The sequence below is a fragment of the Gobius niger genome (assembly GCF_951799975.1).
Source record: "Gobius niger genome assembly, chromosome: 22".
Classification (NCBI taxonomy): domain Eukaryota; kingdom Metazoa; phylum Chordata; class Actinopteri; order Gobiiformes; family Gobiidae; genus Gobius; species Gobius niger.
The window spans coordinates 367,821-511,999 of NC_136873.1; the positions used below are offsets into that span (position 1 = coordinate 367,821).

The 144,179-nt window shown below is 43.2% G+C and overlaps 2 protein-coding genes and 1 long non-coding RNA gene across 4 annotated transcripts; 2 read left to right on the forward strand and 1 right to left on the reverse strand.

Annotated features, from left to right (window-relative positions):
• Positions 1 to 692: 692 nt before the first annotated feature.
• On the forward strand, positions 693 to 28,981 carry gsna (gelsolin a; the record flags this gene model as incomplete). 2 transcript variants are annotated; one of them, XM_079580750.1, is made up of 16 exons in its annotated part: positions 693 to 885; positions 4,562 to 4,716; positions 10,571 to 10,732; positions 10,815 to 10,964; positions 12,019 to 12,108; positions 12,930 to 13,062; positions 13,196 to 13,500; positions 13,588 to 13,721; positions 15,514 to 15,604; positions 16,012 to 16,038; positions 20,531 to 20,701; positions 20,871 to 21,045; positions 23,764 to 23,885; positions 23,973 to 24,050; positions 26,365 to 26,425; positions 28,237 to 28,981. In XM_079580750.1, 16 exons carry the CDS (start codon positions 693 to 695, stop codon positions 28,404 to 28,406), a joined length of 2,217 nt encoding a protein of 738 aa, XP_079436876.1. In that variant the 3' UTR covers positions 28,407 to 28,981. The 2 variants fall into 2 exon arrangements, with proteins under 2 accessions (XP_079436876.1, XP_079436877.1); XM_079580751.1 differs by lacking the exon at positions 16,012 to 16,038.
• Positions 28,982 to 33,223: 4,242 nt separating this feature from the next.
• On the reverse strand, positions 33,224 to 49,554 carry stom (stomatin). Its single transcript, XM_079580835.1, has 7 exons — positions 49,515 to 49,554; positions 46,893 to 47,002; positions 44,876 to 44,948; positions 42,026 to 42,108; positions 40,071 to 40,274; positions 34,905 to 35,039; positions 33,224 to 33,530 (listed from the first exon to the last, which is right to left on the reverse strand). The coding sequence occupies exons 1-7, from the start codon at positions 49,537 to 49,539 to the stop codon at positions 33,342 to 33,344; spliced, it is 819 nt and encodes a 272-aa protein (XP_079436961.1). The 5' UTR covers positions 49,540 to 49,554; the 3' UTR covers positions 33,224 to 33,341.
• A 75,947-nt stretch (positions 49,555 to 125,501) lies between these two features.
• Positions 125,502 to 125,972, forward strand: LOC306981730. The gene is made up of 3 exons (XR_013794136.1): positions 125,502 to 125,579; positions 125,666 to 125,791; positions 125,890 to 125,972. It is a non-coding gene; the product is annotated as an uncharacterized lncRNA (long non-coding RNA).
• Positions 125,973 to 144,179: the final 18,207 nt, after the last annotated feature.

The window sequence follows — 144,179 nt, forward strand, 5'->3', positions numbered from 1 at the left end:
TTGAATGTTTTTGGGCAATTATTTAAATGGTCTTAACCCTTTGCTCGGGACTGTAGCTCTGCAGCCCTTCTGTGGTCCTCGCCCCAGGCTTTCATCATTTCAACTCGCGCTTGATAATCACATTTTCTTTGAGTGGTGAACATTTTCAACAGAATCTGCAAACCTTCTGGTGTTTTAAGTCGAGTATAAGAACAAAAGTGTCTTTGATGCATCTCTGTCATCTCTCTCAGCACTCTGTCGTTTCTGTTTCATGAAAGTGCCTCATCAGGGGAAAGGACCCCTGGCTTACAGTGACAGTATGTAGTATACACAAGTGCTTTCAGATACAGGAGTGTGTTTGGCCAAAACATGTGATGTGATTAACTGGCCACTCATTCACGATTGATGCACTAGTTATTTTTAGATCAATCGTGAGTTAAAGCTTTAACTTTGACGGCCCTAATATGTTTGTGTGCAGGGACCGAGCCCTGTGTCAGAGACTTGTTTCCCATTCTGAAGATAATACGCACTGTTACCAGAGAGAGCGTTGATCTTGGTCTAGGCCAGGCGTTCCTTGGGAGGTTAACATATTTTATGAAATGGTTCATTGTGTGAAACCATTGACTTAATTAGCTCTAATGCCTTTTCCCATATTTCACCATCTTCTCATCTTTCCAGCACATTCAAGAGTTTTCTGTTGTCTCCTCCTCAGGATGCCAGAGCACCCAGAGTTCGAGCGAGCGGGGCAGCAGACAGGTCTGCAGATCTGGAGGGTGGAGAACTTTGACCTGGTGCCTGTGCCGGAGAAGCTTTACGGAGGCTTCTACATCGGAGACGCCTACCTCATCCTGAACACCATCAAGCAGAGGTCTGGAGCCCTGCAGTATGACCTGCACTTCTGGCTCGGTGCGTATGACCCTCACACAGAGTGCTCTTAGGGGAGAATCTTACATCAAGTAGACCACTTATTCATTTCATTTGTATCTTAAAACCAAAACATTGATTGTTCCATCAAATTGCAGCCTCTAAGTACTACACACTAGCAACTAACTTAACCTTAACCTGTTATCTCTATGCAGTTAGTGAACTAGAGCTCCCGAGCTGTTTTGCACAGTCCGTCCATCCTTACCCTGGGGAAGTGACATCACCAACAGCTGTTCTTCTTCTTTAAAGTTATCGGTGGAGTGCAGGCCAAACAAAAGTGCATGTCGCCCCCTAGTGTACAGTGTCAACAACAACATAGTGTCAAAATAAAGACATTTAAGGAGAAATGAAATCCAAATGAGCCATAGCATTTTCCTTTCGTGTTATTTTATTTCAACAGCTGTTTCATAAAGCTACAATAGCAAATGATCCATGTGGCTTAAGTTAATACTAAATGAAAACAAAAGCACAAACTGCCTTCATTTTATCGTTTACTGTTTAACAATGACATGTGACTGAGCTGTGGAGACGACAACATGGATTTTCACTATTTTTTTTATTATTAAATGTGCACCTGTGGTGTAACAGTGGTTGCGCATGAATCACTCGAGGGTGGGGCAGAGGGGGGGTGGGGGGATTTGACGCAGTGGCTTATGGGATGGCACATAGCTCCTAAGATCCTGAGATCAATAAAGTATCATCTTATCTAATCACCGGTAATTTAACACCAGAAGTCCCTATGCTAAAGTGGCTATGATAGTTAGCATCAGAGGTCCCTATGCTAAAGTGGCTATGATAGTTAGCATCAGAGGTCTCTATGCTAAAGTGGCTATGATAGTTAGCACCAGAGGTCCCTATGCTAAAGTGGCTATGATAGTTAGCACCAGAGGTCCCTATGCTAAAGTGGCTATGATAGTTAGCACCAGAGGTCCCTATGCTAAAGTGGCTATGATAGTTAGCACCAGAGGTACCTATGCTAAAGTGGCTATGATAGTTAGCACCAGAGGTCCCTATGCTAAAGTGGCTATGATAGTTAGCATCAGAGGTCCCTATGCTAAAGTGGCTATGATAGTTAGCATCAGAGGTCCCTATGCTAAAGTGGCTATGATAGTTAGCATCAGAGGTCCCTATGCTAAAGTGGCTATGATAGTTAGCACCAGAGGTACCTATGCTAAAGTGGCTATGATAGTTAGCATCAGAGGTCCCTATGCTAAAGTGGCTATGATAGTTAGCATCAGAGGTCCCTATGCTAAAGTGGCTATGATAGTTAGCACCAGAGGTCCCTATGCTAAAGTGGCTATGATAGTTAGCACCAGAGGTCCCTATGCTAAAGTGGCTATGATAGTTAGCACCAGAGGTCCCTATGCTAAAGTGGCTATGATAGTTAGCACCAGAGGTACCTATGCTAAAGTGGCTATGATAGTTAGCATCAGAGGTCCCTATGCTAAAGTGGCTATGATAGTTAGCATCAGAGGTCTCTATGCTAAAGTGGCTATGATAGTTAGCATCAGAGGTCCCTATGCTAAAGTGGCTATGATAGTTAGCATCAGAGGTCCCTATGCTAAAGTGGCTATGATAGTTAGCATTGCGGCTCCCTTTCCTAACTCCTTCCTAACTGACAGACCACTTCAGAAGCATCTTGTCACGGCGGACGCTGATGCACATCCGGTTTGGTGTAAGAGCTCTTACCAATCTGCTCGTTCAGACACAGCACTGCTCTCTGAGCAGCAGCTCCGCCCTCTCCTGGAAAACGACTGACTTGTGACACTCGTAGTGTCAAACAGGAAGAGCCCGGCGTCTGTAATGTAGTGCCTTATGGCCTGATTTTAATTTGTAAAACAGCCTTTTCATTGTTTCTGTCGTAAGAAAGAAAGAAAAAAAAGAAAAAGAGGAAGTGCCCGACGCGTCCGCGCTGCCTCTGCAGTGAAAACGAACGCACACCCTGAGCGCCTGAACAGATGTCATGTTTGTGCCGAAAGCTACGAAAAAGGAGCTCTTTCTAACCTACTCTGGACACGCCTGTTCTTTTTTCTTACCTAACCATAATGTCACGGCGAAAATCAGCGTTTGGGTATGGGAATACAGGACCTTATTCAAAGCCAGAGCTGTGGTGAGTCACACGCGTGTTAGCGTGTGTGTGTTAGCCATTTATGAAGCTGTGTTGCAAATGTCAACTCCTTTTAACTGCATTGTGAAGTAACTTCACTTTTTGCTGTGATATTATATTTCTCTTACTGCAAAACTTGCATCGGCTGCATCGACTCGGAGAGGGGGCGGAGTTAACTGAATCCAAGCATCTTGTCTTCCGGGTTTGAAAAATACCTTCAGAAAATACTTTTATTTATCACAAAAATAAGTACTTCATTGTGGTAGAGGTACAATATATCATATAAATGCCTATACTTAACTTTGGAAAGGCTAATGTAGCAGGATACAGATCCTTTAAGCTTCTTTCATTAGAGATATTGCCACAGGCATTTGATGTCTGTTGTCATATTTGTCAAACATCCTTAAAGGGGCTAGATGCAAGTTAGCCATTTTATACTCACTACTGCCACGTCATACGTGTAACTGCAGCTTCTATATTAAAGGAACAGGCCACCGTTTTTCCATACTGAGATATGTTCTTACCTGAGCTGTGGCGAGTTCTTTAGGACCTGTCTGATCTTCAGTCACGTAAACACAGCGCAGACGGCGTTAGCATTTAGCCTCTCCCTCTCTCCTCTATAGCTCCAAAACAGGTCAAGATAGAAGCTACCAAGCTCTTCCACGTTTTCCCTATTTAAATATGGTTACGTGAAGTGTTCCACTACAAAGTATAATTACACAAAATTAAACAATGTGGATTTTCTAAGCGGATAAAATGGGGAACTATATTGTAAGAGGAGAGAGGGAGAGGCTAAATGCTAACGCCGTCTGCGCTGTGTTTACGTGACTGAAGATCAGACAGGTCCTAAAGAACTCGTCACAGCTCAGGTAAGAACATATCTCAGTGTGGAAAAACGGTGGCCTATTCCTTTAAGCTCGTGCATGACGGCACTTCGGACCCGAAGTAACACCTTCTTGAGTGGTAATGCAGGATTTTAGAGGCAGTTGTGGTGAACATGTCTAGGCTTATTCTACACATGAGGACATTGTTTGAACATGTAGGGGGAGGAAAAGACTTCATTTTAACATCTTTAAACTCTGCATAGTCCCTTTAAACCTGACGTTGCCTACCTCGGATTCATAAGCTAAAGCTATAAACACGTCATTGAGTCTCTTTGCCTCTTCTTTTTTAAGTGTTTTGCTAAAACAGGGAATCAACAACATTACATGAACCACTGGGCTGTTCGTCTTTCCTAATCAGATTACAACGATCAAAAACATGATTTCTTGAAAACTAGCTTTTAATCCACTTTTGGGCATGGCTTCAGATGACAATAATGAATAAACTGATTGTAACATGATTTTATTAAACAGGCTAATGTGGAAGCTGGCAGACGTTCTCCCTCATCGATATCATGTGCTTTTAGGTCATCACATTGATTATCAAAACAGCCCTGCCTCGTAAACAGGACCTGACATAACAGTGCGGGTGTGCCATGTTCTGCGTCCCATGAACCAGGCTGATGTGTGATGTGGAGGTCTGAAGTGAAGATGCAGTCTCTCTCCCCAGGGGACGAGTGCACTCAGGATGAGAGCGGCTCGGCGGCCATCTTCACGGTGCAGATGGACGATTACCTCGGGGGGAAGCCCATCCAGTACCGCGAGACCCAGGGCCACGAATCAAGGACCTTCCTGGGATACTTCAAGTCCGGCATCAAGTACATGGTGAGAGAGCGGGAGGGTTCAACGGCATGTTTGAAACTAAAACCCTGCGTGCTTTGCAGAGATAATATCACTTTACAGCACGATGATGACATGGTAATAAGAAATAACTAAGGATAACAAGAGAAAACACACTCTGCAGCTCCTCTTCCAGCGGGGGCCAATGTACTTGGTTGAAAAGTTTAGATACTACTATTTAAATATTACCAGAGGTGGGTAGAGTAGCTAAAATATTCACTCAAGTAAAAAAAGTACCTGGGGAAAATGCTATTTGTGTACTGTTGTTTGGGCGTAAAAGTCTGATTTACGTTGACATAACAAGCATGTTAAATCCAAGTATATCCAAAGGAAATGCCAGAAAAATATATATATATTTTATTTTTCTGAAGAATAAAGTACATGAAGCACAAACTACGTTTATTTGTGTATCATATGAAGCTTTTACCGCTTAAGATTTACTCAATGTGGATTGTGGAACGTATACTCTTTTTACTCAAGTAAGAGTACAGGTACTTCATTATAATATTACTCAAGTAGAAGTAAAAAACATGATATGGTAAAACTACTCTGTGAAGTACCATTACTTTTTTTGATTGATTGATTGAATATTTTATTTTGAGCTACACAAAACAGACACAAAAGCGAGAAAAACAATAAGAATAATTACAACAACAAAAAAAACAGCATTCTAGCTCGAAAAGGAGTGGGAAGAAGACAAACTTATTAACTTCCACCCCCTATTCACTTCAATAATAATGTGGTTGCAATAATAACAGATGGTTACACCTTAAAAAGTTACTGTACTTGAGTAAATGTAACTGAGTACTACCCGCCTCTGAATATTTCTCCCATTAGTGTAAAGGCTACACTGTAATAAATAATATAGCAGTTCAACTTAAAATTCTATGTTAACTTTCTGCCATAAAGATTTGAGCTCATTGAAGGTACTGATATTGTTTCAATCAAGTAAAACCAGTAAGTTATAAATGGTCCATAAAGCATTGCTATAAATTGTTTCAACTTAACAGTTTCAGTTTTAACAAACCAACATGTTTTGTTGTGCCAACCATAAACTTGTATTGCTTCTTCATATTAACGCAAGTGTGTGTGTTTTTTAAACTCACGAGGCTAAGTTAAAAACATCTTTGACTTATAATTGAATGTCAAAAGAAAACAATGTTTTTAGCTCTATTAACATATCAGGTTAGGTTATGAACAGATTTCAACTCATTCACTGCAGTTGAATGAAAGCAAATATATTTGCTACTATAACACAAAATACTACGTTTTTAAACAATGGTACCACTTACAGTCTAATGTTAAAAGAACTCAAATGTTTATGGCAGAAACTTCACAAACACTAGTAAGTTAACAGAACATCTACTTGTAATTCCTGTTAACAGATAGATACAAGTGACAAGAGACAATTATAGTCAAGGCATTTTAATTTTCCAGTAAAAAAAAATATACAAGTGCTTATAAAGTTACAAATGTTAAAATCTGATGAAACTTACAAATTTTGTTCATACATTTAAGCAAATACATGTATATTTTTTGTATGCACTTGTGTAGGCCTGTCACAAAAGTTCATATATCTACTTCATATAAATCTACAATAATTAAGCATTTTACCAAAGTAAATGTTAATTGCAACTCGTGTTGTTGAAGATCTCTTAACATGTACTTTTAGAACAACTGCTTACTGAGATTTTGTTTTAGTGGTTATTTTGTGATTGTGACAGGCCTACACTTGTGTTGTACACAAACTTGGAGGCATGGCAGTGCCTCTGATGCCGCTCTGACAAAAACTGTAATGTTGGTGTTAACAAAAATAACTAATTTTAAAATGACTTCTAAAAGTGGCCAATTAAACAGGCCTGTTACATATCAAAAATGGTTCATAAGAGTGACCGAGGATGAAAAAAAAAAATACAACAGCATTTGCCTATGGTAATGGTTTGTATCTTGTACCTGCACAGTCCATGTACTCCAGCGGAGCCTGTTCTAGTTTGATTTTCATGATGACCTTTAGCAGAAACGTGACGTTGATTTTCTCACGGTGAAGCACGAGGCTTTCTGTGACCACAACTGCTACAAAGTCCTGATGTGCAATAGCATTCTGCTCCTCTTCATAGATATTAAGCAGTCCAAGTTCCATTCGCTTCATCCAGATGTTTTGAATGGTCCTTAAGAAAGAAAAGTCATATTATAAGTGTCAAAACATCAAAGCGTCTTTACCTTTCATGATGATGTGAATTATTTATGTCTGGGATTAATATAGTGTAATTTAAAGTGTTTGCCATTAACCTTTGCAATACATTGTTCTACATTACTTTTTTACTTTTTTGTGATCATTCAACATCTTTCAGAGCTAGTACGGCTGATTTACTCAATATTTAAATAAGCTGCAAAATTAGAGGAAACACCCTGTAAGTCCTACCTATAGACAATAAATCAATAACCAGAAGGATACGTGTGAAAATATAGTGTGTGTTGGGACAAACGCATGGACACATGAATGACAGCACAACACTGTACGATACCATACATTTGATAACACCACAGCAGAATGTAATTAGGGGGAAATGTGTCCATGAAATTGTTAGTGTGTACTTTTAACGAACATGTTTCACAATGAAAGCCAGGAACGAACAAATATGCATATTATTGTTGTTAATATTTTAATTTTAGATCAAATTTATTGTACTCACCGCACACATTCAAAAACACTGGATGGATCTTCTCGGAGGCAGTGGTGATCCCACCACCAGAGCAGCAGTCCTGTTCCTCTTATGTTCTGCAAAAAGTGACAAATGTTGTTTATGAGCACTAGACACTGAGGAATAAAATGGCATCTACTGCATTTAGAAGTTCCAGAGTCTTAAGGATTGAGATTACTCTACAGAGATTAATAAAGGATAACTTAATTTCCCACTATACTTACATTTTTTACATGACACAAGGAGAAACACCTTCCAGGAATTGCTAGAACATTATTGAAGCTCTAGCAGTCGGGGAAAAACTTCCTCAAGGCCATCCAGAAATGAAGCCAGCAGTTCAGTTACAGCCACTCATTGAAATTCAGCTTTTATCTGAGAACAAAATACAAATAATGTATATTAGCAAGCGCGCAAAAAAAACAAAACAATAAACAGTAAACAGTTACACCACCTCATCACCGACAAGCTCTCTCTTCCACTGGGCCCAGCATTGGTTTTGTCATGAATGGGGCTGTTTTTACGAATTTCTCTCCATATTCTTCCAGTTTTCCTCCATTTCTTCTTCACAGTCACCTCCTTAAGGCTCCTTTTGAAATATGTTAAGATTAGACCTACTTAATCTCAAACATACTGCATAAATAAGCACACAATCGAAACACGTTTGCTACATATCCAGGTTGACCCAAGTTGTGGAATTTTATAATCCAAGTTTATATGCTAACACATTAAAGTAATTACTTTTTGTCATGTGCCAATAAATAAAACCAAGGGTTACTCCCTCAATTTAATTCCCATACTTTATTAGGCATTTTGAAGCACACCAGAGGTATTTAAAAGCAGTAAGTATGTATACAATGTATTAGTATAAAAATACATATTAAAACACATTTCATCTTTCTGCCTTTACTGCACTAGTGCCCCCTCTCTCATCCTCCCCTGACAATGCAAGTGAATGTGAATCTATAATTATTATAGTACTGCATTTCCAGACCTTCGTGAACGCGTGTTGTCTCCACGTCATGTTCACGGAGACACGCACGTGTCATAAACACACACCGAGCATTTACTCAGAATGACAACAGAATAATCATTTCATTTTAACAGTGACGCACAGACGTTTGACGAGCATTTAATGTAAAACTGGGCCAAAACGCAGACCACACTGACAGTGAAAGAATCACTTGGTCACGTTCAAACCTCCGTACGGGGCACGGGGCTTTACCAGCCCAGTGATCGAGACGGGTCTGCGGCCGGAGACACTTGCAGTGACCGCAGAGCGTGGCCTGTTCTTGGGCTTGAACTGCGCTAGCTTAGCACCCGTGTTAGCTTAGCTTAGCACCCCTGCTAGCTTAGCTTAGCACCGCCGCTCCACAAATCAGAGAAAAGTGGCGCGCAGCGTTGTACAACACAAATAATAACGTAATGCGGAAATTATCGGCAGCAAAGTCATTGCTTGAGCGGTTAAAGTACTTGCTAAACAGTAAAATGACAGCCTTAGTAGTTTACCTTTGCACAGACACGAACTCAGATGAAACCTGTGGCATCACTAGCTCAGTAGCTCCCTCTTCCTCGTCTCTCTCCTCGTCTCTCTCCTTTCTGGGAGACTGGCCTGGACTTCGCCTGCTGCCTGCTGTGTTACACGGGAAAATATGACCACGATGAAGCTTTTAGAGCAAATTAAAAACCCCACTCTAAGACAACTTTCTTCAAATAGCCCACCCCTTTTGAAGCTAGCTTTAGCACCGCATGGCTTACTTTACAAAAAAAAATATATCCATATATCCATATATGGGCAGGACATGGCTTAGGGCGATATTGAACATATATTATATTTGACTAAAACACAAGTGAAAGATTGTTTCCTTACTTTAGCGCGATCCTCAGCGAAGAAACGTTCACTCCATTTGAAAACAAAACTGTTGAAATGTACCATAGGACGGACTGATGTGGATTGTATTCTTCCGCCAGTTTTGTCCAGATTGATTTTTACCAACATTTCTTAAGCTGTTTCAGTAAGAGTTATTATTAAAAATAAGTATTCACTCTCAAAAAAGCTGAATATTATTTTATATTATTTTCTAGCACTATATGTGTGGCGCAGTAATATGGTTGTGGGGTTACAAGATCCGGTCTCTTTCTAAAACTTACCAAACTAAGTCAAGTTCACATTTAAATGTTACCCCAACACACCTCAAAGAGTTATTCACCTTTGAACTTACTGACATAAGTTAAACATTTAAAACGATCATTGTCATGTGAAAACAAATTACACTCTTACGTTACAATAACAAAATGGGCATACGACTTTTAACAGTGTAGTGTTTTGGAAACGCTGAGCTTTCTGTCAGTCGCTCCGTCTTCCCAGAGACTGTGGGAGTCATAATGAAAGAGAAGTACGTTGGTCCAGATGGTCAAACCGAAGGGGAATGAAGCCTGTTATGGGAATCACTACTTCACACGACTTTTGTAGGCTTTTTGGTGGACAATTAGCACATACAAATAAAGTTATGTCAAAATCAGGCCCATGATAGAAATGGAAAAACTAGGATTCGTAGCTAACCGTTAGCATTTCCCGATCTAGCTTTGTGGGTGTTCCCAGAGATGCTGTGTGTACCTATGAGCTAACAGGAAAAGCAAAACAAACAGCCAAACTTCTACAATCAACCAATCACTGCTTTACCTCATTTTCTGGACTATTCTTCAGTAACTTGTTAAAAAATCAATTTTTTGATGCACATCCTGCAACTTCTCGTGGCACCTTCTGATAACACAATCCGGGTTATTGGACAGTGGAAAAGTGTAGAAACAGTGACAGTGACTACGCTTGGAATGTACGTCTGTTTACGTACAAAATGTAAAATGTGAGCATAAATGAGCCTTAAAGCTGTAATAGGAATCTCTACCATGAAAGTCAGAGGTAGTAAAGTCTCTCAGCTGCTGCTCTCGTGGACCCTCTCGCACATGTCCATCTTCAGAGCGGTTCATGCTGCTGACCTTTTCCAGACGAAGAAAGTCATTCCTTTTGGGCATCTGTCCGGTTCTGTCCAGCGAGCTAACCGTAGCTGTGTTGTGCTTGTTTTATTCCAGATGAAACTGTTACTAATAAAGAGTTTTCTCTGTGTGTCTCTCTGTCACAGAAAGGCGGCGTTGCGTCCGGGTTCAAACACGTGATCACGAATGAGGTCATCGTTCAGCGAGTGCTCCAGGTCAAAGGTCGACGAGTTGTCAGGGCAACAGAGGTGGCGGTCAGCTGGGACAGTTTCAACCAGGGAGACTGCTTCATCCTGGACCTGGGCAATGTCAGCACCTTCCCTCACGTCACACAGGAGAACACTGAGACCTCGCCCTGAACCTGACTGAACCTGAGCTTTGTCCCTGCAGGAGATCTACCAGTGGTGCGGCTCTCAGAGCAACCGCTTCGAGAAGCTGAAGGCCACGCAGGTGGCCAAGGGTATCCGTGACAACGAGCGCAGTGGGCGGGCCCGAGTGTACGTGTGCGACGAGGGTGCGGAGCGGGAGAAGATGCTGGAGGTGCGTCTGCTTTGGTTCATGACACACAGTGGTTCCAGACCGCTCACGGCTTATTCATCACCTGCATTTCTCTGCTCATTCTGTCAAAATAATTCATCCTAATTTTAGTCGAGGTAATATATTTCTGACTAAGCTTCCACTAATTAAAAAGTTCAAAGTAGTTCATGAGGCTAAATCTACAGTAATATGTCGAAGGTGGGTTGAAGCTTATCTGGCCATCCACTTTTTTTTTTATCTGTCAAAAGCCAATACATTTTTTTTTTTACCATTTATCGATCCAATCACAGACCACGTTGTCACGTCAGGAACCGATTAAACCACTAGTCAAATATTTAATTGCTGGGTTGCAGGTGACATCACAGCATTCTAAAGGCCTATACTATTACATAGAGGAAAAAATATTTTGTTTTTGAGGAAATTTTTGGTCTTGTACAGAGAGATCTTGGACCCAGTGACTGATATTAAAGATCATTTTTTAAATTCATATATTTTCTTTTTAGCTATGACTTGTGAAAGTGTAATGTTATTAATAGGAAAAACTGGCTCTTGCCCCCCGCTGGGTCCGATGACATCATCACATTCTAGAACCTGCAACCCAGCAATATTCCTGAAATGTACTTAACAAGAATGTACCCTCTGTAACAGGATTTTCTTCCAAAAGTACATAGATTGAAGCAGCTGTTATGCATTCATGATGAATGCCCATGTGTGTGGAAATATCAGCCCTCATGTTTCTTTTTGAAATGGCACTTATCACCAGCAAAGGAAGAACTTTGAATGAAACATGTGTGACAGAGATAGCACAATGGATGCACGCTTAGATAAAAGTGTGGGGAATTGTTTAACCCTCTCTAAAAAGCACCTAGTTCAATGTTTAATGACATTTTTGACAATGTTTGCATCAAATGATCTGTAGCCCTCATTGCTGTATAAACACTTCAATATGAGGTCCTCGATGACAAAAGCTTTGACACCCTTTAGCTACACTAACCACAGATCTCTCTAGTCTTCAGTGTAATGCTCTGATGTAATGCTCTCTCTGTGGTGTGTGCAGGTGTTGGGGCCTAAACCAGACCTGCCTGAAGGAACCTCTGACGACATCAAGGCTGACGCCTCCAACCGGAAGAGAGCCAAACTCTACAAGGTCATAACACAAACCATTTAACAGTTTCTATATAGAAAAACATACATGGCAATATCAACTAGAGACAAGAATAGAGAAAACACTTTTCAGTATGTTGATAACTATGTGAAAGACTGTGACCAAGGACAGTTAAATCCCTCTGACAGACGGGCCCAATACATTTTTCTTACATCTTTTCCACACAGTTACATTTGTTGAGAGCAGCCCTGGCAGTGTTATGTGTCGGGCGGCAGGTGTTGGGTCGTGTGCCGTGGCAGAAGGTGCAGAGGCCGGGAGATGCACATTTCATGGTCTATCACACGCTTCAACCTGGCGTTCACTTGTTGTGGCAAACAGGGAGTATTTGTTGACTTTAGTGAGTCAGCAGGAAGCTTCTCTTTCTTCACTCTGCCGGTCTTTCAGAGCAGTGTGTCAAATCTGGACGAAAATGTATATTTTAGAGCATGAAAGTTCTCAGAGCCCAACATGGTTCCTATGGCATATTTCAGAGATGGACTTTGATGCTTGGCCATGAAATTACTTGTACAAGCAAAGCTGTCTTTAAAGTCTATTCTCAGAGTGGTTAGAAACAGTCTGCAGCCTTTGATTATGTGTGGGGCAGATTCTTGTGAAAAGGAGAAATAATGCCAGTGCCCAGATGTGAACACAGGTCATAATGTCCAAACTCCAGGGAAACCTTGAACTGAACATCTTGTTGGTGTTTTTTTTACTATTTCCCCACCAACTTTCAATACACGCCATTGAAGAAATGAGCATTTTGATTCATATGAATTGACAATAAAATGTTGTTTGAGTCTTATTGTGAGTGTGTGCCGTGGCAGGTGTCTGATGCCAGTGGGGACATGGCGATCGCGCTGGTGGCTGCTGAGAACCCGTTTGCTCAGAGCGCTCTGGAGTCCGGAGACTGCTTCATCCTGGACCACGGCTCAGACGGGAAGATCTTCGTCTGGAAAGGTCTGTGCTCAAAACGCCAGGGATTCATGCTCTCATCTTTCTTTACATTTGTTTAATCACAATCCTTCCAAAGAACATTTTGACTGGACAATACCAGCTCTCTCAAATGGACCGTTTCTCTTTTTATGTCCAGGCAAAGAAGCCAACATGGACGAGCGTAAGGTGGCCATGAAGTCGGCGGACGAGTTCATAAAGAAGATGGGCTATCCCAAACACACGCAGGTGCAGGTCCTGCCCGAGACGGGGGAGACGCCTCTGTTCAAGCAGTTCTTCAAAAACTGGAGAGACAGAGACCAGACAGAGGGTCTGGGCGTGGCGTACATCGCCAACAGCATCGCCAAAATACAGAAGGTCCCGTTCGACGCGGCCGGCCTGCACGAGTCTGCGGCCATGGCGGCGCAGCACGGCATGGTGGACGACGGCAGCGGAGAGAAGCAGGTCAGATTGTGTGCGCTGTTTGTAAAGGGCTTCATATGTGTTCCATTCACTGTTCCCTAACCCATCGAACAAATGTGCACATTTCAGATCTGGCGTGTCGAGGGGTCGGACAAAGCTCCTGTGGACCCATCCAACTATGGACAGTTCTATGGAGGAGACAGCTACATCATTCTGTACAACTATCGCCATGGAGGACGCCAGGGACACATCATCTACATGTGGTGAGCATCATATATCATATAGAAATAGGACTGTGTCTAGTTTCCCCATTGTGCTCTGAATCTCAAATGCTGAGACAAAACTACAATGAACCGCTACTGATTATTAGATGTTGATTCAGCTGCAGTAAATGAGTTTGTCACTCGCTGTTGTTGAGATTAGTTAGAAATGTGTGTAACAAACCGATGCCCATCCGAACTTTTCATGCTGTTTTGAGAAATTTAATGTACAGATTAATATGTCGGCTCAACAGCTGTGCCAATGTGATTATTATGAGCTTGACAAACATCAAAGTCAGTGCCACGCGCTACCAGTCTGAACTGTGGCGACACTGGTACAGTTGTCTGCTCTAAATGTTGTTGTGTGTTTGTTTTGGTTTTCGTTTTAACTGGACCTCGAGTCTGCAATAAAGGTTGATGATGATGATGAATACGTGAGAGAAAGCTTTTAAAAGTGACCTTTGAGAAGGGGGGTTTTGGGACTGTTGAGGGGAGTGTTCTCATTCAGACACTGCTCTATTACAGAAATGCTGTTAGCTATCGAAGCCTGTTCCTTCAAACAAGCCAATGGCTCCAGGACCTGCTTGAACTGAGCTTTCTATCCCCGTTTGGGTTCAACGTTATGGGAATGTTTGACATTGGAAATTTTCCATGGGCATTAAGAGGAATTTATGGGGATTAACGGGATGGAACTAAAGGTTTCTTCTTTACAGACACACAGTACATAAACAGCTGCATATGATAGTTATGCACTGAAATCTCTTTCACAGGGGAAAGTCTCAAAGAAATCATCAGTCATATGGTCATGTGGGTTTGAGGACAGGGTTTTAGGTGTTTGAATGATACAACATGTTTGTATCCATCTTGCATCACCAAATGTGAGCAGTATTACAGTATTATGTTATTTTAAGAGTATGTGTCATGTGTCAGTCTGTAGTTTCGGTCTATTCTGTTTAATGCAGCCCTCTCTTCCTGTCCAGGAGTCAGCATGTGATCTGAATTTAACCAGTCACAATGTGTGAAATCAAAATCACAATGTAAAACTTTGCAGTTTGTCCAGCGCGTATTTGAAGAGTCTAGAGCAGAATATACGTTTTGGAAAGTTGAGCTAATTTTTGACATGACAATAGTCCTGATCCGGGGTGTGAAAAAAAAGCTGAATAAATGGGTGACAAATAGTTCGCACATTGTTTATTCAACGGAAAAAAAGTTCATTAAAGGATTTTGACAGTTTTTATTTTTGAAAATTCCCTACATTTCTGAGCTAAAGTTCCCATCTGGAATGTTCTGTCCCTTTGCAACCCTAACACAAATGGATAGTGAAGCCAGGCCCTATATTAAAGCATGGCGAGGTATGACGTGTGTGTGCCATGGCATTTATGTCATTCCTGTGGTTTCTTCATCATTAACATGTTACATGTTACATGTTACATGTTACATGTTACATGCGGTCACTGGGTGTGTGTCAAAAATCACAAAAATCAGAAACTTGCCTGAAAGTGATTTAGCATTTAGCTCAGAGGCCACTTTTATACGCTCACTTTTACATAAAGTGAACATGCCGTCACCTAAATGTGTTCGATGGTTGACAACATCTGAAAACATCTGGATTATTCATAGATTGGGATGTTTGATTGCTAAAGGCTAACGGCTATAGGAAGAATACATAATGCAGGCTAACAGACTTGCTAACTCTCCGCAAATGATCGCTCTTAAACATCAATTTAAGCAAGTGTTTAAACTAGTAGATTTTTGTTGTTATTGTTTTATTGACTTGGCTTTGTTGTCTCCACAGGCAGGGCTCTGACTCTAGTCAGGATGAGATCGGAGCGTCCGCCATCCTGGGTGCTCAGCTGGATGAGGAGCTGGGAGGAGGCCCCGTGCAGGTAACCGGCTCCTGTCCCTCCCTGTCTTTAAAACCACCATCCGCCCGCAGAGATCCAATCAAAATCACTACTTGAATGTTCGGAATCAGTAAGCTGCAGATAGAGTCTTTATTTTCCATACATCGCACATATAATCGCAATACTTGTCGGTATAAAATTACAATTAGATGGACTTATAGGCATATTACTTTGCCAAATCGTTCACTTAATTTGCTGTAGATGTAGATATTGGCTAGGACGATATCATTCAGGTATCGGTAAAGCAAGTATCATTAAAGTACTGGTCCCCAGCCCTACACAGCACAGAGGTGACCAGTGTCTCATGTCCACTCATCTGTCCATGTGCCTCTCTCCTCTGCCGCCGCTGCTTCTTCTTCTTTGGTTTAAACCCTGGTCTGTCTCTTCAGGTTGTCGGTGCCCCCATAACCACACAGGTATCCCCCAAATCTCTGCTCCGTTTGTAGCAACCACACTAACTCTGTCTGCCTGACTCCATCACGTTTCCATCTGTCGAGGACGTGCCACTTTTTGTTGGTCTTTGCCGGTTTGGCGCCTTAGGGAAGATGAAACTTTTGCCGTTGTGTGTTTCTTACTAAACACCCACAAAGCCCATTTCAAAGCCTTTTTATTGCCTTTTTTCCCAATCCTTTTAGACACACTTTGGATACAGAAAAGGCTCGTTTTATTTTATTTATTGTGATTATCATTGGTATATAATATTATGATCATCTAATCATTGTGCGCAGTAGAACAGGTAAATCCGACTTTTATTGAGTTACTAGCAGAAGTAACTTTTTCTCCAAGTACTTTTTTACTTTTACTTAGTAATTATTTGGGTCACTACTCTTTACTTGTATGAGTAAAATGAAATGTTGGCACCTCTAACAAGAGAGAGCATGAGGGAAGTGTTGTGTATCATATTTGAAATTTGAATAGTTGACAAAGGATGAACTAAAGATTTTTTTTCAAACAAAGTACAATTTTGATAATATCTTTGTAAAATATTTGTGTTAGTTATTCTTCGTTCACCCAAACACACAAACAAAAAGTGGCAGCACATCCACAAATCCTACAAAACAATCCATTAAAACAGTGAGATGAGACAAAAACAGACCTTTTTGGCAACGAACACCTTTGGAATTGGTTTGCAAAAAAGTAAAAGTGAGATAGTCATGTGGAAAGAACCCCATATACACATTCAACTTCTGACCTGGGCCATCCCAGTCCCATGACCTGAATCCTGCTGAAAACATGAGGCATGAGTCCATCAGAATATCTACAGTATGAAGGATGTAGAAACATCCATGCACGTGTTTTCATTGATTTATTTTATTAATCTGGACGTAGCAACAACTGGTTTGGCGTCGGGACCCACCATCACCATAAACTGACCAGCTGCCACCCAAACAGGACTATACGGGTGACACTGGGAACAATCCAACAACAGTTGTTCTAACTCTCAGGTAGTGCTTCCATACTTTTTTTTAGTAGATAAATATTATAAAAAAGGTTCCTGCGACACTTTTGAGTCCCGACCCACCAGTTGAGAAACACTGGTTTAAAGTGTTCTAGCCCATAAACCCCTGTCCATAGGGGGCTCTTAGGTTACAATAGATAAAACACATTATTCAACTAGACGAGGCACATTTACACATGGGAACAACTGACCTGGTTTTAGCCACTGTCTGCGCTCTGCTAAAGATGTTTATTAGTCTGCAGTCTCAGTCTTTATTTTCCAGCCTCATCAGCAGCTGCAGGAGACGACTCAGAGCAGGAGGCAGCACAGACAACTGAGCATTAGTAACACAAGAAATGTTCTGTTTTTCTTTTGTTGTAAATCCTTTGTCTTGGCAACGAATTCCTTTTTTTTGTGCGTGTAGTTTTTAGTAAATATTTGTAGTATAACATGGAAAGGCTAGAAAGAGCCCCATCCCCACAACATTCGTCTCATTACCAGAGGTGCCAACATTTATTTGATGTGTCTGACTCGGTGTGGAAGCTGGAGAACCACTGACGTGAAGCATTTGCATGAAGGCATGAGTGTGTTGTTCTCTGTCACAGCATGCTCCTCCGGGTCCTAACCATTCATGACCTTTATATTTGAACAATAATGCCACGTCGTACAGACTAAAAGGTCACAACTAACAACCCGGCTTTAACTGGAGGGAGTTAACACTAGCTAACATAGTGACCAGATGCAGAATGGTGAGCTGACATTCCCTGTGGTTCAGTATTTGCTATAGATCTGCTGCCATCTAGTGTCCATGTCATTTACTGCAGCTGGAACGGAGAACACGGCTTCTCAAACTTTAAATCAAAAAGGGCCAAACTATGTATTCTTTTATGTTGCTCAAACTAAAACTGCAAACATTTAAATAGCTCTGCATTCTCCAATAAGATTAGCTTCATGTCTTCAAGACCAGGAAAAAGAAGTACATGGGGCAGGTCTATCAACAAAGAATGGTGTTGAAAGAATATTTATTATAATACTATCTTTACTCAATGATTGGAGATTGGAGTGCAGAGGTCCAGACCAAACAACCCTGAGGTCGGCCTCCAGAATGACTCTCCTCTTCACCTCCTTTCACCCTGAAGTGGCAAAAGTTGAATTCACATCAACCCAGCGCCGTGTCACTGTTTGGAGGCCGGGCGATTATTCAGGATTCCTCAGGTTTCCTCTCCTCTGCTCAGAGCAACATCTACTGAAGCGCCATGAACCCCAGACTGAGGCCGAATGTGGGATCATCCTGTGTCTGTTAGTAGATGCAGCTTAGAGATTCCTAGAACCTACTTATTCCTTTTTATGTCAATAATAAGTGAGTTGATTTTTCTGGCTCTTTGATAAAACGGTGCACATGGGAGCCACATAACTCAAAAAGCCCTTCCTTTTGATACTGGTTTCCAGGTAGCACATGTTGGTAACGCGAGGCCAGTCACAGCGCTCCAAATGCAGCCACAGTGAGACTTTGACAAACACAATCACTGACCTCCACAAACCGCCGTCTACTCCGATGGTGCTGCTCTGATCAAACATCTGACGGTGTCGGCCCAAACCTTCTCCACCACTCCTGAGTGTTTCCAAAATGCTGAATAGTGAATCTTAAATTAGTCTATGTCGACTTAAAGAGACTCTACGGAGTTTAAATATGTTAATATTCAGTATTTTCCTCCCCCTACATGTTCCAGCCATGTCCTGATGTGTAGAATGAGCTCAGACCTGTTCACAACTGCCTCTAAAATCCTGCACTGTCACTCAGAAAGGTCCAAAGTGCCGTCATGCACGAGCTTAATATAGAAGCTGCAGTTACAAGTATGACCTGAGGGGGCAGTAGTGAGTATAAAATGGCGAACTTGCATCTAGCCCCTTTCACTGTGTCAATAAATAAAGTTTGACAGTAAAATTGTTTTTAGCTTCAAGCAACGTCTTGCAGGAAAAAGGAAACTGAAAAAGTGTCTGTGCTGCTAAACTAAAGTGTCATTAATTCATTAGATTCATATTTTCAATCGTATTAAACCTTATCTTAGTAATTAATTGTAATTAATCTAAAAAAGTTCCTGCCCAAGTGTTACATTTTGAAGTGTTGATACACAGCGTAGTGGTATTACAAAAAAGCTCCTCTTCAGGCATATAATACGTGACAAAATGAGTTGTAGTGATGTATTTCTAGTGTAATCAAAGCAGTTTATTTAACTTGAACTTTTATTAGTTTTTATTCGTTTTCATCCATGTTGTTTCCTCTGGAGACATGCCTGGTCCAGATCCAATGAAAATAAAAAATATGAAAACAGGTTATATATCCGATATGAACCGATACGTGTTTTGGCCTCAACACAACTCTCACCAAGTTCATATAAGTGAATATGCTGTATGTCATTTTGAAGTGCAGAACTTCACCGTACACAATGCTGCAGTTAGCAACAGGGTTGCCAGGTCTGGGCCGCCAAATCCGCCCAAAAAATTGCGGAAAACCATACATTGTTTACTAGTGAACAGAGCCCATGTGTCCTGCAATGATGAGAAACCGCCCCATCTCCCTCCCATACGGAAAATGCATCTCACGGAGCCTTTTGTCATTCAAAAGAGTGATTTTGATAAAAAATAAGACAGAAATAGCCAATTTTACTTTGCTAATGCTGACATGAACTAATCAAAGCTGGAACAGAAATTATAATTTGATTACCTAATGAAACAAAATAGCCACTGCTGGAGAGGCCAAGTGTTTTATTTGGTTATACAATGTTGTTGAAGAATAACAGCTCTCACACATTTGTAATGCACAAGGATCAGATCATTTTATGTGAGTTGTTAATATTAATGCAGCCTAAAGCCTAAAGCCTAAAGCCTAAAGCCTAAAGCCTGCCATATACTCAGATATTCAGTGTTGAAAAGCCCAGTGATCCTTGTCTAAGGTTTTCCCTTAGTTAATACATATTCATAATGGAAAACATCCCGTTTGCAAGAAAATATATGACTTTATTGATCTCACAATAGACAAAAGAGAAACTTTTTCACTTAGAACAGACCACGTTTAAGAAAGTCTCTTGGTATTGGTTAATATTGGATATCGGCAGATGCTCAAACCCCCAGTATCAGTTTCTGTTTCTGTTTCTGTTTCTGTTTCTGTTTCTGTTTCTGTATCTGTATCTGTATCTGTATCTGTATCTGTATCTGTATCTGTATCCGTTTCTGTATCTGTATCTGTATCTGTATCTGTATCCGTATCCGTATCGGAAGCAGAAAAGTTGATTGGAGCATCTCTAACCTGGGCATGCGTGTGCTGAGTGATCCTGCATATTCAGTCCAGGACTCGTTGTGATCGCTTCAGCTCTCAAATAGCCTCCACCACAAATCGTCGTGCACTTTTCCGATATAAATCGTACACTTTAACGCGACTCCCCTCATTCACTCTCTCTGTCCTGTCCCAGGTCCGCGTGGTGCAGGGCAAAGAGCCGGCCCACCTCATGAGCCTGTTCGGGGGGCAGCCCATGGTGGTGTACAAGGGCGGGACGTCCAGAGAGGGGGGCCAGAGCGCTCCGGCAGAGACCAGGCTGTTCCAGGTCCGATCCAACTCAGCGGGACACACTCGGGCCGTGGAGGTGAGGAGGGAGTTCACGTCACGACCACCTGCTTTAATATGGTCACCTTTGTTTACTCTTTGTTTATTCGTCTGCCAGTAGTGGGGTCAGGAATGGGAATTGTTTGTTTTTTATAATGTTTAAAATATAAAGATATTATCACGCTCATGCTCACGTCGGGTCTTTGCAGGTTGACACAGCTTCCTCCAACCTGAACTCCAATGACGCCTTTGTTTTGGCGAGTCCCGGCGGCTGCTTCCTGTGGCTGGGGCAGGGCGCGTGTGACACCGAGAAGCAGGGGGCGCTACAGCTGTGTGACATCCTCGGAGTGAGCGGGACAGAGCTGGCCGAGGGGGGGGAGAGCGGTGAGTGTCAAAGAAAACCTCACCAACACCTGAACTGATCTGTCCTTTTGATTTTTCAAAGATGCATTCAAGGGTTCTCAAATTCACGAACATCCTCTTCTCAATTTATTTGATGTTACTTTAAAGCAGTACTAAGTAACTTGTTCACTTACTTTTGGGTTTTCATCTCCCCAAGTGTGGTTTTCTGGCCAGAGACATGGCCAGAAAACCACACTTGCTGCCCCAATACACACAAATGGAATCACGAAGAAGAAGCTAACAGGCTAACAGGCGAAGCTAACTGTGGGCTAGCGCTACATAAACAGTATTTACAGCCAAGTTTAAGTGAAAAAAATGATCTCCATTGTGTAATCGGATGAACAATGTCCCTCTGTCCCTTTGACTTCTCTGTCAGTGTCGTATTTACTCTCACGGACAATTAATGAGTAGAAAAACACATCATGCTACGACCCCTGCAGTGGCGCTTACGGCCTCTAGGGGCATGAGTTACTTAGTACTGCTTTAGGTTCAGGTTTTGAAAATTATACATAAAAACAATTTTAAGAGAGCAGCGCTTGTTCTGAGGTATTAGCTTATTGGCATAGTTGTTACCCTGAAATATTTAAGATTAGACGGCACATGGTGACGTTGATGGCCTCCTGGTTCGCCTATGCCCAGGGTTGGGTTTGCTCGAGATGCTACTGTCTCCTCTACCACTAAAAACATGCACAATACACTGCAAAAAGTAAAAGCATTGTCTTAAATGACTTGAATTGAGGAAATGTTTCTTGTTTTGAGCGGTTTTCACTCATTTAGACACTTTTCCTGATCGGACCGAGTTTCCTTTGCTTGTTTGAGGACATTTCAGACCAGTTCTAGGGTAAATCTCGCTTGAAATAAGAAAGTAAAACTGCCAATGAGATAAGACCAATTTTCTTTCCCCATTGGCAAAGAAAATGACCTGAAATAAGGACGAAATGTATCGAAACGAGTCAGAAACATCTCAGAACAAGTGAAATAATCCAGGACAAATGCCCAACAACTTCTTAACCAGTCAAAACAACTAAAATTTGGATTATTGTGCTCAAATTGAGATGTTTATACGGATCTAGTTAAATACTTTTTGCAGTGTAGATTCCCTTCTGACTCTATGACTTCTCTTTCCTAGTTAAATAAAGGCCATAAATAAGTCAAGGTAAACAAAAGTGCTTTGTTATTGACAACATGACACAGTGTTGTGTATGACCAGTGTGGGCACCGCTGTATCGCAAGGTTCAAAGTGTGTCAACAGTAACGGCCGATTGTCCGAAAATCACAGTGGATAAAATGAGACAAAAATCTTCAACAAAGAGTCATAATGTGGAGTAAATGAGTAGTAAATGAGTCCACCTTGACTGTGCAGATCAGTCTGATGCAACTGTGTGAGTGAGACTTTCCCGAACTCCAAAAGCTGATGTTTCTTTGTTTTCTCCTCACGCTGCCTTCACAGGCCCTCGGACAAAGTTGTGAAATGTTCTGAAACTCCTCTACAAACCTGTTCTTTAAAGGCAGCGCTTGTGTTCATCCATTTTGCAGCGCGCTGGGCTGCGTTGCATCAGGCTTTTACTGTTTCTCTGTCATCTCAGCTGCCCAGGACCGCGGGCCAAAACACAACACGCTCAATATTTCATCTGCCAAAAGAAAAAAAACAACAGACCGACCACGTTAAAGGCGAATGAGACAAAAAGCAAAACCTCAGCCGTGTGATTTTTCAAGCAGAGTTCTTTATAATTCAGTACTTTCTGGGCTTGTTTTGAAGCCAGAAAGTGCCCTGTTCTCCGCTTTGTTAGAAGAGAGTTTCACCATCTAAATGTAGTATTGATGTCTCTGCTCCGTAAACTTCTGTAAGAGTCAACACAGGCAATTTAGGTTCATCTGTGAAGTCCAAAACTCTTCTGTGGGTGATGGACTCCTCCACACGCCGCCAGAATACAGGAACAAATGTTGGTTTACTTTAAACAGTTCCAAACATTGATACAACCATTAAAAGTCAGTTAGTCCAATCTATTTGTGTCAAGCCTGTTTTTAACACTCCATGAGCTGTGTGGAAATCTGTGTTTTTTATTTATCTTTTTTAGTATTCATTTTAGTGAATCCCTTTTTATTGAATTGACTGGTTTTCTGAGAACTGGTGTGAGAAGTGGAGCAAAATCCCCCGAAAAACGTCTGATACATTCATGCGGCCAATGTATGGATTTTTACATCAGACTGACTCAATAACAAGTCCAAAACACTCGCCGGTTTTCTAACGAAAGAACAAATTAGGGCGTAAAGACGATGGAGAGCTCGCCTGGTTCCTTTGGGACAGACCCCACTCATCTGCAGCTCTGTCCGCCATGTTTACTGCACACTTGAACATCTGGATGCCCTCCGTGCCGGAATGTGGCTTTGGGTGCAAAATAAATGCAATTAATTCTCTCACCCTGGAAATAAATGAATTGATCCAAAGCCGAACTCCCGGGACAATCTGTGCAGACGGGCTGAGGACAGGAGCTCTAAACACTGCCACTCCCGGCAGGAGTCGCTGTGCAGTTTGACTGAACGCACTCAGGTTTAAAGAATAATATAAAGAAAATATAACCTCTAAGTTCTTAACAGACTTTAATGAAAGTAAATGTTCTGGATTGGATTGAGCATGTTTAAAACACGCTCTCTCAATTTCATTTTTACGCTCTTTCTAAAAAAGTGTTCTCTGCACAGATGAATTCTGGGAGATCCTGGGAGGAAAGTCCGAGTACCGCACCTCCACCAGACTCAAGGACAAGATGGACGCCCACCCACCCCGACTGTTCGCCTGCTCCAACAAGACCGGCAACTTCATTGTACGTCTTTTTTTGCTTTGGAAATATGAAAAATATATTGAAAAGTGTTGATTAACAGAACTATTCTTTCCCCTTTCATTTCCTCAGATCGAGGAGGTCCCGGGGGAGCTGACCCAGGACGACTTGGCCACAGATGACGTGATGATCCTGGACACGTGGGAGCAGGTGCAGCACTGGCGCAAAGACAAAACATACATGCATAGAATTCAAATCAAACATTGTACAGGGTTTAAACAGAGAGCAGCAGGTGAAACTGAAAGCCTTTAAACGCACACAAAGTGGATTTTTAATGCCACAAACATAACAATGAGCCTCACTCAGGGCTGGACTGGCAAAAAAAATCGGCCCGGGACTTTTGGGTCAAGACCGGCCCTCCAAAAAAAAAAAACAGTCATATTCAATGCAATAGTCGAGGTGATGAGCAAAACAATAAACCCTTGGCTTGAACTAAAACAGTATAAGCTACAAATCGAGGACAATAGCTGCATTTTGTTTCTGCCGAATTCAAGCTAACACCTCATAGCGCTCAACACTTTAGTCTTTTCATTTATATCTTGAAGGAACTTTTGTAAAATTACTTAACAATCTTAAAATGTGCGTTCCGTTAATGAAGTTCCACTCGCGACTGCAACACAAATAAACTTCTCAAAACCAACCAAATTATCGCACTGTGGATTCAAGATGAAACGGTAAAACTCACCACGGAGTTATGGAGGTTTGGAGTGAAAATAGACGTCCCAAAAAGGCCAAACATTGTAAATCCTTTCAATGGAAACTAGAAGATTTACAAACTGCGCGCACTGACGACGAGGGGCAAGACGGAGTCACCTGACAACTCCCAGCATGCACTTCTTTGCAAACATTTGTCTAAAATGTATAAAAATAGAGGTCTGAGGTTCTGTGGGTCCTGGAGGGAGTTACAATAAACTATTTCCTCTTATATTCGCAATGTAAGGGGCATGAGTGTTATGTCCGAGAGGCCCATTGCTCATTATACCAGATTATCTGGGAACCATGACTCAAGAAAGCGCTACTAGAGGGGTATAAAAGGCGTCACATCCCTCTAGTGGAGGAGTTGTGTAACTGCATAAGTGTAATGATAGAGATTTGGCCGGCTTCTCCCGTTAATTATGGGCCGGTGTAAGGTATTATGGGCCTTATTTCGGCGTGATTGGCCCATCCGGCCCGAAAGTACGTCGGCCCACCGGGAAAACTCCCGAATCTCCCGATGGCCAGTCCAGCCCTGGCCTCACTCATCAACATCTTAACACATAGAGGCCGCGCTGTTTTGAGGATTAACTGTTGAGTGCCAACAATCCAGACCATTGTTCATGATGTTTGTAGCACCACAGCATGTTCTATGTTAGAGCTGTGGACTCAGGCTGTGGCTCGTTTGAAAGACGAGACTCTAAGCTCTTCATACGTGAAAACAGTTTAATTCCTAAGCTAAACAGAGGCTAAATTTGTTTCAAAATCACAGATTTTGTTCTAGATTCGGAGATAACAGGGGTTTTATGCAACTCTCTCCTTTCTGATTAACTCCTCTCTCCAACTCTCCTCCTCTCTCCTCTCTGGACGGACACTAACGTTATGGGAAGAGGCAAATGCCTAAATATATTTGTTTCAAGTCAATTTTCAACAACAACATTATTGACATGTTTTGAAACACCGGCGTGTGCATTTAAACAGCCTGGTTCTGGATTGAAGACTTTAACAGGATGTTTCTCAGTCGTCCATTTTAACCATTTCAGAGAAATGTTAAAATCTCAATCGATCTTTCCATGGGAAGCCGCTCTGCTTTGAGCAAGAGCGAAGTGTCGGGTTTACAGCTGTTCGCTGCGCAACACCACCCCCCTCAGACTAAAAAGAAGAAGAAACACAATAATAAATGAAATGTCCAGATGTGACTTTTCACAAGTGAAATCACTTCTGTTCATCACAGAGCTGCCTAAATCACACATAAGGTGTATCAGAGTGTCTGTCGTTTTTGGCACTCAATGTGTTAAAATCCATACTTACGATGACATGATCATAATTGTAATAATTCACAACACATTTCAAATGTATTGAAAGGAAGGTGGTCGGAAGGGCTGCACTGTGTTAAGTGCTAAAAATCAGGTGCTCTTTCAGGATGACAAACAAAATGAGCAAATGAGGAACAGCCTTAAGTGGTAAAAACATCCTCGCGCTCTGATGAGGATAAAAGTCCTTTATTTGGAGGGTCAGGGACACGCCCACGCGCCTCGACCACAAGCTGGTCTTCAGAGCAATGAGATAAAAATAGCAACACAGGTGTTTTAAATATAAAAACCTTATTGGAGCAACACGTGGTCCATCATGTGTGCTGACCACAAGAGAAAAAGAGAACAAAAGCATCATCTAAACTAAACATTACATTTTTTTTGCTTTCATTTTGGCACATATTCATTGAATGCCGTTTGGTGTGGACGAGGAGCTGATGGATGGTTTTGTCTTTCAGGTGTTTGTGTGGATCGGAAACGAGGCTCAGGAGGAGGAGAAGACGGAGGCCATGGCTTCAGGTAAAGAGTCGAAGTGTGTTCATCACGGCGCCATGGCGATGCTAACCACGCTGTTCGCCATGGCGATGCTAACCACGCTGTTCGCCATGGCGATGCTAACCACGCTGTTCGCCATGGCGATGCTAACCACGCTGTTCGCCATGGCGATGCTAACCACGACATCTATAGATTAGATCAACTCTGAGACTAATGTATTTCTGTGATCAAGACCGACCAGATTCAACGGACAGTGGAATATTTATGGATGGATAATAGTCAGATACGTTTCATATTTGACATCTTACATGAATGAGCAAGGAAGCTATTGATTTAACAGCTCAAGCTAAAGCTAAGCGGCTAACGTTAGCAACTTTTCACTGTGACGATTTATATTCAAGAAGTTTATTCATGAAAAATACACAACACGCGATTTCATGAACCCGTGTTTAGTTCAAAGACCTGTCGCTGTCTGTTCTCCTCTGGCCAGGGGCGTCGGACTGGGGGGGTAAAGGGTGCTGAGTACCCAGGGCCCAGTGCAGGGTGGGGGGCCCTCAAAAGTGCTGCAAAAAGCGTTCTATATTGTACTTTCTAAGTTTCCTCATAATGGATGCTATAAGGGGCTGAAATACAACGGTTGCTACACAGAACTTTAAACAAACAATAATGATGGATGAATTTTCTGGCCCTGACACCCCTTTAACCTCTTAACCCCCACCTGAACGGATCCCATTTTCTCCAGTTTGGCTTTACCCTAATCAAAAAGATGCTTGGGGAAAAAGCACCAAAACAGCCACAAAAAATGAGAAGAAAACAAGGATGTAAAACGCAAGAAAAATGTGACAAAAATTCAAACAGAGTGACAAAAAATCAACAAAAATGTGACAAAAATTCAACAAAATGTGACAAAAAACTCAACCAAAATGTGACAAAAAATCAACAAAAATGTGACAAAAATTCAACAAAATGTGACAAAAAACTCAACCAAAATGTGACAAAAAATCAACAAAAATGTGACAAAAAATCAACAAAAAGTGACAAAAAATCAACAAAAATGTAACAAAAATTCAACGAAAAAATGACAAAAATTCAACAAAAAGTGACAAAAAAATCAACAAAAATGTGACAAAAATTCAACAAAAATGTGACAAAAAATCAACAAAAATTCAACAAAAATGTGACAAAAATTCAACTAAAATGTGACAAAAATTCAACAAAAATTCAACAAAAAGTCAACGAAAAAATGACAAAATTTCAACAAGAAATCAACAAAAAGTGACAAAAAACTCAACCAAAATGTGACAAAAATTCAACAAAAATGTGACAAAAAAGTGACAAAAACTCAACCAAAAAGTGACCCCCAAAAAAAAGAAAAAAAAGAAAAAATGGTCGACCAATTTTTTCACCTAGTTAGGCTATATACAATTATGTTATAATAGAAATTAAATGAACTGCACTGTAAAATTGTCACTGTTATGTGGTTAAAGAACATAAAATATGAGCGGGGTCCACCAAGACCGTTTGTACCCAGGGCCCAGAATTAGGTGCTTACGCCCCTGCCTCCGGCTCTCGCAATGCATCGTGGTCTATAATGATCATCGCTGCTCACTTTTCAGAATGCGTTGTGGTACATTTTGAGTGCGCTACTTTTTTCTCTCTGGACATTCGGACGCCCCTACAAAATGGAGTGACCACGACGTATCGGACCCTCCATTTTGATAGATCGCTCTGCAAAAAGTGACCAAGAAAGCCTCGACATTTACATCTACAACAATGTTTTTTTTTCAAGTAAGCACAGATTTATTTTGACGACGACTCCCTTTCTGTCCCCGCAGCCGTCCGCTACATCGAGACCGACCCGGCCAGCAGGGACCGCCGGACGCCCATCGTCAAGATCAAGCAGGGATTCGAACCTCCGACCTTCAGCGGCTGGTTCCTGGGCTGGGACCAGGAGTACTGGAGCAGCGACCCCCTGGAGCGCGCCATGGCTGAACTGGCCCTTTAAAAAAACAACCCTTTACTGCCCTGCTCTCTGCTGCCCCCTCCTGGCCTCGTTTTTACAGACTGTGCTGCTGTCACTGTGTTTTTATAAGGTTTATTTGTATTGTACGAGACGAAACACACTCGATGCCTTTTTAGAGTTGTTTTTACGCCGTTTGTGACCAATATGCACTATTAGCCCAAAGCAAAGACAGAGGAACTATAGAGACTCCCCTCACAATGTTTATCAGCACTGACAGACAGAGCTGAGGCAGGGAACGGCACACGAGAGGTTGACTCATATTAAAGTCGATATCTCCAGGGTCGAAAGCGATAGAGACTTTTGCAATGGAAAGAGCAAAGTCACGGCTTTAAAACGAGTCCTCCCACAACTGCTCATTTTGAAGCACAGAACCTGGAGAGTTCAATCGTGATTTAGTTTGAACCTCCGCAATTGTATTTTTGATTCGCCAAAAATCAGCATCAGCTTTAGAAAAACCCATGTCATACCTCTAAGCCACGTACAGCTGCATCGCCTCAGGGCAGCTATGACTATAGTTGTAGCTTTTCACCACCAAGAGTCAATAAGGAGTAAATGATTTATGCATAAAATGGGTCTTGTAAGTTGACACATAAGACACTTTTTTTTTTTTTACTTACATAACGTTAACCAGAAGAGTAGCCCAAACTCAAGTATAGTGTTTAGTTTTAATTCTAGTTTTAGTAAAGCAGTAGGGTGTTGTGGAAAATGTGAAGTAGATTTGTTTTGGCCTCCATGCCTCCAAAAGGTTTTGGTCACTTCATAGAGGAGTTGTCAAAGTACTTACTCAAAAATGAGAACTGGTTTGAAAAATGTGGTCACTCAAGTATAAAGTTCTTGCAAAAGCCCTTGTGGAAAAACAAGACGCTTTATTTCAAATGAATTTAGTCTAAACTGATTTCAAAGTAACCAAGCCCCCTCTTTTTCCTTCACTATCCAACGACAAGTCATTTATAATCAGTTTATGTACAAGTCCTATAATCCTCCTGTCTCGGCTTTGACTCATGGACAAACTTGAGTCTGAAACAAAACCTTAGTGAACCAAATAGCAATACAGCAGATGCCTTAGTACCATTTCCACATGTGTGCACAGTGTTTCTGAAGGTACTTTATGTTTGTCTGTGAGTATTAGCACCATGTGTATTTATTTGACTAGAAAACACCAATAGTTCGGCTGAAATATGTTTCATGCTTCACCTCCTCAGGACCCTCTGTATCGCTGTCGCAGCTTCAATAAATGAAAAAGTAAAAAGCTGTTGTGGTGTTTTTGCAATATACTGTAGTATATACCTAATTCATCCTGCCACCATTTTGAGGTGATAGAAAAAGCCAGGTATTTGCTTTTCATATACATCAGGTTACGGTAAACTTTATTAATCCCCGTAGGGAAATTCATTCTCTGCATCTGACCCATCCTCAATGCCGCTGGGGCGACCCATCTCCATGATGTGGAGCTAGACTGGTGGTCAGAAACACCCGGCTGGAGGATTCACCTATTGTACATGTTTTTAGTGGTAGGGGAAACCGGGGTACCCGGAGGAAACCTGCGCAGACACGGGGAGAACATGCAAACTCCACGTCCCTGGTGGGAATCGAACCCGGACCTTCTTGTGTGCAGCACGAGTGCTAACCAGAACAACATGATGAAGTTGAGCACTAAGCGGGGGCTACTGGGAACTACTTCAGATTAAGGCGAGACCCTGCAGGTGAATAGGGGAAAAATGTATATTTACAGATATCAATTTGAAACTGTTTTGCTGTCGATCACTGGCATAAATGTGAGAAAAAAATACATGGCAAGTTTTCTGTCATTTTATCTTTTCATATAAGAACAAGGTGTTTTATGCCTAAAAATGCCCCAAATTTCCCATCTTTTCGGCGACGAAATCTGAATAATGGACAGAGCTACATTCAAATTTATGGCTTCATTTTATTGATAAATGAGTTACCAAGACTTTTTTTTGGGGGGGATTTCTTGTTTAGTTTTAAAACAAGCTGTTTTTTTAGTGGAAAGATTTGTAAAAATGTAATTGTCACCTTATTTTTTGACATTCAAAACTCAATAAATGGGGTTTACGGGATTAAATAATAAAAAATCCCTCTGAAAAAACCTTCCAAATATTGTTCAGTCTGAGGCTGGAAAATGTGAAGTCTTTAGGTCCGACTGACGTGGACATAGTGTCGCCACAATGACAGAAAAATGTGTTTTGAGAAAAAGGCCCTTGAAATTGCATTCTCCCATATAAGTCTATGGGGGAACATTGAATCAGTGCAATATTTAAACATGTTATTGTGAAGATTAGGCATATTTTCTGTTTCCGGGTGAAAGCTTATATGTTCAGAGACCAATTTGGCCCAAAACCTGAAAACTGAAAAAATTGAGTTTTGCCTGTAGTGTCTCCCCTTAAGAAAAGGAAATGTGCAAGGTGGATAAGAGTCTGCATTCTCTCATTAACCTGCCGTCTGCCATCTTAGGGTTACAGCCTATGTGTGATACCTCATTTGAAAGCCAAGACCTTCTAGTTTCTAACAATATGTGTATGGTCTGTGTGAGAGACACGCTGACCCCAAACCTCTGAGGTCTTTAGCATCGTCAGTGTCAGACGCCAACCTCCTTGTTACTCCCCTGTCACACTACCATGGTACAAGTACTCAAGTGTCCGGATTGTAGCTTCATTAATGCTTAAACCAAGGATGTGTGGAGGAGCAGAATGAAAGAGAGAAGAGTTCTACAATATAATAGGCAAGTCTGAACACGTTTATTTAAGAAAGACCTCGTGCAGAAGATTAGAGTAACAGATGTTTAAAGGTGTAACAAATTAACATGTAACATTTTTATCCACAAAGAACAACCCAAATATCGACCATCTTTGAAATATGTCTTCAAAATATTTTGACCTAAAAGTGTCCACTGTTTAACTGAGAAAAGCTTGTTACTAAAAACAAAGATTCATTGTAAAAAAGAAGCAAAGATCCATTAATAAACACGTATAACAGCGCAGTACACAGCGTTACACGTCATACTTTCAGATACACGTTTCATAGAGTCTCCGTAACACGCACTAGTTCTGATATACAGTAAAGCAGTAGCAGTATGAGCTCAAAACACAACCATCCAAACCACCCTGGATGTGTGGAAGTTCTGTTTTAGTTCCATTTTAGCCTTGTTTTGGTGCTGCTTTAGCATTTCTAACACAGTTTAGCTAAAAAAAACAAACAAACAAACATTCACTCAAGCGCTGTCGCCTGAAAACGACCACACAGCAGCAGCACGTCCGCTGAGTGGCCGTTTCACCAAAGTCAACAAACTCCTGAGGTGAATGGGGCTAAAGGACCAACACTTATATACACACACACAGAATACATGGATATTTGGTTGAGTTAGTGACAAATACTGAGTGCATAGAAGTGCTATAGACGTGGTGTTAGTTGTAGGTTAAGGCTTCAGGCTCAAACATTAGTCCTTTTTTTTTGGTTGAGAAAGCATCAGTAAAAACGAAACTGAACCCCTGCGATGGAAAAGTACAGGTAAATGGTATCTGCACGGCTGTAGTAAAAAAAAAAGTATATGAAAGTAGAATGACCTCCTTAAGCCTCTAGGTGAATACAAAGTCTGAAGAGTGAAATGTAGTTTATAATCGCAGTTTCTCTCTATATACTTGAAATCTATGTATGTGTGTCAAAGGTCGAACGTAACAATACCACAGTTTGAGAACCAAAGCTCCACCCTCTTTTCAAATCCTTGTTTGATCTAAACAAAAGAGCATTTTGACGGACGCTTGTTATATCACAAATCTAAATTCTGCTTGAATTCTTAACATATTTTCTACATTCAATTGAGCAAACATTCAGTGCACTACATTTGACATTAGCAATTAGTTAGAGCTTCCCTCACAAAAAACAAACAAACAATAAAAATGAGATGCATTTGGAGACGGCAATTACTGGCAGTGACCGGTCTGAACGTTTTGCACCCAAATCCAAATCGGGAAGTCGAAAAGATTCTGCTCATTTCAATCTTATTTCTATCTATCTTGTGATGAAACCACAAACAAATAAATACACAGCACAGTTTAGGTTTGAGGAGCAGATTGACCCGAGGCATCGGCGGAGGACAATGCGGGGCCTGAACGCACTAAAAACAGAGTTAGCCGTAGTAGCAATTGTTGTTTTTTTGTGTTAAATAGAGAAATCCAAAACATTATCAAAAATGTTTGTCTAATTTCAAAAGCCCACTCTGTCTTGCAACCTTTACAAATGCAGCATAACAAAATATAAACTCATTAATATAATAAAAAAATATAGTTCCTTCACTGCATCCAGTCAAATTAACACGTCAGTAAAATGCAAAAAAAAAAACTCTCTCTCTGTACACTCTGATATGCCGCCATCTTGGGACCGCCGGTCTAACAAGCCCTTTGGCCTGGGGCTGGTTCTCATTAAGGCCACGTCGTCACAGGCACTTTCCTGAAGTATGAATACACTTGAACTAAAAGTGATTTCTCTAATGAATAAAAGTGATTTCTCTAATGACTTTAGCACCTTGTTTGGTCAGACAGACGGCAGGGTGCGCTGATGACAGATGTATGTAAACAGTTATGTTGAGAGAAGAGAGCCTCGGCGGTGCAAGGAACATTCAGGGCAAATATGAAGGGAATATAACGACAATTTACAAATGTGTTTGAATTCTAGTAAGAAATGGCTCTATAAACCATTTCAAAGGAAGTAAGTTATGTTCTTATGATGTCATACTGCATAACATCCCACTCATTAGCCGAAGCATTCGTTTTACTGTTTATTTTCTCCTCCTGTAAAATGACTTGCACCCTTCAGACTCCCCTCCCTTTCTGATTGGTGGAGTTTGGCCTCTCACTAGTCTCGGTACTGTGTGTGGTGCGTTCAGACGTCCCGGGCCGCCGCCTAGCGCTTCATGAAGGCCTGGATCATGTCCAGCGGCAGGGGGAAGATGATGGTGGAGTTCTTCTCGGCCGCGATGGTGTTGAGGGTCTGGAGGTAGCGCAGCTGGAGTGCGGAGGGAGACTCGGCGATCACCAGAGACGCCTCCTTCAGGGCCCGCGACGCGTTCATCTCACCCTCCGCCGCAATCACCTGCGGGCCAGAGAAGAGAGGTCAAGCAGGGAAATGAAGGGTTACTTATTCAGCTATCGGATACAAGTACATTTCTAACGGCTATCTTCTTGTTGGTGTGTAATAAATATGCTCATGGTCCGCCACAAAACGTCGAAAAATAGGGAAGAATTGTGATTTCCATAACAAGTCCTTCCCCTTCGGCTAAGCCTCTTGTGTGACGTGTTGCTGCCTGTGGGGCTGCTCGATTATTGAAAAAATAATAATCACGATTATTTTTGTCATAATTGAAATCACGATTATTCAAACGATTATTTGTTGCCTTCAAAAAAAATCCATCAAAAAAGTGACAAAAATCCATCAAATAAGTGACAAAAATCCTTCAAAAAAAGACAAAGATCCTTCAAAAAAAGACAAAAATCCAGCAGAAAAAAAGACAAAAATCCATCAAAAAAGTGACACAAATCCATCAAAAAAGTGACAAAAAATCCATCAAAAAAGTGACAAAAATCCAGCAAAAAAATGACAAAAATCCATCAAAAAAGTGACAAAAATCCATCAAAAAAGTGACAAAAATCCATCAAAAAAGTAACAAAAATCCATCAAAAAAAGTGACAAAAATCCATCAAAAAAAGACAAAGATCCAGCAGAAAAAAAGACAAAAATCCATCAAAAAAGTGACAAAAATCCATCAAAAAAAAGTGACAAAAATCCTTCAAAAAAAGACAAAAATCCAGCAAAAAAGTGACAAAAATCCACCAAAAAAGTGACAAAAATCCAGCAAAAAAGTGACAAAAATCCACCAAAAAAGTGACAAAAATCCAAAAATAAAAAAAAATAAAAAATTGTGTTGTTGAAAAAAACAATTATAATCGATTTTTTGCGATTATGCTCATTTTGTAATCGTTTACTATTTTAATCGAAATCGTAATCGAATTTCGATTAATTGCACAGCCCTAGCTGCCTGTACATGGATTTCAGATTTTTAAGTGCCTGTGGAAACCCTGCTATTGCACAGTCCAAAGATGCACCAGAAAACAAATGGTCACAGTATCAAAGTTCATTTAGTATTTGCCCAGGGTCTTCTCATTCTTGAGGTTTATTACAGGAAATCATCATCTGTAGCAATAGTTTTGGACTTTTCATGATCACAATGACTGTATTGTGCTTCACAAACAAGATACACTGTAGTCATTATTCATTCCTCCCATGCTCTGGGATGGTTAACTAGTGCTGTAGCCACAGCTTCCCTGCGGTGGACTGACAGACGCGAAGGAATACACACGTGTCTTGCCTAAGGACATGGCAACAACCAAACAAACAGGACCAAAACCAGGCTGAATTAGGATGAAATAATGTAGTGATAATAAAGTGTGTTTGCGTGCTGGCGTGTACCTTAGCGCGGGCCTCCCTGCTGGCCTCGGCCTCGGCAGCCATGGCCCTCTGCAGCTGGAGAGGCAGCTTCACATCTTTGATCTCCACCCGCTCCACCTTAATGCCCCAGTCGTCCGTGGCATCATCCAGAGTGGACTACAACGGCACAGAATACACACACTTCAAACTATGGTGAGATGTTCGGGCAAGTTCACATTGCCCATTTAAACACACTGTCGGAACGTGAACACAAGAATATAAGACTTAACTTTGTGGAGAGTTACAGCAGCTAAATATTTGCCTTGACCTTTCCAACTCAAACATTGTTTCGGCTGGACCGGAGGCTTGATGAGACTGAAGTTACACTTTTGTAAAAATCAAAAAGTAAATGCCGCACTTCCACAAGTCAACAGTAGACAGAAGTTGATGAAAGTTTATACGTATCTGTCTGACAGTCCCAAACCAAACTCTCTGCCCCGACAAACTACTGCTGAAGTACCAACCATAAAAATCAGTCTCCACCAGCACAAATGTGACCAAAATTCTACAGCCAACTGTGTTAGAAAATAGTATATCAGGGATGTCCATTCAGAGATTAGATGCCTGAGTTACTGCCGGTAACATCGAACACTGAGAACAATAATCTGAATATCGTTTATTATAAAAATGTTGACGTCACATTACCAGGCTAGAAATAGAATTAGTTTGTCATAAAACTTGTAATGTTGTTTAGGCTAAAGTTACTCTATAGACGCCTTTTACCAACAAGATGGCAGAATTGGACGTGATGTAAAAGTTAGAAGAAGACCATGCTTCATCTGGTTTCTGATATCAGACACAACAGAGCTGACATGACGCCCAATAATCTACCTGGTATATAATCAATGTAATTAAGTGTCCTGGCTCAGTGTGCATGACTCTGCAAATACTGCCCTGTTCAGTCGAGGGATCGGTGGGAGGAGAGGAAACGACTGGAGCTTCACAGATTGTGTATTACTTTTGTTGTACTTCTTTTTCTATCAGTTAACTTGCTCAGAACACAGTATTCAGAACTACAGTACTCACCCAAAACATACAATACACACTCACCAATACCCTCCATTCTTAAGTGCTTTCATAAACAGACCACTTCTGGTGCAATGATGTACATTATTGTGCATGTAATAGCTTTCATTGACTTTCTAACATCATTTTTACAGCCACATCCAACAATAACATCACTAAACTGATCATTCAACCATGTATTAATGACCCCATTACCGGCTTCATCAAGGACTTTGGGTAAACATCTTTCAAAGTGTTTTACACACATTACATATACAGTTTCCCATAGACTTTCTTTTGGATTTTGGCCAAATACTTTTTTCCCCATTGTATTTAGACATGGTTCAAGAGGTGAATCCTCCAGCCGGGTGATTCTGACCCTCAGCCTGGCTCCACATCATGGAGACGGGTCCCCGGGCGTGGCACTGCTGTCGACCACTGCTCCTTACGGGTTGCCCCAGCGGCATCGAAGGATGGGTTAAATGCAGAGGACGCATTTCCCTACGGGGACAATAAAGTAAACAAACAAGGCTGGGCGATAAATCAAATGAATTTGATAAAGTCATGCTTTTAAATCCAGACGACATGGAAAATGGCTAAATTGTAAAATTGCATCCGGCACTGCACGATGGAGTTTTCTTCCGCTAAAACAGAGTTTCCCCTGGTCTGATCCTCTGATTCTTCTCTGACTGAGTGGTGACACAGGGGCTTAACTCTGCCCCTTTCCCCTTGAGTCTCCATAGAGTCAAACCCTTTTGGAAACTCCATGGCTTATTATGAAGTTTTACATTTCAGAGCAGACAAGGCGTATCTAAAACAGAAATAAACATTAAATAAAATAAAATAAAAAGAATTGTAGGCTATATTATGAATCTGACTATAAATGGGCTGGAGTTTCTTCATATGAAAGATCAGCACACCCTTTTCAGTTTATTTAAAATAAAATCAATTAAAATCATAATTGTCCATATATTGAGTAAAAAAAAAATCAATTTTATTCTTTGCCTAAAGCGTTCAGCCCTAGTTTAGGCAGTTTGAGAATAACCTAGCCCAAGTTAGGTCTAGTTTAGACCTGTTTCAGATATGGTTTGGTCCGGATTTGATCTTGGCCTGGAGGTACTTGGAAGGAGGTGGCGGAGAGGGAGATTTATTTTTGATAATTGATGATTCACAAACATTCAATCAGACAGAGAAATGAGGAGACATTATGATAATCGAAACCTAACATGACGGGGAACTCTTGAGCGAAACACTGTACAGTTTCAACCAAAACTGCAGTCAAATGCGTGGACCACATCTTTTTGATGAACTCATGTATAGCAGCAGAAATGTAAATTACACTGCGTTCCAAATTATTATGCAAATGACATTTTTCTAAGATTTTCTAAATTGTCAACTCAAATGAGAGTCAGCATAATTTTTAAGTCTTTAACTGTTAGAGGATCATTTAAATGTGGTGGAAAAAATTTCCTAGTGATAACAGTATTTTTTTCAAAAATAAATATAGTAAAAACCTCAAAATCCACTGTTCCAAATTATTATGCAACTCATCGTTTCAATACATTTTAAAGCTTGTAATTAACTGAAAATGGTCATTTGTTGTATTTGTAGCATTAGGAGGTCATATTTACTGAAATCAAGAGCTATTTCAATCAAAACAATATTAACAGGTCAAGTTATATTTTAACATAGGAGCCCTTGTGTGAAGCAGCTTCAAAATTCTTAAATCCATTAAACCTGTGAGTTTTTGGACAGTTTCTGCTTGGATTTGTTTGCAGGATGTTAGAATAACCTCCCAGAGCTGCTGTTTGGATGAAAACTGCCTCCCACCCTCATAGAAGTGTTTATTGTTGAGGCTCTAAAGGTTCTCAATAGGGTTGAAGTCAGGGGAGGAGGGGGTCCACATCATGAGTTTGTCTCCTTTTCTGCCCATAGCAGCCAGTGATACAGAGGTTTTCTTTACAGCAGGACATGGTGCGTTGTCATGATGAAGAGGATTTTGTTCGGGAAAACACGGCTCTTCTTTTTGTAGCATAGAAGACCGTGGTCCGTCAGAAACTCCACATATTTTTCAAAGGTCATTTTCACACCTTCAGGGAGCCTAAAAGGGCCTAAAGGGGCCGACCAGCTCTCTCCCCATGATTCTGGCCGAAAACATGACTCCGCCCCCTCTTTACTGACGTCACCGCCTTGTTGGGACATTGTGGCCATTCATCAACCATTCACTACTCCATTGATTTGACCATCCAGGGTCACACGGCCTCATCAGTGAACAAGACTGTTTGAAAATGAGTCCTCATGTATTTCTGAGCCACTGCAGCCGTTTCTGCTTCATCAGCATTGAATTAACAGTTTAGGGGAGGCCGGATAGAAGGTTTATGCACAACTGCAGCCTCTGGAGAGTCCTACACCTTGATGTTCGGGAGACTCCAGAGGCACCAGCAGCTTCAAATACCTGTATGCTGCTTTGTAGCATCTGTTCTCTTAATCTGATGTGTTTGTCTCACAGAAACCGTCCATATTGTGCCATTATCGGCACAAACTGGAGAGTGCTCTGAATCATCCACAAATCTCTTATCAGTATGATGATTATGCTTAATCTTTCATGAAATATCGAAGGTTTTCATACCTAGACCAAGGCATTCAACTATTTCACGCTTTTCATCAGCAGAGAGACCCTTTTTCTTTCCCATATTGCTTGAAAATGATGATCTGCTTAATAAAGTGGAACACCCTTTTTCAGTAGTTTTTCCCTTAACTGGGCTTAACCTGAAAACTAATCATCCCAGGTCTCTGAGATTAATGTCAGTGATTCATAGAGCCCCAAGACACGATACCATCCATGAGTTTCATTATTATTGTTTTTTTTTTTACCTTTTTGACACAAAAATCCAATTTGCATAATAATTTGGAACGCAGTGTAATTGCCAGTTGGAATTCAATGTAATACTTTATAGTGACATTTGGCACAATTCATTTAAGGCTTCTTAATACCGCGTTTTGCAACACCAGTCTTCATTTCCGTCCAAGGGAAAGTGAAAAATAGCATGTGAGCAGATGCCGCCGCCGCCTTTTCAAACTGGAGATATGGCAGAGCCATCTGGAGCGGAGGTTATTGAACTCCTCCATGATCACTTGTAAACCACGGCATGTCTGCAATAAATATTTAATCACTCCCAGTGGCTCGGGTGGCAGGCCTGGGTTTGTGAGGTGAGTAAGCCCGGGGGCAGCTGACGTGATTAGCAGCGGGTTTGCCAACAGACCTGGTGTTAAATGGAGTTTGTCTGCCCCGTTTCAGGTGACACTTGCATTATGCACTTCAGCAAAACTACGGCTATGGAGAGTTGGCCTCTAAGATTTTTGTCACACTCAGTGTTCCCTCTAATTTTTCATGTGTCTGAGCAAACACACAAACACACAAACCAGTGCCTTGGACTTACCGTGAGCCACACTGCGCACTGTGGCTACACCCTGGTCAGGCGCATCACGTTGCCTTGTGTAGTGTATGAAATGCGCGGTATAAACAAACATACCTTGCCTTAGTCCTTCAATGGTTTTCTTTTATTTTAAGCTGTTTTTATGTCAGTGCGCCCGTACTCCGTGCACAACGTGGAGAAGTGGACTCGCTTTCAGACAATCTTTTGAATGAAGACGGGGCGTGTGGCTGGGCTGAGGGCATCAGCTTTAGGACTTGAGCGTTTTGTAGTGAAATGCAGATTGCAGGTTACCAGCCTGCGCCTGTCACTGCCTCTCAGGGCCGCTGCACAGTGAAGGAGAAATGTGCACAGAAGAGCTGACACTGTGAACTCTCAGGGTGAGGGAGGAACAGGGGACGTGTGCATCTGTGACGGGAAACACTGAGCTGACCGTGAGATACACCACTCCTCCCACGCTTTGAGGACTGTCTGTTCTTTTTTGATTTGATTTTGTGCACAGCATACATTTTCTGTGCGCAGATGTGTGAGCCATGCACAGCGATCACAATCCATCATTAAAATCAGCAATACAAAAATCTAAAAATAAAGGTCTTAAAACAACTTGCAGTGCCTCAGATCTCTCTGTTTTTTTTTGTGTGTGTAAGTTTTAAAATGAAAATGAAAAAATCAATTGTAGCAGAATGGCTGGTCATTGTCTTTGGCCTACCTGCATGCTGTGTGCAATCTCCTCCCGGTCAGACAGGATCTGCGCCAGGTTCTTGGTTCCCAGGACGTTCCTCAGGGTGGTCTGAGCCAGCAGACGGGTGGCAGCGTCTGCGTTGGTGATGTTAGCCACAGCTAGCGTAGCGTTCTGAACGCGATAGTACACCACGCCATCCACACTGACCGTCACAGAGTCTTTGGTCAGAACCTAACACAAGACATGCATGAAATGATATATTTTTATGGAAAGAAGATTTTTTTTAGATCGGATCGTCGAAGGTGGAGTGAGGTTACACTGTATAATCCTTTTTGTTATTTTGAGAGGCACAAGTGCTAAACTCTGCTCCAGTTAGGGCTGGGTATAAAGTATGAGATTTTCAAAGATGTTCTTGGCAATAAAGCTACTTTCCCCTGAAAGTTGTACATGATAATGCATTTCTTAAGATATCGCCATAGTTTGAGACATCTGGCCACAGTGGGATGGGGTGGGAGGTATAACAATATTGGGCTGTCTTATGATCCCCAGGGCTGACATCTGTCATTTTTGTAAGATCGTCTTATCACGACTAGGGTCGGTCCATATCAGACCGTGCACGGTAATACCGGTATAGATTTTGGACACCGGTGTAACTTTCATAGATGCTGCTCAGAGTCACTCAAAGCAGCAGCAGAAACATGACTGTGGAGCTTCAGGGGCAGCGCCTAAAGAATTATTGATATGGAGGAAGTTTGTTGCTTTTGTCGCTCTTATTTGCGAGGAAAGGGCTCAGGATTTGGGTCTTGGATGAACTCCAGAGAGTTGTAGCATCACCTAGCTCGCTAGCTAACTTTCTGGCGCTAACAACAACAAAGACAACCACATTGCAAACGCGGGTAAAGGCTAATAATATCCTTCTCACAAGCGCTCACGCAAGTCTCAGGACAAGCTCAGATACGCACTTTCCCCGCCCTCTCTGTGTGTTTGTGTGTGTTTGTGTGCATGTGTTTGTGTGTGTGTTTGTGTGCATGTGTTTGTGTGTGTGTTTGTGTGCACGGGTCTGGGAACAGGGTGGAGACGTGAACAGGAGAGATGGAGATATAGTGAATCCTTTGAAAGTTACAATGAAAGTAACTCATGTTTCTGGCACACGTGTCCTGAACACATTATTGCCTGACAGTAACACGCGTGTAAACTGCACAGAGGAGGTGAACTTACAGGAGCATTTACTGTTATGGAGATGAAGGTGCAAATAATTGTAGCAATATTATTTGATCTTATCTTCTGTGTTTTTCCAGATGGAGGTAGAGATTTAGATGAATTTAGATGAATAAAGAGAATAAAATAGCTGTAAATGAATTTTCCCCATCGGCTAAAGGCTAAAGGATTTTTGCCAGGTGTAAATTATATCACCAAATATAGTGTTATCTATATATTTCATTTTCATACCGTGATATCAATTTTTGGCCATATCGCCCTGCCCTAATCACGACGAAACACAAGCCACTGCTCTGAAATGGTGATTAGTGTTTCAAAAATAGGAGTTTTTCAGATAATGTTGGCCCATGCTTCTCATTTGTGTGCCTCAGGGGTGCATTTTGGGTCCTTTGCTATTTTCTCTGTATCTTCTGTCATTAGTATTTAATAATACACTTGTACATTCATCTTTCATATTCTTTTCATGAGTGCGTAACTTCAGTTATATTTGTCATTATAAAAAATATTGAGATAAAATTGAAATCGTGATATTCTATTTTTGCCATATCGCCCCTACAGTGGACTTCCACATGACTGTATTCAATGTATTCTAAAGAGAAAGTCTTATTATTATTTTCATCTCAGACAGAGCAGCCAGTGTCCGTAGTGTTCAAGATCCTCTCCACGTTAGTCAAAAGAAGCATTCCATTCTAAACCAGACCCTCAGCATTCTGTACTGAGTGCCATGGAACGTCCTGTACAGTACAAAGAAAGTGGTGTGTTACCTCCTGTGGCGGGATGTCGAAGGTGATGGTGCGCATGTCCACATTGATGAAGCTGTCTGTGCAGGGCAGGATGAAGAACAAGCCTGGGAACACCACACAGGGGCAAACAGTGAGAAGGGACACCAAAGCTCCTGGCAAACACAATAATGATCCCCGCTTCTGCAAATAAACGCCCCAAAACCATGGTATAAATGATGCTGGCACGTGCCCAAGTCCAGCTCTGTGTTTAAAGATGGCAGCTGCGCCCGCATCCAGGAAAATCTGCCAGCCTGTTTCAACCACAACCATTCAATTAGACATGTGCTAGGTATGCAAACACTTAGCAAACGGTAATGCCACAACACTTAGAAAGTGGAGCTCACTGTTCTCTGTCTGGATACGGTGCGCTTAGGCGACAGAGCGTAGCCATCTGTGCAGGTGGAAGCAACGGCGGTGATTTCAGAGATGTTTAGGAAGCTTAGAGGGAACATCTTATGCTTTATTGTGGCTTTTTAAGATACTTGTCGACACCTTCGCTTTTGTATTTCACTTAAAATAAAGCTTGAGTGGAGAACGTGCTCCGTTTCAGCGCCTCACAAGAAGAATATTCAACTATTATGGATACATTCAGACCGGGGGCTAAAGTTGAGTGCTTTAGTTCCACATACTGAGTGCGCCGTGTCGTGTGTGATGTCGTATCCCCTTCTGCGCACATGTGGGTCACTTTTAGGCACAGAGCTGTTCACACAGGACAAATGCAAAATGAGCCATAATCTCAGATGGAGGCCAGGGTATAATATAACTATGGGAGAAGGGGAAACAAGTATTGAAAATGATTTGCTAGTTATCGGATCTACAAACCTGCCATATTCATCAAGCACATGTATTTGAGTGTTTTAACCACTTGTGGAGAAATTAATTGGACTTTAGTCATTTCTTTGAACCGAAGACAAATAACTTTGTGCAATTTCTTTCCGCTGACCTACTGCTACAGTGTCTGCTTTGCTTGGTACATATAAGATATACAGTTGGCAAGTGGTATTTAGCATAATTAAAAGACCACATGAAGGCAGCAGAACTTCCAAGTTATCAAAGGAAGTCTTTGCTGGAGCTTGTTTTACTGTAAAGACTGAAACAGGATGTTTAATTTCACAAGATTTAAATTGCCAACCAGAAGAGACAAACTAAGTTGACATAGTCGCTGGTGCTTGAGCTGCAGAGGAATGCAAGTTTAAAGGCACGGAGCTATTCTTACTCCTGAACGTCATAAACAGTCTGCAGGCGCTCAGCGGAGTCACATTTTAGGCTTTGTTTGGACCAAGCCTCCTTGACGAATTAAATATAACAAAAAGTCAAAACTATTGAACGTATTCCAGAAGATTGACAAGAGTATGTCTCCCGGAGTATAGAATAATGTACAGTAGAAGCAGACTGATTTTATTTTTAAAAATATATATATATATATATATTGACTGATGCCGATATTCTTGGCAGATTTTTCCAAATGCCTGGTCTGTAATCCTGTAAAAACATATATATTTACCCCAGCAGTGGCACATTTTTCTGTTTTTTTTTTTACTTTAGGTGATTAAAATTCAATCATAGTTTCTGTCCCAGCATTGATCAGTTGCCGTTACCTTTTAACACGCTGTCATTAGCATTAGCATACTGTTGCTCGCTGCGGCATATTGTGCACCGATCAAAAATACAATTGCAGAGGTTGTAACTAATTGAATTCTCCAGTGTCTGTGCTTCAAAATGACATGCAGCATGTCCATATTAACTGAGGTTTGGTGAAACTTATGTAACAAACTTGAAGCTAACCAATTACCAATTTTCATCACGATGTTTCTCTGTTCCCCTGAGCCCTACGGAGTCGTTTTAACACCAGTGACTTAGCTCTTTCTAATGCAAAAAATGGAGTCTATCACTTTTGGTCCCGCAGATATCGGCTTTTATCGGCGTTAGACTGGCCAATAGCCGATAATGTAAAATCCCCAAATATCCGCCCGATATATCGGCTGGCCGATATACATCGGTCGACCTCTAATGTACGGTATGTTTTTTGTTGAAATAATAAAATACACTAATAAAGAACAAATATACAGTCTGTCCGTGACTGAGAAATGCCAAATAAGGTCAAGTTACTGTCGGTCACATGTTCTCATTCCAACTGAGCCCAGAAAAGTAAACAAAAAGAAGAGGGCTGGAGTGGGCTGACATAAGGCTTTAAAGGACAGTCCGTAACAATGAGCACAACGTTTAGAATACAATATTTTTCATTGAGAATCCAAACATTCACTTAAACAGTGGTTATCAAGAGTTATTTCCTATGTATTCCAAAAATGTGCTGATAACCACATGTTTGTTACAACTGAACAACCTTCAGTTGTAACAACTGAAGGTTGTTTGTGTGATAACCACAGAAACATGTGGGAAATGGGAACTGCATTTGGACAAAAACATGACATAGACTTAAATAACTTTTAACAACATCATTTTAGCGACATGAATAAAAAATTCATGTTATTTACTTTAAGAGGGCCTTACATGGTCATTTTAACGCACACAAATACATAGAAACCAAACATCTTCCAGAACATGTGGTGATCATCCTCTGCCCGGATGATTCAGGCGTAGACCCAGAGCAATAAATGACAATTAGCTGTTCCATGCCTTGCCCTGCCTCTGCTGAAGGATGTTCGTCTGAACACTTAATGGCATCTGTTGCTATGGTGAGACAGCCTCGCACGTCACTTCTGAGAGCTGGAGACCAGACCATGACTATACTTAAAAAGGCTCATTTGCTTTTGTTTGTAAAAGTAGCTCATGGAGAAAAGAATGGGCTTAGTGGGGTGGGGGTATCCTGACCTGGTCCTTTGGCTCCGCCCCTCAGGATGCGCCCCAAGCGGAAGATGATGGCCCGCTCGTACTCCTTTACGATCTGCGTGCACACACAAACACACACGGGACAGGAGGACAGTACAGTGGTCATGAAAACACGTCGTCTCTATTGTTTGACATGATTACATGACAGGAGCTGTGTACACTAGACAAGCTCGCTCGGTTACAAAAAACACTGGAGCAGCTGCACAAATGGAGACTCAAAGAAACATCTGAAATGGCTGACTAAACATGGGAGTAATTAAACAGCAAATCCAGTCCCACGAGCAACAGCGCAATGGAACAAACAAAACACAGCCCACTCCTCCTTTATTGTTAGTGACATACCATTTATTAGATATTTGTAACACGAACCCTTCTGTGAGGTTAGTGTAGTGCCTGTCAGGGTTGAATTTAGCCTGGCCTTCATGCATTCAGAGTAAGACTCGCACGGCTTTGACAGAACGTCATTTCTAGGCGACTAACTGGCGCAGACTGAACCCATCAGAGAAAAATTAGTGGGGGATGTTGTTCATTTCTTTCAGTTCAAGTGAAACCCGCCGCAGACAGTCACCCTGCGAGAAGCTTTCACCCGGCAAAGCTAACAGGGGAGTGTAGAGGAAGTTAAAATTCTACAGATGCAATACTTTTTAATACTCTGTCCTTGAAGGGAAGGAGCTGCTGCTGAGGAGTCCTCTGATAAGTCCACGGTGATAGAGGCCTCTCGGCTCTGACCAGTGTGAACCGGACTTCTCAGAGTTGTAGAGGAAAGAAGCTGAATCTAATCACGTTTGAGAGAAAAACAACTTAGTGAATGAACAGTCTGTGTCAAGCTGAAGGCCAAGTCTTGCTACATGATTATAATAAAGAAAGTGACACGTCTATGAACAAATGACGTAGTTTGTGCTTAAATATACACAATAATGGTCATTTATTTCAATGTTCTTTATGCTTGCCCCATTGCCCTTATATATATAGTAGTTTTTACGTTTTTTATATCTTATTTAACCTAAATTCTGTGTTATATGTTTTATGTTGCTTGATTGTGCCGAGAAAAAATCCTAGTTTGTGAACATGTTCTAAACCATGGCAATAAATACAATTCTGATTCTGAAGAAGAATGAATTTTGTTTACCCATCTTCTCCTACAGTGATCATATTATTATGAGTAAAGGTGCGTTCACGCCAAACGCGGCCAAGTGTCAGGTTTACATTGAAAATATATGGAGGACGCGCCTCAGGGAGCGTCAAAATATCCCGCAGCGAGTCACGCGCCTCCTGTGCGGCGCGTTTTGGAGCTTTCCGCACATGATAAGCTTTTGACGCGCCTCCAGGGCGTCCAGAGCAGCCCGCGCTAGAGTTGTGAAATGTTGAACTTATTGTAGAAATTGGCGAGCATCGACCAATCAGGAGCTTTCCCCAACAGTGACGTGCGTTGTAGCTGAGCCACCGGGGCAGATGCTATGTCGGCCCTCAGATGTAAACAAGTCACGGAGGTTTAGCTTCATTGTGAACCGGAGCTACAGCAGCTCTGGGACTTTTACAACACTTCAGTGTTTCTTTACCTAAACACCCAGGATTAAAAACGGCGACAAGAAAACTTCATATCTGTGGCTGTATCTGCGCTGGGAATGTGTTAGAGCCTCGAGGATGCCTGTTATAGCGCTATGAACACACGCTGATGTGCGGCCAGAGCATCGGTGTGACAAGCGCCTGACTTCAGGTAAGCACAAGTGTCTAACTACGAGCATTTTGACCTTCATATATTAAGTGTATGCACAAATTTGAAATAAATTAGGTCCAAATGTAATAAAAAATAAATATAAACCAAGGATTAATGCCTAACTATTTTTCTTTTTCTTCTTTTAAAGTACCGATAAGAGTACCGTTAAAGAACTGGATTGATAAGGAGTATCGATAAAAGTAGCCGTATCAAGAAATCCTTAACGAGTCCCATCCCTAATTATGAGCGGGACACACTCGCTGGTGTGAAAAAGAGTCTGACCTTGATGCACATCCAGATGGAGATGGGCAGGGTGATCAGTGTGAGCAGCATGGAGAGCAGCACCAGCAGCCAGCCGCACAGCCCGATGTCCGAGTCCGGGTTCTCCAGAGCTGAAGCACACGAGCACAGTCAGCATATTGATACTCTCTCAAACTGATCTGACACTAGGCCGTGTGCAAATAAAAACAACAGTGAAGATACGAGCCACACTAGAGAATATGCATCTGAAACACAGTGCACGTTAGCGCAGCCAGTCACACTCAGCACAAGGGCAGTATGAGAAATGAATAGACCGTTACTTGGAGCGGGACGTCCCCAGTCCCCAATTAACTAAGGGCAGCCAAATATGAGATTTAAATAGCTTCATCCAAATCCATTCTTTCATCACCCACTGCATACATTGCATTTTCTGAGTCACGCTGGTCATTGGCGAACAGGTCTGAGCTCATTCTACACCTTAGGACATTGCTGGAACAAAATATATAAAAATATATAAAATTGCATTAAAAAAATGACAAAATCACTAGATAAAGGTGGCCATGTCACCCGTGGGTCTAAACGCAGGAGCAGTTGGGACTAAAATGTGCAGAAGGTTAAGCTGAAGACTTCAGAGGCGTGTGCACATTGATGTCTTGACTATGAAGGATCACATGAAATCCCATCGCAGCTTCAATAACCTGTGATGTTTCAGACCTTTTCACATGCAATCGTTTCACTTTATTACACTAGCAATAAGATAAAAGTGTGGATTTTCCCCGACTGTCTCCTCTGAAACTAAAACTTTTAGAGCTTCAACATATGAGAAACCGCCACCACACCGCACATTTCCTGTCACTCTCCTGCTCTTCCTTTTTTCTGTTTGTCTCAGCGCTGGCTGGATCTAATTGTACAGTAACACTTTACAAACAAGTTTTTTTCCCCCTAGAAACAATAATGAACCATAATCAAAAAGTACAAACTCAAAACAAACGTGTGTATTTTAGGAAACTGTTGCTTAATTGTATGTTTAGAATTCTATTAGATGGTACTTCACTTTCTTACTTCTTCCTTTATACAGCTTGACACTTAATTAGTAGTATTTCTTTTAATTGGTTAAGCCAATGATGGTGAGTCATAAACTAACCGATCAATCATGAACGGAAGAGAAATGTGTTCTCTTTCGTTCATTCTCTTCATCAAAGAGAAATCCATTTCTATTATAGCCCTAAATAATGGAGCAGACATATTCAGTGCAGTAGAAGTTAAAACTATGGATTCAAGAGACCGATACGGGATATTGGAGCTGATACTGGAAAAAAGATGATATTGAGTATCGGCTATAAATATGAGATAGTGAAATGATACTAGCTTTGGCTCTCACCGCTTTAAAAACACAACTTTCACCAAATAAATCACTGAGCGCCGCGACTAGCAACAGCATGATAAAGCTAGCAGCAGAATGCTAACACTAACGAGGACAAATGAAGGCTGGGTCAGAAACCAACATCGAAATACCTTTAGAAGCCTAATAAAACAAAATAACCACTGCTAGAGAGCCAAGTGTTAGTATTTGAGTCTATAATGCTGTAGAACAGCAAAAGAATAAGTCAAGTTGTAATGATCAGATAACTTTATGTTGTTGTATATATTAATGCAACCTAAAAACCTGTCATGTCACGAAGGATATCAGTATAAACAGTACATTGATCCTTGTTAAGTGTTTTTCCATTGGTTTATATAGCAGATAAATGATCTGTAACATCATGACAAGAACAGATGAGGCTTTATAGAGAGAAGAGGGGTATTTACTATTTCACTCAGAGAGTATCAGTATCGGAAGCAAAAAAAAGCTGGATCGGTCGGTGCATCTCTAATTAAAACCTGTGTCTGGGATGAAGGGAAGGCTGCAGAAATACAATAAAGCTTTCAAACAGAGCATTGTGCGTCTTTCAGTCAGATTATAAGCCCTATGAAATATGGCTTGAAGGCCGATGGTCATTTTAGTAATAAGTCTATTGGCCTAAGTCACTCTTAATGGCATATTCAAGAGCAAAAAAACAAGTCAAGTCTCCGACTTGAATCAAATCCCAACATCTCTACAGTATAACCTGCTAACAATGTTTCTAAACCTGTGGAATCACATGTATGCAGTACATGTAGATAAAGAGTAATTGAGAATGGAAATGCTCCTTTCTTTTCTTCCCATGACAAACATTCCAGTCACATGAAGAGAAGATGAATGCAGCAGGAAATAGAAGAGTTCAGGAGAGGACACAGCACAGCCCCAAAGCTAATCTGCACACACTAACTGCAGCCCGTTCTGAAAGCCCCAATGGTTCCACTAATGTACACTTTGTTTCCCTGCTATGGCAATTAGTCCATTAGGGAACCACATATTTTCACTTACCATGTTAGCATAAGCACAAGCAGCCTGGGAAATCGACAAACCAAAAGGGAGCAAGTTGTGTGAAAAAGGAATTAAAAAAAAAGAACAATTTGTAAAAAATAAGCAGCATTTTAAGCCTATTTAAGACTAGTTCACCTGCAGCAGGTACAAACTAAATACCCACCACATGCAAAGCTGAAAGAAAAACATTTAAAAATACTATGTCATGTCAAGCCATGCCATGTCAAGATTCATACCTTCAGTGTCATAGTAGGCACTCATGTGACCTACAGACAGAGTCAAATGTCAAAATACCACAGGACAAAGATGTTAGTACAGTGGGAAATATATGTTATTTATACTGTTGTATATTGCAAAATGTCATAGATCAAATAGAGTCGGACATGGAGAGAACCGCAAACTCCACAAAAGAAAGGCCCCATCTCGTTTGGGGATTATTGAACTTGTTGTGAGTGAGAGCTTTTACCACAGTCCGAGTTTGACATGGCCCTGTGTGGGTTTCGTCCTCAGTTAGTGTTGTTGTGTTATGACTTGGACAAGGTGTAGCAGTGGTTGTTTGGGTCATTCTGCCAAAACGGTGCCTTTTGCGTCCCAAGGAAATAAACAGCCACAAAATGGCAATCAACAGCTGTTGAAAGACAACTATTACAAACCATCATTCTGATATTTTGGGTAATAATTAAAAGTTTTGAAACTATTTCAACAACATTATAAAAAACTAAAATCCTAAAAAATAAAACATCATAAAAAATGTTTTTTTGGACTGTCCCCGTCTGTGATTTTTCATCTTTAACCATCTGACCCGTCACCTAGGACCTGTTTGCCCGAGGAGACCCTACCAGGGGCACGAAGCCCCCGACAACAGAGCTCCAGGATCATTCAGGTGCTCAAACCCCTCCACCACGTTAAGGTGGGGCTTTAATAAAGGTAAAAAATGTTTAAACTGTAACTATAAAAGAATCACTTAATCACATTGTCAACTAAAACATCTCATTATTTCATTGTTTTCCCCTTCCTCTCTCTCTATGACCTGTTTGTGGACATTTGGAGAGGGGGGGGGAAATATGTCACATCATTCCTGTTGCCAATTTTAAATGTGTAAATCCAAGTAGTTTCTGTTCTAACTTATTTCATCAATATCTACAATAAATGTAGTTTCAGTGGGTACAGCATGTGCTTCTGTGCTAGTTAGCATTAGCCTGCAATTGGCAAACAGGTCAAATGTTGTCATTCCTGTTACCATTCTGAGGAAGAGAAATAGAAAAAATCCATTTGAAAAATTAAAAAGAGAGACTGAGCTGGCCCCCATGTTCTGCTAATAAGTAAGTAAGTAAGAAAGCAATTGCTTTATTTGATATTGTACAACCCTACAATGCAATTGTGTTCTGGTGTTCGTCCAGAGCCGCACGACAGTGGCGGGTAGATCGAGGACAGGAAGAGACTTGGAGACAGGAAGACTACATGGCCTGACCTTTGCTCTGCCCGATCCCGTCAGACCTCGGACGCCAAGCAGGGAAGTGGCAGGACTTGGATGGAGACCGTTTGGGAACATCAGGAAGCCTGGTGAATGTAGTGAGTGTGTGAGTGGTTGGTGGTGGGGCTGATGTGCACAGACCGGTGGCCTCACTGATCATCACAGAGTATGGAGTGAATGAATAATGCACAAAATTGTAAAGCGACTTTGAACATCTGGAAAAGCGCTGTATAAAACTAATGCATTATTATAATTATTATTATTATTAGTACGACATCTGCTACATCTTAATTCTCATCTTGTGCAAAAGGAAACCAGTATTACAGGTAATATACGCAAAAATAAACAATCATTTACCATTTTACTGAACATTTTTGACAAACTATTTTCAGGACTTCTTTTTTGCCCCTAGTTTCAGTCAGTCTTTACTAATTACAACCACTGAAATTACTATTTGTATTTTGATTGCGATAATTTGTGCTGTTCTACCTGGATGTTGTGTTTTCTGGATTTACTCCTGATTTATGATTAGATTATTTAGTCATGACAGTTAAAATGAAAACAATCTTGAAACTGAGTTAGTTTAAAAATAATCCCTCAGGCCGTTGTCGAAAAATAATGAATCTTGCGCATGCGCAGTACCACATAGGTCCGATTCTCCGACGCCGTGTCTCCAATTGTCTCCAATTCTCTTCCTGTACCCAATCTACCCGTCTCACGCACCACCACTGTGGGCCGACCTGACCAGCAAGTTTTTGGAGGTAGAGAAAACCGTCACAAACTGAGGACACCTGGCTGGCTTCCCTCAGTGCTCCTCTGATCCTCTGTGCTCCTCAGATCCTCAGTGCTCCTCAGATCCTCAGTGCTCCTCTGATCCTCTGTGCTCCTCTGATCCTCAGTGCTCCTCCTCTGATCCTCAGTGCTCCTCCTCTGATCCTCAGTGCTCCTCCTCTGATCCTCAGTGCTCCTCCTCTGATCCTCAGTGCTCCTCCTCTGATCCTCAGTGCTCCTCCTCTGATCCTCAGTGCTCCTCCTCTGATCCTCAGTGCTCCTCCTCTGATCCTCAGTGCTCCTCTGATCCTCAGTGCTCCTCCTCTGATCCTCAGTGCTCCTCCTCTGATCCTCAGTGCTCCTCCTCTGATCCTCAGTGCTCCTCTGATCCTCAGTGCTCCTCTGATCCTCAGTGCTCCTCCTCTGATCCTCAGTGCTCCTCTGATCCTCAGTGCTCCTCTGATCCTCAGTGCTCCTCCTCTGATCCTCAGTGCTCCTCTGATCCTCAGTGCTCCTCTGATCCTCAGTGCTCCTCTGATCCTCAGTGCTCCTCTGATCCTCTGATCCTCTGATCCTCTGATCCTCTGAAAGGTGCCCCGCCTCCTGCTGCTTGGCTGCAAGTCTTGCCCGGATATCTTGTCCCTTCCTTGTTTTCTTTTGCGCCTCTTGTTTGGGGGGCTCTTGGTGCCTCATCAAACTGAAGTAGTAGTACGTCATGTATTTCTAACGGGGCTGAGAGTAACTCGATAAAAAGTGATTAGTGATCTGATCCCATTGACAATCTGCTCAGATTTCCTGTTACTGCAACTCCGTGCTTAAATACAGGCACTTTCCCCACGCACGCAGCCTGCTGGTCGGTCCTCACGCTGTCATGCTGAGTTCATGAAAGCGTGAACTTCAGCACGTCATTATTTGTTTTTTTATTTTTATGGTTTATTTGGTAGGGACAGTGCAAGTTGATGAACTTAGGCTAATTTCCATCCGTCGTCCCCCATTTGTGATACAACTGAAATAGATAGACGGGATCTCTGGAATCGCCCATATATGGTCATTTTTGAAAACAGTTAAGGGGGAAAACAATTTTGAAAAAATGTAAACTTTCTCTAATTATTCAAAAACTACTTTAACAAACGCTGAATTATGAATATAGTTTCTACTAAATAAAGATACAAAGAAATGGGGAGGAGCAAAGTGGTTCAACAGCCCATAAATACATGAATAACGGAGAATGCTAACTTGATGCTACATGTTAGCATCGGGCTAATGCTAACGGTTAGCTAGCGCTTGCTACAACTGCCGTTTTTTCACTTCTACTGAACAATCTGCTGTGAGAAAATATCCACATGGGCCCGATTTACACTTGACTTTATTTATGTGATAAATAAGTTGATATTCCACCAGAAAATGGCTAAAAAGAGGGAAAATTGTGTTTCTCTAAAGATTCTATTTCCCGAAGCCACGCCCTCTTCTATGACGAGATGAGCCCCTAACTGCAAACACAACGTTCCCCAGTTCAAAACATTGAAATCAGAGCAAAACAATAATGAAATGTTATCCACTGTAATCATTGAAATGAGAAACTCCCCTCATAATTACCCGCCCAGGCTTGTTCAGTTGGCAGCATACGCATTGAAAAAGACCTGACCTGAACCAGTTAACGAGCTGGTTACACCGTCAATGGTCACAACGCAGTGACTTACCGTGGCCGTTAGCCCGGTGAGCTGACGTTAACATGTTACCACGGTGCACAATGAATACTTTCAACTATTGCGTCGTTTTGTGAACTTTAATCCGAATACATTTTAAAAGTGTGGCTAAAAACAAGACTCTGGGATCGATGCATTCGTAATAAGCTAGTTGTTATTTCCGTTACGTCCGGTAAAGCTCGCGCACACGTACCTGACGTCCGCTCTCGCCGTTTGGCCTCTTTCATGGATAAGTCCTCCCGTTCATTCTCCATCATGAAGTCTGTGTTCAGCAGTTCTGTTGTGGAAGAACAAGCACCGTGTTTACTCAGCGAGTCCCCAGTGAAGTACGAGAGCTGCTTTCTCACGTAACCTAAACGCACGGGGGGAGGAGCGAGGAGGGCGGAGCGAGGAGGGAGGAGGGCCAATGGGAGTTTGCCTCCCTGATCGCTGTCTGCCAGGCGCTGCATCCATGACTGTGACGCAGTAACTTCCTTTTACGTTGGCTATATATTTCCCTTCACTTTGCAAGTTAAAACATCTACATTAACACAGCCCAAGGGTGCAGGAGGTCTGGAGCTGCTGAACTTCATAGATTGAAACAATACTTTTAAAAATCAAATGGATCCAAGCATGTCTTAGAAATTCCAACTCTTTATGGTGTCTTATCCCCATTAACATCTTTAAGCAAGTCAGAGGTTTACACTTTTTGTTAAAATGTAATTATAATCTAACTAATCTGCCGCTAAAATGGTCTACTTTTTACCAACAGGCTTTGCTGGCATGGAAGCTGTGTCATACTCATCATTTCTCCCCCCATAAAAGCATAATGTGGAACAATGAATATATATTAAAACGGAATAAATCGCTGTATATTACGAAATGGGTCGATAAAAATAATATTTTCATTGAAGATATGTTTGAGAATGGGGGAGATATTATGAAGTATGGAAATTTTTATAAATCATTATAATTTTCCTGTAACACCCCAAGCACATAATCACATGATCAAAAGTATTCCCACAGGAATCAGTTAATGAAAGGGCAAAACAAAACAGCCAAAGACACAGCTTTAGGTCAAGGTTTTTCTAAATGGAACGTACTGCATTTACAACAAAGTTAGAGAGGTGCACTGGAAGGTGCTACATAATGTGTACCCGACTAATCTGAGAGTCACAAAGTACTCGGATAAATCATCAGGTTGTACTGCAATTTTTTTACAAGATAAATGTCAGGTTCAGAAGGCAATAGGAGCAGTGCAAAAGTTTTCAGATGCTTTTAGGTTGAGACTCACTATGTCCAAATGTGAAATACTATGTCTTTATGAGAGCAACGATACTGTTATACACAATGTGATGGTGAAATAAAATGTTAAATATTTGGGTATTGAGATATGTAAAGACAAAAAAGAACGGCAACACTTGAATTTCTCCCCCAAGTTGAAAAAAACAAAGACTATCTTTAACTTATGGACTCAAAGGGACATTTCAATTTGGGGAAGGACTTTACTAACCAAAGCGGAAGGGATCTCTAGATTTGTTTACCCTGCTCTATCCTTAAATGTGGATGACAAGGTGTGTAGTGAAGTCAACAAAATGATGACAGACTTCGTTTGGAAAAACAAACCTCCTAAGTTTAAAAGGTCTGTACTTACCAGTCCAACAGAAGTGGGGGGCCTCGAACTCTTAAATCACACTTTTAAGATGAAGTGGATCAAGTAATGTCTGACTAATCCTGACTCAATATGGTTTTTAATTCCTTCTTATATTTTCCAAAAGGTTGGTGGTCTTCCCTTTCTATTGAAATGTAGCTACAGTATCGCCAAATTGCCGATCAAACTATGTGCGTATTATCAACAAGCGTTGTTGGCCTGGAAAATCTGTTACCAACACAATTTTTCCCTGCATAAAGCAATTATTTGGTACAATCAAAATATAACTAAAGGTAATAAATCACTATTTATGACTAAGTGGATAGAGAGAAACATCATACTGCTTCAAGACTTATTCGATGGAAACGGGCAGCTCTTTACATATGAAGCGTTTATGCGTAACCATAACTTTCCAGTCACTTCAAAGGACTTTAACTCTGTCATGAAAAGTATCCCCAACGGTTTGTCAGAACTAATGAAAGCACATCGTAGAACAGCAGCGCCTGTAGTTACAAATCAAATATATATTGATGGGGTCGACATAAAGAGCCACAAATGCTCAAACAAGCATATTCGGAAATGCCTTCAATCACTAAACAAAACGACACCAACCTGTAAAGCCAAGTGGATTGCTCAATGTCTAGACATAAACTGGAGGATAACTTGGTTAATTACGTTCAGGTATTGCATAAACAACAAGGTTCGAGAGTTACACTGGAAAATACTGCATAGAATTTATCCTACTAACCTGTATATGTCTAAATTTAAAGATGTGGACAAGAACTGTTCTTTCTGCAACAAAGACGAGGAAACTTTGACTCATTTGTTTTTTTAATGTACTCTAGTGCTACAGAGGCTGTTGCGAAGGTAAATGATCATATGTTGCTCAGTGAAGCTGCTGCAAATTAGGCTTTACTTGATATTATTAGGCCCGAGCGGCCTGCCGTCGCAAGGGCCTATTGTAATCGCAATCACAGCGCAGTGCGCGCAGCGCACTGAACCTAAGTGCGCGGAGCGCACAAAAACAGCGCGAAGCGCTGTCCCCATGTCAACCGTAAACTCACCATGTAAAACAGTGACAGCCCACACCGAGGTGTGGGCCCTTTATACTTATTATTGCATTAAAATGAATGGGGGTATATAGTGTGAATGGGGGTATATAGTGGATGACGAGCGCAAAGCGCTCGTCATCCACCCAGGACCCCCACGGATGCGTGCGGATCGTTGAAAGCTTTCCAAAAATGTATAATATGATATCGTCGCGAAAGCGACGATATTGTTTTTCTCGGAAATATTATTAGGCCCGAGCGGCCTGCCGTCGCAAGGGCCTATTGTAATCGTAATCACAGCGCAGTGCGCGCAGCGCACTGAACCTAAGTGCGCGGAGCGCACAAAAACAGCGCGAAGCGCTGTCCCCATGTCAACCGTAAACTCACCGTGTAAAACAGTGAATGCCCACACCGGAGGTGTGGGCCTTTATACTTATTATTGCATTAAAATGAATGGGGGTATATAGTGTGAATGGGGGTATATAGTGGATGACGAGCGCGAAGCGCTCGTCATCCACCCAGGAACCCCACGGGTGCGTGCGGATCGTTGAAAGCTTTCCAAAAATGTATAATATGATATCGTCGCGAAAGCGACGATATTGTTTTTCTCGGAAATATTATTATTAGGCCCGAGCGGCCTGCCGTCGCAAGGGCCTATTGTAATCGTAATCACAGCGCAGTGCGCGCAGCGCACTGAACCTAAGTGCGCGGAGCGCACAAAAACAGCGCGAAGCGCTGTCCCCATGTCAACCGTAAACTCACCGTGTAAAACAGTGACAGCCCACACCGGAGGTGTGGGCCCTTATACTTATTATTGCATTAAAATGAATGGGGGTATATAGTGTGAATGGGGGTATATAGTGGATGACGAGCGCGAAGCGCTCGTCATCCACCCAGGAGCCCCACGGATGCGTGCGGATCGTTTAAAGCTTTCCAAAAATGTATAATATGACATTGTCGCGAAAGCGACGATATTGTTTTTGTAAAAAATATTATTATTAGGCCCGAGCGGCCTGCCGTCGCAAGGGCCTATTGTAATCGCAATCGCGATCGCAGCGCAGTGCGCGCAGCGCACTGAACCTAAGTGCGCGGAGCGCACAAAAACAGCGCGAAGCGCTGTCCCCATGTCAACCGTAAACTCACCGTGTAAAACAGTGAAGCCCACACCGGAGGTGTGGGCCCTTTATACTTATTATTGCTTTAAAATGAATGGGGGTATATAGTGTGAATGGGGGTATATAGTGGATGACGAGCGCGAAGCGCTCGTCATCCACCCAGGACCCCCACGGATGCGTGCGGATCGTTGAAAGCTTTCCAAAAATGTATAATATGATATCGTCGCGAAAGCGACGATATTGTTTTTCTCGGAAATATTATTATTAGGCCCGAGCGGCCTGCCGTCGCAAGGGCCTATTGTAATCGTAATCACAGCGCAGTGCGCGCAGCGCACTGAACCTAAGTGCGCGGAGCGCACAAAAACAGCGCGAAGCGCTGTCCCCATGTCAACCGTAAACTCACCGTGTAAAACAGTGACAGCCCACACCAGAGGTGTGGGCCCTTTATACTTATTATTGCATTAAAATGAATGGGGGTATATAGTGTGAATGGGGGTATATAGTGGATGACGAGCGCGAAGCGCTCGTCATCCACCCAGGACCCCCACGGGTGCGTGCGGTTCGTTGAAAGCTTTCCAAAAATGTATATTATGATATCGTCGCGAAAGCGACGATATTGTTTTTGTAAAAAATATTATTATTATTCTTTCTTTCTTCTTCTTCTGCTCTTTGAGCAGGAATTTGACCCCCTGAACATTGTCGAAAACTCACCAAACTTTGCCCAAAATTCAGGTCCGGTGAAAAATTAATTTAAATGTGTGTTTCATATTGGGGGAAAAAAAAATGGCGCGACAGCGCCACCTACATAAATCAAAATACATTGCGCCAATGGGGGAGGGGCCGAAGTAAACTTTGTCGTAGAGCGACGAGATTCGGTACAGACATTCGTCATGTGACGACAAACAAAAAATATTATTGTGGCCACGCCCCCTGACAAACCGGAAGTCCGCCATTTTGACAGGAAGGCCGGAGAATGCTGAGTCAGCGTTTTCGCTGACGTCGCATTTTAACGAACTCCTCCTAGGGCGTTTCACCAAATGAGCTCAAAATCGCTCCAGCTCATCTCGAGATGTGGGGCATCAAAAGTTATCCAAATTTTTTGGCTAAGTTTTACGGTTTGTTTGCGGCGAAGCCGCAATCTTTCCGAAGTATTTTGCGATTCATCAAAAACTAAAAATCGCTCCCATTCGCATAAACAAACTCCGATTAAAAATCGGAAATATACATTTTAATGACCTTTCACCCCTGGACACAACAAATGTGAAAAAGTGACATTGGGCGCGATAGCGCCCCCTCCAGGTGCAGAAGAAAAAATGCATTATGGGAAAAAAATTAGTTTGTCTGAAATGGATGAAATTCGGTACACAAATAGTTGATGGCATCCCGATCCAAAAAGCCAATGAGACCCATATCGTATTTTGTACGGTGTTGCCATGGTGAATCAAAATACATTGCGTCTCTGGAGGCGGGGCCAACGTCAACTTTGTCGTAGAGCGACGAGATTCGGTACAGATATTCGTCATGTGACGACAAACAAAAAATATTATTGTGGCCACGCCCCCTGACAAACCGGAAGTCCGCCATTTTGACAGGAAGTCCGGAGAATGCTGAGTCATTGTTTTCGCTGACATCGCATTTTAACGAACTCCTCCTTGGGCGTTTCACCAAATGAGCTCAAAATCGCTCCAGCTCATGTCGAGATGTGGGGCATCAAAAGTTATCAATTTTTTTTTGCTACGTTTTACGGTTTGTTTGCGGCGAAGCCGCAATTTTTCCGAAGAAATTTGCGATTCATCGTAAACTAAAAATCGCTCCCATTCGCACAAACAAACTCTGATTAAAAATCGGAAATATACATTTTATTGACCTTTCACCCCTGGACACAGCGAGTGTGAAAAAGTGACATTGGGCGCGATAGCGCCCCCTCCAGGTGCAGAAGAAAAAATGCATTATGGGAAAAAAATTAGTTTGTCGGAAATAGATGAAATTCGGTACAAAAATAGTTGATGGCGTCCCGATCCAAAAAGCCAATGAGACCCATATCGTATTTTGTACGGTGTTGCCATGGTGACGCCCGGGGCCCCACATGTTATCTAATGGGGCTGACACATGAATCTCACATTATACAACATTACAGCGCGTTAGCGCCCTCTGTCAGGAGCTTGTGGACAGTGGACATGGAAGTACAGCCCGTTAAGGCCGTCTGATGCTAATTGTGCAATTACAAAGTTTTGGGGCGCGCTAGCGCCCTCTTCAGGCTGGAGCCATTATTCACATGGAGAGGCTAAAAATTTAGTTTTGATGTTTACTTACAAAGATTAATGGCACATCAGGACAATAAAATGCAGTGTGGCAACGCTGGCGCCCTTGGTAGGGTTGTGGCAACAGAGGCGCTAAAGGAGGCACGGCCCGCGAGGGCCGTTCGATGCCGCTTGCGGCTTTAATTAGGCCCGAGCGGCCTGCCGTCGCAAGGGCCTATTGTAATCGTAATCACAGCGCAGTGCGCGCAGCGCACTGAACCTAAGTGCGCGGAGCGCACAAAAACAGCGCGAAGCGCTGTCCCCATGTCAACCGTAAACTCACCATGTAAAACAGTGAAGCCCACACCAGCGGTGTGGGCCCTTTATACTTATTATTGCATTAAAATGAATGGGGGTATATAGTGTGAATGGGGGTATATAGTGGATGACGAGCGCGAAGCGCTCGTCATCCACCCAGGAACCCCACGGGTGCGTGCGGATCGTTGAAAGCTTTCCAAAAATGTATAATATGATATCGTCGCGAAAGCGACGATATTGTTTTTGTAAAAAATATTATTATTCTTTCTTCTACTTCTTCTTCTTCTTTCTTCTTCTGCTCTTTGAGCAGGAATTTGACCCCCTGAACATAGTCGAAAACTCACCAAACTTTGCCCAAAATTCAGGTCCGGTGAAAAATTAATTAAAATGTGTGTTTCATGTTGGGGAAAAAAAAAATGGCGCGACAGCGCCACCTACAAAAGTGAAAATACATTACGCCAATGGGGGAGGGGCCGAAGTGAACTTTGTCGTAGAGCGACGAGATTCGGTACAGACATTCGTCATGTGACGCCAAAAAAAAAAAAATATTGTGGCCACGCCCCCTGACAAACCGGAAGTCCGCCATTTTGAAAGGAAGACCGGAGAATGCTGAGTCAGCGTTTTCGCTGACTTCGCATTTTAACGAACTCCTCCAAGGGCGTTTGACCAAATGAGCTCAAAATCGCTCCAGCTCATCTCGAGATGTGGGGCATCAAAAGTTATCCAAATTTTTTGGCTAAGTTTTACGGTTTGTGTGCGGCGAAGCCGCAATCTTTACGAAGTATTTTGCGATTCATCAAAAACTGAAAATCGCTCCCATTCGCACAAACAAACTCCGATTAAAAATCGGAAATATACATTTTATTGACCTTTCACCCTTGGACACAGCAAATGTGAAAAAGTGACATTGGGCGCGATAGCGCCCCCTCCAGGTGCAGAAGAAAAAATGCATTATGGGAAAAAAATTAGTTTGTCGGAAATGGATGAAATTCGGTACAGAAATAGTTGATGGCATCCCGATCCAAAAAGCCAATGAGACCCATATCGTTTTTTGTACGGTGTTGCCATGGTGAATCTAAATACATTGCGTCGATGGAGGCGGGACCAACCGGGGCCAACGTCAACTTTGTCGTAGAGCGACGAGATTCGGTACAGATATTCGTCATGTGACGACAAACAAAAAATATTATTGTGGCCACGCCACCTGACAAACTGGAAGTCCGCCATTTTGACTGGAAACCTGGAGAATGCTGAGTCATGGTTTTCGCTGACGTCGCATTTTAACGAACTCCTCCTAGGGCGTTTGACAAAATGAGCTCAAAATCGCTCCAGCTCATCTCGAGATGTGGGGCATCAAAAGTTATCCACATTTTTTGGCTAAGTCTTACGGTTTGTTTGCGGCGAAGCCGCAATCTTTCCGAAGTATTTTGCGATTCATCAAAAACTAAAAATCGCTCCCATTCGCACAAACAAACTCCGATTAAAAATCGGAAATATACATTTTCTTGACCTTTCACCCCTGGACGCACCAATTGTTAAAAAGTGCCATTGGGCGCGATAGCGCCCCCTCCAGGTGCAGAAGAAAAATTGCATTATGGGAAAAAAATTAGTTTGTCGGAAATGGATGAAATTCGGTACAAAAATAGTTGATGGTGTCCCGATCCAAAAAGCCAATGAGACCCATACCGTATTTTGTACGGTGTTGCTATGGTGACGCCCAGGGCCCCCCATGTAATTCTAATGGGGCTGACACATGAATCTCACATAATACAACATTACAGCGCGTTAGCGCCCCCTGTCAGGATCTTGGGGACAGTGGTCATGGAAGTACGGCCCGTTAGGGCCGCCTGATGCTAATTGTGAAATTAAAAAGATTACGGGCGCGTTAGCGCCCTCTGCAGGCTGGAGCCATTGTTCACATGGAGTGGCTAAAAATGTTGCTGAGATGTTTACGCACAAAGATTAATGGCACATCAGGACAATAAAATGCAGTCTGGCGCCCTTGGTAGGGTTGTGGCACGGATAGATAGAGGCGCTAAAGGAGGCACGGCCCGCGAGGGCCGTTCGATGCCGCTTGCGGCTTTAATTCTTTCTTCTTTCTTCTTTCTTCTTTCTTCTTCTGCTCTTTGAGCAGGAATTTGACCCCCTGAACATTGTCGAAAACTCACCAAACTTTGCCCAAAATTCAGGTCCGGTGAAAAATTAATTTAAATGTGTGTTTCATATTGGGGAAAAAAAAAATGGCGCGACAGCGCCACCTACAAAAGTCAAAATACATTACGCCAATGGGGGAGGGGCCGAAGTAAACTTTGTCGTAGAGCGACGAGATTCGGTACAGATATTCGTCATGTGACGACAAAAAAAAAATATTATTGTGGCCACGCCCCCTGACAAACCGGAAGTCCGCCATATTGACAGGAAGCCCGCAGATTGCTGAGTCAGCGTTTTCGCTGACGTCGCCTTTTAACGAACTCCTCCTAGGGCGTTTCACCAAATGAGCTCAAAATCGCTCCAGCTCATCTCAAGATGTGGGACATCAAAAGTTATCCAAATTTTTTGGCTAAGTTTTACGGTTTGTTTGCGGCAAAGCCGCAATCTTTCCGAAGTATTTTGCGATTCATCAAAAACTAAAAATCACTCCCATTTGCACAAACAAACTCCGATTAAAAATCGGAAATATACATTTTTTGGACCTTTCACCCCTGGACACAACAAATGTGAAAAAGTGACACTGGGCGCGATAGCGCCCCCTCCAGGTGCAGAAGAAAAAATGCATTATGGGAAAAAAATTAGTTTGTCGGAAATGGATGAAATTCGGTACAAAAATAGTTGATGGCGTCCCGATCCAAAAAGCCAATGAGACCCATATCGTATTTTGTACGGTGTTGCCATGGTGAATCAAAATACATTGCGTCGATGGAGGCGGGGCCAACGTCAACTTTGTCGCAGAGCGACGACATTCGCTACAAACGTTCGTCATGTGACGACAAGCAAAAAATATTATTGTGGCCACGCCCCCTGACAAACCGGAAGTCCACCATTTTGACTGGAAGTCTGGAAAATGCTGAGTCAGCGTTTTCGCTGACGTTGCATTTTAACGAACTCCTCCTAGGGCGTTTCACCAAATGAGCTCAAAATCGCTCTAGCTCATCTCGAGATGTGGGGCATCAAAACTTATCAACATTTTTTGGCTAAGATTTTCGGTTTGTTTGCGGCGAAGCCGCAATCTTTCCGAAGTATTTTGCGATTCATCAAAAACTAAAAATCGCTCCCATTCGCACAAACAAACTCCGATTAAAAATCGGAAATATACATTTTTTTGACCTTTCACCCCTGGACACAACAAATGTGAAAAAGTGACACTGGGCGCGATAGCGCCCCCTCCAGGTGCAGAAGAAAAAATGCATTATGGGAAAAAAATTAGTTTCTCGGAAATTGATGAAATTCGGTACAAACATAATTAATGGCGTCCCGATCCAAAAAGCCAATGAGGCCCATACCGTATTTTGTACGGTGTTGCCATGGTGACGCCTGGGGCCCCCCATGTTATCCAATGGGGCTGACACATAAATCTCACATTATACAACATTACAGCGCGTTAGCGCCCTCTGTCAGGAGCTTGTGGACAGTGGTCATGGAAATACGGCCCGTTAGGGTCGTCTGATGCCACTTGCGAAATTAAAAAGATTACGGGCGCGCTAGCGCCCTCTGCAGGCTGGAGCCATTGCTTACATGGAGAGGCTAAAAATGTAGCTTAGATGTTTACTGACAAAGATTAATGGCACATTTGGCCAATAAAATGCAGTGTGGCGCCCTTGGTACGGTTACATAGACGCGGCAATAGAGGCGCTAAAGGAGGCACGGCCCGCGAGGGCCGTTCGATGCCGCTTGCGGCTTTAATTCTTTCTTCTTTCTTCTTTCTTCTTCTGCTCTTTGAGCAGGAATTTGACCCCCTGAACATAGTCGAAAACTCACCAAACTTTGCCCAAAATTCAGGTCCGGTGAAAAATTAATTAAAATGTGTGTTTCATATTGGGGGAAAAAAAAATGGCGCGACAGCGCCACCTACAAAAATCAAAATACATTGCGCCAATGGGGGAGGGGCCGTAGTAAACTTTGTCGTAGAGCGTCGAGATTCGGTACAGATATTCGTCATGTGACGACAATTTTTTTTTTTTATTGTGGCCACGCCCCCTGACAAACCGGAAGTCCGCCATTTTGAGAGGAAGTCTGGAGAATGCTGAGTCAGCGTTTTCGCTGACGTCGCATTTTAACGAACTCCTCCTAGGGCGTTTCACCAAATGAGCTCAAAATTGCTCCAGCTCATCTCGAGATGTGGGGCATCAAAAGTTATCCAAATTTTTTGGCTATGTTTTACGGTTTGTTTGCGGCGAAGCCGCAATCTTTACGAAGAATTTTGCGATTCATCAAAAACTGAAAATCGCTCCCATTCGCAAAAAATAACTCCGATTAAAAATCGGAAATATACATTTTGTTGACCTTTCACCCCTGGACACAACAAATGTGAAAAAGTGACATTGGGCGCGATAGCGCCCCCTCCAGGTGCACAAGAAAAAATGCATTATGGGAAAAAAATTAGTTTGTCGGAAATGGATGAAATTCGGTACTAAAATAGTTGATGGCGTCCCGATCCAAAAAGCCAATAAGACCCATATCATATTTTGTACGGTGTTGCCATGGTGAATCAAAATACATTGCGTTGATGGAGGCGGGGCCAACGTCAACTTTGTCGTAGAGCAACGAGATTCGGTACAGACATTAGTCATGTGACGACAAACAAAAAATATTATTGTGGCCACGCCCCCTGACAAACCGGAAGTTCGCCATTTTGACAAGAAGTCTGGAGAATGCTGAGTCAGCGTTTTCACTGACATCGCATTTTAACGAACTCCTCCTAGGGCGTTTCACCAAATGAGCTCAAAATCGCCCCAGCTCATCTCCAGATGTGGGGCATCAAAAGTTATCAAAATTTTTTGCCTATGTTTTACGGTTTGTTTGCGGCGAAGCCGCATTCTTTACGAAGAATTTTGCGATTCATCAAAAACTGAAAATCGCTCCCATTCGCACAAACAAACTCCGATTAAAAATCGGAAATATACATTTTATTGACCTTTCACCCCTGGACACAACAAATGTGAAAAAGTGACATTGGGCGCGATAGCGCCTCCTTCAGGTGCAGAACAAAAAATGCATTATGGGGAAAAAAATTAGTTTCTCGAAAATGGATGAAATTCGGTACAAATATAGTTGATGGTATCCCGATCAAGAAAGCCAATGGGACCCATACCGTAATTTGAACGGTTTTGCCATGGTGATGCCCGGGAACCCCCATATTATTCCAATGGGATGGACACATAAATCTCACATTATACACCATCACGGCGCGTTAGCGCCCTCTGTCAGGAGCGTGTGGACAGTAGTAATTGAAGTGAGGCCCATAAGGGCTGTCCAATGCTGCTTGTGAAATAAAAACCATTATGGGCGCGCTAGCGCCCTCTGGAGTTTGGAACCATTATTCACATGGAGAGGCCCACCCCCTGATAAACCGGAAGTCCGCCATTTTGAGAGGATGCCTGGAAAATGCTGGGGTCAGCGTTTTCGCTGATGTCGCATTTTAACGAACTCCTCCTAGGGCGTTAAACCAATTGAGCTCAAAATTGCTCCAACTCATCTCGAGATGTGGGGCATCAAAAGTTATCAAATTTTTTTGCCTATGTTTTATGGTTTGTTTGCGGCGAAGCCGCATTCTTTACGAAGAACTTTGCAATTCATTGTAAACTAAAAATTGCTCCCATTTGCGCAACAAACTCCGATTAAAAATCGGAAATATACATTTTTTGGACCTTTCACCCCTGGACACAACAAATGTGAAAAAGTGACACTGGGCGCGATAGCGCCCCCTCCAGGTGCAGAAGAAAAAATGCATTATGGGAAATACATTAGTTTCTCGGAAATGGATGAAATTCGGTACATAAATAGTTGATGACATCCCGATCAAGAAAGCCAATGGGACCCCTCTGTTAGGTGCGTCTGGACAGCAGACATGGAGGTACAATTTCCCTTGTGAAATGAAAAAGATTTTGGGCATGCTAGCGCCCTTTGTGGGTTGGAGCAGTTTCTCACATGGAGAGGCTAAAATTTTGCCTGAGAAAGGTAAAATGCACTGTCCCCCATTGATACGTAATCTCATCGTCTCAAACACTGACCAAACATATTGTTATTGCTGGAAAGTGCCACTCAGTCACGTTAATCTCTTTTCTTTTTTTTTACAATAATCTTCTTTGAACATTTATGGGAAAACACATTGACCTAATTTCATACATGTTTACAGAAAATCCTGAACATTGTGACAGATTTCAGCCAAAAATCAAGACAAATGAAAAATATCAGCACTTTTGGATGCCTTCATGAGAAAGTCATGTGACGTTGAGAGAGAACACGCTGGACCTTGGGACAAGTTTTGTTTCATATGGATAGGTCCAGCCATAAACCAATAGTAATCATGTTTACCACAATAAAATTTGTAACTGTGCCAACTTGATTTTAAATTGTAGGCTTTTTTGTGACATGAGAACACAACCTAATGATGCATTTTTATTTTTTTATAAGTAGAAAAGATAAGACAGATCTTTATACAATGGAACCATAGACCAGAGCACTGATGGAGCTCACTAAAGTGCACTCAGTCTCTACCCCGTTTTTCTCAATACCATAAGAAATAATCATAAACATGAGTTTATTTTAAAAGTACACCTTCAGTTGAAAAAGGATTACAAACACAACTGTTATTGCACTTTGGGCCATGTTTCCACTGATCGTGGGTAAACCTGTTCTGCAGCCTATTTGTGTGCGCCCTGGGAGTTTGGCGTCTACCTGAGGAGAGAGTGGTGAAGAGGCAGTTTCCTGGGTGAGTGGGATCCTGCAGTATGCTGGCTGCACGTGTGAGCAGTCGAGGGGCGTAGATGTCACCCAGGTTTGGCAGAGAGGAGCCCAAGATCCTGTCCGCTGTCTTCATCACGCGCTGCAGGTCCTTCTCAGCAGCAGCTTGCGTGCCATGCTGTGCAGCAGTATGTATGTATGTATGTAAGCAGTATGCTTTCTATGGTAAAGTGATAGGCGAAAGTGATCCTGAAAAGTGACCCTGCAAGTTGTGTAAAGTGCCGATTATTTGAAATAAAAATATCAGGTATAGGGACTTTAATAATGCAGGTGTTTACACTCCATGTCAGGTCCTCACTGATCTGCACACCCAAAAACCTGAAGTCTGAGACCCTCTCCACCTCCACCCCATCAGTCCACAGACCACTGTGAGGTGTTTTCTTGTTGTCTCCCAAAATCAATTATGACCTCTTTTGTTTTCTTTGTCTTCAGAAGTTGCAGCTAAAATGGCAGGAATCATTATAAAGACCTGACAGTATTTGACCATTTAAGATAAATATGTGTCATGTATCTGTAACACTCAATCTGCTCTATATGTCTGAATTCTTTCATCTGCTGCCTTTGTAATTTGTCATAAAATTTCTACACCAGAAAAATGACCAAGCCTTGAATGTAAGCAAAATCAACAAGTGTAACAAAACATTTATTGAGTTGAATACGTCTTTAAATTGACATTGACAACACATTTATACACATGTTTCAAACAATAGCAACTGTCGCTTAAAATACAAACACAAAACATTTTCAATTTCTGTCACATTATTACAACATGAATACTTTTAAAAAAAGCTTGTGAATACATTCAAACCTATTTACATCATACACAACAACAGAAAATGAGGATAAATCAGTGAAAACTTTATTGTACTTTAATTTAATATTATCTGAACCACTCTTGGTCTGGCCTGTCACCTAGAACCTGTTTGCCCTGGGAGTCCCTACAGAGGCATAAAGCCCCTCACAACATAGCTCCTAGGATCCTTCAGGCGCTCAAACCTCTCCACCACGATAAGGTGGTGGTTCAAGGAGAGGAAAATTTATTAACATTATTGGTGTCATTACAATCGAATACATGATTTACATCAATAATACATTATAAAATACATAACAGTACATAAAAATATACAATATAAATACAATACATACATTATTATTTGGCATGCATATATACATTACATAATTAATAATTTGAGGGACCCTTTGAACCAGTCAGAATGGTTCAAGACCAGAGACAACAAACCTTACAGTATGTGTGCACGCATCACTGTAAGGTACAACACACAATAAAGCCAAAACTAAATCAACAGTAACAGCAATTACAACCAAAAGCCCTAAAACTACAACGCCTAAATCAGCAAACACATGATCCAAAGCTAAGCAGTCTCTTCACAGACAGGTTTGTTTGTTCACCTGCTTTACAACTTTGGTTTTCCTCAGAAACCTCCCTCTTCACATGATGTCACTGTGTAAAGGCTTGTAGTTTTCTAATGTACTTTTGTCAGACAAAATGGAAAACGTTAACTGCATGGTCACAGATTAGTTTTCCCAGTCTGACAAAATGACATTAGAAAAATACAAGACTGAGCACAGCTTCACCTAATAAAGAGGACGAGAGGAGGAAAACCAATATTGTAATGCACGATTCACAAAAAACCTGTCAGGAAAGAGAAAACCTCTGCAAATAAATATCTCAAAATACTCCATCACTGAATTTCCATGATCCAACATCTAAAGCTATCATCCAAACGAACCAACACATAAATATGTACAACACTCAAAATGTTTCCAAAGACAAACACACACAAAAGTCAAAATACATGATTGCAGCCAATTATAAAAATGTTATGAACAATTTTGACAAAGAGTCAATCCTGAATGCTCAATAATCAAGAGAGGAATGGACTGCATAGAGCATGATGAAAGGGCATGGGAAGACAAAGTTGTAAGAAACACAAGACAAGTCACATGTAAGGAGCAATGTGATGAGCCGACACAAACAACAGCTGTCCATTTTAACTATAAAGTAGATCTAATCTAAACGCGGCATTTCAACGCACTTCCCCCTAAAAGAACAGACAATCCCTTCATGGTCGCTAAAGTATGTTGGCACGACTGAACAGTCAATATCGTACTCACTTGACTTTAGATAAAAATGATCAATTAATGTCCCTCTCTCAGTTGTGGGAGATGTGACGTATTGAACATAACCTCTTTCTACCATAAAATTGCAGAGACTTGTAGATTTCAATACGTCGTCATTAAAATCTCCCATCACAGCCACAGTGGCACAATGTGAGCTCAGCCAATTCAATAACCTGTCAAAGTTATATTTGAATAGAGACATGGGATAAGACGGTGGCCGGTAAATTACTGCTATGATGATTTGATGCTCTGCAAAATAATTAACTAAACATTCCAAATCGAAATCTCGTACTGTGATTTCATAGTTAAGGTTTTCCTCACAGTACATGCCAACTCCACCGTACTGTTGGCCACGTAAACTAACCAACGCTGTGTGGTTACTGCGATGGTAGGAGATACTACGGGGACGACTATGGAAGGTATAACCTTCAATTTGACAACCATCAAAAGATGAGTCTACAGATAACCATGTCTCTACCACAGCAATACAGTTAGGCTGCAAAAGCTGTGTGCGTGAAGCTATGTCGGACACATGTCGGGCTAATCCCTGTACATTCATAAAAAATACTGTCAAAACATGTGCCTCTTGTCTGTGCCAGGGCAAACTGTCGACCACGAAGGGAGGCAGGTTCTCTAACGCGGCTCTAATGTTGTCCTTGCAGTAAATGGCCTTTTCCGAAAAGTCTTGAATTACAAGACCCTCTAAACTCCGGACGCGACTTAAGGCCACATACGCCTGACCCGCGGTAAATATTTTCTTCAGGGACACCACAGCTTCATCTACAGTTACCCCTTGTACTTTGTGTACTGTACAGGCCCACGCGAGTTTAAGCGGAAACTGTCTACGCCTCTCGGTGCGTTTATTCACCTGTTCTTCAGCTGGTCCTATGCGCGTAGAACCAGTCAGGTCTGCAGGGGTACGGGTCTGTTTCCTTGTCTTCGCACCTACTCTATCGTCATCAAATTTCACGTAAATAGCTAAAGGAAACCTCTTGTTCTGGGGATCTTCGACTATATAAGTTACAATGCCACATACCCCATTTACTAGACCGTCAGAAAGATCTATGTTTTTACAAAGCATAACGCGTGCATTGACGCCGATATGCAGTGCCTCCGCCAAACTAGGTTTCATTTTTTTGGACTTATGGAAACACAGATGACCATGGAGTTCCTTAATTTTACCGGAGCCCTTATCAATCCCAAAATCACGCGCCTCTATGGTCATCACCTCTGAACAAACGCTACTAAGCTTTCTTAAGTTATATTCCCCAACATGAACCCTCCTCGCGAAAATATGCAATACGTCGGGCTCTTCGCCTGTTTCACGACGCTTCAATATATCTATGTCGCTTTGGAGCATGGGTGTCCCTCTCGTGCGCACTCTTAACCGGTTTAAGAGGTCCGCGAAAGTACTATCCTGTTGTCTAACAACAGTTTTTAATTCCGCTACTTTAAACAAATCGTTGAAAAAATCGACGCCTACACTTTCTTTATACAGAACCTCCCCCCCAACAGGAGCTAACTGATAAAAATCCCCAACTGCAATAACGCAAACGTTTCCAAATTTAATCTCCTCATCCGTCTGTTTAATTTGACCCAAACGACCGTCAATCCACTCAAACACCCTTTTGTCAACCATCGATATTTCGTCGATTACAACAATTTCAACATCGATGTATCTAGCGCGCAGTGTACTTAACTTTTCCTCTCCGAGCTTACCATACTTTGCTGGAGGATTCGCAGGGATAGAAAACGTCGTATGGATTGTCGCCGCCTCTAAGTTATACGCTGCTATCCCGGTCGGAGCCGTTAATAAAACGCTAAGGTTATCCGGACTATGACAAATAGGAGCCAATAACCGCGACGCTTCGTACTGAATAGCCCTAATCAGGTGACTCTTCCCGGTGCCAGCTCCACCTGATATAAATACGTGCAATGGCTCAGGGTTATTACCGGCAACCTTGTCTAAGCACCATTGCCGTATTTTGTAAAAAATGGACAGCTGTTGCTCATTCAGGCTTCGCACAAGTGCAAGACCCTCTGGACGACTCATAACATTTGTCCTCTCCAAATGACAAATGTCCTCGTTCCTTACAGCTAAGTCAGGGATGGGCTCTTGCTCATGCTCAGAGAGGACCTCCTGCAACATCTCCCTAAACTCCTCCTTCGACTCCAACCTTTCAACTTCCAGCTCTGGGCAGAGATCGGCCCATGCCTCTTCCAAAAGCTCTTCAGAGTTCATTGCCTCTTGGATCTCATCCAGATCCTCAGCCTCCACTTCAAAACGACACCTATTCGCATCAACGATCGCCTTCACCGAATGCACCGACCCGTCACTATAGCGCACTTCCCCATTTTCATAAAAGTCCTGATATGTTTCGTATGGAGCCGGCTTAAGGTCGGCTTCATCGCGATACGGTAAAAACAATTGAAGGATGCTTAGATGGAATAACTCTGAATCTTTTGTCTCTGAAAACCGTGCATACCTAACAATTGCAGGCTTGGTGTTCTGCCGTTTAGCAACAGCACCTAAAGAATTTTGTAAAGGAATAGCCTTTTGACAAGTATCTGTTTGACTAAGTACACGGTATTCAGATACAAAAGAAGCAATACACATATCATTAAAAGTGTTATTGTTTGGCCTACTCTTAAAGCGATCTATAATGTTGGTCATCCAAATATCGTCCGAAGCCGAATCACCATCTAACTGACTGATAGGTTTGCTCAATCTAACAATGTTGTTTCCCGTCGGAATGAATTCTACTTTACGTGAGAATTCCTTAAGGTGCATGTTTGTAACGCGATAAACAGCTTCCTGCGCAGAGACATCCCGATTATGCAAATAAACGCGTCCTAACTTTTTCAATGCCTCTTTTGCACTAACATTATCTTTGGAAGCTTCTTTTTGGGCAGCGCCCAAGAGCAAACCCATCTCCCTCTCTGCCTTAGAAATATATGAAATTATATAAACTATACACGCCCACGCATCTACAACAAACTGAATATCCATATTCGCATCCCAAGCATCCAACAATTTCGCATTATAATTATTAATCCAGACTTCCTTAATCCCCCGCTTTAAAACTACATGAGTGTGACCGCCTAAAGCCTGGTACACCATTTCAAACGAGTCCTGTGTTAAACCGGCAGCTGCAAACAATGACTGCACACTATCAATGGGAACATTCTCATCTACAATAGCATCTTTAAGTGCAGTCATAAACGCCACAGCTTCCTCTTTAGGCATAATCGGTTCGCTCTCCGGGTCTACTTTTTTAATAAACGTACGCATGGACGGAGGACGTGGGAAATTAAAGCGACACTTCTTTTTTCCCTTTTTACAAGTTTTGGAGTGACGCTTTGAATGCTGCTGCACTGAAGTAACTTTTTCCAATAATTTTGGATCAGAGGGTAATTCACAACTAATGTACTTATCAATAAAGTCAATTACCTCCTCGTCTGTATTAACTCCGAGCTTGGGAGCGTCTCTAACCCAATATAAACAATGGACGTGAGGGCTTCCGCGCTGCTGAAACTCTACACGATAAAAGGAATCTATAATTTCGCCTATCGGGTGAGCCGGGGACTTCAGGACGGTATTTTGAAATCTATGCCACCGCTGATCAAACATACGGGCGACAGTTGTGGGGTGGCGACGCAAAAGATCACATCTGTCTGCCCAATTTAAGTCCTCTACGCTCCTGGTACTACCTTCTATTTTTAACAGTGCCTCGAGGACTTCTGGCCAACGCATATCTGCCGAACTAAATGAACAAAACCATGTTGGAATACCCAGCTGGCGCACCATCGCGATTAAGTCTTTCAGTGTGGCTTGCCAGTATGGGGGCGTGCCTCTAATAGGCTTTAAAAAACGATAACCGCTATCAAACTGTAATAGATTTTCCAAAGATTCTTCATCTGCAGCAGCATTACCCGAACCCTGACACGCGTGTCCCTTTCGCAAAGCTATGGAGACCTTCGATACAACCTGCTCTACTTCCAACATGTACAGAGCCATGAATAGAAATTTAAGATTGCGCGCGAAACGACCGTCCGCGTGCAATAGTCTGTTAATGAAATACCGGCATAAAGTAATACGAACAGGCCTACGGGTGTGAAACGTATTACGCCCAAAGGGGAACTCTTTTGGGAAGCATTTTGCCTCATTTTCCTTATCAGTGAGCAAACTAACTGGACTGTTCCCCTCTGCCGGAGCCAAATTCAGTACACCCTGGAAGTAGTGGTCAAGAGCCTCCTGAGCCATATCTGCAGGCATAAAGAAGGTGTCCTGAAACATACAATGACGCTGACGGTCATGGAGATGCTCATCATCTAAATCTTCATCCTCTCCCTGCGCTGCCTGTCCCTGTGCTGCTTGTCCCTCTCCTTCCTGTCCCTGTGCTGCTTGTCCCTCTCCTTCCGGTCCCTGTGCTGCCTGTCTCTGTGCTTCCTGTCCCTCTCCCACCTCTCCCTTCGCCTGTCCTGCCTGTCCCTTTGCTGCGCGTCCCTTTGCTTTGCGTCCCTTTGCTACGCGTCCCTTCGACGGCCGCCCTTTCGTCGGTCGCCCCTTCGTCCCCTGGGTTGCCTGTCCCTGCACCGCCTGTCCCTGTGCAGCCCCCATCTGCCCCTGCGTTGTCTGTCCCTGCGCCTCCTGTCCCTGCGCCTCCTGTCCCTGCGCCTCCTGTCCCTGTGCAGCCACTGCCTGTCCCTGCACCTCCTGTCCCTGCATCGCCTGTCCCTGACCCGCCTGTCCCTGACCCGCCTGTCCCTGACCCGCCTGTCCCTGACCCGCCTGTTCCATCGGTGTCGCTCCCGTATCCGTAGCTTCCTCTTCCTGCCTCACAAACTCATTAACCCACTCTTCATCAAACTCTATGTCTAAATAATGCTGGTTGTTTGCTTTAAGAAAGGCTATCGCGCTCTTTATCCGACCCGTGTCGACGTATTGATATTCATAATGGCCTTTGTAAGTAAGTTTACGCTTTAATTTCACAGGTAACAACCATCCGTCCATGCTACGACGCGGTAACAGCTTAGTGGTGTCAATAATATTGGACGGCACACAGGTGGCCGGACCATGAGTCCCCCCTTGACCCCCTTTAGGCAGAGCGTACATCTGCATAAACACTATATTGAGCGCCACTAAATGCTGTTCGACTGTGTTCAAACACGCGAGTTCTGGAGGAATATCATCTAACTGTAGATTGTTTATTGAGCATTCAGCCGGCATTTGACCCTTTTTGAGCTTAGAGTTACAAGTGTAGCAGATCCACAAACTCCCTCTACAATCAGACAGCGGACACGGTGACGGACAACTCTTACTGCACGTATGTAAATAGGCATCTGAGATACAGGCCTCAGCAACAGCAGCACATTTAGGATCAGCCATAAAATCATCCTTTCTACAAGGTAAGACCTGGTTGATAAATAATAATTTAAAGCACACGCAACAAATGTGTTCAGGACCGTGTTCAACTTCCCGCCAAAAGCGTTCCTTAACCAAATCAAAATTATCTGCCAATTGTTGCTTAATTTGCCTTTTACGATTTCTGTAAGCAACACGAGTTTGAGCTTTGTATTGCTCATCTTTGTGGTATTTAACTTTACTATAGGTTTTTACTTTCTGCCTATGTTTGGGACTATCTTTGTACTTCTGTTTACTGGCGGCCCTGACATCGTGTTTGTGCTTTAAGTTCTCTTCATACTTTTTAATGCTAGCTGCCTTTTTCTTTTGTTTATAATCTGAATTATCACAATATTTATTTTTATTTGCTGCCTTGACTGCCACTTTCCTTTTCTCTCTATAATCTACATCATCTCTATATTTAAGATTGACTGCAGCCTTCTTTTCCTCTTTATAAAATACATTCTCTCTATATTTAAGATTGACAGCAGCACTGCTTGTAGCCTTTTTTTGTTCTCTATAATCTACATCGTCTCTATATTTAAGATTGACTGCAGCCTTCTTTACCTGTCTATAATCAACATCGTCTCTATATTTAAGGTTGACTGCAGCACTGCTTGCAGCCTTTTTTTGTTCTCTATAATCTACATCGTCTCTATATTTAACTTTACCTGCAGCCTTTTTTCCCTGTCTATAATCTACATTTTCCCTATATCTACTTCTCAATGTTTCACGCAGTCTATCTTTGATTGTGGCATATTTGCTTTTTAAATGTTTATGCTTTTTGTTTTGAATGTACTTGGATAATTTATTGTGTTGTACATTCGTTTCAGTGTTTGGACTAACCACTGATTGGGCATCTACCTGTCTAGACCTAGTGTTGTAACCCATAAGAATAGAAGTATTAATTTGGCAGCTTCCGTAACAACTATGGGTCACAGGGTTTTTAACGCAAGTTACATTTTCATAATGAATATTGTTAATATTTTCTAGGTAGATGCCGCTGGTTGACAAAGGCCTGGTAGTACAACCATATTTAAGCCAACGTCCACTCAAAAACGTATATATATCTACACATAAAAGATCTGCTGTTGCTTGGATCTCTATCTCAGTGGCCCACGTGTTAATTCTATGCATATTACTATCATTAATATACTGGGCCACAGAAGAGCAGCCATCGCGCAAAAGACTATTGTATTTTGATGCATTACTTTTAAGATGTTTAACGACCGCAAGTCTAAGTTTCCTATGATGTTTCTGCGTGCCACTAACAGCCTGCGAGATCGAGCGAAAGAAACAGTTACCGTCGGCAACGATTTTATCATTTGTACACGGCACATCTAACTTTAATGATCTCAAAGGATCTGTTGTTTCTGGTTCTGCTACAGCGAGTCTCTCATAGTCAATGTTAAGGTTCTGACACAGTGCCCTACAAACATTCTCCTGAAGAGGAATAAAATCAAGAGCATCATCTGTGGCACCGGTACAAACAACATCCCAATCAACATCACATTCACGATCATGTTTTGTCTTTTTCGGTGTGTGTGTGTGTTTGGGAACAGACGACTTTGCTTTAACTGACCGTTTATGCTTTGGTTTTTGGTCAGAAGTGTCAAGCTTCGGAGGGGAAATGACCTCAGACGCTTCACACTTCAGACCAACCACCAGGACAACAACACCCGTGATCTCAAACAACTTATACTCAAGTCCATAACACTCAGCTAACGCGCAAAAATGAGCATACACCTCATCCAGGCTGCTAAAGTAAACTACAACACTTTTACCATCAGGGTCAACCATCCCAGTCGCACTACGACTGTGTGAGTCCACCACCGCGTATCTACCGCTGTCTTTAATGACTGCACAAGTGTTGCCACACATCGTCAGTAGACATGCATCATAGTGTGCCAACATCTCTCCTAAACCACCATCTAAGGTGACCAAAGAACTAGAAACAATAAACTCATGCTCCACTACATTTGCAGCCCCAGCAACCGGCCGACTGAACTCAAACTCAAACGGTTGACCATCAATAACTGACTCTTTGGGCAAGTCAGAAGGTAGCAAGTTATCATTCCGATTAGTCAGGTCGTTACCCCTAAGCTCTGTGTAAATAGCATCACCAATCTCTAAAGTCCTGTCTAAATCCTTTTGCTGCCATGTAAACACACTGGACACAGTGTGCCTAGCTAATGCCACCAGAGCTATGGCTGCACACTGCACCCCTCCATACGGGAACCTGTTATCAGCCTGATGAAAACTACCCCTAACACAACTCGGAATATCAACGGGAACGCTATCCTCCATAACTATATCAGAAAACCCTACAACAGGACTATCAACTGGAACACTATCCTCCATAACTATATCAGCACACGCAACATCCAAATCATCACATTCACGTTCACGTTTCACCCTCTTACTTGTGAGTGTGCGTTTGGGAACAGACGACTTAGCTTTAACTGACCTTTTACGCTTTGGCCTTTGGTCAGAAGTGTCAGGCGTCTGAGGCAAAATGACCTCAGACGCTTCACACTTCAAACCAACAACCACAACAACAACACCTGTAATCTCAAACAACTTATATTCAACTTCATAACACTCAGCTAACGCGCAAAAATGAGCATATAAATCATCCAGGCTGCTAAAGTACAGTAAAACGCTTTTACCATCAGGGTCAACCATCCCAGTCGCACTACGACTGTGTGAGTCCACCACCGCGTACCTACCGCTGTCTTTAATGACTGCACAAGTGCTGCCACACATCGTCAGTAGACATGCATCATAGTGTGCCAACATCTCTCTTAAACCACCATCTAAGGTCACACAGGTACCGGAAACAATAAGCTCACTCTCTAGTACATTTGCAGCCCCAGCGACCGGCTGACTGAACTCAAACTCAAACGGTTGACCATCAATAACTGACTCTTTGGGCAAGTCAGAAGCTAGTAAGAGCTCGTGCCCATGAGTCAGGTCGTTATCCCTAAGCTCTGTGTAAACAGCATCACCAATCACTAAAGTCTTGTCTAAATCCTTTTGCTGCCATGTAAACACACTGGACACAGTGTGCCTAGCTAATGCCACCAGAGCTATGGCTGCACACTGAGCCCCTCCATACGGGAACCTGTCATCAGCCTGATGAAAACTACCCCTAACGCAACTCGGAATACCAACAGGAACGCTATCCTCCATAACTATATCAGCACAAGCTACAGGACTATCAACCTCCATCTCTACATCGCTACTACCAAACGTGATAAGGCTTTCACTATCACTAACATCTATGTCAGACTGTGCACAACAAATGCAAGACTTATCTTGGTCCCTGGCGTCAGAAGCGCTCTCCCCGTGGACAGCTGGTGGAATGCTACGGCGTGGAGAAGGCTGACTGGCTGAAAGGGGGCTGGTCCTCTTCATCTACAAGTCACAAAGAAAACACATAACCATTAGACATCTCTCAAACTAAAGCGGATCTCACTCTGTTCAGTGTAGCTGCTTTTAAAAATGATACATAAAAATCATCATCTCACCTGGTCCACGAAGACCACTGGGGCGTCGGGGGAACTGGTGAGTGATGCTCCTGGAATCACCCCCACATCCACGAACTCCAGCTGCAAAAAGAATAACGTGTTAGATACTACTTCATGACAGATCATAGAACGTCAATTAATAAAAAGTACACACACCTCCTCCTCCAGGAAACCGTCCAGGATGACCACGCTGGTAGGTGACGTTCCTGGTGTCACCTCCACGACAGCTGCCGCCACCTAGAGGACAACATTTGTTAATAATCAAAGAAGTTACAATGTATAAACCTATTCAGCCACTTTAAACGACACTGACCTGGTCCTCCTCCATAGTAGACACGGAGCTGGCAGATGAGCCGGGTCTCACCGCCACAACCTCTTGTGCTGCCCGCGCCTACAATAAACAAAATAACAAATATGCATTAATTTCTTTAGAATGTATAAAGAGCACAGCCTTAAAAACACCTACCTGCCGCGTGGGCCGGTGTCTCTTTGGGGCAGCACGCTTGCGACGCCTCGCCCGAGACGTCTAAAAAAAAAAAAGACGTGTTATTTCACCAGCTCAGAAATCATTATTAAACAACAACATTTCACACAAGATCTGATACTTACCTTCTTTCCCGAAGGAAAGGAGCCGATGCCCTGGCCACAGCCGCCGTGAGATGGAGAGAAGCGCTCCATCTCCACCAGCATGGCAGGGCTGAACAGGCAAGGCGACAGGGGAAAGGAGAACACGGTCTCCACCTCAAAACAAAGGAAACAGACAGTTTAGTCCCAGCACTCACAATCTAACCATAGCTTTATAGAGTAGAACACTAACCTCCTGCGCCTGCAGCAGTCCCTTGGGGCTCACGGGGGAGACCCCAGGCTGAGTGACAGAGATAAACACAAAGCAGTCAGTAAAATGCAACTTCAGTTAACAATGCTTTAACAAAACAGGAACAGTTTCTCACCTTGCTGCCCCGTCGAACCTCGGTCCACTCAGGAGGGGGTGGAGGTGGCACGGGCGGCGGCTCGGGCACCTCCACTCTTGGGGAAACCCTCCTGGTGACCGGTCGGGGCGGGGGAGGAGACACCGGCGCAACAGCGGCAGCGTCATCCAGCTCCAGCTGCATGTAGCACGCCTGCCACAGCAGCTGGACGAGGATGGGCATGCCAAAGTCGTCGCTCAGGTGAGTCTGAAACACATCATTCACCCACGTTAAATAAAACAACAGTCATTAAAATGGTCAACTTTAAAGAGAGAGACTGTACTTACACCATCCCTGGCCCACAGATGCCCTTCGCTCCGGGGAAACTTGTGTGCTACACGGAAGTAGCGGATCCCTAAAACAGATGTTAGCAACAAAAAGAACATGTTAAAGTATGCGCCACTCTAAGGAAAATAGTGATGACAGTTGCATTTTTTATACATACCCATGCTGACAGCGATGCGGTGGTACGCCTGCCGAAGGAGGGTCTGAATCTCCACCCCAGCGCTAAGCCGAGGTGGAAAATCCACGACACACACCTACAAACACAAAATTACAATTAAGACATGTTAAATACAATAATAAAGTACTTTCAGACCTCATAGAAGTGAAGTACACACCTTGGGCCAGCGTCCACAGACGTAGGCCAGGAGCTGGCCGAACTCCCTCGCAGCCTGGTCCAACGTCCGGCACGTCGACAGTCCGTTGCAGGGTGCCATGAGAACCACAAGAGCTGGCTCTGACAACAAGAGAAGGGTCAGAGGTCAAACATGCTGAACAAAAATGTAAAAAAAAAAAAAAAAAAAAAAAAAAAAATTTTTTTTTTTTTTTAAAAATTCTAAAATGTTGCTAGTACAACTGTACCCACCTCGGGGCAGGGTGGTCCCAGCCAGCTCCCTGTGGATGTGCGAGGGTCCACCACCAGGCGTCGCGCTGAAGCCGAAGGAATAGTGCCCCTCCTGCATCGGCACGTGCTGGTCCACGATGGCTCGCAGATGGGAGTTCCCGACAAGCAGAATGAACTAAGACCAAAAAAGAAACAATCTGTATTTAGTGATTGTCAGCACATCAAAAGTCACACCTTTATTTCCTTCTCAAATTCATGAACTTGCCTTCTTGTCGGGAGACTCCTGCGGGAGCACCAGCCGGTGCTGCTTCCCGGACACTCCAGTGGGCCAAACCTGGGGACGGTGTCGGTAGCCGGGTCCACGGGCTTCAAAGACAAGAGAAATCATTGTAATATCAAAAAGAATTAAAAAGGAGGTGGAAGTATTCTGAAATCCACTTACGTTCCTCGACGGGGGGCCAAAGAGGAGAGGGATCGAGCTCCTCCTCAGGAACAGCTGACTGCCCCGGGAGCAGCTCGACGGGAACAGCGGACTGCCCCGCGAGCTCCTCCTCGTGAACAGCCGACTGCCCCGGGAGCAGCTCGACGGGACCAGACGACTCCCCCAGGAGCAGCTCGACGGGAACAGGAGACTGCCCCGCGAGCTCCTCCATGGGAAGAGCGGACTGCCCCGCAAGCAGCTCGTCAGGTACAGCGCACTGCCCCGGGAGCAGCTCGACGGGAACAGAAGACTGCCCCGCGAGCTCCTCCTCAGGAACAGCGCACTGCCCCGCGAGCTGCTTCTCCCTCCTCCTCTTGGCCGCAAGGGATCGCCTGGACCCCTTGCCGCGCGGCATCTGAAATACAAAAGTGGAATGAGTAAACAACACAATGGTCAAACAATCAAACCGAAGTAGCCATGTCTTAAACTAAAGTCAGACGCATAGAGAAACAACACTTCATATCATCCTAGCCTCAGTCTTGTGATGGTGCTGTAGAAGGTACTGACCTCATTCTGGCATCAATGGACTGAGGCAGAGACGACCACAGCATGGACTGGTATGACTCAGTCCACACTGTCAACAGCTAAAGATATAATTCAGGTTTAATGTGAAACAACTTCTGTCCTCAGTGTCCTCACAGACAGGACCAGACATGGACCAAGCCAGAACCAGCAAAACCAAAACCACATGATCCTAGATGTATCTAGTTTAACACCAAATATAGCCTAAAGTGAGATTTAGTCAACCTGCCAGACACAGACAATACATTTCCAAATCTGACAACAGAAAACGCTCCACTTCCCAAATTTTCACCAAAGAGTAACAAAAGAAAGACCTTATCCCAAGCAGTACTAAGCCACTATCTCAGTTGTACCAAGAAGACAGTCATTTACGGCCCGTTTCATCAAAACATTCCACATAACATAAGCAACTAAAAACTATTAACTCAAAACAGTCAAATGATCTAAACTGTAGAATTCATCTGAACTGTAGAATTCATCATTAGTGGGACCCATCAGGTATAAGGCAATAAACAAAAAAGACGTACACAAGACACAGAGCCACACCAAGTCTGCACCAACAGTGTAATCATCACTACATTAAAACATGACGCTGCTCCACAACAAGAAAGAACCAACAGGTCTAATATATTGCCTTTAAACTGACAATTTTGGATGCTACAAATATGTTCCGAAAGTTAGGAATGAGTTTGGCCCACAAACAACATTTTAATTTAGTGATTTCCTTTTCTGTGTTTGCAATCAACAAAGTCACATAGGGCCTTTAAACACAGGGCAGCTCCTCCTCCTACCACAGACATGTCACAAATACAAACCCTGCATCAGGTCTGAAACAGTACCACTCTGAGGCTGAACCCTAAGCCAGACCAGAACACTACAGTAAAGTTCACATGAATCAAGAAAACAGCCGCTGTCAAACACAAGGTCAAATACCCACAAATATCAACTATTTTCTCCACATAAAAGTTGCATAATGCAGCTTTAAGTGAGACACAAGGACATTAACAAACAGAACGAGAAACAAACCTTAAACTGAAACATCCGCACCAAGCTTGGACCAGAATGCAAACTCTATACAAAACATGTAGACAGTTCCACCAGGAACAGAACTCATTTAGATTAAATCTTAGAGGAATCTATCAAGTTAAAATTAGCTTAAAATGAAAACAAATAAATCAAATCAACAAGACACAGAACCAAACCAAGTCTGCACCAAAACAAACATGAATACGCGACACAATGAAACTGTTCCACAACATGAAAGATGAGAAATCATGAACCAAAACATCTGAGACAAAATGGCCGCTCTCTATCACACAGATGTGCTGTCACAACAATAAACACTACATCAGGTGTGAATGAGCACCATACTGAGGCTGAACCTTCAGCCATGCCAACACTCCTGTTCTTAACACACGCTCTCACAGCATCTATCCAAACATCACACAATAAAACAGAATGACCTGCAATACACACAATGGCCACCCAGAGCACTGCACTTCAGGGTCAAGGTCAAATACACACAAATATAAACTCTTTTTCCACATGAAAGTTACATAATGCAGCTTTAAGACACAAGGACATTAACAAACCTTACACTGAAACAAAATCCGCACTAAGCTTGGACCAGAACTCCACAAACTACAAACAAACCATGTAAACAGAGTCCTCCCTAGAACAGAACTCATTTAGATTAAATCTAAAATATGAACAATGCACTTTTAAGTAAGACACAAGGACATTAACAAAGAGAAAGAACCAAACATTACATCCTCTTACATGACACGCTCTCACATGTACCAGAACACGACATCAGGTCTGAACCAGAACCTGCGTACTACAGCACTACAGTAAAGTTCAAATGACACAAGAAAACAGAGCCACTGTCAAATACAAGGTCAAATATCTACAAATATCAACTCTTTCCACATAAAGGTTACATAATGCAGCTTTAAAGCAGTACTAAGTAACTCTTCCCCCTAGAGGCCATAAGCGCAACTGCAGGTGTAGTAGAAAGTTACGATTTTTTTACTTATTAATTGTCTTGGAGAGTAAATACTACGCCAACAGGAAAGGCGAAGGGAGAGAGGGTTACAGTGCATCCAATTATACAATGGAAATATTTTTTTTCACTCAAACTTTGCTGTAAATACTGTTTAAAGTGACGTTAGCCCGCAGTTAGCTTTGCCCGTTAGCATGTTAGCTTCTTCTTCGTGATTTTATTAGTGTGTATTGCTTTCTCCGCACCGGTGGCAGTCAAGTTGCAAACATGGTTTTCTGTCCAGAGACACCAGGGGGGGATGAAAGACCCTCCAATCATCCCATAAACACTTCTATTACCCGCACAGGGACTACGAAAATGATTTATTAAGGTAAACACGTTACTTAGTACTGCTTTAAGTAAGACACAGGGACAATAACAAACAGAACGAGAAACAAACCTTAAACTGAAACAACATCCGCACCAAGCTTGGACCAGATATCTACAAACTCTACACAAAACATGTAAACAGTCCCACCAGGAACAGAACTCATTTAGATTAAATTCTTAGAGGAATCTATCAAGTTAGCTTGAAATGAAAACAAATAAATCAAATCAACAAGACACAGAACCAAACCAAGTCTGCACCAAAACAAACATGAATACACGACACAATGAAACTGTTCAACATAAAAGATGAGAAATCATGATCCAAAACATCAGAGACAAAATGGCCGCTCTCTATCACACAGACGTGCTGTCACAACGATACACACTACATCAGGTCTGAACGAGCACCATACTGAGGCTGAACCTTCAGTCATGCCAACACTCCTGTTCTTAACACACACTGTCACAGCATCTATCCAAACATCACACAATAAAACAGAATGACCTGCAATACACACAATGACCACCCAGAGCACGGCACTTCAGAGAATATGTACTCCTGTTCATCACAAGCAATCTCACAACAGAGAACCAGAAAAAAGCAAACAAATAGGTGCCAACTGTATCAAAACTGGACATTTTCACACAACACTACAGGCTACACCAACAAGACTTGTTCCCCACAAACAGTTAAGCTACTAGAACAAAATAGTTTTAAATGATGATTTATTTGTGAAGTGTCACAGTCGAGCCAACAAGTCTAATGCAAACACATTAGCAGTATCATATCTGACACAAAATGGCGGCTGTCCTTAAACACACAGAACATCGTCCCTCCTCTCACAAGTACAAACCCTACATCAGGAATGAACCAGTACCAGAACACTACAGTAATGTTGACATGAATCAATATAACATTACATTTATAGGTAGCACTTTATTTCACACTACCACTGATACATTGTACCTGCCACATTTAGTACAGTGTAATCTGCTCTGTAACCATGTGTTCTATGTAACCATGTGTTATTACACACCCATTTATATTCACATCATACAATAAAACCGCCTGAGCAACTGTACTGCAAGACACAAAATGGCTGCCTATTACAGTTTTGTTCTTTTAGCAAGACAGACGGTTTAGCTGATCTGCTTCACTAGTTTTGATCGCTTCCTGTGATCTTCCTCATCTTCCTCCTTCCAGAGGAAGATCACAGGAAGTGATCAAAACTAGTGAAGCAGGTAATCTAAACCTTCTGTCTTACTAAAATAACAAAACTGTAATAGACTTAACCTAACAAGACAGTATGAACCTTTTACAAAGACAAAATGGCCACCCACAGCACTGCACTTCAGGGTCAAGGTCAAATACCCACAAATATCAACTATTTTCTCCACATAAAAGTTGCATAATGCAGCTTTAAGTGAGACACAAGGACATTAACAAACAGAACGAGAAACAAACCTTAAACTGAAACATCCGCACCAAGCTTGGACCAGAATGCAAACTATACAAAACATGTAAACAGTCCCACCAGGAACAGAAATCATTAAGATTAAATCTTAGAGGAATCTATCAAGTTAGCTTAAAATGAAAACAAATAAATCAAATCAACAAGACACAGAACAAAACCAAGTCTGCACCAAAAACAAACATGAATACACGACACAATGAAACTGTTCCACAACATGAAAGATGAGAAATCATGAACCAAAACATCTGAGACAAAATGGCCGCTCTCTATCACACAGATGTGCTGTCACAACGATAAACACTACATCAGGTCTGAACGAGCACCATACTGAGGCTGAACCTTCAGCCATGCCAACACTCCTGTTCTTAACACACGCTCTCACAGCATCAATCCAAACATCACACAATAAAACAGAATGACCTGCAATACACACAATGGCCACCCAGAGCACTGCACTTCAGAGAATATGTACTCCTGTTCATCACAAGCAATCTCACAACAGAGAACCAGAAAAAAGCAAACAAATAGGTGCTAACTGTTCAAAACTGGACATTTCATCCAATGCGAACAGGCAAAACCAAGCACAAAGACTTCTTCACAACAGTTTTAAATGATGGTTTACTTGTGAGGTGTCAGAGTAAAAACAGATCAAATGTGTGTATTTGACCTTGTAGTGACCCAGCGGCTGTATATGAGTGGTCAACATGGCACCTTTACTTTCCACCACAGTGGTCTTTAAAACACTCCTGGATCAATTGTTAAGTAGGTTCCCTCCTGACCGCCAGAGGCGGTGCTGTAAGCACTGACAGAGAAGCTCTGGCGGTCATCCGGGATTCATAGAACCGTAGTTACATACGTAACTTTCGTTTTCTGATGAGGCTCAGTCAGCAGTGAAAACCTTTTAAACAATTGATCCTAGAGCGTCCTAGAGACCACTGTGATGGAAAGTAAAGGCACCATGCTGACCACTCATACACCCACTGGGTTACTACAAGGTCAAATACCCACAAATATAAACTATTTTTCCACATAAAAGTTACATAATGCAGCTTTAAGACACAAGGACATTAACAAACCTTACACTGAAACAACATCCGCACTAAGCTTGGACCAGAACTCAACAAACTACAAACAAACCATGTAAACAGAGTCCTCCCAAGAACAGAACTCATTTAGATTAAATCTAAAATATGAACAATGCACTTTTAAGACACAAGGACATAAACAAACAGAAAGAGAACCAAACATTATATCCTCTTACACGCTTTCACAAGTACCAGAACACTACAGGAAAGTTCACATGAATCAATACAACAAAACCACTGTCCTGTGAGTCACAACATGGTCACAGCACCACAGAAACAACAAGAGTAAACATAATGCCTTTTTAAAATACAAAGCCTTAGAACTACTCCTGTTCATCACACACAATCTCACACAGAGAACCAAAACATACACAAACAGATCAACTTAACTGTTGCACAAAACTGTACAGTAAAAACGTGACACTACAGGACTAAACAAGAACTAGAACTCTGCAAGGCCTACACAAACAATAAGACCCACCAGGGTCAGACATTATTGTGAATAGAAGACCTGCCATATTAAAATGATCCCCAAAACACAGAACTAAACCAAGTCTTCAACAAGACTGTCATCATCACTGCATGAATAGTCACATGACTTGGTAAAACAGCAGCTGCACAACATTTAAGATGTTTAAATCATGAACTAAAACATCTAATGCAAACACAGCTCAGCACAGACGTGTTCAAACATGAACACGTGTGAAACCTAACCTTAGTCAGAACATTACATTTATATCATCACACACGCTGTCACAGCATTTATCCTCACTTCACACAATAAAACAGAATGACCTGCAATACACACAATGACCACCCAGAGCACTGCGCTTCAGAGAATATGTACTCCTGTTCATCACATGCTATCTCACAACAGAGAACCAGAAAAAAAGCAAACAAATAGATGCCAACTGTGTCAAAACTGGACATTTTCACACAACACTACAGGCTACACCAACAAAGACTTGTTCCCCACAAACAGTTAAGCTACTAGAACAAAATAGTTTTAAATGATGATTTATTTGTGAAGTGTCACAATCGAGCCAACAAGTCTAATGCAAACACATTAGCAGTATCATATCTGACACAAAATGGCGGCTGTCCTTAAACACACAGAACATCGTCCCTCCTCTCACAAGTACAAACCCTACATCAGGTCTGAACCAGTACCAGAACACTACAGTAATGTTGACATGAATCACTATAACAGTACATTTATAGGTAACACTTTATTTTACACTACCACTGATACATTGTACCTGCCACATTTAGTACAGTGTAATCTGCTCTGTAACCATGTGTTATGGTTACATAGAACATTACATTGTACTAAATGTGGCAGGTACAAAGTAATCAAGGGTAATGTAAAATAAAGTGTTACCCATGTATATTCACATTGCAATAAAACCGCCTGAGCAACTGTCCTGCAGACACAAAATGGCTGCCTATTACAGTTTTGTTCCTTTAGTAACACAGAAGGTTTAGTTTACCTCCTTCACTAGTTTCGATCGCTTCCTGTGATCTTCTTCATCTCCCTCCTTCCAGAGGAAGATCACAGGAAGTGATTGAAACTAGTGAAGCAGGTAAACTAAACCTTCTGTATTACTAAAAGAACAAAACTGGAATAGACTTAACCTAACAAGACAGTATGAACCTTTTACAAAGACGAAATGGCTGCCCACAGCACTGCACTTCAGATATTATTATATAAACACCTGTACATCACACACGCTACCACAGCAGAGAGTCAGCAAAAAACACCACCACACAGAGGCTAACTGTGCTCCAAATTTCACCCAATGCAAACAGGCAAAACCAAGAACAAAGACTTCTTCACAACAGTTTTAAATGATGATTTACTTGTGAGGTGTCAGAGTAAAAACAGATCAAATGTGTGTATTTGACCTTGTGGTGACCCAGCGGTTGTATATGAGTGGTCAACATGGCACCTTTACTTTCCATCACAGTGGTCTTTAAAACACTCCTAAAAGTTACACAATGAAGCTTTAAGTAAAACACAAGGACATTAACAGAACGAGAAACTAGCCTGAAATGTACAGACCATCACTTTAAAGCCACACAGTGGGAACATTCCAGATTATATGAGCAACTGAAAACTATTGCCAATTTCAAACATTCACAAACAGATCAGATAAGCAATTGCAAAAAGCGGACTAATCAGAAATACACGATGCAACTTAAAACACAAAACACCAACTCAATCTTAACCTAGAACATCAGAACTAAAGCAGAAATCTTCATAGAGAACATGTGCAATAAATCTGAATGTTCCACATCATGAAAGACGACAAGTCATGAACCAACAGGTCGACAGCATTGGCTGCAATAACAAACAGAGGAGCAGCATCCTCCCCCTCACAGCAGGTCTGAACCATAACCTTAGTCAGAACATTACACAATTACATTACATTATCTTCCCCTCACACAATAAAACAGCCTCATCACACACGCTCTCACAGCAGAGAAACACAAAAAAAACACATCACCACAGAGGATCTAACTGTTAATAACTGGACCATTTCACCTAATGCAAACAAGAAATAAGAGTGTTCCTCACTAACAAAACAATTCAACTTCAATAAGATAGTGATTTGAAAAGGATAGAAAAGCCAACTTAATCTCCATAAAATCAGTTTTTAAAAAAACATGCTATTTTGTTTAAGAAACATTAGGTGTTAAGTGACACTATAAAACTGTTCCAAAACATATTTACAACATGACGAATGAAAAAAGATGAACCAGCAGGTCTAATGCAAACACAGTCCCAGAATCAAAATGGCGGCTCTCCATCACACAGACACCCCTCACGAGGAGGAACATTAGGTCTGAACCAGTACCACACGGAGACTGGACCATGAGCCAGGTCAGAACACGACAGTAAAGATCACATGAATCAAGAAAACAGAGCCACTGTCAAATACAAGGTCAAATACCCACAAATATCAACTCTTTTCTCCACATAAAAGTTGCATTACGCAGCTTGTAAGACACAAGGACATTAACAAACAGAATGAGAAACAAACCTTAAACTGAAACATCTGCACCAAGCTTGGACCAGAATGCAAACTATACAAAACATGTAGACAGTTCCACCAGGAACAGAAATCATTAAGATTAAATCTTAGAGGCATCTATCAAGTTAAAATTAGCTTAAAATGAAAACAATTAATCAAATCAACAAGACACAGAACCAAACCAAGTCTGCACCAAAACAAACATGAATACGCGACACAATGAAACTGTTCCACAACATGAAAGATGAGAAATCATGAACCAAAACATCTGAGACAAAATGGCCGCTCTCTATCACACAGATGTGCTGTCACAACGATAAACACTACATCAGGTCTGAATGAGCACCATACTGAGGCTGAACCTTCAGCCATGCCAACACTCCTGTTCTTAACACACACTGTCACAACATCTATCCAAACATCACACAATAAAACAGAATGACCTGCAATACACACAATGACCACCCAGAGCACTGCACTTCAGAGAATATGTACTCCTGTTCATCACATGCAATCTCACAACAGAGAACCAGAAAAAGCAAACAAATAGGTGCCAACTGTATCAAAACTGGACATTTTCACACAACACTACAGGCTACACCAACAACACTTGTTCCCCACAAACAGTTAAGCTACTAGAACAAAATAGTTTTAAATGATGCTTTATTTGTGAAGTGTCACAGTCGAGCCAACAAGTCTAATGCAAACACATTAGCAGTATCATATCTGACACAAAATGGCGGCTGTCCTTAAACACACAGAACATCGTCCCTCCTCTCACAAGTACAAACCCTACATCAGGTATGAACCAGTACCAGAACACTACAGTAATGTTGACATGAATCAATATAACAGTACATTTATAGGTAGCACTTTATTTCACACTACCACTGATACATTGTACCTGCCACATTTAGTACAGTGTAATCTGCTCTGTAACCATGTGTTCTATGTAACCATGTGTTATTACACACCCATTTATATTCACATCATACAATAAAACCGCCTGAGCAACTGTACTGCAAGACACAAAATGGCTGCCTATTACAGTTTTGTTCTTTTAGCAAGACAGACGGTTTAGCTGATCTGCTTCACTAGTTTTGATCGCTTCCTGTGATCTTCCTTATCTTCCTCCTTCCAGAGGAAGATCACAGGAAGTGATCAAAACTAGTGAAGCAGGTAATCTAAACCTTCTGTCTTACTAAAATAACAAAACTGTAATAGACTTAACCTAACAAGACAGTATGAACCTTTTACAAAGACAAAATGGCCACCCACAGCACTGCACTTCAGGGTCAAGGTCAAATACCCACAAATATCAACTATTTTCTCCACATAAAAGTTGCATAATGCAGCTTTAAGTGAGACACAAGGACATTAACAAACAGAACGAGAAACAAACCTTAAACTGAAACATCCGCACCAAGCTTGGACCAGAATGCAAACTATACAAAAATGTAAACAGTCCCACCAGGAACAGAAATCATTAAGATTAAATCTTAGAGGAATCTATCAAGTTAAAATTAGCTTAAAATGAAAACAAATAAATCAAATTAACAAGACACAGAACAAAACCAAGTCTGCACCAAAAACAAACATGAATACACGACACAATGAAACTGTTCCACAACATGAAAGATGAGAAATCATGAACCAAAACATCTGAGACAAAATGGCCGCTCTCTATCACACAGATGTGCTGTCACAACGATAAACACTACATCAGGTCTGAATGAGCACCATACTGAGGCTGAACCTTCAGCCATGCCAACACTCCTGTTCTTAACACACACTGTCACAGCATCTATCCAAACATCACACAATAAAACAGAATGACCTGCAATACACACAATGACCACCCAGAGCACGGCACTTCAGAGAATATGTACTCCTGTTCATCACAAGCAATCTCACAACAGAGAACCAGAAAAAAGCAAACAAATAGGTGCCAACTGTATCAAAACTGGACATTTTCACACAACACTACAGGCTACACCAACAAGACTTGTTCCCCACAAACAGTTAAGCTACTAGAACAAAATAGTTGTAAATGATGATTTATTTGTGAAGTGTCACAATCGAGCCGACAAGTCTAATGCAAACACATTAGCAGTATCATATCTGACACAAAATGGCGGCTGTCCTTAAACACACAGAACATCGTCCCTCCTCTCACAAGTACAAACCCTACATCAGGTATGAACCAGTACCAGAACACTCCAGTAATGTTGACATGAATCAATATAACAGTACATTTATAGGTAGCACTTTATTTCACACTACCACTGATACATTGTACCTGCCACATTTAGTACAGTGTAATCTGCTCTGTAACCATGTGTTATGGTTACATAGAACATTACCTTGTACTAAATGTGGCAGGTACAAAGTAATCAAGGGTAATGTAAAATAAAGTGTTACCCATGTATATTCACATTGCAATAAAACCGCCTGAGCAACTGTCCTGCAGACACAAAATGGCTGCCTATTACAGTTTTGTTCCTTTAGTAACACAGAAGGTTTAGTTTACCTCCTTCACTAGTTTCGATCGCTTCCTGTGATCTTCTTCATCTCCCTCCTTCCAGAGGAAGATCACAGGAAGTGATTGAAACTAGTGCAGCAGGTAAACTAAACCTTCTGTATTACTAAAAGAACAAAACTGGAATAGACTTAACCTAACAAGACAGTATGAACCTTTTACAAAGACGAAATGGCTGCCCACAGCACTGCACTTCAGATATTATAATATAAACACCTGTACATCACACACACTACCACAGCAGAGAGTCAGCAAAAAACACCACCACACAGAGGCTAACTGTGCTCCAAATTTCACCCAATGCAAACAGGCAAAACCAAGAACAAAGACTTCTTCACAACAGTTTTAAATGATGATTTACTTGTGAGGTGTCAGAGTAAAAACAGATCAAATGTGTGTATTTGACCTTGTAGTGACCCAGCAGCTGTATATGAGTGGTCAACATGGCACCTTTACTTTCCATCACAGTGGTCTTTAAAACACTCCTAAAAGTTACACAATGAAGCTTTAAGTAAGACACAAGGACATTAACAGAACGAGAAACTAGCCTGAAATGTACAGACCATCACTTTAAAGCCACACAGTGCAAACATTCCAGATTATATGAGCAACTGAAAACTATTGCCAATTTCAAACATTCACAGACAGATCAGATAAGCAATTGCAAAAAGCGGACTAATCAGAAATACACGATGCAACTTAAAACACAAAACACCAACTCAATCTTAACCTAGAACATCAGAACTAAAGCAGAAATCTTCATAGAGAACATGTGCAATAAATCTGAATGTTCCACATCATGAAAGACGACAAGTCATGAACCAACAGGTCGACAGCATTGGCTGCAATAACAAACAGAGGAGCAGCATCCTCCCCCTCACAGCAGGTCTGAACCATAACCTTAGTCAGAACATTACACAATTACATTACATTACCTTCACATCACACAATAAAACAGCCTCATCACACACGCTCTCACAGCAGAGAAACACAAAAAAACACATCACCACAGAGGATCTAACTGTTAATAACTGGACCATTTCACCTAATGCAAACAAGAAATAAGAGTGTTCCTCACTAACAAAACAACTTCAATAAGATAGTGATTTGAAAAGGATAGAAAAGCCAACTTAATCTCCATAAAATCAGTTTTTAAAAAAACATGCTATTTTGTTTAAGAAACATTAGGTGTTAAGTGACACTATAAAACTGTTCCAAAACATATTTACAACATGACGAATAAAAAAAGATGAACCAGCAGGTCTAATGCAAACACAGTCCCAGAATCAAAATGGCGGCTCTCCATCACACAGACACCTCTCACGAGGAGGAACATTAGGTCTGAACCAGTACCACACTGAGACTGGACCATGAGCCAGGGTCAGACTTTATTGTGAATAGAAGACCTGCCATATTAAAATGATCCCCAAAACACAGAACTAAACCAAGTCTTCAACAAGACTGTCATCATCACTGCATGAATAGTCACATGACTTGATAAAACTGTCCACAACATTAAAGATGTTTAAATCATGAACTGAAACGTCTAATGCAAACACAGCTCAGCACAGACGTGTTCTTCAAACAAGGACAAACACGTGTGAAACATAACCCTAGTCAGAACATTACATTTATGTCACACACGCTCTCATAGCATTTATCCTCACGTCACACAATAAAACAGAATGACCTGCAATACACACAATGACCACCCAGAGCACGGCACTTCAGAGAATATGTACTCCTGTTCATCACATGCAATCTCACAACAGAGAACCAGAAAAATGCAAACAAATAGATGCCAACTGTGTCAAAACTGGACATTTTCACACAACACTACAGGCTACACCAACAAAGACTTGTTCCCCACAAACAGTTAAGCTACTAGAACAAAATAGTTTTAAATGATGCTTTATTTGTGAAGTGTCACAGTCGAGCCAACAAGTCTAATGCAAACACATTAGCAGTATCATATCTGACACAAAATGGCGGCTGTCCTTAAACACACAGAACATCGTCCCTCCTCTCACAAGTACAAACCCTACATCAGGTCTGAACCAGTACCAGAACACTACAGTAATGTTGACATGAATCACTATAACAGTACATTTATAGGTAACACTTTATTTTACACTACCACTGATACATTGTACCTGCCACATTTAGTACAGTGTAATCTGCTCTGTAACCATGTGTTATGGTTACATAGAACATTACCTTGTACTAAATGTGGCAGGTAAAAAGTAATCAAGGGTAATGTAAAATAAAGTGTTACCCATGTATATTCACATCGCAATAAAACCGCCTGAGCAACTGTCCTACAAGACACAAAATGGCTGCCTATTACAGTTTTGTTCCTTTAGTAAGACAGAAGGTTTAGTTTACCTCCTTCACTAGTTTCGATCGCTTCCTGTGATCTTCCTCATCTTCCTCCTTCCAGAGGAAGATCACAGGAAGTGATTGAAACTAGTGAAGCAGGTAAACTAAACCTTCTGTATTACTAAAGGAACAAAACTGTAATAGACTTAACCTAACAAGACAGTACGAACCTTTTACATAGACGAAATGGCTGCCCACAGCACTGCACTTCAGATATTATAATATATACACAATTGTTTTGGAGGTTTTCTGGTGAGAGGCTCAGTCAGCAGTGAAAACCTTCCAAACAATTGATCCTGGAGCGTCCTAGAGACCACTGTGATGGAAAGTAAAGGCACCATGCTGACCACTCATACACCCACTGGGTTACAAGGTCAAATACCCACAAATATAAACTATTTTTCCACATGAAAGTTACATAATGCAGCTTTAAGACACAAGGACATTAACAAACCTTACACTGAAACAACATCCGCACTAAGCATGGACCAGAACTATACTGAGGCTAACTGTCTAAAAGTGGTCATAGACAGATTTTAATTAAATGCAGATAAGGTAAACAGGCAAAGATGGACAGACCATCACTTTAAAGCCACACAGTGGGAACATTTCAGATTATATGAGCAACTAAAAACTATTGTCACTGTAAAACATACACAAACAGATCAACTTAACTGTTGCACAAAACTGTACAGTAAAAACGTGACACTACAGGACTAAACAAGAACCAGAACTCTGCAAGGCCTACACAAACAATAAGACCCACCAGGGTCAGACTTCATTGTGAATAGAAGACCTGCCATATTAAAATGATCCACAAAACACAGAACTAAACCAAGTCTTCAACAAGCCTCATCATCACTGCATGAATAGTCACATGACTTGGTAAAACAGCAGCTGCACAACATTTAAGATGTTTAAATCATGAACTAAAACATCTAATGCAAACACAGCTCAGCACAGACGTGTTCAAACAAGGACAAATGACCTGCAATGCACACAATGAACACCCAGAGCACTGCGCTTCAGAGAATATGTACTCCTGTTCATCACATGCAATCTCACAAGAGAGAACCAGGTTACTACCAAGTCAAATACCCACAAAAATAAACTTTTTTTTCCACATGAGAGTTACATAATGCAGCTTTAACTAAGACACAAGGACATTAACAAACAGAACGAGACACAAGCCTTACGCTGCTTTACCAAAGCACTGCACTTCAGAGAGTTCATCACATGCAATCTCACAACAGAGAACCAGAAAAAAGCAAACAAATAGGTGCCAACTGTGTCAAAACTGGACATTTTCACACTACAGGCTACACCAACAAAGACTTGTTCCCCACAAACAGTTAAGCTACTAGAACAAAATAGTTTTAAATGATGATTTATTTGTGAAGTGTCACAATCGAGCCAACAAGTCTAATGCAAACACATTAGCAGCATCATATCTGACACAAAATGGCGGCTGTCCTTAAACACACAGAACATCGTCCCTCCTCTCACAAGTACAAACCCTACATCAGGTCTGAACCAGTACCAGAACACTACAGTAATGTTGACATGAATCAATACATTACATTTATAGGTAACACTTTATTTTACACTACCACTGATACATTGTACCTGCCACATTTAGTACAGTGTAATCTGCTCTGTAACCATGTGTTATGGTTACATAGAACATTACATTGTACTAAATGTGGCAGGTAGAAAGTAATCAAGGGTAATGTAAAATAAAGTGTTACCCATGTATATTCACATACAATAAAACCGCCTGAGCAACTGTCCTACAAGACACAAAATGGCTGCCTATTACAGTTTTGTTCCTTTAGTAACACAGAAGGTTTAGTTTACCTCCTTCACTAGTTTCGATCGCTTCCTGTGATCTTCTTCATCTCCCTCCTTCCAGAGGAAGATCACAGGAAGTGATTGAAACTAGTGAAGCAGGTAAACTAAACCTTCTGTATTACTAAAATAACAAAACTGTAATAGACTTAACCTAACAAGACAGTATGAACCTTTTACAAAGACGAAATGGCTGCCCACAGCACTGCACTTCAGATATTATAATATAAACACCTGTACATCACACACGCTACCACAGCAGAGAGTCAGCAAAAAACACCACCACACAGAGGCTAACTGTGCTCCAAATTTCACCCAATGCAAACAGGCAAAACCAAGAACAAAGACTTCTTCACAACAGTTTTAAATGATGATTTACTTGTGAGGTGTCAGAGTAAAAACAGATCAAATGTGTGTATTTGACCTTGTAGTGACCCAGCAGCTGTATATGAGTGGTCAACATGGCACCTTTACTTTCCATCACAGTGGTCTTTAAAACACTCCTAAAAGTTACACAATGAAGCTTTAAGTAAAACACAAGGACATTAACAGAACGAGAAACTAGCCTGAAATGTACAGACCATCACTTTAAAGCCACACAGTGGGAACATTCCAGATTATATGAGCAACTGAAAACTATTGTTAATTTCAAACATTCACAAACAGATCAGATAAGCAATTGCAAAAAGTGGACTAATCAGAAATACACGATGCAACTTAAAACACAAAACACCAACTCAATCTTAACCTAGAACATCAGAACTAAAGCAGAAATCTTCATAGAGAACATGTGCAATAAATCTGAATGTTCCACATCATGAAAGACGACAAGTCATGAACCAACAGGTCGACAGCATTGGCTGCAATAACAAACAGAGGAGCAGCATCCTCCCCCTCACAGCAGGTCTGAACCATAACCTTAGTCAGAACATTACACAATTACATTACATTACCTTCACATCACACAATAAAACAGCCTCATCACACACGCTCTCACAGCAGAGAAACACAAAAAAACACATCACCACAGAGGTTCTAACTGTTAATAACTGGACCATTTCACCTAATGCAAACAAGAAATAAGAGTGTTCCTCACAAACAAAACAATTCAACTTCAATAAGATAGTGATTTGAAAAGGATAGAAAAGCCAACTTAATCTCCATAAAATCAGTTTTTAAAAAAACATGCTATTTTGTTTAAGAAACATTAGGTGTTAAGTGACACTATAAAACTGTTCCAAAACATATTTACAACATGACGAATGAAAAAAGATGAACCAGCAGGTCTAATGCAAACACAGTCCCAGAATCAAAATGGCGGCTCTCCATCACACAGACATCTCTCACGAGGAGGAACATTAGGTCTGAACCAGTACCACACTGAGACTGGACCATGAGCCAGGTCAGAACACGACAGTAAAGTTAACATGGATCAATAAAACAGAGCCCTGTTACACATGAGACACAAAATGGCCGCCCGTGTTATGCAGATAATAGCACATGGAAGAGACGTAATGGCCGCCGGAGCATGAGACGCAACTTCAAAGGCACAGTGAAAAAAGCCTACTAGCCGCATTAGCATATGAAGAAAACATGAGGCTTTCATCCACAACTAAACGAAAATCAACCTAAAGCCAATATTAATGAATGTGGTCGACCTACAACAGCGTGATAGCACATTTAGCATCTTTATGCCATTATTTTAGCTCTATTATGTGATCACTGAACACGTTGCACAGGGCACAGTGACATAGAAAAAAAGCCTGCTAGCTGCATTAGCATATGAAGAAAACACGAGGCCTCCATCCACAACTAAACGAAAATCAAACTAAAGCCAACATTAATGAACTCTGTCAACCTACAACAGCGTGATAGACATTTAGCCAACAATAAGCATCCAGCAGAAGTAAATTAAATCACACAAAAGCCAGCCTTAATGCACGAGGTCTTCAAACACCACCTGCTAGCAACATTAGCATCTGAGAACAATAGGCTAACAAACAAAACTAAACTTAATCACAAAAAAGCTAGCACTTTAACCCAACATTTGAAATAAACAGCAATAAAGAGAGTAAAACATTGTTTTTTCTTACCTTCTCCTGGGAAAGTGGCTCTTTGCTGAAGTCAAAGAGGATCAGACGGTCCTTTCTCCAGCCGAAGAAGATGTCCTCAATCCAAAAAAAAAGTCCACACAAAAGACGATAAAACTCACAAAAGACTACAAAAGACTAACAACCAAAAAACAGTAATCCAATGATCCGATGATCGCAAAGGCAAGCCAAAGTTAGAGAAGACGATTCTGGTTCAACCACTAGTGACTTCTCCAGAAGTCTGGAACGCTCTGTCCTCTCCCCCTTCTATTTATAGACTCCAGTGAGTCACAGATAGCACCGTCTCTCCACCAATCAGAGCGGAGGGAGGGGAGGGTGGGGCTCCTGGGGGAGGGGAGGGGCGCTGTTACTGGGCAGAAAATACACAGGGATGGGAGGGGCTGAGGAGACGTGCTCTGTGCGGAGCAGAAACAGACACAGAAACAGACTCCGTTTGGACATGATTAGTTTAGTGAGTTTAAGGACTACAAATATAAACCAGGACAGGAGAGATTATTTGTTTCTGAGATACTTATATCTGCACAAGAGCTGTGTGATCAGGGGAGAGTTATTTGATCACAATTCTTAGTAGATTTCTGTTTCTCTTTGGCTCAATGGTTAATCACTCAGACTGGAGTTTGAGAGATGTAGTTTCTAAACTGGGAGTTCTTTGTACTTTATATACAGATATTATACAGATATACTTTTACTCCTGTGATGACGTGATTTCCAATAATTAAATAAGACATGTATTATACTGATGGAAAATATTTGCTCTTAAAGAAAGGACAGAAAGTGGCCAGAGAATGCATATTTGCATTTGCAACAATAGCATGACATTTATTGAACATGTAAGTCGTTTTTATTGGGTTTACTCAAATAAATCAACACAGAAGCTAAATCTGTGGAATAGTGGTTCATTGATGACTGGTGGAGATGCATAATGAGATCCTACATGTGTTTGCCTGATCGCTCACATGATTTAATCACACTTAATGTAAGTAAAGTCAGAAATGCCAGGCACGTTGGCGCCTTCTGTATGTGTAGTCACAAAGTTTTACCCAATGTTAAAATGATTTTAATTTTTTTTAAACATGTGTTCCATTTGTGGGAAATAAAAAAGGTGCGACAGCGCCACCTACAAAAGTGAAAATACTCCCATGAAAAAAAGATAAACAGTATATTGACCCTTCACCCCTGGACACAACAAATGTAAACCAATGACAGTGGGCGCGATAGCGCCCCCTCTAGTTTGAGAAGAAAAAATGCATTGGTAGTCAAACAATTAGTTTGTAGGAAATGTATGTAATTTGGCAGAATAATAGTTGATGGCATCCTGATAAAATAAGCTAATAGGAACCACACGGTGTTTTGTACGGTGTTGCCATGGAGACGACTGAGGCCCACCATGTTTTTCTGACGGGACAGACACATAGATCTCACATTATACAACATTACAGCGCGTTAGCGCCCTCTATAAGGAGCTTGTGGCCAGTGGTCATTGAAGTACGGCCGTACAACGCTGCTTGTGAAACAAAAAAGATTTGGGAAGCGCTAGCGCCCACTACAGGTTGGAGCCATTATTCGCATGGACAGGCTAAATATTTAGTTTTGACAAAGATTAATGGCACATCAGGGACATAAAATGTAGTTGGCGCGTTAGCGCCCTCGGTAGGGTAGGGCAATGGAGATGCAACAATCGAGGCACAGACGGTGGTCAGTGAAATAGAGCCCGATGCTGCTTGTGAAATTAAATAGATTATGGGCGCGCTAGCGCCCTCTGCATGTTGGAGACATTATTCACATGGAGAGGCAAAAAATGCCGTTTTCATGTTTACTGACAAAGATTAATGGCACTCAAGGGCAATAAAATATAGTGGGCGCGCCAGCGCCCTCTTCAGGTGGGTGCCATTATTCACAAGGACAGGCTAAAATGCAACTTTTCGTCTGTGTTTACTGACGGATTAATGGTACATCAGGGCAATAAAATGTAGTGGTGTTACAGAGGCGCTAAAGGAGGCACGGCCCGCGAGGGCCGTTCGATGCCGCTTGCGGCTTTAATTAGGCCCGAGCGGCCTGCCGTCGCAAGGGCCTATTGTAATCGCAATCACAGCGCAGTGCGCGCAGCGCACTGAACCTAAGTGCGCGGAGCGCACAAAAACAGCGCGAAGCGCTGTCCCCATGTCAACCGTAAACTCACCATGTAAAACAATGACAGCCCACACCAAAGGTGTGGGCCCTTTATACTTATTATTGTATTAAAATGAATGGGGGTATATAGTGTGAATGGGGGTATATAGTGGATGACGAGCGCAAAGCGCTCGTCATCCACCCAGGAACCCCACGGGTGCGTGCGGATCGTTGAAAGCTTTCCAAAAATGTATAATATGACATCGTCGCGAAAGCGACGATATTGTTTTTCTCGGAAATATTATTATTCTTTCTTTATTCTTTCTTCCGTCTTCTTCTGCTCTTTGAGCAGGAATTTGACCCCCTGAACATTGTCGAAAACTCACCAAATTTTGCCCAAAATTCAGGTTCGGTGAAAAATTAATTAAAATGTGTGTTTCATATTGGGGGAAAAAAAAATGGCGCGACAGCGCCACCTACAAAAGTGAAAATACATTACGCCAATGGGGGAGGGGCCGAAGTAAACTTTGTCGTAGAGCGACGAGATTCGGTACAGATATTCGTCATGTGACGACAAAAAAAAAATATTATTGTGGCCACGCCCCCTGACAAACCGGAAGTCCGCCATTTTGACAGGAAGCCCGGAGAATGCTGAGTCAGCGTTTTCGCTGACATCGCATTTTAACGAACTCCTCCTAGGGCGTTTCACCAAATGAGCTCAAAATCGCTCCAGCTCATCTCAAGATGTGGGGCATCAAAAGTTATCCAAATTTTTTGGCTAAGTTTTACGGTTTGTTTGCGGCGAAGCCGCAATCTTTCCGAAGTATTTTGCGATTCATCAAAAACTAAAAATCGCTCCCATTCGCACAAACAAACTCCGATTAAAAATCGGAAATATACATTTTATTGACCTTTCACCCCTGGACGCAGCAAATGGGAATTAGTAACATTGGGCGCGATAGCGCCCCCTCCAAGTGCAGAAGAAAAAATGCATTATGGGAAAAAAATTAGTTTGTCGGAAATGGATGAAATTCGGTACAAAAATAGTTGACGGCATCCCGATCCAAAAAGCCAATGAGACCCATATCGTATTTTGTACGGTGTTGCCATGGTGAATCAAAATACATTGCGTCCATGGAGGCGGGACCAACGTCAACTTTGTCGTAGAGCGACGAGATTCGGTACAGACATTCGTCATGTGTCGACCAAAAAAAAATATTATTGTGGCCACGCCCCCTGACAAACCGGAAGTCCGCCATTTTGACAGGAAATCCGGAGAATGCTGAGTCAGCGTTTTCGCTGACGTCACATTTTAACAAACTCCTCCTTGGGCGTTTCACCAAATGAGCTCAAAATCGCTCCAGCTCATCTCGAGATGTGGGGCATCAAAAGTTATCCAAATTTTTTGGCTAAGTTTTACGGTTTGTTTGCGGCGAAGCCGCAATCTTTACCAAGGATTTTACGATTTATCGGAAACTAAAAATCACTCCCATTCGCACAAAGAAACTCCGATTAAAAATCGGAAATATACATTTTGTTAACCTTTCACCCCTGGACACAGCACGTGTGAAAAAGTGACACTGGGCGCGATAGCGCCCCCTCCAGGTGCAAAATAAAAATTGCATTATGGGAAAAAAATTAGTTGGTCGGAAATGGATGAAATTCCTCACAAAAATAGTTGATGGCGTCCCGATCCAAAAAGCCAATGGGACCCATATCGTATTTTGCACGGTGTTGCCATGGTGACGCCCAGGGCCCCCCATGTTATTATAATGGGGCTGACACGTGAATCTCACATTATGCAACATTACAGCGCGTTAGCGCCCCCTGTCAGGAGCTTGTGGACAGTGGTCATGGAAGTACGGCCCGTTAGGGCCGTCTGATGCTGATTGTGAAATTAAAAAGTGTATTGGCGCGCTAGCGCCCTCTGCAGGCTGGAGCCATTGCTTACATGGAGGGGCTAAAAATGTAGCTTAGATGTTTACTCACAACGATTAATGGCATATGAGGGCAATAAAAAGCAGTGTGGCCACGCTGGCTTTCTCGGTAGGGCTATGGCGTGGATAGATAGAGGCGCTAAAGGAGGCACGGCCCGCGAGGGCCGTTCGATGCCGCTTGCGGCTTTAATTCTTTCTTCTTCTTCTTCTTCTTCTTCTGCTCTTTGAGCAGGAATTTGACCCCCTGAACATAGTCGAAAACTCACCAAACTTTGCCCAAAATTCAGGTCCGGTGAAAAATTAATTTAAATGTGTGTTTTATATCGGGGAAAAAAAAAATGGCGCGACAGCGCCACCTACAAAAATCAAAATACATTGCGCCAATGGGGGAGGGGCCGAAGTAAACTTTGTCGTAGAGCGACGAGATTCGGTACAGATATTCGTCATGTGACGACAAACAAAAAATATTATTGTGGCCACGCCCCCTGACAAACCGGAAGTCCGCCATTTTGACAGGAAGTCTGGAGAATGCTGAGTCAGCGTTTTCGCTGACGTCGCCTTTTAACGAACTCCTCCTAGGGCGTTTCACCAAATGAGCTCAAAATCGCTCATGTTCATCTCAAGATGTGGGGCATCAAAAGTTATCCAAATTTTTTGGCTAAGTTTTACGGTTTGTGTGCGGCGAAGCCGCAATCTTTACGAAGTATTTTGCGATTCATCAAAAACTGAAAATCGCTCCCATTCGCACAAACAAACTCCGATTAAAAATCGGAAATATACATTTTATTGACCTTTCACCCCTGGACACAACAAATGTGAAAAAGTGACATTGGGCGCGATAGCGCCCCCTCCAGGTGCAGAAGAAAAAATGCATTATGGGAAAAAAATTAGTTTGTCGGAAATTAATGAAATTCGGCAGAAAAATAGTTGATGGCGTCCCGATCCAAAAAGCCAATGACACCCATATCGTACTTTGTACGGTATTGCCATGGTGACGCCCGGGGCCCCCCATGTAATTCTAATGGGGCTGATACATGAATCTCACATTATGCAACATTACAGCGCGTTAGCGCCCCCTGTCAGGAGCTTGTGGACAGTGGACATGGAAGTACGGCCCATTAGGGCTGTCTGATGCTACTTGTTAAATTAAAAAGTTTATGGGCGCGCTAGCGCCCTCTGCAGGCTGGAGCCATTATTCACATGGAGAGGCTAAAAATGTAGTTTTGACATTTACTGACAAAGATTAATGGCACATCAGGGCAATAAAATGTTGTGTGGCAACGCTGGCGCCCTTGCTAGGGTTGTGGCACGGTTATATAGAGGCGCTAAAGGAGGCACGGCCCGCGAGGGCCGTTCGATGCCGCTTGCGGCTTTAATTATTAGGCCCGAGCGGCCTGCCGTCGCAAGGGCCTATTGTAATCGCAATCGCGATCGCAGCGCAGTGCGCGCAGCGCACTGAACCTAAGTGCGCGGAGCGCACAAAAACAGCGCGAAGCGCTGTCCCCATGTCAACCGTAAACTCACCGTGTAAAACAGCCCTTTATACTTATTATTGCTTTAAAATGAATGGGGGTATATAGTGTGAATGGGGGTATATAGTGGATGACGAGCGCGAAGCGCTCGTCATCCACCCAGGACCCCCACGGATGCGTGCGGATCGTTGAAAGCTTTCCAAAAATGTATAATATGATATCGTCGCGAAAGCGACGATATTGTTTTTCTCGGAAATATTATTATTAGGCCCGAGCGGCCTGCCGTCGCAAGGGCCTATTGTAATCGTAATCACAGCGCAGTGCGCGCAGCGCACTGAACCTAAGTGCGCGGAGCGCACAAAAACAGCGCGAAGCGCTGTCCCCATGTCAACCGTAAACTCACCGTGTAAAACAGTGACAGCCCACACCAGAGGTGTGGGCCCTTTATACTTATTATTGCATTAAAATGAATGGGGGTATATAGTGTGAATGGGGGTATATAGTGGATGACGAGCGCGAAGCGCTCGTCATCCACCCAGGACCCCCACGGGTGCGTGCGGTTCGTTGAAAGCTTTCCAAAAATGTATATTATGATATCGTCGCGAAAGCGACGATATTGTTTTTGTAAAAAATATTATTATTATTCTTTCTTTCTTCTTCTTCTGCTCTTTGAGCAGGAATTTGACCCCCTGAACATTGTCGAAAACTCACCAAACTTTGCCCAAAATTCAGGTCCGGTGAAAAATTAATTTAAATGTGTGTTTCATATTGGGGGAAAAAAAAATGGCGCGACAGCGCCACCTACATAAATCAAAATACATTGCGCCAATGGGGGAGGGGCCGAAGTAAACTTTGTCGTAGAGCGACGAGATTCGGTACAGACATTCGTCATGTGACGACAAACAAAAAATATTATTGTGGCCACGCCCCCTGACAAACCGGAAGTCCGCCATTTTGACAGGAAGGCCGGAGAATGCTGAGTCAGCGTTTTCGCTGACGTCGCATTTTAACGAACTCCTCCTAGGGCGTTTCACCAAATGAGCTCAAAATCGCTCCAGCTCATCTCGAGATGTGGGGCATCAAAAGTTATCCAAATTTTTTGGCTAAGTTTTACGGTTTGTTTGCGGCGAAGCCGCAATCTTTCCGAAGTATTTTGCGATTCATCAAAAACTAAAAATCGCTCCCATTCGCATAAACAAACTCCGATTAAAAATCGGAAATATACATTTTAATGACCTTTCACCCCTGGACACAACAAATGTGAAAAAGTGACATTGGGCGCGATAGCGCCCCCTCCAGGTGCAGAAGAAAAAATGCATTATGGGAAAAAAATTAGTTTGTCTGAAATGGATGAAATTCGGTACACAAATAGTTGATGGCATCCCGATCCAAAAAGCCAATGAGACCCATATCGTATTTTGTACGGTGTTGCCATGGTGAATCAAAATACATTGCGTCTCTGGAGGCGGGGCCAACGTCAACTTTGTCGTAGAGCGACGAGATTCGGTACAGATATTCGTCATGTGACGACAAACAAAAAATATTATTGTGGCCACGCCCCCTGACAAACCGGAAGTCCGCCATTTTGACAGGAAGTCCGGAGAATGCTGAGTCATTGTTTTCGCTGACATCGCATTTTAACGAACTCCTCCTTGGGCGTTTCACCAAATGAGCTCAAAATCGCTCCAGCTCATGTCGAGATGTGGGGCATCAAAAGTTATCAATTTTTTTTTGCTACGTTTTACGGTTTGTTTGCGGCGAAGCCGCAATTTTTCCGAAGAAATTTGCGATTCATCGTAAACTAAAAATCGCTCCCATTCGCACAAACAAACTCTGATTAAAAATCGGAAATATACATTTTATTGACCTTTCACCCCTGGACACAGCGAGTGTGAAAAAGTGACATTGGGCGCGATAGCGCCCCCTCCAGGTGCAGAAGAAAAAATGCATTATGGGAAAAAAATTAGTTTGTCGGAAATAGATGAAATTCGGTACAAAAATAGTTGATGGCGTCCCGATCCAAAAAGCCAATGAGACCCATATCGTATTTTGTACGGTGTTGCCATGGTGACGCCCGGGGCCCCACATGTTATCTAATGGGGCTGACACATGAATCTCACATTATACAACATTACAGCGCGTTAGCGCCCTCTGTCAGGAGCTTGTGGACAGTGGACATGGAAGTACAGCCCGTTAAGGCCGTCTGATGCTAATTGTGCAATTACAAAGTTTTGGGGCGCGCTAGCGCCCTCTTCAGGCTGGAGCCATTATTCACATGGAGAGGCTAAAAATTTAGTTTTGATGTTTACTTACAAAGATTAATGGCACATCAGGACAATAAAATGCAGTGTGGCAACGCTGGCGCCCTTGGTAGGGTTGTGGCAACAGAGGCGCTAAAGGAGGCACGGCCCGCGAGGGCCGTTCGATGCCGCTTGCGGCTTTAATTAGGCCCGAGCGGCCTGCCGTCGCAAGGGCCTATTGTAATCGTAATCACAGCGCAGTGCGCGCAGCGCACTGAACCTAAGTGCGCGGAGCGCACAAAAACAGCGCGAAGCGCTGTCCCCATGTCAACCGTAAACTCACCATGTAAAACAGTGAAGCCCACACCAGCGGTGTGGGCCCTTTATACTTATTATTGCATTAAAATGAATGGGGGTATATAGTGTGAATGGGGGTATATAGTGGATGACGAGCGCGAAGCGCTCGTCATCCACCCAGGAACCCCACGGGTGCGTGCGGATCGTTGAAAGCTTTCCAAAAATGTATAATATGATATCGTCGCGAAAGCGACGATATTGTTTTTGTAAAAAATATTATTATTCTTTCTTCTACTTCTTCTTCTTCTTTCTTCTTCTGCTCTTTGAGCAGGAATTTGACCCCCTGAACATAGTCGAAAACTCACCAAACTTTGCCCAAAATTCAGGTCCGGTGAAAAATTAATTAAAATGTGTGTTTCATGTTGGGGAAAAAAAAAATGGCGCGACAGCGCCACCTACAAAAGTGAAAATACATTACGCCAATGGGGGAGGGGCCGAAGTGAACTTTGTCGTAGAGCGACGAGATTCGGTACAGACATTCGTCATGTGACGCCAAAAAAAAAAAAATATTGTGGCCACGCCCCCTGACAAACCGGAAGTCCGCCATTTTGAAAGGAAGACCGGAGAATGCTGAGTCAGCGTTTTCGCTGACTTCGCATTTTAACGAACTCCTCCAAGGGCGTTTGACCAAATGAGCTCAAAATCGCTCCAGCTCATCTCGAGATGTGGGGCATCAAAAGTTATCCAAATTTTTTGGCTAAGTTTTACGGTTTGTGTGCGGCGAAGCCGCAATCTTTACGAAGTATTTTGCGATTCATCAAAAACTGAAAATCGCTCCCATTCGCACAAACAAACTCCGATTAAAAATCGGAAATATACATTTTATTGACCTTTCACCCTTGGACACAGCAAATGTGAAAAAGTGACATTGGGCGCGATAGCGCCCCCTCCAGGTGCAGAAGAAAAAATGCATTATGGGAAAAAAATTAGTTTGTCGGAAATGGATGAAATTCGGTACAGAAATAGTTGATGGCATCCCGATCCAAAAAGCCAATGAGACCCATATCGTTTTTTGTACGGTGTTGCCATGGTGAATCTAAATACATTGCGTCGATGGAGGCGGGACCAACCGGGGCCAACGTCAACTTTGTCGTAGAGCGACGAGATTCGGTACAGATATTCGTCATGTGACGACAAACAAAAAATATTATTGTGGCCACGCCACCTGACAAACTGGAAGTCCGCCATTTTGACTGGAAACCTGGAGAATGCTGAGTCATGGTTTTCGCTGACGTCGCATTTTAACGAACTCCTCCTAGGGCGTTTGACAAAATGAGCTCAAAATCGCTCCAGCTCATCTCGAGATGTGGGGCATCAAAAGTTATCCACATTTTTTGGCTAAGTCTTACGGTTTGTTTGCGGCGAAGCCGCAATCTTTCCGAAGTATTTTGCGATTCATCAAAAACTAAAAATCGCTCCCATTCGCACAAACAAACTCCGATTAAAAATCGGAAATATACATTTTCTTGACCTTTCACCCCTGGACGCACCAATTGTTAAAAAGTGCCATTGGGCGCGATAGCGCCCCCTCCAGGTGCAGAAGAAAAATTGCATTATGGGAAAAAAATTAGTTTGTCGGAAATGGATGAAATTCGGTACAAAAATAGTTGATGGTGTCCCGATCCAAAAAGCCAATGAGACCCATACCGTATTTTGTACGGTGTTGCTATGGTGACGCCCAGGGCCCCCCATGTAATTCTAATGGGGCTGACACATGAATCTCACATAATACAACATTACAGCGCGTTAGCGCCCCCTGTCAGGATCTTGGGGACAGTGGTCATGGAAGTACGGCCCGTTAGGGCCGCCTGATGCTAATTGTGAAATTAAAAAGATTACGGGCGCGTTAGCGCCCTCTGCAGGCTGGAGCCATTGTTCACATGGAGTGGCTAAAAATGTTGCTGAGATGTTTACGCACAAAGATTAATGGCACATCAGGACAATAAAATGCAGTCTGGCGCCCTTGGTAGGGTTGTGGCACGGATAGATAGAGGCGCTAAAGGAGGCACGGCCCGCGAGGGCCGTTCGATGCCGCTTGCGGCTTTAATTCTTTCTTCTTTCTTCTTTCTTCTTTCTTCTTCTGCTCTTTGAGCAGGAATTTGACCCCCTGAACATTGTCGAAAACTCACCAAACTTTGCCCAAAATTCAGGTCCGGTGAAAAATTAATTTAAATGTGTGTTTCATATTGGGGAAAAAAAAAATGGCGCGACAGCGCCACCTACAAAAGTCAAAATACATTACGCCAATGGGGGAGGGGCCGAAGTAAACTTTGTCGTAGAGCGACGAGATTCGGTACAGATATTCGTCATGTGACGACAAAAAAAAAATATTATTGTGGCCACGCCCCCTGACAAACCGGAAGTCCGCCATATTGACAGGAAGCCCGCAGATTGCTGAGTCAGCGTTTTCGCTGACGTCGCCTTTTAACGAACTCCTCCTAGGGCGTTTCACCAAATGAGCTCAAAATCGCTCCAGCTCATCTCAAGATGTGGGACATCAAAAGTTATCCAAATTTTTTGGCTAAGTTTTACGGTTTGTTTGCGGCAAAGCCGCAATCTTTCCGAAGTATTTTGCGATTCATCAAAAACTAAAAATCACTCCCATTTGCACAAACAAACTCCGATTAAAAATCGGAAATATACATTTTTTGGACCTTTCACCCCTGGACACAACAAATGTGAAAAAGTGACACTGGGCGCGATAGCGCCCCCTCCAGGTGCAGAAGAAAAAATGCATTATGGGAAAAAAATTAGTTTGTCGGAAATGGATGAAATTCGGTACAAAAATAGTTGATGGCGTCCCGATCCAAAAAGCCAATGAGACCCATATCGTATTTTGTACGGTGTTGCCATGGTGAATCAAAATACATTGCGTCGATGGAGGCGGGGCCAACGTCAACTTTGTCGCAGAGCGACGACATTCGCTACAAACGTTCGTCATGTGACGACAAGCAAAAAATATTATTGTGGCCACGCCCCCTGACAAACCGGAAGTCCACCATTTTGACTGGAAGTCTGGAAAATGCTGAGTCAGCGTTTTCGCTGACGTTGCATTTTAACGAACTCCTCCTAGGGCGTTTCACCAAATGAGCTCAAAATCGCTCTAGCTCATCTCGAGATGTGGGGCATCAAAACTTATCAACATTTTTTGGCTAAGATTTTCGGTTTGTTTGCGGCGAAGCCGCAATCTTTCCGAAGTATTTTGCGATTCATCAAAAACTAAAAATCGCTCCCATTCGCACAAACAAACTCCGATTAAAAATCGGAAATATACATTTTTTTGACCTTTCACCCCTGGACACAACAAATGTGAAAAAGTGACACTGGGCGCGATAGCGCCCCCTCCAGGTGCAGAAGAAAAAATGCATTATGGGAAAAAAATTAGTTTCTCGGAAATTGATGAAATTCGGTACAAACATAATTAATGGCGTCCCGATCCAAAAAGCCAATGAGGCCCATACCGTATTTTGTACGGTGTTGCCATGGTGACGCCTGGGGCCCCCCATGTTATCCAATGGGGCTGACACATAAATCTCACATTATACAACATTACAGCGCGTTAGCGCCCTCTGTCAGGAGCTTGTGGACAGTGGTCATGGAAATACGGCCCGTTAGGGTCGTCTGATGCCACTTGCGAAATTAAAAAGATTACGGGCGCGCTAGCGCCCTCTGCAGGCTGGAGCCATTGCTTACATGGAGAGGCTAAAAATGTAGCTTAGATGTTTACTGACAAAGATTAATGGCACATTTGGCCAATAAAATGCAGTGTGGCGCCCTTGGTACGGTTACATAGACGCGGCAATAGAGGCGCTAAAGGAGGCACGGCCCGCGAGGGCCGTTCGATGCCGCTTGCGGCTTTAATTCTTTCTTCTTTCTTCTTTCTTCTTCTGCTCTTTGAGCAGGAATTTGACCCCCTGAACATAGTCGAAAACTCACCAAACTTTGCCCAAAATTCAGGTCCGGCGAAAAATTAATTAAAATGTGTGTTTCATATTGGGGAAAAAAAAAATGGCGCGACAGCGCCACCTACAAAAATCAAAATACATTGCGCCAATGGGGGAGGGGCCGAAGTAAAGTTTGTCGTAGAGCGACGAGATTCGGTACAGATATTCGTCATGTGACGACAAAAAAAAAATATTATTGTGGCCACGCCCCCTGACAAACCGGAAGTCCGCCATTTTGACAGGAAGTCTGGAGAATGCTGAGTCAGCGTTTTCGCTGACGTCGCATTTTAACAAACTCCTCCTAGGGCGTTTCACCAAATGAGCTCAAAATCGCTCCAGCTCATCTCGAGATGTGGGGCATCAAAAGTTATCCAAATTTTTTGTCTATGTTTTACGGTTTGTTTGCGGCGAAGCCGCAATCTTTCCGAAGTATTTTGCGATTCATCAAAAACTAAAAATCGCTCCCATTCGCACAAACAAACTCCGATTAAAAATCGGAAATATACATTTTGTTGACCTTTCACCCCTGGACACAGCAAATGTGAAAAAGTGACATTGGGCGCGATAGCGCCCCCTCCAGGTGCAGAAGAAAAAATGCATTATGGGAAAAAAATTAGTTTGTCGGAAATGGATGAAATTCGGTACAAAAATAGTTGAAGGCATCCCGATCCAAAAAGCCAATGAGACCCATATCGTATTTTGTACGGTGTTGCCATGGTGAATCAAAATACATTGCGTCTCTGGAGGCGGGGCCAACGTCAACTTTGTCGTAGAGCGACGAGATTCGGTACAGATATTCATCATGTGACGACGAACAAAAAATATTATTGTGGCCACGCCCCCTGACAAACCGGAAGTCCGCCATTTTGACAGGAAATCTGGAAAATGCTGAGTCAGCGTTTTCGCTGACGTCGCATTTTAACGAACTCCTCCTGGGGCGTTTCACCAAATGAGCTCAAAATCGCTCCAGCTCATCTCGAGATGTGGGGCATCAAAAGTTATCCACATTTTTTGGCTATGTTTTACGGTTTGTTTGCGGCGAAGCCGCAATCTTTACGAAGTATTTTGCGATTCATCAAAAACTATAAATCACTCCCATTCGCACAAACAAACTCAGATTAAAAATCGGAAATATACATTTTTTTTACCTTTCACCCCTGGACACAACAAATGTGAAAAAGTGACACTGGACGCAATAGCGCCCCCTCCAGGTGCAGAAGAAAAATTGCATTATGGGAAAAAAATTAGTTTGTCGGAAATGGATGAAATTCGGCACAAAAATAGTTGATGGCGTCCCGATCCAAAAAGCCAATGAGACCCATACCGTATTTTGTACGGTGTTGCCATGGTGATGCCCGGGGGCCCCCATGTAATTCTAATGGGGCTGACACATAAATCTCACATTATACAATATTACAGCGCGTTAGCGCCCCCTGTCAGGAGCTTGTGGACAGTGGTCATGGAAGTACGGCCCGTTAGGGCCGTCTGATGCTAATTGTTCAATTAAAAAGATTATGGGCGCGCTAGCGCCCTCTGGAGGCTGGAGCCATTATTCACATTGAGAGGCTAAAAATGTTGTTTTGATGTTTACTGACAAGGATTAATGGCACATCAGGGCAATGAAATGCAGTTTGGCCACGCTGGCGCCCTTGGTAGGGTTGTGGCAACAGAGGCGCTAGAGGAGGCACGGCCCGCGAGGGCCGTTCGATGCCGCTTGCGGCTTTAATTCTGATTGTCTCTCAGCTTCAGAGCCGGACTGATGATGCTGTGACTGTATGATCTTTGTCCCAAGCACAATTGTTGTCTCACTGTGTTTTATTTGTTTGTTTTTGCTTTATTATGTGTGGACTCCTGCTGCATAATAATTTCCTTCGGGACATTAATAAAGTTGAACCTTGAACCTTGAACCTTGTACAGAAAACATCCTTTGAAATTCACTTCAATTGTGGTGACATAATAACTTGTTTCAAACATCGGAATAAGAATTTAGAATACATAGTAAACCTGTTTATATTGATAGGGAAAAGCCATATCCATAAATAAAAGTTTGGAAATGGGAAGCCTTGTTTAAATTCACTGATAATGGAAATTTAAAGTTACTTAACTTGTTTAAAAAATGTCTCGAATAAGAAATCTGCCAAAACGCTTGATTTACTACAATCACTCAACTTGTCTATGTAATTATAAAACATGATAACGATAAAACCCTCGAATAAACCAATCCCCCCTATACTCCCCCTATGTTTATGTTGTCGGCGGAGAGGACATACAGGCACTCTGCATGCCTGCCTGTCCATTCGGCCTGTGACAATACCTGTGCGTGCCCATGGGCTCCGTCGCACCCCCGGTGCGGGTCCCATGGGTGTGTACAAAAAGGTTCTCTGCATGAGGTAGAACTATGTATGCATTCGATGCCCTATATTCTTGTAGTCACCCTTATTTTGCACCTGTATGCGATAATGTGCTTTATATATTTTTTTGTGTGGAATTGAACCTCTGTAAAGGAATTATTTTCTATGACTTTAAAGAAAAAAAGAAAGAAAAAAAAACTGTACGGGAGGCGTTTAGAATGTGATGGTTTCATTTCCTCTTCAGTATTTGATGATGGGTTTTCAAGCCTGTGATGATGTTATTGTGCCTAGACAACTCTCTCCTCTTTGGAACACTGTGATGTCACATGAACGCGACCTATCAGAACGCCTATGTTAACCAATTTTCTGTTTTCTTTTTTAAAATTGGAGAATGCTATATATATGGAAGCCCGTTTCCGCCATGTTAAAAAAATAAAAGCCCAACGGGAAGTCGAAAGTACGAGATTTAAAGTCATAATTTTGTGTTTAAAACACAAAATTTCTACTTTAAATCTCGAAATTTCGACTTTTAAACTCATACTACGAGTTTAAATCTCGAAATTCTGAGTTTAAATCTCGAAACTACAACTTTTAAACTCATACTACGAGTTTAAATTTCAAAATTACAAGTTTAATTCTGAAAATTACGACTGTTAAAACTCAGAATTTGGAGTTTTTCAGATCCGTGATCATAGACGTCTGTACGGCGGGACAGCGGAACCACTGGTGCAGATGTAAACAGTCATGGAGGATTAGCTTCATCGTGTTGTGAATCGGAGCTACAGCAGCTCTGGGACTTTTACAAAGACACACAGAAGTGTTTATTTTACCTCAACACCCAGGATTAAAAGCTGTGACACGAAAACGTATTAATCATGTCTGTATCCATGATAGGAATGTGTTCAGGCCTTGATGATGCAGGGGCATTCCCAAAGCTAATGCTACGATCGTAGCATCATGAACTTCCATGAACTTCGGATGATCATGATCATGTGAAAATGGGAAATATGCCTGAATAAAGTCAATAAAACCACCGTCTACATAAAGCATCCCTTTAACAACGATCACACACTGAGCCGGGCTGTTGGTTTTGCAGTTTATTACTCACACTTCATGTACAGTTAGCCGTAGCCGATTGCTTAGCACCCGCACCCTGACGTCTATGATTACGGATCTTAAAAACTCGTAATTCCGAGTTTAAATCTCATAGTACGTGTTTAAAAGTAATTTCGAGATTTAAACTCGAAATTGTGTGTTTTAAACACAAAATTACTTTAAATCTCGTAATTTCAACTTCCTGTTGGGCTTTTATTTTTTAACATGGCGGAAACGGGCTTCCATATATATTTGTTGTAATCATGAACAAAGAATTAATAATGAGGATTTCAGCTGCATCAGAGCAGGTCGGTCAGATGTTTGTCAGTTCACGATCTTTTTGTAAACAGTTCTAATGCTAAACTCTGACTGTTGCAGCCTCTGCTGCTTCAAACATCATCTGGCATCTCTGCACCTGTTTGTGTTCACATTAGGGGCGAGTAAGGGAGTTGGACTACTGACTGTAAATACTAAAACATGAACCACAATAACGATAGCACAAACTGCCTTCATTTAGGCCATTTACTGAGGTGGCTCGTGAATATATTTTCCTCTGATACCAAAGTAAACAGTGCACATTCTTCCTCCGATCAGAGATGTGTTAAGATCAGGCACAGTCCCACTATCTTTAAGGTGAGTGGCTGGGTGATTTACCAACTATCCTAGGAAAAATATATTCGCAGGTGGCTCCTTAAAACAGTGACTCCCAGGTCGAAAAAAAATATTCTTAAGTTGTACTTTTTTGTAGTATTAAATATACTTTATATGTACCATACTTAATATATTGTAAATGGGTTATTTTGGAACAATTAATTACACATTAAGATGCGTTTTATATGATCTCAAGATCAACTTTTGTATACTTTTAATGTATTGAATAGTGTCAAAGTTGTGTTAAAATGGAACTGGATGGAAAACTATAGTTGATTTTTAGTATATTTAAGATGCCCTATAGCAAAAAAATGCACTTTATTGTATATTTAAAGTGTATTACAATGACATTTGGAAGTATAATAAAAGCATATGTGCAGTATGCTTTTGCTCTATTTAATATGTAATACAAATATACAATAAAGTTAATATTAATACACTTTTTAAACACCTTAAATAGCACTTTAACATGATGTGAATACATATTAGGAAGCATACTAATAGTAGACTATTTGTTTTTAGGAAACTTTATTTTTTCTGAAATATTTTTTGAAACACTTTTTCAGAAATAAAAGCTGTACAAAACAGAAACGCCTCAAAACATGAGTAAAACTGGAGTCCTTTAAACTAATAAACTTTCTATTCACTTGTTTGTTTGGAGTAGAAACTCGGAGGAGTCTCCTGATGTTCCTGGGAAGCGCTCCCTCACAGTGTCTGAAAACATAAATAACTGTTGTTTTTGTTTTGAATTGATTCATTTTCTTAAAAAACAAACAAACAACACACTGTTCAACACTTACCTGTGACTGCATTCACTTTTTGTGGATCGAACATGTCTTTTCCAGTCTTTCCTGTCAAAGTTGATTCCCCAAAGACAAGAGTAGCAGGTCTTGTTATATTGAGCCTGGCATAAAGCTTTTTTGAGACTTTTACATCTGATCCAGTGCTATCTGTCGACAAAACACAAAAGAGGTCGAAAGTCATCATTGTCAGGGAAAAGGAAGATGCAATTTTGCCGTTAACCTCATTAGACAATAGGCAGTGATGCACTTAAAGAAAATATAATATGTTGTTCACATGATGTAAACATGTAAACAATTTTTTACATGTTTACATCATGTAAACTTGTAATCAAAGCAAACTAACTAAGAGAAATACAATTACAAAGATAACCTAAAACAAACATGTGATGAAAGATATTATAAAAGCATGTTAAAAAGTACAAGGTTTATTACCCTTTATAGCATTGGCAGTAGTTTGGTCCAAAACTGTGTACCTAATGGGGCCACTTTCCGCCAGCACTTCACTACTTCCTGCCCCACCAACAATGGATCGAGACATTTCCTCATCACTTTCTATTACTGCCTGTGGAGTAAAAATCATGAAACATGTGACAAAAACAAAGGCAATATGTAAGTATGTTTTTTAATAATTGCTTACTTTTCTTTTTCTGGACCATCTCTGCGAATTATGGAATAAATCAATGTCTGTATCAATATCAGTTTCATCAGAATCTTCAGTGCTGAAATGTGGGGCTGCTGTTGGCTGTTTCCTCGCCTCACATTTGCAGCTTTTTTAGCAGCTGCCTTTTTGGGAGCAGCTTTCTTGGGGGCCGCTTGACTGATCTGAAAGCAGAACATAACAATAATTACAATAATGTAGGAAATGTGTGCAAAAAGAAATGTTAGAATGAAATACCTTGCTAGAAGACTTTGACCAGGGGACCAGTCTCCTTTTTTGAAGGCCTCTTTCTTCAACACAAGGTCACGGTCGACATCTAGACAGATACAATAAAGAATAGGTTGTTTTCAGGCCTAGAATGTGGTGATGTCACAGGACCCTCTGTAGCTGGAGCCAGTTTTTCCCATTAATTGCATTACAATTTCACTAGTCGTATGTAAAAGGAACATTTCTGAATTACAAAAATGATCATTAATATCAGTCACTGGGTCCATGATCTGTCTTTACAAGACCAACATATTACTTAAAATGTTACTTCTATATAATAGTATAGGCTGCAAGCCAGCAATACATTATATTAATGACATATTTAAAACACAAAGGCATGATGAGTTTAGCACTGCCATGTGTGCCCTTGCCCTGAGTGACTGCATGGTCTTGGTGGACAGTACTGGGATGCAACAAATTATTATGGACTGAGCAAGTACGTTAATACAGCCAGAAGAATGCCTACTCATTTTGTATAAAACAAAAAGAAAGAATAAAAGTTCATAGCAGTGCTAAAAATCTGGCAGCATGGCGATTTGTTGCTAATTAGCCACACTGTTAGCTAGCTTAGCTGCTTTCTCAACATGCTCACGTGGCAGTGCCCACTCACCACACAAAAAATAGATAAATGATGGACAAACACAACACTTTATGCATATTTTGAGTTACTTACCACCAAATAAAAGGATTTTGGCAGACAGTGTCTGATCTGTTTCTGCTCCGACTGGGAAGCGTGACTTCAACATACCCGTCCTCGCTCCAAGTCCTCCACACTTTCAACGGCAACTCAACCTTTCTATGTTCCCCTCTCATCAGGTCGGCCTCTAATACGGCCTCTTATCACGTCGGCCGTACGGCATTTGCATCAGGGAAATAAAGAAGGCAGAATTTTGGAACAAACATTTTTCAAAAACACTTTAGTTTACTTCTAGTAAAAGATAAGGACTGTTAACATTTGCAAAATGCTCCTCCTGTGATTGGTTACCGCCACACGACGGGCGCGTTATACGACCTGCGTCATCACGTATGTAGTCACGTTGCTACATCATACATCATCTGCTCAGCAAAAAAGACAAAACAATATTTGTCAGGTGAGAATGAAATTATTCTTTCTTAAAACAAGAGTTATGTACCGCTACACTAAGTGTTGTCAGAGAGGGGATTTGTGCATAGTCGCGTCTGGCGCCCTTGAGGCACTTTGAATTTTAGGCGGTCACATCAATCATAGATGATTGAACCAAATGAAGAAATACAAGACCTACCTTGAGGCTTCAGGTGAAGAGGTTCCCAGAAGTACAATCCATCGACATGACAAAATACATTCTTCAAACAAGGAGGCAAGCATCATTAATTGAAACGTTTTATTGGTTTATTTTTCTAAGAAAGACTAGTTACTGGTGTAAATATGTTTATTTTGCTTTGTCTTTCCAGAATTCCACTAGAAAATTCTACAAAACGTTTGTAGAGGTGCCCCGGACAAGTAGCTACAGAAAAAGAATCCTGGTATAAAATCATGCTGTCCCCGCTCATCATTTGAAAAAGAAATGTGTTCTCATTAAAAACAATGACAAAATGTTTGTCTCAACTTTGCCAAATAATATTGAAAGAGACTAATCTACAGTTTTATGGGAAAGAAGTAAAATGTACTTGTAATGTTTTGCTTGTTTTATTACAATGTATATCTTTAATTTTGGGAGATTTGTTTACTGAAGGTGAACTGTATTTGAAAAGAATTCTTCAAATGATATTTTAATTACACTTGAGTTGAGATATAACTGAAGTGTATTTGTATAAAAGTACACTAGAAGATACTAAATTGTAGTGTATTTTCTATAAGGTGTAACAAAAAACCTTTATGATATTTGATTCCAAGTACATTTTTTCTATAAATACACTTAAAGATACTTATTTAATAGTATAATTTTATTAAGTGTTTTTAAGTACAAATTAATTACAATTGAAATGTAAGTATATTTTTAGTTAGTATGCAAAGTTTCTTTTTAATGTACTAAAAATAAGTACATACAAATAACAAGTGTACTTACAACATACTTTTGAAAATGTTAATATCTCTGAAGTGCATTTAGTAGTACTTCTTTTTCACCTGTGCTGTGGTGACTCTAACATGTATTTAAATGTATATAAAGTTTGGTTTGTGCAGAATCTGTTTTTGTAAATGTGCCCCTGTAAATCAACAGTGGTTGCACATGAAGAATTGCGGGGCGATAGGGTGGGGGATCAGCAGCGGGGTGGCTTATGGGATGGCACATCTGAGCAGTGCCTTAGAGAAACATGTGGCCACATAGGGCTGTGCAATTAATCGAAATTCGATTACGATTTCGATTATTACGCTAGACGATCACAAAAATAGCATAATCGAGAACAAGCGATTATTAAGGATGCCCTCCCGCTCGTCCTGTGCGGTTTGTGTGAGCGCGTCTGATCAGCTGAAACACCAGCGCAGCCTGACAGAACTGTGAATAATATCGTACTAATATTTTTATACCTAACTCTTGCGATAACGCCACTGTTAAGAGCTCACCTTGTGCTGAAGGAGAACAGCTGTTCAGAAGCCTCCACATCCTTTCCTCAGACACTGGTTTTGTTTAGTAGAAAAGTCTAAACTCTTCTTCAGGAGCAGATCAACGGAGCTCAAACAAACTCTGATTATTTCATGCTGCTGAGATGATTGTTTCTGTTCCCTTTGCATTTCACAAGTTAAAGGCTCAGGCTTTGGTCTGACATAAAACATTAGCGCTGTGTGATGATGTCATCAGGCCGCGCGGCTCTGTTGGACAGGTGTGAGGGCAGGGTTAGGATTAGTTTAGAAACGTGAGTATATTAAAGGTCCTATATCCTGCAAAATCGACGTTTTGGAGCTTTTAGCCATGTTGTTATGCTATTTCCTATCAAAAACACCCCCAGAGTGGTTTGTGGCTTCATTCACGCAGCTCTCAGTAATCCTCCTGAATCCTGCTCTCTGAGGCTCCGCCCTCCTGCTCTCTGAGGCTCCGCCCTCTCCTGGTGAACGAGTGTTCAGTTGTGTCGTCACAGCGGAACGGAAGTGCTCGACGTCTGTGATGTAATGTCTTACAGCCTGATTTTAATTTGTAAAACAGCTTTTTCATTATTTCTGTTGTAAGAGAGAAACAAAGAGAAAAAAAATAAAAATAAATAAATAAAAAGGCTGTGCCCGAGGTGCTTCCAGGTCAGCTGAGGCCAAAACAAACACCCCTGAGTGTCTGAACAGATCAGTCATGTTTGCGCTGCAGCTGAAGATGGAGCTCGTTATAACCTATTCTGGACACCTGTTCTTTATTCTGACCTAACGATCATGTCACGGAGAAAAAGAAGCGCGTTTGGCTACGAGGACGAGGAGTTTATTCAACCTTTTTCAAGAAGAAAATTGAATTTTTTTATTTTATTTTGTTCCTCTTTGTTACTTAAAAAATGTTTTACATACCGTAAGCGTACCCGTATGCACCCGTACACACACATGCACATGCCTAGGTACACGCCACACAACCAGACAGTCTCGCCACCGCCCCCATCACCATCGCCGCACCACTACATCACCACCGTCATCATCATTATCTTTGACCAGATCATTTCTGAAATTCGCTCACAAGAACCACAACCTCAGGTATGATGTATGAAAAGATGTTTATTTTAGAACGTTGTCGTTGTCGTTTTGGGGCTTCAGATAGGGAAGCTCACGGGCTCTCGTCCCCTATCTGTAGAAATAGAAAAAATATTAGAAGGGAGGGAGGGTGGGGCCGGAAACTCCGAACGAGAGGACGAGGTTAGTAGTCGGGGGCTTAAATAGGCCGGCGGGCGGAAGAGGCGTATAGGAGGTGTGGTCCGGCTCTCGAACATCAGATAAATATAAATACTTATCTCCATTTCGCTCACAAGAACCACAACCTCAGGTATGATGTATGAAAAGATGTTTATCTTAGAACGTTGTCGTTGTCGTTTTGGGGCTTCAGATAGGGAAGCTCACGGGCTCTCGTCCCCAAAGAAGTCTAAGAGAGAAGCGTGGAATGAGCTTCCTGTAGATCGCCAAGGTTGTGGCGTGTGTAGACCTCGTATGCTGTGGATGACCAACGGACTAAGATCTTGATTAGGCGGTCGGGCACGCCTCGGCTGGCACCCACGTGAGGAAGCCTAGCCGAGCTGTGCACGAGGGAAGGCGGGGCAAACTCGGAGCAACGAAGAAAGCCGAAGAAAGCCAGCAAGAACATGGACTCGAGCGTGCGCGATATGTGCGGGGGCAGCACGTTAGAGCGGATAGAAGCTAAGCATTGCCCAAGCAGGTCCGACGTGAGAGGGAGTTGGCGGCGGGTAGCTTGTGGAGCTTGCCGCTGTAAGCCTTTAAGGACCTGACTCACCTGGTAGAGGATAGGTGCAGAAAGAGGCATGCCAGTTAGTGCTTTAGCGAAGAAGCCGATTCCACTAAGGTATGCCTTAATCGTGCCAATGGATAGTGATTGATGAGCAAAAGCGTGGGAGACGAAACTTGTTAGAGTGAGGACGTCTAGGAGGGGAACGGCAACCCATAGTGCTCGTGGAAGGAGCGAAATTTAACCTCGGCGGTTCGATAAGCTGCCTGAGTCCGGGGTGCCAGACTATCGAGGATGGCGGACTGGGAAATCTGCAGAAGGTCGGCTAGGGCTGGTCACAAGACGAGGATCGTAGCTAAGAATTGTGGCACAGGAGTCGGAAGAGGCTCTGCATAGGGGGCCAGCATCCTGAAGGTCGGAAATGCAAAACGAGAGAGGGAGTCAGCTATGCTGTTGTGGTGACCCGGAACGTGCTTGGCTCTAAGGATAAACTGGTTAGATATGGAGTGCCAAACTAAGTGACGCAAGAACGGCATGATTCGCTAGGCCATGAAGCTGCGAACCATCTGCCCCGGTAGAAACCCCCAAAACCGGCTGAAGGGGCAGCGTCGGTATACAACCGGGACGTCGGCGGGACGGATATCATGTCCCGTGGAGTGAGGGAGACGACGCGGCAAGGACCAGGAGATACGAAACGAAAGCGCGACCCTGGGGAATAATCCTTATGGCGAATTCAAGTGACCTAAAAAGGGACAAAAGCTGCCGCTTAGAACACGAGGGGCGACGAGGAAATAACGCTGCAGGAGCACGATGCGATCCCGGTTCTCGGTCGGAAGCGAAGCCTGGAACGCAACGGCATAGAGGGTAATGCCCAGGAACTCCAAGGAGGTGGAAGGACCCAGCGTCTTCTCCTCCGAAAGAGGGACGACGAGCGAGGCGAACACGCGCTTGAGAACGGCCAGGTCTCGGGCCAGGGGGGAAGAGCTGGGCGAGGCGAGCAGGAAATCGTGCAAGAGGTGAACCAAGAAGGGAACCCGGTGCTTGTTAAGAAGGATCCAGCAAAGCGACTCAGACAGGCAGTCGAACAGCTTGGGGCTGCTTTTGCAGCCAAAGGTCTGAGACGACCGAGGCGAAGAAGGCAACATCTGGGACAACAGAGGCGAGGGAGGCAGCGTCTGGGAACCCGGCATACCCCGGGGGCGGGGCAGCCGCGGCGTATGACGTGGAAGGAAAGGACTGGTAACTGGACGAACCGGAGAGAGCCGGTATCCCGTAGCCTCCGAGGAAAGAGGGGCCAGCGAGTGTAGGGGAACCCTGGCAAAACGGGAGAGGGCCCTAAGAGACCCACGCCGCGTCCTGGAGGCGGAGCCGGCATCCAGGTGCCGGCAGGCCAAGCCTGCGCAGTGTGAAAAAGGGGGCGGGGCCTGCAACCCAGAGCCGAGGGGCAGGGCCTACGCTGTGGCGAGAAGGAACGGTGGGAGCGCGGTGGCAGCTGCAGTTGAGATGTCCGGCTGGACCGCTGGAACCGCGGCCGAAACCTGAGGCGGGGCCATAACAGCTGGGGGGGGCTTCCGCTAAAACGGGCAGGCCCCAAGCGACTAGAGGCGGGGCCGACGGAGCCCAAGTGACTGGAGGCGAAGCCGGGGGCGGAGCCGAAGTGACTGGAGGCAGGGCCGACGAGGCCGGAGGCGGGGCCGACGAGGCCCGGGCCGAAGCCCAAGTGACTGGAGGCGAAGCCGGGGGCGCGGCCGACGAGGCCGGGGCCGACGAGGCCCGGGGCGGAGCCCAAGTGACTGGAGGCGTGGCCGACGAGGCCAGAGGCGGGGCCGACGAGGCCGGAGGCGGGGCCGACGAGGCCCGGGGCGGAGCCCAAGTGACTGGAGGCGAAGCCGGGGGCGGAGCCCAAGTGACTGGAGGCAGGGCCGACGAGGCCGGAGGCGGGGCCGACGAGGCCCGGGCCGAAGCCCAAGTGACTGGAGGCGAAGCCGGGGGCGGGGCCGACGAGGCCGGGGCCGACGAGGCCCGGGGCGGAGCCCAAGTGACTGGAGGCGTGGCCGACGAGGCCGGAGGCGTGGCCGACGAGGCCGGAGGCGGGGCCGACGAGGCCCGGGGCGGAGCCCAAGTGACTGGAGGCGAAGCCGGGGGCGGAGCCCAAGTGACTGGAGGCGGGGCCGACGAGGCCGGAGGCGGGGCCGACGAGGCCGGAGGCGGGGCCGACGAGGCCGGAGGCGGGGCCGACGAGGCCCGGGGCGGAGCCCAAGTGACTGGAGGCGAAGCCGGGGGCGGAGCCGAAGTGACTGGAGGCGTGGCCGACGAGGCCGGAGGCGGGGCCGACGAGGCCGGAGGCGGGGCCGACGAGGCCGGAGGCGGGGCCGACGAGGCCGGAGGCGGGGCCGACGAGGCCGGAGGCGGGGCCGACGAGGCCCGGGGCGGAGCCCAAGTGACTGGAGGCGAAGCCGGGGGCGGAGCCGAAGTGACTGGAGGCGTGGCCGACGAGGCCGGAGGCAGGGCCGACGAGGCCGGGGGCGGTGCCGACGAGGCCGGGGCGGGGCCGACGAGGCCGGGGGCGGAGCCCAAGTAACAGGAGGCGGGGCCGACGAGGCCGGGGGCGGAGCCCAAGTAACAGGAGGCGGGGCCGACGAGGCCGGAGGCAAGGCCGACGAGGCTTCCGCTGAAACGGCGGAGACCAAGTGATTTGAGGCGGGGCCGGGGGCGGGGCCGACGAGGCCGGGGCCGACGAGGCCGGGGGCGGAGTACAAGTGACTGGAGGCGGGGCCGATGAGGCGGAGCCCAAGTGATTGGAGGCGGGGCCGACGAGGCCGGGGGCGGAGTCCAAGTGACTGGAGGCGGGGCAGACGAGGCCGGGGGCGGAGTCCAAGTGACTGGAGGCGGGGCCAACGAGGCCGGGGGCGGAGCCCAAGTGACTGGAGGCAGGGCCGACGAGGCCAGAGTCGGGGCCGATGAGGCTGACGAGGCCGGGGCCAAAACGGCAGTGGGGGGGCTGCCGCTAAAATGGGCGGAGCCCAAGCGACTGGAGGCGGGGCCGACGAGGCCAGGACAGTTGAGTACGAAGTCAAGTCCAGAGAAGCGGTTCCAACCGGTAGCCAGCTTGGAGAACCACTGGATGAACCGGCGGGGGCAGCATGAGCCTTAAGGTGCGTACAGACCAAACGCGCGTCCACGCCCCATCTGCCTCTCGTTGGACGCCAAACAACGCTGCTTCACATACTTCACACTCGCGACAAACGCCTGTTTGCTGGCGCGTGAAGTTTTGCAAGCGTCAAACATAGGAGGCGTGTCTGTTGACTCAGGGCGCACTCACACTTGACATCCGAACCTGCCACTCTCCAGCTCGTTTGAGGAAAGGCCTGGATGCCCCGAACGGCCCGCGCTCACACTTACACAAACGAACCGAGCCGTGGCCGAACACGAGGAGTTGTTTACAAGTGCACGTGAGCAGCAGCAGCGCAACATAATGCGGAAGAAAAAAAAAACCTAAACATCTGCGTGAAATAATGTCTACTATGAGCCCTGTCAAATCTCTTCACTCCACTTTTCTTTGCATTTTACTACAGTTTAAAGGAATAGGCCACCGTTTTTACATACTAAGATATGTTCTTACCTCACTTTAGACGTGTTAATATATCCCCGTCTGGTCTTTGTCCGTGCGCTCACACATACGCAGCCTCTCCCACATGTCACATAGCTCTGAAAAAGCTCACGATAGAAGCTACCAAGCTCTTCCACGTGTTCCCTATTTAAATAAAGTTACGTGAAGTGTTTTCATGCGAAGTATATTTACCCAGAAATGTAGCATGTCGATTTTATAAGCAAATAAAAAGGGGGACTATATTGTGAGGCGTAATGATACGAGGAGTAAAACGTCCGCGCAGTAACTCCTAAAGGTTATTGCCGGAAGTGAGCGGGGAAGTCTTTAGGAGTTACTGCGCGGACGTTTTGCTCCTCGTATCATTACGCCTCACAATATAGTCCCCTTTTTATTTGCTTATAAAATCGACATGCTACATTTCTGGGTAAATATACTTCGCATGAAAACACTTCACGTAACTTTATTTAAATAGGGAACACGTGGAAGAGCTTGGTAGCTTCTATCGTGAGCTTTTTCGGAGCTATATGACATGTGGGAGAGGCTGCGTATGTGTGAGCGCACGGACAAAGACCAGACGGGGATATATTAACTCGACTAAAGTGAGCTAAGAACATATCTTAGTATGTAAAAACGGTGGCCTATTCCTTTAACAAAAAGGGCTGTGGTGAATATAATAGTCGATTTTAATAAAGCAGAGAAATAGAGAAGTGCGCGTCCCTCTGTCCCGCTCAGCTGAGGCGGGGGGGGGGGGGGGGAGTAGCACCTGCCGCTCTGAGCCTTTCTTTGGAGTCAAATACAGCCTTCAAAAAAGGCTACGAGAACAGAAGATCTGACGCTCAGTTTATGTCAATCATTGCTGCTTCGGCCACTGGTTAAACAGCTTTATGTTGGTGAACTCCTGAAGTCTGCGCTTTACGTTACAACAAAGCACTGAACACGAACGAGCACCAAAATCACAAGCGATAAAAGCACCTGCAGGTTTTATCTGTCCCACTAAAGCCTGCGGACAAACCGGGTACAGCAGCAGAGAAGCTCAGACACAGGGCGGGAGAAGCGCAGCCGCTCCCGTAAAGTCAGCCCGAGACGTGCGTGAAGCGGCCAGGGCGTCGGGGTGAGCGGTCGGGGAGACGAGCGGTATGTGGCCGGGGGTCCGGGGAGCCGCCCGGGAGCGAAGCGGTCGGGGCCGGGGAGACGAGAGCGAGGCAGCCGCTGCTCTGTTTGATAAATACAGCCTTTTCTCACTGTTTTACGTGACAAATGCACCCGCCCATACAACAGCTGCTTGCGTGCGTGTGCGCATACACGAGCAAACGCGAGCCGCGCTCCGCCCCCCTCCTCCAAGCGGCCACAGTCGAACCGAGTCCGACTCGGGCATGGTTTGTTGCAGGTAACAGGTGACGCCTGAGCCTAGTCAGCATCCCTGATTGGTTAACAAAGCATAAATGAACGCACGTGTAGATTGGATTACTTGAGTGCATGAAGCAGTGGGCGTGGCCTCCCTGTTCGCTCACCGCGCTGTTCTCCCTGGCTTTCACGCGCGTCCTTCCTCATCCGCTCGCGTTTGCTACGCTTAATACGCGCGGACAGCTTTGCTTGCATTTCGGAGCGCGTTGAAGCACCTCTACATAGGGTTAACATGGAAGCTGGAGGCGCGGACGCTTTTGGTGTGTACGCACCTTTAGATGCAACGGACTGACCTGGCAACCCGGTGCCGAGAAAGGAAACCGAAGGCCTGAGGCCTGTCGGAAAAGCGGGCTGGAAATAAGCTGAGGTATCTGACAAACCCGGGGCAGGCTAAGGCCCGCGCCGCGCCCGCCAGAATGGCCTAAAAGTGCAGAAGGTGGACCCGGCAGAGCCCAACCTCGAGAATAGAAAGAAGAAGAGGCCAACCCGGTGCCTGAGGGAGATGCAAGAGGAATAGAGCCCGACGCAGTGCCAGGTGACGAGGCACGAGGGCCGAAATGAAAACAAGCTGTGAAACCATAGACAATTCCGTGGTGAAAGAGATAGGTGGAGAGATATCTGGCAACACGCGGCCTGTAGTTGCAGCGCCGGGGGCGCTGTTGACGTGGCTCCCGGAGGGAGCACCTGGGACTCAAACCGGAAACGGAACAGAGACGGGACGGAAGCTAGACGGTCGGAAACTCCGAACGAGAGGACGAGGTTAGTAGTCGGGGGCTTAAATAGGCCGGCGGGCGGAAGAGGCGTATAGGAGGTGTGGTCCGGCTCTCGAACCTTGATAAATATAAATACTTATCTCCATTTCTTGGCGAGAATGTGGGTGTAGCTGGGGTCCTCGCTGACTCTGATATCTGGCTGCTAAGGTGTTTGTGCATGAAAATCTACATTTAACAGTTAACTATATTTTTTACATTTGTATTGCATGGAGTTTCCCCGTCCTCTCATGCCAAACATGCTGCTTGTTGGTGGTGTCGTCTGTAAAGTGAGGAATCCTCTGTCTGATGTAAGTGTCCTAAATGTCAGTGGTAACTTACATAATACTTTTCATATGACAATTGTTGATAAAAAATCTGCTCTTGGTGTTTATAGGAGCTGATGCCATGGGTCTCTGGGGAGCATGGCTTTGTAGTGTTCACTTTTGCATCCATTGTGTCTGATATGCCAGATGAAACAATGACTATTTTCTTGGAGGCATTTAAACAAATTCCTCAAAAGGTAAATGTACAGAAATGGGACAACTACCCATATTAGCAACCTGGATAATAGTAAATGGAACAGAATGATATGATCTTTTTATATACATAAATACATAGGTCATGTGGAGATATACTGGTCCAGTTCCTGAAAACGTTCCGAACACTCCTCAGGAAGTGGCTGCCACAGAATGACTTACTAGGTTTGTATCTTCATAATGTCTTAATTATGTAAAATACTTTATACTGAGAGGCAGTGCTTCTCAAACTATTCAAACGACGTCGCCCCATAAAATGTTTGATCTCCCATTTATCACCTCATAAAACTGAATTTAACATTACAACAGTACGAGGACAACATGTTTTCATTTAGTTTTAGTTTTGCACATTTGATGGAGATGTTTGTCAGGATTGAGTTGAATAGTTGAGCACTCTCGTTATTGAGTGCGACGTCACACCATTATTACTGTAATGGACTGAAGCGCAAGAAGAGATTTACAGCTCTCTGTTCAATCTCTACTGAAGCTGCTCGAGGAATCAAAGAGGGGAAAGAACTACTCGGTAACAATTACTTTTCGATACCAACTGTATATGAAAATATAGAGAATGTTAATTTATTCCATAAAGGACTAGGCTATTAAATTTAAATTGGTATCATTCATTTGAGCTTAACAACTAACTTCTTTTAATGCTGTCCCTGGATCCAATAGGCATCAAAACTTGGCCTCTAAACATATGATTTTTTTTTTTGGGTACCTGCTTTCGATATATATACACTGCTCACAAAAACTTAGGGCACACTCAAAAAACACAATGTAACTCCAAGACAGTCAAATTTCTGGGATATCAGACTGTCCAGTTAGGAAGCCACGCTTATTGTGAATCAGTTTCACTTGGTGTTGTGGAAATTAAACAGACACAGGTGGAAATGAGAGGCAATTAGCAAGATCACTCCAAAAGACCATTTCCCTGTCTTCATCCTTTGGACCGTATTTTTGGAACACTTTTGCATTTGTCCAGTGTTCTCACCACTAGAGGCATCATGAGGAGCATCTACAACCCACAGAAGCTGCTCAGGGAGTGATGCTCATCCAAAATGGCACGTCCATTCATGCTGTGGCAAGAAGGTTTACTGTGTCTCCGAGCGCAGTGTCCAGAGCCTGGAGGAGATACCAGGAGACAGGCCAGTACACAGGCCAGGTTAGTAATGTGTGAGCGACCAAGGCACTGGACACCACATGGTAGCAGGATGAATACAGCAGCTTGTCTATACTGGAGGAGCATTTGCCCTCCTCAGCACGCACTTGGATGTTCCAATAAGACAATGCACCAAAACATGGGCTGCTTCACCATTAGATTAAATATGGAACCTTCTCCACCACCACCACAAAAGACTCCACGCCGTCATTGATGCTAAAGGAGGCAATCCACGGTATTAGGAACCAGGGTGAGTAAACTTTTCAACAGGGTCATTTTGGTATTTAATTTTGTTATGGTGATTTGAAATGAGCTCACACATTTTCACTTCACTGCATGACCATGAGTTTTTGCTTTTTCATTCATATTCTTTGAGAAATGGCCATAAAAAATCAAGAAATTCACCAGGGTGTGCAAACTTAGTAGCACAACTGTATATAAACATTAATGTTAGCTTTAGCTCTTAACACTTTTGGCCCAATCTTGATTTTCTAAACACAGGTTGTAGACCAGACTTTGATATCTTCAGCTTCAGAAAGTGGATTGACCGGCGGATGTACATGGGCAGGACAGACACCCATGGCCAATGACGTAGTTATGCACAACAGCGGTCCCTCCCCGAGCCTTTTCTTTTTACAGATCAATATCTTCCGGGGCAGGAGTGCTGGTGGGTGAGGGTGATGTGGGGGGCGTTAGTGCTTTTGTTTTGATTACGTTTCTGCGGCGTGTAGAGCCCCGCACGTTCTCTTTCTTTCGGAACACGGCCAGTGTTTAACTCACAGTGGAATCAAATTTGTACCGGCACTTTGTCCTGTAAGAGCTTTCAAATGAAATACAAAGGAAGTACATGAGGCGAACGCAATGTTCATTTAAAGATGAGCAGAGAAAAGGGGAAGCTTGTTGCAGTCACATCCGTCAGGTGACCCCTTCTTTCTAAGCTCCGCCCTCATCACACTCTTCTACGCTAACGCCTTGTTGCGCCGGGTGGGAGATCAATTCCACTGTATTTTTGCTTTTTTTCTGTTTGTTGTATTGCAAAGCCCCTCCTGGAACCGCCACCTTAACGTGGTGGAGGGTTTGAGCACCCGCATGATCCTGGAGCTCTGTTTTCGGGGCTTCGTGCCCCTGGTAGGGTCTCCCAGGGCAAACAGGTCCTATAGGTGACGGGTCAGACAAAGAGCGGGTCAGAAGCTCCTTATGAGAGACCGACAGGCCCGGTTAATCGTGAGGCCGTCCTTCTGTGGACCCACCACCTGCAGAAGGAGCCATGAGGGGCTGGTGCAATGTGATTTGAGGATGGATGGATGGATGGATGGATGGATGGATGGATGGATGGATGGATGGATGGATGGATGGATGGATGGATGGATGGATGGATGGATGGATGGATGGATGGATGGATGGATGGATGGATGGATGGATGGATGGATGGATGGATGGATGGATGGATGGATGGCAAAGATTTTGTTTTTGACTTGATTTGACATAGTTGATACAATGGAAAACACTTTGGCCACCTTGAGTGTCTTAAAGAGCTTCATGAATAAAAGGTGATTACAGTATTTGGACACTACAGTGTGTTTTTGTTAGTGACCAGGCAGCTCACAGTGTTGTTTCAGAGGTCTTTTCTCTACATTTTTAAAAATGGTATTGGCTGATGATAATATATATATATCTATAATTTATAATATTTGAAATGACACTCTTCAGGAACAGGTAAACATGCTACTCTAGGAAAGAGAGGATGGCACAATATGTTTGCTGAAGGTGTCTGGACTGCAAAATTATGTCAAATTTAAAGGAAATCCCCAGCAAAAAGTGTCACGACGATATACTCACTTCAACAAAACTGTACGTAATTCCACTTTCTGCAGTGTTGTCCATATAGGAGGAGCGAGGTGCAGAAGAGGAAGATGAGCTTAAGATGGAACATTCACTGAATCATGAGAATGAAACAATAACACACATTCTGTGTGGTGGTGGGACAGGGAGTAGTAATGGGACAGTCTCACAGTGGTTCTCATACTGTGCATGTGTGCGGTTCAGGTCAGGATCTTTGTCCCCGGGGCCCTCAGTAAATTTAACCGTCCACTGTGACAGCTGCAGCTTATTAACCAGCGCTTAAACAGGCTAATGCCACACCACTTATTTATAACCCACATTTTGTTTTCAACTTTCTGGTGCCATGCAGGACAAAACAACAAGACAAGACAATGATGTGAGTACATTATCATACTTTTCCCACTTCATTTGCTAATACTGTATGTATATATATATATATATATATATATATATATATATATATATATATCATGAACTGATGAGGCAATTCTAGGCAAAATTGCAGGTCTAAAATTGCAGATATCTATTATATTGAGGTCTACTTTTAGTTTTTTTTTTTATGAATTCACACTAAACATAAGGCTTAATGTGTCATGATTCGTCTTTTGTTCACCTGTTTTCTTGTGTTTGGTCTTGTCCTGTGTTTTGTGTGTTCTGTTGTGATTTTGCTTGACTTCCCTCATTACCTGCCGGCCCCGCCCTGATGTGTTTCACCTGTGCCCCGCCCTGATGTGTTTCACCTGTGCCCCGTTTCCTCTTGTATTTACACCCCTGTGTTTCCCTTGTCCTTTGTCGCGTCATTGTCTACGTCAGCCCCGGTTTTTGGTTTTCTCTGGATTTGGTTATTTTGGTTTTCGTTGTTCATTAAACATCTCCAGTTTTGTTGCAGTCCTGCATTTTGGGTTTTTACTTTCTTCACACCACCTCCAGTCATGACATAATGCAATTAAAAATATAAATCTAAATGAATCACACTTTACTTTAGCGTCACGGACACTTTTTTTTATTACCAAACTCAGTTCACACAGTTAAGCCGAAACATATTTAACCTCCTAACCACCACTTGAACCGAGCACATTTTCTCCAGTTTACCTCAATTTAAAGGGGCTAGATGCAAGTTGGCCATTTTATACCACTGCCACCTCAGGTCATACATGTAACTGCAGCTTCTATATTAAGCTCGTGCATGACGGCACTTTGGACCCGGAGTAACATCTTTTTGAGTGACAGTGCAGGATTTTAGAGGCAGTTGAGGTGAACAGGTCTGAGCTCATTCTACACATTAGGACATTGTTGAAACATGTAGGGGGAGGAAAATCCTGAATTTCTACATTTTTAAACTCTTTTTAGTCCTTTTAAAAGCTTCTTGAAAAGAGCGTCAAAATAGCGACAAAAACAAGAAGAAAACACGACAAAAGAGCCAAAAAGAAGCCACAAAAAAATCCACAAGGAGATGGAAAAAGACTGTGAAAAAAGTGAGGGCAACCTGGTCACAACGCCAGGAAAAACATCCATCAAGATCAGCTTTGTGGGTCTTAGTTTCCAAATGAGGCGCTACACTGGCCTATAGTCTTTAAACTCCAGTCTAGAAGCTTTGAGATTTGGGTAAAGCCGAACTGGAGAAAATGTACTTGGTTTAAGGTCACGCTTTACTTCACAGCACAGCAATGGAACTGGCATGGTACCAAGTCAAAGTCTCCTGGTCATTTACAGTCTTGATACTGGGTTAAGTTTATGATTAATCATTTGTAGTTTCGATGTTCCGGGTCCACATTATTTCTATCCTTGCGGACGCTTTAATTGTTGAAAAAAGTAAAACAAATGTTATTGACAAGTGTCTGTCCGATCAGATCAAGTGCAGTCCACTGGGACAGTTTGGCCACTTAAACAGTTCAGGTGGCGACAGACATAAGTCATTGTCCCGTGAACGCGGCGAGCGCCATGGCTGCAGGCTGGACTTGTGTCCCGTCTAATCCTCTTTTAATTAGGCCAGGGGACATGGAGGGACATTGGGGGGGCTCCTGGATTAGTCACAGGGCATTGACACACGGTGGTGGTTGGCTGAACGAGGGGTTCTCCCAGAGGCTACCTGCACCCACCCCCCCGATCCGCTCCCTAACTGGTCTCTGCGGACAGGGATCAGACACAGACCATGATTCACACATTTAAAAACCATAACGCCACTTTTCTTCTCGTGAGAGATTTTTCTACTGATTCAAGACAAAAGTGATGCAGCGTTTGCCCCGACGGCCAAAGTGTTGCTTCCGCCCAAAGCGCTCAAGTCGTCACTGCGTTTTGTTTGATCTTTGTTTATTAGAAATAGGTAAAATATGTGACACAACATGAGATAAAATATCCGCTTCACTGGAGTACTTCTGTAAAACTAATGGCATTATTCAACCCAAACATACTGTATATCCTATGTCATCACATGTCTGTCGGGCAAACCTCTTTACTTGAAGCTGTCAGATTTATTTTGTTTCTAGTTAAACCTTTACAGGTCGTTCCATGTCATCGTGAGGGCCTGACAATCACCTTTTTGATCTGCACACAGATCCACTTTGTTCTTTTGGTGCTGTTTGATCTGTTTGTTTTCTGCCCCTTTAACAGAATCATTCTCACTGTCACATGCAGTTTCTGACATGAAAGAGAGAAAAGGCTCCAATTACATGAAACATGCCCGCTGCACAAAAGAGAATGTGATCCATGCCACATTTGTCTGCAGAAACAGCATATATATAAATATATATATATATATACTTTTCAGGATCATCCTAGGGTGTAATTTCAAGACACTTGAAGGTTCAGGTTCATTGGTTCAAACAATGACCAGTCATCACACAGATCAGAGAGAAGGCGGGTTCTGTGTCCCAGAGATGAACGTGCTGTGTCTGAAATATGAAGATCAACCCAAGAACAAATGCAGAAGATCTGGTGAAGAGTTTGTCTTGAGTGAAACACGTCCTGTACCGACATGGGCTGAGAGGGAACTCTGACTCCAAAAGAAACATCAAAAGGACAGATTGGAGTTTGCAAATAAAAAAAGGATAAACACTTTCATTTTTGGAGACATATCCTGTGGTCTGACGGAAAAACAAATAATAATAATAATTTTTGTCCATAATGACCATTGTCACGTTTGGAGGAAAAAGGGTGAATCTTGTAAGCCTGAGAACTCCATCCCAACTTTGAAATACCCCACAGCATCATCATGCTGTGGGGTTGTTTTGCTTGGGACGGACTTGTGCACTTCACAAAATAGATGACATCATGAAGAAAGAACACTATGTGGAAATATTGGAGCAACATCTTAAGACATCAGACAGGAAGTTAAAGCTTGGGCGCAGACGGGTCTTCAAAATGGACGATGACCCAAAGCAAACGGTCAAACTGGTTACAAAGTCAATGTTTTGATGTGGTCATTAAGTTAAGGATCTGATTTAACACTTCAGCAAAAAAAAAGGTGCCTCTCCCACAGAGTTCTGATTGTGACAGGAATGTGTTTGCATGGAGCCAACACTTGCAGTGAGGATACTGACCACCAGAGGTCATCCAGGTGGCGTGAATGAGCATGCACAGAAGAGAAGCATCATTTTACTCCAGCTTCCACAGCCCTTTAGTGATTTATCTGATCATCATTAGCCACAGGAATGTTTTGTTAGGGCCGCTGTGTCTTTATTGGGACGGTCCTGATTCTAGGCTGTAATTGTCACAAACTTTGACCAAAAAAAATGTTGTCAAATTCCAAACTTACATTATGTGAATTGAAGCTTTTATGTACATATTAGTTTATTTCCTCTTTACCATATTTTTCCATGGTTACATTTCGGCGGTTTGGCCCTCATTAGTATTGTAAACCACTGTTGTGTCCTTGGGCAAGACACCGGATGAAAGATTTACTGGTTATTTGTGGAGATACTGTGCACACGTCAGCTTCATCTCTGCAGACGGGCTTATATCTTATACTGACTAATACTGTGTAAGTCCCTTTACTTCATTTGATTCTATTGTTTGATTTACAAACAATGAAAGAGGGATCACTAATATCCCGCACCATCAGATGAGTTTTGTAAGGAAGTTTCATAACTTTTGAGGAGCCGCACTTTCAAGGTAATGCAAACCAGGAGCCAGGCTGGAGGATTAACCTTTTTTCTGCTTTTTTGACCAGTTTTTTCTGCTTTTTTGACCAGTTTTTTCTGCTTTTTTGACCAGTTTTTTCTGCTTTTTTGACCAGTTTTTTCTGCTTTTTTGACCATTTTTTTCTGCTTTTTTGACAATTTTTTTCTGCTTTTTTGACAATTTTTTTTTGCTTTTTTGACAATTTTTTTCTGCTTCTTTGACCAGTTTTTTCTGCTTTTTTGACCAGTTTTTTCAGCTTTTTTGACCATTTTTTTCTGCTTTTTTGACTCGTTTTTTCTGCTTTTTTGACTCGTTTTTTCTGCTTCTTTGACTCGTTTTTTCTGCTTCTTTGACTCGTTTTTTCTGCTTTTTTGACCAGTTTTTTCTGCTTTTTTGACTTGTTTTTTCTGCTTCTTTGACCAGTTTTTTCTCCACACAGAAAGGCCTCTTCCAGGTGGGAATCGAACCTGGGACCTTCTGGCTATGAAGCATGAGCGCTAACTGCTGTGCCACCGTATTCAGTGACCTTTAAGTGCAGATAGTGATACATTACACATAGATGTTCATTTACCATAATACTGACTCCATTTTCTTCATTTATTACTGATGCATTTTCTCTCTAAAGCATGCTGCTGCATTCATTCACCTAAGCCTTTAAAGAGGATTCACCTCATAACAAACTAAAGTCATGTATGTCAACAGTACCTAAAGACTAGCACCAGGTGGCGCCATGTTCCAGGTAAACGGTCTACCCTCGCAGTAAAAGGGCAACGGAGTGTTTAAGAGAGGCCTTTGGCTCAGGTTAAGCCTGAAATAAATGGACAAATATGCTCTTTAAATCCTGTTCTCTCTCAGAGACTTACGGTGGCTGTTATAGTAAAGCAACACAAATGTTCAGGCCTGAATATTCATAGAAAACATCCATATTTGGCACAAAATTTGTAAAATGCCTTGACATTTGTTTGATAATCTGTAGTTTGAATATTTTCCTTTTGCTAATGAAAAAATCTGCCTCTTGATAAGAAAATGCAGACACAGAGCTCCTCTTTGTGTCCAAACCGCACGATTTCCAGGTGCATTCTGTAATATTAAACTCATTTTAAAATGGAAATGATTGGACATGAAAGCATTTGTGCACTTGTGTGTTATTTACCAGAAATGCACTGGAAAAAATGCCATCTTATCTTGGAAAAATAGCTTGATTTGTCCTTGAAATAAGACTTTTAATACTGACTTTGACTAGGTTTCGACTCGTCTTGAAATAAGATTGCCAATGGAACAAGCATTAATTTGCTCAAAATAAGACAAATTAACTTGAACGCTTAAAATAAGACCAAAAAAAAACCCTGGAATGAGACAAAATGGTCAAAGACAAGAAAAATCTGTCTAGTTCCATTGGCAAGTTTCAAGACGAGTCAAAACCGTATCAAAAGCAGCATTAAAAGTCTTATTTCAAGCACTTTTAAGTCATTTTTGTCTAAGATAAGATTTCATTTTTTCCAGTGTGACCTCTACTTTTTGTGTTGTTTTTGTGCGTTTGTGATGTGGTTGTGTCAGATGGAGGATAAGGGTCTACACGCCGTCACCGATGAATCACAGAAAAACAGAACATCTGCACGTTGGACCTTCAAATGGTTTTGTTTGGGCTCAGATCTTCTGGCAAACTGGCAGAAGTGTGACCAAAAAAGGCCACCACTTTTATTGAAACAAAAAGACGTTGAACTTTAAGGCAGTTTTTGTTTCATGTGGATATAGGCCCCGTAATTCTAAAGATATTCACTGTTCACTTCGATATCAGAGCACTTTTGTCTATTGTAAAAGCAGCAGTTTGTGAATAAAGACCATCGTCTGCCGTCTTACAAAAACAAACCCTCGAAGGTGGACAGAAACGTAGAAACTTCTCCCTGTGAAAAATGTTAGAACTGCTTTAGCAAAGTTAGAATTAAGTTTAATGTAATGTCATGTGACTTTAAACCAGGTAAATGGCTCTGACTTAGTGAAAAAGAAAATATTCAAGTCATTTGGAATTAGCCTAAACCGAGTCAAGGCAGATGCACTTTGGAAGTCGCTGGCGCTACAAAGAAAAGCAGCAACACCTCAACTTTTTAAGCCTAAATAATTTGGACATAGTTATTCAAATCCTCCTTCGTCAGATTGAACACAACGCAGAACATAATAAAAAGCATCTTTCCCCAATCGGCTTTCGCTGTTTTCTTTTCTGTTTCGCCGGCGTAACATGCTTCATATTCCGCGGCGTCGCCAATCCGGCGGGAGCGGCTATAGCTAGGGGGGGGATTTAGCGGCTTTGCACGACGGAGCTAGCAGGGTCAATTATAAACTCACACTATGCGCTATACGTCCCCCCCCCCCCCCAGCTCCGCGCCTCCAAATCAATTTACATTAGGGTACATCACACCTGCTTATCTTCCGGAATAGTCTTTTTTTTGTTGCCACAGCCGCGAATAATCCGCTCTGATTTTGTTTGGGTGGAGTCGCGCGGGTCACGGATCAGGTTGATGATAGTGATATAGGGCGGCGGCGGCGGCGAGCGGAGGTGTCGCTATAGTTTGTGAGTCGCGCGCTAATGGAATATGTTTTTTTTCGGGGAGGAAAGAAAAAAAAAACGTCGTTCCCTCGTCCAAAGTTAGCCGCGGATGCTAGCTGTTCTCCCCGGGGGCGAGCGTACATAAAACATAAAAGCGAGACCTATATGAAAAATGCACACAGAGACGGGCTATAATGCGCCTGATATCCCACTGGCGTCGAGATGGAAAGATGGATTTTTCTTTTTTTCCCTCCCCTGTCTTCTTTCTGGTTTGGATGAGTGCCTGAGCAAACATTTACTCGGGATGTTCAATCCGGGACGGCATTACAAAGGCTGATTGTTGGGTTGCCTGGTCTCCACTGTTTCAGAGGAGGACGGCGAAATCAAATAGGAATCTTCAAAGGAAAACAGGGCTCGGGCGGGATGGTTAGGAGGAGGTGGTTATTCGCCAGAGTCAGAGTGAAAGTGGCTACAGTCCATGAAACGTTTCAACAATCGGCGGAATAATCCCAATGTGGTGAAGGATTTTTTTATATAGGAAACACGGCAACACTGGAAAAAAGTGCCATCTTACTGTAAATAAGATAAATGACCTAAAAAGTGCTTCTAATTTCGGATAATTTTGCTGAACAAGCATTATTTCCCTTAATCTCTAAACCCCACCCGAACCGAGCACAGTTTCTCCTGTTCTCTGGCTTTACCCAAATCTAACAGCGCCTTGAAAAATGTGTCAAAATAGGAACGAAAACGAGGATGAAAACGCAAACAAAAAAAGTGACAAAAACGGGCACAACACAATGGAAAAGTGCCAAAAAAGATCAGATTAAAGAGTGATGAAAAAACAACAAAAGAGCGACAAAAGAGCGACGAAAGAGCGACGAAAGAGCGACGAAAGAGCGACGAAAGAGCGACGAAAGAGCGACGAAAGAGCGACCAAAGAGCGACCAAAGAGCGACGAAAGAGCGCCGAAAGAGCGACCAAAGAGCGACGAAAGAGCGACGAAAGAGCGACGAAAGAGCGACGAAAGAGCGACGAAAGAGCGACCAAAGAGCGACGAAATAGCGACGAAAGAGCGACCAAAGAGCGCCGAAAGAGCGCCGAAAGAGCGACGAAAGAGCGACGAAAGAGCGACCAAAGAGCGACGAAATAGCGACAAAAGAGTGACGAAAGAGCGCCGAAAGAGCGACCAAAGAGCGACGAAAGAGCGCCGAAAGAGCGACCAAAGAGCGCCGAAAGAGCGACCAAAGAGCGACCAAAGAGCGACGAAAGAGCGACGAAAGAGCGACCAAAGAGCGACGAAAGAGCGACCAAAGAGCTTTCAAATGAGGCGCTATACTGGCCTATAGGCTGTTAGCTTCAGTTGAGACGTTTAGATTTGGGTAAAACCAAACTAGAGAAATAGAATAGAATACTTCAACATAAGGAACAGAAAACAGAAAAAACACACTAGTTTGTATTTCAAGTTTGTCCACTTCAATCTATATAAACTCAGCATAAATTCTCTTTACTGTATTCTAGCTCTTATAAGTCCTTTTCTTATCAAACATAATTGTTCTTTGCCACTGAATACATTCTAGTTTTGAAATTTGAACGTCAGGGAAATTTTCCGGTTCCCACTGCGAGCCGTCCCACCACCCCAAAGTACTTTATAGGCCAAACATTAGTGTATAAATGTGTGAGGTGACTTGTGGAGAGTGGTGAGGCTGATGGAAGGCTGTTTGTTGCTGGTGTTGGAGAGCAGAGGATTTTGGATGTGATGGAAGTGATTTTTTTCCTCCTCTGGGAGACTTACGACCTGCTGTAAACACAGCAGAGTGGACTGAATGATGCTGTTGTTCAGCAGCAGCGGAGGACGGGGGGCAAAGGGCACTGAATGTAAGGTGGACATGGAGTTTATGTATTTTAATTATCATTAACTACTTTTATGAAAGTACCAGAAAGCTACTTATGCTTTGCAGAAACCTGTGCCACGATACGACTTGAGTTTCCACTTTATACTTTACGATTTAGTCAAATGCCCTTTTAAATGTTTGCAGATTATGTAGAGCAAGTTCAGAACAAAAAGAAAGTACATACATTTTTCAGTGAGCAAGTCTTGAGAAGCTATACTTTACACATTAAAAAACAGTTGGGCCATTTCAGGTTTCTCACATTTTTAATCAATAAAACAGAATTTTAGAAAAGTTCCAAAGTCATTTGTTTTTCTTTGGTAGAATTTGTTCATGAACAGCAACATACAAACCCTTCTGCTCTCGCACTTTCATCTGAAAACACATTGTAAAACTAAAATTATACATAAATTGTATAATAAATAATAGTAAATAATTTGCCCAGTGTATTAGCAGTGTGTTAACAGTGTTTAAAGGTGCATTATGTAACATTTATTGATAAATCGATGTTAGTGTGTGGTTGATGATTGGTCAGCATGGCGCCTTTTCTTTGGATCCCATTGGCCTCTCGGACGCTCCAGAATGGGTTTAGTTTATCAACCCCATGAACTGCTACCTTAACGTGGTGGGGTTGTTTGAGTGCCCGAATGATCCGAGGAGCTATGTTGTCTGGGGCTTTATGCCCCTGGTAGGGTCTCCCATGGCAAACAGGTCCGAGGTGACGGGTCAGACGAAGAGCAGTTCAGAAGACCCCAATGGACGTACGACATTCAAGGACCGAGACGTCGCCCGGCATGGCGCAGCCGGGGCCCCACCCTGGAGCCAGACCTGGGGTTGGGGCCCGAACGCGAGCGTCTGGTGGCCGGGTCTCTGCCCACGGGGCCCGGCCGGGCCCAGCCCGAAGGGACGACGTGGGCCCGCCCTCCTGTGGACCCACCACCCGCAGAGGGATCCGTAGGGGTCGGGTGCGGAGAGGACTGGGTGGCAGTCAGAGGCAGGTGCCTCGACGACCTGGTCCACATGCACAGCTTCTGGCGTTCGGGACATGGAACGTCACCTCACTGGGGGGGAAGGAGCCTGAGCTTGTGCGGGAGGTTGAGAGATACCGACTAGATATAGTCGGGCTCACCTCCACGCACAGCCTGGGTTCCGGATCCCAACTCCTGGAGAGAGGCTGGACTCTCCATGTTTCTGGAGTTGCCCGCGGGGAGAGGCGGCGGGCTGGGGTGGGTTTGCTCATATCCCCCCAGCTCAGCCGCCACGTGTTGGAGTTCACCCCGGTGGACGAGAGGGTCGCGTCTCTACGCCTTCGGGTCGGGGACAGGTCTCTCACCGTTGTCTCGGCCTACGGGCCCAACATCGGTGCAGAGTACCCGGCCTTCTTGGAGTCCCTGGGAGGGGTACTAGATAGTGCTCCGACTGGGGACTCCATTGTTCTACTGGGGGACTTCAACGCCCATGTGGGTAACGACAGTGAGACCTGGGAGGGAGTGATTGGGAGGAACGGCCTCCCCGATCTGAACCTGGTGTTCTGTTATTGGACTTCTGTGCTAGTCGCAGTTTGTCCATAACGAACACCATGTTCGAGCACAAGGGTGTCCATAAGTGCACGTGGCACCAGGACACCCTAGGCAGGAGGTCGATGATCGACTTTGTAGTTATGTCGTCTGACCTCCGGCCGCGTGTCTCGGACACTCGGGTGAAGAGAGGGGCGGAGCTGTCAACCAATCACCACCTGGTGGTGAGCTGGATCCGCTGGCAGGGGAGGAAGCCGGTCAGACCTGGCAGGCCCAAGCGTGTTGTGAGGGTCTGCTGGGAACGTCTGGTGGATCCCTCTGTCAGTGGGGTCTTCAACTCCCACCTCCGGAAGAGCTTCACCCAGATTCCGGGGGAGGCGGGGGACATGGAGTCCGAGTGGACCCTGTTCTCCTCCTCCATTGTCGATGCGGCTGCTCGTAGTTGTGTCCGTAAGGTCCCTGGTGCCTGTCGCGGCGGCAATCCCCGAACCCGGTGGTGGCGCCCGGAAGTAAGGGATGCCGTCAAGCTGAAGAAGGAGTCCTACCTGGCCTTGTTGGCTTGTGGGACTCCTGAGGCAGCTGAGAGGTACCGGCAGGCCAAGCGTGCTGCAGCTCGTGCGGTCACAGAGGCTAAAACTCGGGTCTGGGAGGAGTTCGGGGAGGCCATGGAGGAAGACTATCGGTCGGCCTCGAGGAGATTCTGGCAAACCATCCGGCGCCTCAGGAGGGGGAAGCAGTGCTTCACCAACACTGTGTACAGTGCGGGTGGGGGGCTGCTGACCTCAACTGGGGATGTCGTCGGGCGGTGGAAGGAGTACTTCGAGGACCTCCTCAATCCCGTCGTCACGTCTTCCAATGAGGAAGCAGAGGCTGAGGACTCGGAGGTGGGCTCGCCCATCACCGGGGCTGAAGTCACCGAGGTGGTGAGAAAGCTCCTCGGTGGCTCCGGGGGTGGATGAGATTCGCCCTGAGTACCTTAAGTCTCTGGATGTTGTAGGACTGTCTTGGCTGACACGTCTCTGCAACATCGCGTGGCGGTCGGGGACAGTGCCCCTGGATTGGCAGACCGGGGTGGTGGTCCCTCTCTTTAAAAAGGGGGATCGGAGGGTGTGTTCCAATTACAGTGGAATCACCCTCCTTAGCCTCCCCGGTAAGGTCTACTCCAGGGTGCTGGAGAGGAGGATCCGGCCGATAGTTGAACCTCGGATCCAGGAGGAACAATGCGGTTTTCGTCCTGGTCGTGGCACACTGGACCAACTCTATACCCTTCATCGGGTACTGGAGGGTTCGTGGGAGTTCGCCCAACCAGTCCACATGTGTTTTGTGGATCTGGAGAAAGCGTTCGACCGCGTCCCTCGTGGTGCCCTGTGGGGGGTGCTCCGGGAGTATGGGGTCCGGGGCCCTCTGCTAAGGGCTGTCCGTTCCCTGTATGACCGCAGCAGGAGCTTGGTTCGCATTGCCGGCAGTAAGTCAGACCTGTTCCCGGTGCGTGTTGGTCTCCTCAGGGCTGCCCTTTGTCACCGGTTCTGTTCATTACTTTTATGGACAGAATTTCTCGGCGCAGCCGGGGGCCGGAGGGCGTCCGGTTTGGGAGCCTCAGAGTCTCATCTCTGCTGTTTGCGGACGATGTTGTTCTGATGGCTTCAACGAACCAGGACCTTCAGCTGCACTGGGGCGGTTTGCAGCCGAGTGTGTAGCGGCCGGGATGAGGATCAGCACCTCCAAATCTGAGACCATGGTTCTCCTTCCCCTCTACAGGTCGGTGGGGAGTCCTTACCTCAAGTGGAGGAGTTCAAGTATCTCGGGATCTTGTTCTCAGTGAGGGACGGATGGAGCGTGAGATGGACAGACGGATCGGTGCGGCGTCAGCAGTGATGCGGTCGCTGTATCGGTCTGTCGTGGTGAAGAGGGAGCTGAGTCGGGGCAAAGCTCTCGATTTACCGATCGATCTACGTTCCCACCCTCACCTATGGTCATGAGATTTGGGTCATGACCGAAAGGACAAGATCGCGAATACAAGCGGCCGAAATGAGTTTCCTTCGCAGGGTGGCTGGGCGCACCCTCCGAGATCGGGTGAGGAGCTCAGTTACCCGGGAGGAGCTCGGAGTAGAGTCGCTGCTCCTTCACGTCGAAAGGAGCCAGCTGAGGTGGCTCGGGCATCTGTTTCGGATGCCTCCTGGTCGCCTCCCGCGGGAGGTGTTCCAGGCATGTCCTAGTGGGACAAGGCCTCGTGGAAGGCCCAGGACACGCTGGTGGGACTATGTCTCCGAGCTGGCCTGGTGTCGCCTCGGGGTCCCCCCAGAACAGCTGGAGGAGGTGTGTGTGGATCGGGAAGTTTGGGCATCTCTGCTGAGACTGCTGCCCCCGCGACCCGGCCCCGGATAAAGCGGAAGAAAATGGATGGATGGATAGTTTATTTGTTCATTTGAGCAGTTAAAATTCTGCTCAAAAGGAGTGGGCCGAAGCAAAAGCTTATAAACGCCCACCCCGAAATCATTACAATAAAAGTGGATATCACAACAATAGTACAAAAGAACATATTACAAAGTATGAGAGCCTTGGAACACAGCATGCGCACACGTGAACACAACGTACCCGTTTGTGATTTAACACATTATGATACAATGATACATTTAGCAACATCATACTTGGATTTGCCTCCTTAGCAAGGAACCTGTTACATTTCAAAGCGTCTGTTTTAACACGGACCACACTTACATTAACATTACATTAATTAACAGAATTTAGCAGATGAGAAACGAAGCACAACTACAACAACAGTCTCGTTACATATACAATTGTAGCAAGACGAGCGGTTATGGCGAGTTAAAAACAACATTTCCGCCAAAATAAACTACTTTTAACATTAATATTGACAACGCCACCGGAGAGAAGGATCCGGACCTTAAGGCACGCAGGTTCGTTTATGATTGACACAGGCAGAGTCCAAGCTTAGCAAAAATACATGTTTTTATTTACTATATATTTTGTTTGCATAAGTTACTTTGTTTCTCTTTTGCTGATAAAACGTCCGGTTGATCCACAGGTTTACATTTTCACAGACATTACTACCACAAACTGCAAAGTCCTTTCATTTGGCAGTATTAAAGACAACAGTAAAGTCCGTGAGTGGAGCAGATTGAAAGCAGGTTAAAAGACAAGGCAACAACATGGACAGCGCCGTCATCGCACCAGCGCGGCCAGATCACCTGTAAATAATTAAAACTGTTAACATCTAGCCTTACTGGTAGAATAGTGGAACTCTGCCCCAAACGTACCATCTAACGCAAGGCACAACACACGGGTGTGGAGCCATGACAGCAGACGCACACCATCCCTGCCCATGGAGCATCTGGGGCTACATTGTGGAACCGTGACCTCGCGGAGCTAGACCACAAAACCTCCAGTTAGGGCCAGTAATTAGTTACATTAAATTCGAAAACCTAGAGCCAAGCTACCTGTCCTTCGGAAGAGTGAGGAACGCACCGACACCGGCGGGACCAGGAAGTGAGTGACGTCAGAGAAGGAAGGAGTGAGTGCATTGCGCTTATATACCCGCGGCGCCACCAGCTGGCGGGAGGAGGTGCAACAGGCGCCATGCCACACAATGTTTGGTACAAAGCAAGTTACAAACAGCGAACGATTGTCAGTCGAATGGTTATCAATCAAGGCCAATGAATTATGTAATATGAAGTAAGTATTTAAGCCCTGCATAGTGTAGTGCGTTAAAAAGCCAGGGTGTAGAGCGGGCTAGTTGAAGAGGGCGTTAGCTCCCCATCAACAAACCCCCACCCAGCTGCCCTAACATCTGTTGTTTCAGGTTTCTGGTAAGTTTTCACTACTGAAGGAACGGTCTCCATATGTTCCATTCAGTAAACCTACAAGAAACCCTAAAAACCTGGAAAAGATGATCCTGGAGCGTCATAGAGGCCGCCCAGATGGAAGGCAAAGGCGTCGACAATACATTTGATCGTGTGCTGGACGCAGATCCACTTATTTGTGCGTGAGAGTGTGAAGCACTGACTGGTTCTCTCTGGTGGTTTTCAGCCAGATTAATGTTTACATCTTAGTCACAACCATAATGTCTTGGAAAACAGTGTCTTTATCTTCAAACCCAGTTGTGTGGTGCAGATGTTATGAGTGCGTCACTGTATGTAAAGTTTGTCACTAGAGACAGTTTTGTTAAAAAATAAAACGTGATTGTCAGTTGTGTTTTATAATGTACATTTTCCAACATTCTTCCAAACAGGAGCAGGTCGCGTGAGTTCCGCGGGGCTGGCTGCTCCTCTCTCTCTCTTTCAGCGAGTAAATGAGCAGCGTTTCTGCAGCTCTACATTAATTGCCGACCGCAGGTGCGCCTCGCTGTAATTGCAAAGTTCACCAAATGAAAACCTCGAGGACAAAAAAATAAAAACATGGATGGAACTCTTGGGAAAATATGTCGTCCAAATTAAATCTTGCTGCAGCAGCGGATCCCGAACCATCATCATTCTGACCGCAGTGGTAATCAAATATTTGTACACTTGTGTTTTTTTAAGAGGCGGCGGATGGATAACAAGGTGTCCCTGTTTGGGATTTTTATTTTGTATTTGTGCACATTATTAGAGCAGAAATATTTACCTGGGGCAGACGAAGAATAAAAATAGACTTGATTAGAGCTGGCGTCACTCAGCAAACAGTTCCAGGTTCAAGCCCCATGTTCTCCTCCAATAAAAACATGTACAATAGCCCAGGTCGCTTTACAGTTTTGTGTTTTATTCATTCACTCTACACAGTTGTGGATATATTCTCTTAAAAACGTGGCATATCAGCGGCTGCCTCCTGTCTGAGACGTCAACCTCACCTTATGAACATGAACACTGAAGGAGAAGAGAGAGAAGAAACCACAGGCGGAGATGGAACATTTGAGTTACAGTGAGTTGAAGGTGACCCGGGCCTTTAGCCTGGACTTTTCCACCCAACTACCCCACTCCCTCTGGCCCGGGGCGATCAGTCAGGTGTGCACACAGAGATGGGATCTGGCAGGACAACCGCTGTGTAATCAATAGAGTCCTGCAAGCAATTACTATCCAGCGCCTCCTCTACTGCAGGTGGAGGAATGATGGAGCAGTCGCATGGTGATTCCCTCTTTGACCACCTTAAGCAGGCTCTGTTCTGTAAAAATGCTGAAAAAGTGTAGTGCAAAAAAAAGGGAGAAAAGCTAATGGTGACTTAGAGACCTTTAAAAAAGCAACAGACAATCCTGCACCTTCACCTGCAGGAGGGCGTCAGCACAAGTGTCACTGTACAAACACAGGCCAT

What these genes read in the sequence shown, in the direction of transcription:
- stom (XM_079580835.1), bottom strand. Translation starts at nt 49,539, where the DNA reads ATGAGTGCCTACTATGACACTGAAG. An exon ending in TCGACATCCCGCCACAGGAG is followed by an intron (nt 40,275 to 42,025) that starts GTAACACACCAC and finishes GTCTTGTGTTAG; the next exon opens with GTTCTGACCAAAGACTCTGT. An exon ending in GCAGGGAGGCCCGCGCTAAG is followed by an intron (nt 33,531 to 34,904) that starts GTACACGCCAGC and finishes TCTGGCCCGCAG; the next exon opens with GTGATTGCGGCGGAGGGTGA.